Source organism: Loxodonta africana, chromosome 3 (assembly GCF_030014295.1).
Source record: "Loxodonta africana isolate mLoxAfr1 chromosome 3, mLoxAfr1.hap2, whole genome shotgun sequence".
Classification (NCBI taxonomy): domain Eukaryota; kingdom Metazoa; phylum Chordata; class Mammalia; order Proboscidea; family Elephantidae; genus Loxodonta; species Loxodonta africana.
This window is the reverse complement of record NC_087344.1, coordinates 187,217,746-187,319,796: the sequence shown is the minus strand read 5'-3', so window position 1 is coordinate 187,319,796 and position 102,051 is coordinate 187,217,746. Positions and strand designations below refer to the sequence as shown.

The following is a 102,051-nucleotide window of genomic DNA, read 5'->3' as shown; positions in this document are numbered from 1 at the left end:
GGTCAGCACAGCTGGACTAAACCAAAAGCAAAGAAGTTCCCCGAATAAACCAAATCCTTCAAAGGCCAGCATAGCAGGTGTAGGGGTTTGGGGACCATGGTTTCAGGGGACATCTAAGTCAATTGACATAATAAAATCTATTAAGAAAATATTCTGCATCCCACTTTGGTGAGTGATCTGGGGTCTTAAACGCTAGCAAGTGGCCACCTTAAAAAAAAAAAAAAAGATGCATCAATTGGTCTCAACCCACCTGGACCAAATGAAAATGAAGAACACCAAGGACACAAGGTAATTATGAGCCCAAAAGACAGAAAGGGCCACATAAACCAAAGACTACATCAATCTGAGACCAGAAGAACTGCATGGTGCCTGGCTACAACCGATGACCGCACTGACAGGGAACATAACAGAGATCCCTGAGGGAACAGGAGAGCAGTGGGATGCAGACCCCAAATTCTCATAAAAAGACCAAACTTAATGGTCTGACTGAGACTAGAAGGACCCCTGTGGTCATGGCCCCCAGACCTTCTGTTAGCCCAGGACAGGAACCATTCCCAAAGCCAACACTTCAGACAGGGATTGGACTGGACAATGGGATAGAAAAAGATGCTGATGAAGAATGAGCTTCTTGGATCAAGTAGACACATGAGACTATGCTCACATCTCCTATCTGGAGGGGAGATGAGAGGGCAGAAGGGGTTACAAGCTGGTGGAATGGACACAAAAAGAGAGAGTGGAGGGAAGAAGCAGGCTGTCTCATTAGGAGGAGAGCAATTAGGAGTATATAGCAAGGTGTATATAAATTTTTGTATGAGAGACTGACTTGATTTGTAAACTTTCACTTAAAGCACAATAAAAATTAAAAAAAAAAAAAGAATAGATTTGACACATTGAACACTAATAACTGAAGACCAGACAAGTTGTGGAATGACATCAAGGACATCATACATGAAGAAAGCAAGAGGTCATTGAAAACACAGGAAAGAAAGAAAAGACCAAGATGGATGTCAGAGGAGACTCTGAAACTTGCTCTTGAACACTGAGCAGCTAAAGCAAAAGGAAGAAATGATGAAGTAAAAGAACTGAACAGAAGAGTTCAAAGAGCGGCTCGAGAAGACAAGAGTTAAGTATTATAATGACATGTGCAAAGAGCTGGAGATAGAAAACCAAAAGGAAAGAACAAGCTCAGCATTTCTCATGCTGAAAGAACCTAAGAAAAAATTCAATCTTCGAATTGCAACAGTGAAGGATTTTATGGCGAAAATATTAAATGACACAGGAAGCATCAAAAGAAGATGGAAGAAATACACAGAGTCATTATACCAAAAAGAATTAGTCAGCGTTCAACCATTTCAAGAGGTAGCATATGATCAGGAGCCGACAGCGCTGAAGGAAGAAGTCCAAGCTGCACGGAAGGCATTTGTGAAAAACAAGGCTCCAGGAATTGAAAAAATACCAGTCGAGATGTTTCAACAAACAGATGCAGCTCTGGAAGTGCTCACTTGTCTACGCCAAGAAATACGGAAGACAGCTTCCTGGCCAACCAAATGGAAGAGTTCCATATTTATGCCTATTCCCAAGAAAGGTGATCCAACTGAATGCAGAAATTATTGAGCAATATCATTAATATCACACGCAAGCAAAATTTTGCTGAAGGTCATTCAAAAGCAGCTGCAACAGTATATTGACAGGAAGCTGGCAGAAATTCAGGCTGGATTCAGAAGAGGATGTGGAACCAGAGATATCATTGCTGATGTCAGATGGATCCTGGCTGGAAACAGAGAATACGAGGTGGATGTTTACCTGTGTTTTTTTGACTATGCAGATGCATTTGACTGTGTGGATCATTACAAATTATGGACAACATTGCGAAGAATGGGAATTCCAGAACACTTAAATTGTGCTCGTGAGGAACGTGTACATAGATCAAGAGGCAGTTGTTCGGACAGAACAAAGGGGTATGGATTGGTTTAAAGTCAGGAAAAGTGTGCGCCAGGGTTGTATCCTTTCACCATACCTATTCGATCTGTATGCTGAGCAAATAATCCAAGAAGCTGGACTATATGAAGAAGAACGGGGCATCAGGATTGGAGGAAGACTCATTAGCACCCTGCGTTATGCAGATGACGCAACCTTGCTTGCTGAAAGTGAAGAGGACTTGAAGCACTTACTAATGAAGATCAAAGACCACAGCCTTCAGTGTGGATTACACAGCAACACAGAGAAAATAAAAATCCTCACAACTGGACCAATAAGCAACATCATGATAAACGGAGAAAAGATTGAAGTTGTCAAGGATTTCATTTTATCTGGATCCACAATCAACAGCCACGGAAGCAGCAGTCAAGAAATCAAAAGCTGCATTGCATTGGGCAAATCTGCTGCAAAGGACTTCTTTAAAAGTGTTGAAAAGCAAAGATGTGGCCTTGTAGACTAAGATGCACCTGACCCAAGCCATGGTATTTTTCAATTGCATCATAAGCATGTGAAAGCTGCAAAATGAATAAGGAAGACCAAAGAATTGATGCCTTTGAATTGTGGTGGTTGGCAAAGAATATTGAATATACCATGGACTGCCAAAAGAATGAAAAAATCTATCTTGGAAGAAGTACAACCAGAATGCTCCTTAGAAGCAAGAATGGTGAAACTGCATTTTATATACTTTGGACAAGTTGTCAGGAGGGATCAGTCCCTGGAGAAGGACATCATGCTTGGTAAAGTACTGGTCAGCAGAAAAAAGGAAGACCCTCAACAAGATGGATTTACCAGTGACATTAATGAAGACCTAATAAAAAGAGAGCTATCCCTGGTTCACGGATTGGAAAATTCAGCATCATAAAGATGTCAATTCTCTCCAAATCGATCTATATATTTAATGTGATGTCAATTAAAATCCCAGCAGATTTTTTAATGCAATTTGAGAAGCTTATTCTAAAATGTGAAAAAACAAAGGACCAAGATAGTCAAGACATTAATGAAGAAGAAAAATAATAAAGATTTGCCCTAGTAAATTTCAACATCTTTTTTTTATTATTATTAACTTTCATTGAGCTTCAAGTAAATGTTTACAAATCAAGTCAGTCACATATAAGTTTACATACATCTTACTCCGTACTCCCACTTGCTCTCCCCCTCATGAGTCAGCCCTTCCAGTCTCTCCTCTCATGACAATTTTGCCGGCTTCCAACCCTCTCTACCCTCCCATCCCCCCTCCAGACAGGAGATGCCAACACAATCTCAAGTGTCCACCTGATATAATTAGCTCACTCTTCATCAGCATCTCTCTCCCACCCACTGTCCAGTCCCTTTCATGTCTGATGAGTTGTCTTCGGGGATGGTTCCTGTCCTGTGCCAACAGAAGGTCTGGGGACCATGGCCGCTGGGATTCCTCTAGTCTCAGTCAGACCATTAAGTATGGTCTTTTTATGAGAATTTGGGGTCTGCATCCCACTGATCTCCTGCTCCCTCAGGGGTTCTCTGTTGTGCTCCCTGTCAGGGCAGTCATCAATTGTGGCTGGGCACCAACTAGTTCTTCTGGTCTCAGGATGATGTAGGTCTCTGGTTCATGTGGCCCTTTCTGTCTCTTGGGCTCTTAGTTGTCGTGTGACCTTGGTGTTTTTCATTATCCTTTGCTCCAGGTGGGTTGAGACCAATTGATGCATCTTAGATGGCCGCTTGTTAGCATTTAAGACCCCAGAGGCCACATTTCAAAGTGGGATGCAGAATGTTTTCATAATAGAATTATTCAAGATCTTTTATAAAGCTATGGAAATTAAATAGTGTGGTGTTGGCACCCAGGCAAATTTTTCAGTGGAATAGAATAGACAGTTCAGAAATAGGCCCATACTTACATGGAATGTTAATACATGGCAAACTTGACATGATAGATCTGTTGGGAAAGATGGGGCTAGTCAATAAATGAACTTGGGATTGGGGGGAAGGTTCACTGTATTGAAAAAGGTAAAATGAGATCCCTACCTCACACCATACCAAAAAAAAATTCTAGTGAGAATTATCAAAAGAAAAACAAAATATTTTTAAAAGATATATATATGCACACACACATACACGCATATATACATATATACCAAAACCAAACCTGTTGCCATTGAGTCGATTCCGATTCATAGAGACCCCATAGGACAGAGTAGAACTGCTGCATAGGGCTTCCAAGGAACACCGGGTGGATTCAAACTGCCGACCTTTCGGTTAGCAGCTGTAGCACTTAACTACTATGCCACCAGGGTTTCCATACATATATATTTATATCCTCTCCTCACTTATTGACATGGTTAGGTTCCAAAGACCAGGTCATTATGGGAAATTGGCATTATATGAAAATGGAGGATGCCCACATTGGATCACAAAATGGAAGATGACTATATCATTTCATAACTGCCAAATTACATCATTACATAACTGCCAAACCACTGAGAATCATGGCCTAGCCAAGTTGACATATAACCTTAACCATCACAGCCAGCATTACTCTCGGCTCCCACCTCAACATTTCTTACTGCTAGGTGTATACACTGTTAATGTGCAAAATAGTTGGGACAGCAGTTTGTTTTGATAGATTTTTTTACTATTGTCATAAATGCAAAATGTCAGATAACGAGGTAGTCAATAAGTGAGAAGGTATATATACACATATACATATATATATAGTATATGCAGGGGCCACCACGTGTCTGTCAGTTTGTCATACTGTGGTGGCTTGCATGTTGCTGTGATGCTAGAAGCTTTACCACAGGTATTTCAAATATCAGCAGGATCACCCTTGGTGGACAGGTTTCAGTGGAGCTTCCAGACTAAGACTAGGAAGAAGGACCTGGCAGTCTACTTCTGAAAAAATTGGCCAGCGAAAACCTTATGAATAGCAGTGGAGCACTGTGTGATATAGTGCTGGAAAATGAGCCCCTCAGGTTGGAAGACACTCAAAATACAACTGGGGAAGAGCTGACTCCTCAAAGTAGAGTCAACCTTACTGACGTGGATGGAGTCAAGCTTTTGGGACCTTCATTTCTGATGTGGCATAACTCAAAATGAAAAGAAACAGCTGCAAACATCCATTAATAATCAAAACATGGAATGCACAAAGTATAACACTAGGAAAATTAGAAATCATAAAAAATGAAATGGAATGCAGAAAGACTGATATCCTAGGTATTCGTGAGCTGAAATGGACTGGTATTGGCCATTTTGAATCAGACAATCATACGCTCTACCATGCCAGGAATGACAAATTGAAGAGGAACGGTATTGCACTCATGGTCAAAAAGAACATTTCAAGATCTATTCTGAAGTACAACGCTGTGAGTGACAGGATAATATCCATACGCCTACAAGGAAGAGCAGTTAATAAGACTATTCACCATATCTATTCAATCTGTATTCTGACAAATAATCTGAGAAGCTGGCCTATATGAAGAAGAATGAGGCATTAGGATAGGAGGAAGACACATTAAAAACTTGCAATATGCAGACGATACAACCTTCCTTGCTGACAGTGAAGAGGACTGGAAGCACTTAGTGATGAAAATCAAAGACCACAGCCTTCAGTATTGATTATACCTCAACATAAAGAAAACAAAAATTCTCAGAAGTGTATCAATAAGCAACATCATGATGAACAGAGAAAAGACTGAAGTTGTCAAGGATTTCATTTTACTTGGACCCACAATCAATGACCATGGAAGCAGCAGTCATGAAATCAAATGGGCAAATCTGCTGCAAAAGACCTCTTTAAAGTGTTCAGTAAGCAAAGATGTCACTTCAAGGACTAAGGTACACCTGACCCAAGCCATGATGTTTTCAATCAACTCAATATGCATGTGAAAGCTGGACAATGAATAAAGACAACTGAAGAAGAATTGACGCCTTTGGATTATAGTGTTGGTGAAGAATACTGAATATACCATGGACTGCAGAAGAACAAACAAACCTGTCTTGGAAGAAATATAACCAGAATGCTTCTTAGAAGCAAGGATGGCAAGACTTCATCTCACATACTTGAGACATGTTATCAGGAGGAATTAATCCCTGGGGAAGGATATCATGCTTGGTAAATTAGAAAGTCAGCGAAAAAGAAGGAGACCTTCAACAAGATGAATTGACCCAGTGACTGCAACAATGGGCTCAAGAATAACAATGACTGTGAGGATGGCGAAGGACTGGGTAGCATTTCATTTTGTTGTACATAGGGTTGCTATGAATCGGAACCAACTTGATGGCACCTAACCATAACATATGCATGGGAAAAAAAGAGAAGCTTGGTATTTATAAATTCAAAGTTAACATGATTTATTTATCAAGATAGAAAGTGAAAAGACAGCCACAAATTGGAGAAGAAATGTGCAACACATACAACTGACAAAGAATTAGTGACCAGAGTACATAACGAACTCCAACAAATCACTAAGTAAAAGACAAATAATCCATTAAAACCATGCATAAAAGACAAGTTTCACAAAAGAGGAACTTTAGATTGCCAATAAATATACAAAAGAGATGGTTAACCTCAGAGCTATGCCAATAAATCCAGGATCAGATACCATTTAACTCCCATTTTACTGGAAAAAATCAAGATGTCTGAGGTGTTAGAGAAGATGTGGATGCCGGTAGGAGTATAAACTGGTACAATGCTTTGGATAAAATTTGGATATTATCATATGAAGTTGAACACTGGCACGCCCAGAAAACCAAACCAAACCTATTGCCGCTGAGTAAATTCTGACTTATAGTGACCCTAAAGGACAGAGTAGAACTGCCCCATAGGGTTTCCAAGGAGCAGCTGATGGATTCGAACTGCCAACCTTTTGGTTAGCAGCTGAGCATTTAACCACTACAGAACCAGGGCTCTAATCCATCAATTCCACTCCTAGATAAAAATACTCCACAGAAATTTTTGTACAGGGTCACCAGAACACAATGTTCACAGCAATATTGTTGATAAGAGGAAAAACTGGAAACCATATACATGTTCAACAGGTGGAAAACATATAATTCTGTTGGCCCAGCGGTTAAGTGCTTGACTGCTAACGGAAAGGTTGACTGTTTGAACCCACCCAGCCCCATTCCACAGGAGAAAGACCTGGCAATCTGCTCCTATAAAGATTACAGCCTAGAAAACTCTATGGGACAGTTCTACCGTCACATGGGTCTCTATGAGTCAAAGTCTACTCAATGGCACCTAACAACATACAATGGATTACTAATTAACACTGGAAATGAGTGAAATGCAACTTCATTCATCATAAGGATGAGTCTTATATACTTGTGAAAAGTTCGAGAACTCTAGATGAAACTTCAAAAACAAGCAAAAAACTAAATAAAGATAAAAATATACTGTTTAGTAATCCATAAATATGTGAATATTAAAGCAACTTAATGACAAACGCAAATTCTGGATGGGGATTACTCTTGGGGCGAGGCAGCAGGAGAGGATGAGGAGTCTCTTACAAGCAGATGAAAGTTATTGGTAATATTTTAGTCTTAGGTGGGGTGGCTAGTCAAAGAGGGTGTTCATTATATTATTAAAAAATGATTAATTAAATTTAAACAGCCTATCCAAGGCCCACATTATAGTGCACTATTAACTAGTTCTGTGTACTTCTTCTTCTCCTTGGGTGCCCTGCTTGAGTGGTTCTGACTCATTGTGACCCCATGTACAACAGAAGAACACTGCCCATCCTGCACCATCCTCACAGTTGGCTGTTTGAGCACACTGTTGTAGTCACTTGTAAATCCATCTCATTGAGGGTCTTCCTCTTTTTCTGCTGACCTGCTGACTTTACCAAGCATGATGTCCTTCTCCAAGGACTCCTCCCTCCTGATAACATGTCCAAAGTTCATGAGATGGTCTCACCATCCTGCTTCCAAAGAGCATTCTGGCTGTATTTCTTCCAAGACAGATTTGTTCATTCTTCTGGCAGTCCATGGTATATTCAATATTCTTGGCCAACACCATAATTCGAATGCATCAATTCCTCTTGGGTCTTCCTTATTCATTGTCCATTATTATTGTTATTATTTTTAATGGGCCTTGAGTACATAGGGCTCCAGTGTGTACTTAAAGCCCATTAAAAAAAAAAAAAGATTGTAGTACCTACATATCCATCTTAGGCCCTCCAGCCCAATCATGTTATGAATGACTGAAAAGTTTAGCCAAGGCCATGAGCAAACATGCAGCACCGCAAACCCAAGTACCAACTCCCAACCATGCCACAACAACGACGTTTGAAGATCAGTAAAAAACCACGGAAGACAGAGCAATAAACCCCAGCTCTCCCAGGACGCAAACAAAAGAGGAAGGAATCACGTGGCACCCCCTCCCACGCCCGGCGCGCCAATGATGTCACCAATCCGCGACCGGGCCATTGATTCCCGACAGAAGGTAGAGAGGGCTACGCGTTGGGGGTGGGCGGGGGGGGGGGTGTCCGCGGCGGTGGCAACCTCTGGGGTTGGGCTGTGTCCCAAGGCATTGCAAGACCCGGTAAGAGGTTTTCTCCTTCTCCGCCATCACCTTCCCCGGCCGAAACGCCCGGCTCATCTGGTCTCTCCTGTCTCTGGTTCTGATGGAAGGAGAAGCGCAGGGGCGCCCCGGAGGGGTGAAGGTGGCCGCAGGGCGGGGTAGGGATGAGGGTGTTGGAGGACAGGGGCTGGGCTGGACAGCCTCCCGGGGAGGCGGGCGCCGGTCCTTGTGTGGTTGCATGGGTGTGCGTGCGCCCGTGTGTGCGTCCGTGTGTGCGCGGGTGTAGGCGGTGGAGGCTGCGCACGGATGCTCTGGCGCTCACGCCCGCCGGAGCCGAACAGCTGGGTACCAAAGGCCCTTGTTTCCCTCTTGCCAACTCCCCCGCCTTGGAGAGTGACTGGAGAGTCAGGCGCCTGGGACTCATCTTGGTACCCGCCTTTCTGCGTCTTCTCCCCCAAACTGCATAGAGGGCCAGGACCGGCGCCTCATTCCTGGGATTATATCCGCCGCCCTTGCCTTGCCTTGCCTTGCCTTATATTGGGAAGGCGTAGGCGCCCACCGTGGAGAGCCCACTGCGGGTCACGACTGCCGCGCGTTGCCTCTGTCAGGATTTGGTGCAGGAGGCCTAGTTGCGTCACATCCCCTTCCTCCATCTGTTTGGCTTGATTCTTGGGCCCCACTAGAGGGTAAGCCTGCCCAGGTGTTGAGCGTTGGTGTCAGAGTTTAGGAAACTTGCCTCCAAAAGGGATACCTGTCGTTGGATTTAAAATGATGTGTGTGGTGGTGGATAGGGGAGGGGGTTGTCCAAGCATGCAGTTAACTGAGGGAGCAGAGTCTAAGTAGGGATGAGGCTTGCACACCCAGGCCTTCACAGTGGCTTGTTGCTGGTGAGGGAGGCAGGATTGCTAGAGCAGGTCATTGGGAGCAGAGAATACAGGAGCATCAAATTGTTGGGCAAGCGAGCGAGACTGATGATGCCAACTTCTTTCTCTCCAAAAGAGGGCATGTTTTGGTTTTTTGGCTGTTTTTTTTTTTTAGGGATCCTGAAGTATTCTTGTCATTACTGAAACAGTTGATTGCTTGCTGTATGGGAGGCAGGGAAATAGAGGGGAAAGGGAGCTTGAACTTTGGAGTCAAGTCTGTCATTTACCAGCTGTGTGACATTGAGTTATTTAACCTCTCTACTCCTACTTGGTCTTATCTACAAAATGAGGATAATTATATCTATCTTACAGGGTTGTTGTCAGAAGTTGAAGTGTCTAGCTATTATTAGTAAGGGCCCACCACCCAAGCACTTGAACTTGCTTCCTTGTTGAAGGTTTCCCATTGGTGCAGCTGCTTGAGAAGCAGGGGAACTTTTTGCTATCTTGGCTGTTTGCTATTCTGCCAGATATGACAAAGCAGGCTTGGGAGAAAAATCTCAAAACCCATAATGTCTCTACTGTAGACCTCATAGAATTTTAAAACTTCAAAGAGGCTAAAGCTTGGTTTTATTCTACTAATTATAAAACAAAACCAAACCAGTTGCCATGGAGTGGATTCCGACTCATGGTGACCCCATGTGTGTCAAAGTAGAACTGTGCTTAACAGGGTTTTCAGTGGTTGATTTTCAGAAGCAGATTGCGAGGCCATTCCTCTGAGGCATCTCTGGGTGGACCCAAACTGCCAACCTTTCAGTTAGCAGTTGAGCACATTAACACCTGCACCACCCAGGGACTCTTTAGTGAGCACTTGCTATGTGCCTGACGCTGTGCTAAGCAGTATACATACACTAACTCATTTAATCCCTCCAGCAACCTCGTGCAATAAATAGGTTTTATTCCCATTTTATGGAAAGCAAAAGGTGAGGCTTGGCCAAGGTCCAAACACTAGCTAATGGCAGGGATGGAACTTGCGCTCAGGCCTTCAGGTGATGTGGTTTGGATCTTGTTCTTGTTCAGTGTCTAGTGTCCTGGTAGTGTGAACTGGGTGCGATATGCTCAGGCGAGGGAAGTACGTACAGCGTTCCCAGCACCAGCATTTGCTTCAAGAATAACATCTCAATTTGCCCCGATACACAATCTTTTATTTTACATTTTGCCTAGCGCTGTCCAAATGTGAGCCGAGACTTGGCTTTTTTACCCAGAGAAATAGGAAAGGCTCATGGGCGCACATTGCTGGGATTATAAGTACACAGTAGGTATGTGGTAAATGCTTGTGGGAAGAAGAAAAAATCTTGAGACATTGTTCTTTCTGCCAAAAGGAGGCCCCGTGCTTAATACTCAAAGACTCCCTTAAGCTAGCTATTTTTATACCATAACACAGTGTAATATGAGCATCTTTCTGATGGATTTAAAGACTTGAAGCTGTGTTTCAGACCAAGATGGGTGTTATTATCTGTGACCAGCTGATTAGAGTTTTCATATATGTGAACAACAGAACCTGAGCTTTTGGGCTTCTGTAGTAATCTCTTGAGATACAGCAGTTTGTTTTGCTGTAACATCTGTTGGATTTGGCCATAATGGGTACAGCTGCTTCAGTCAAGCTTTCTGGAGAGCGCTGGATGATCATTTGGCATCAGGGATAAAGAGTTCAAAATCCTAAGTTTGTCTTAAAATGAAATATTTGGAAAAGATATGTGACCAATGTGCATGAATGTGAGACAGTAAACTGGTTTTAAACAGATGATATTCTTGGTGGTTTTGATCAGCTGTTTTATGTTGGTTCTCTGCTTCAAAATGACTTAGGGCTGTATAATCAACTCTTAGGAACTCACCATGTTCGTATAACCTGTCCATGTAGATGGGGACTTATATATTCCACCCAGGAGTCCAGTTGTTGCTTCTATACTCTCCCAGATGCTTTGAGGCCACCTTTTCACTCTCTCTTATCTTAATGGGAGAGAGGTTTCTGACCCCATCCTCCCCTTCCCTATGTATCTCCCCTCCCCCTCCCCACACACAATGAAGCTCTTTCCCAAGAAAAGAGTATATTAATCTTGTTGCAAATGGCAGAAACCCAATGTAAACTCACTTAAGCAAAAAAAGGGCTTTTTTTTTTTTTTTTTTTTTTAAACCCCTTTGGTCATTTAACTAGGAAGTCCAAAGGCAAGCTTCAGGCATGGCTAGATCCTGGGGTTCAAATCATATCATGAGGGCCCTGCCTTTCTCTGCTCCTTTTTGTTTTTTGGCCTCATTCTCTCCTGCTGCTTTCTCTACACGGAATGAAAAAGCTAGCTACCTGCAGTCCAAAGCCTACAACCTTACATCTCTCTTCTAACGTGGTAAACTAACCAAGGTGGAAAGGGGTATAGGGATACCATGCTTGGACAGGCCTACATCCTGGGAGTAAACTGCCTCTTCGTAGCCACATGGGCTGGGAAGGCGCCGAGGTACCAAGCAGGCAAACTGCAGGTCACTACTGCAGGCGCGTGTATATGCACACGTGCACATGCTTGCAGAGGACTGCTCATAGCCCACTTTTGTGAGACCCACCCACACCTTCCAGCTGAAATGAATTCACCTAGTGTGGCTTTCCCTCACACGTTATTTCATTGTGGCATCTATTACATAACTTTTTCATGACCTATGGGATATATAAGTTCCACTTGTATTTTTTGCCTCTCTGGTTTCTTGGGATGCTGGTGTCCCACTGATAGTATATGCTACTACCTGGCAGGGCCACGTCTAATTGGTTAAAACAGAAGGTTCATTTATTGGCACCAAATCACTGGTATAGGTTATTGTATGAGGTGTGCGTCCCGGAGGTGCGATGGTGTAAAACTGTTGTCTCTTTTGGCTTTGGTACAGCAAGATAAGCCTTGTAAGTATATTTACGGTTTCCTGTACGTTGTTTGCAAGTTGCATGTTTTGTGGTGATTTAATTTTCAAGTGAATAATTTATTTTTAGGTGCAATACATTATAAGCACATGTTGTACTGTCCTTGATACACTGTACGTTTCTTGTGATAACCGACAATAGCTCTTCTGGGTTCTGAGCTGTAAGTAGTTTATGTGTGATAAAAATGAATTCATTGTAGTAGTGCTTTTCCCACGACACCAATTCCTTTTGGTGCTTTTATTTTTACAGGAGGCTGGAATTATGCAATCTCCCCTTGTGAATTCCCATGTTGGTTTGGAGGTATGATACTGGTATTATCCTGGTTTTGCAGAACACGGAATTACGTTTTTCCGAGAAATTCCTCTGTGTCAGAAATGGGCTCTTTGAAGGATGAAGAACATTTAGATTCTTTCTTTTCTCTACCCGACCATGAGGATGATTCTCAGGAGGAGTGTGACGAAGATGCCTCGGAGGAGCTTACCCGTCCTGTAGAATCTGAAGGTCATTTTGATGTCGTTAGGGGTTGAATTGTGTCCCCCAAAGATGTGTCAACTTGTCCGGGCTGTGATTCCCAGTATTGTGTGGTTATCCACCATTTTGTCATCTGATATGATTGTCCTATGTGTTGTAAATCCTAATCTCTATGATGTTAACGAGGCAGGATTAGAGGCAGTCGCATTAATGAGGCGGGACACAATCAACAGGATTAGGTTGCATCTTGAGTCAATCTCCTTTGAAATATAAAAGAGAGAAATGAGCAGAGGGGAGAGGGACCTCATACCACTAAGAAAGAAGAGCTCGGAGTGGAGACCATCTTTTGGACCCAGGCCCCTGCACCGAGAAGCATCTAGTCCAGGTGAAGATTGATGACAAGGATGGTCTCCCAGAGCCGACAGAGAGAGAAAGCCTTCCCCTGGAGCTGATGCCCTGAATTCGGACTTCTAGCCTCCTAGACTGTGGGAGAATAAACTTCTATTTGTTAAAGCCATCCACTTGTGGTATTTCAGTTACAGCAGCACTAGATAACTAAGACAGATGGTAACAACAATGCCACTGACACGGTATTAGAGGATGATGGAGCAGCGAAGAAAGAGAAGAAGGGAGTGAACCAGTTGATGATGTCCGTGATGAAAGCAAAGAAAACAAAGACAAATGGTGTGACGATGTCACCTACTGTGAAAATATAACAAACTCACTTCAGCAAGATGCTCAGGTTTACCTGGACTTGACCCACGAAGATACAGAAGTAGATTATTTTTTTGTCTGTGTTTATGGAAGAGACTTTAGAAATTATAAAGGGCCAAACAAACCTTTATGCAACCCAGGAATGCACAGGACAGCATAGAGGGCTAGAGACTGGAATGCCAAGTAAGGGCTGGCAGCCTACCGTCGTAGAGGAAATGAAGACATTGCTGTGCATATACTGATGGGTTATCACGCCTTGCCAGAGTTCAGACATTATTTGTCCAGTGACCGCCTCTTGGGTGTTACTTCAGTGGCAGACTTTATGACTAAAACAAGATTCAGGAAACTCACCGAGAACATACACTGCAATGACAATTCAAAAGCTGTGCACAAAGGGGAACCTGGCTACAACCGGCTTCACAAATTGTGTCCGAATATCAATGCTCTTAATAACTGCCTGAAAGAAGGGTATGTGCCGTCAGGTGTCATGGCAGTTGATGAAAGCATGGTGCCATTCAAGGGCTGTTCTTCAATAAAACAATACATGCCAATGAAGCCCATCAAGCACAGGTACAAGTTTGGTGCTTGGCTGACTCACGCACTGGCTTTGTAAGTCACTTTGATATCTGTTCCGGAAGAAAAGGTGTGGACTGTGATTCACCTCTCTGCCTCGGTGAGTGTGTTGTACTTGGAATATGCCATTCATGCAGCCATTCCCATAGCCTCGTTGCCTTTGGCAGTTTCTTTTCCTCCCTATGGCTTGATGAAAGTCGTCAGCGAGAGGGGACTGTGTGCTGTAGGCACAGTGCCAGCAAATAGAAAGAGGACTACCGGAAATGATGAAGAGGAGAGAGGAATGACGGCGAGGAGGATTTCTGTTTCGTACAACAGGATGTGTGTCGGCAATAAAGTGGCAAGATAATAAACCTGTGACATTTTTGTCCAGGTCCCACTGTCCAAAGGACATCACTAGTGTCAAAAGAAAGAACAAAGACACTTCCCCCTCAGTAATCCCATGCCCAAGAGTAGTTGCAGAATAGAACACAATTGTGGGCAGAGTAGACTGCTTTGACCAGAGGCATGAAAAATACGCAGTCGGAAGGTGCACTTTCACATGGTGACACCGATTGCTGTACGTCCTCATTGACCTTGGCATTGTAACCAGCTTTACAGTGTGGAACTACAACAACAGGGGCAGATGTAACCAACTTTCCTTCAGACTCACTGTCATTAGGCAGCTTACTGTGGGCCAGGAAATCCAAATAAGAGGAAGGCCCTCCTTTCTTGTGAGGAACAAACCAGGAGTAAACAGGGCACCAAACGACATACGGCTCGGACAGGTTGGGAAGCATTTACCTGTCAAGCGATCTAGAAGGTGATGCAGACAATACAGCACTAAGAAGCAGGAGACTGGAACCACAATCATGTGCAGCCGCTGCAGGGTGCCTTTATGTGTTACCCCACATGTTCAAAAGTTTCACACAATCTGATGAAATTGCTAAGATAACACAATTTATTTCACGCCTCGCCCCACCTATCCTACCACCAGAGTCTAGTGGGACATAAGTGTCCCACATAATATTTATCAAGACCCATCTCGCCTAACAAAAATTTTAAAAGACCCCATGATTTAGCATGCATTCAATTAGTGAAAACCATTATATCTCAAAAACTTCCTAACAAAAAATAATTCGGCCATGAAAGGGTTATTAATAATGGTCTGTTTTGTCTTAAAATGTTTTTTTATGTTTTGTCTTAAAATGTTTGCATTCGTGTACTTATATTTTTCCTTCTTTATAATTTGTCATAATATCAAAGCTTGTTCCACACAACTGAGACTCAAATACATGTATTGTTCTTATTTTAACGTTCTTAACATTTCCATCAAGTGCTGCATGAAGCAATGTTTATCTGTGGCTGTTGATCTGGTTTAGAAGGCACCTGTGTTCTGCAAACAGCTTCTCAGTGTGTAGCCAAGAGAATGAATTCAGCCTCTTACACTTTTTCCCTCAGACTCTTTTTACTGGGGTGTAATTATATACCATAAACAGCACAGATTTTAAGTGTACCATCCAATGGATTTTGACGAATATATATACCCATTTAATCACCACCCAAATCGATAAAACATTTCCATCACACAGAAAGTTCCCTTCTTCCCCTTTCTAGTCATCACTCCCCCAAATGTTGTCACTGTTTCTGATGTCTGTCACCACAGATTAGCTTGGCCTGTTATAGAATTTCATATGAATGGAATTATACAATGCGTTCTCTTGTGTATGGCATCTTTCAATGAAGTTCAACCATGTTGCATGTGTTGGTATTCCAGTATATGGATATACAACAAATTATGTGTTCAGTCTTCAGTTGATGGACATTTGGGTTGTTCTCAGTTTTGGACTATTTATAATATGCACGAGGAGCCCTGGTGGTGCACTGGTTAAAGTGCTGAGCCACTAAATGAAAGGTCAGTGGTTCGAACCCTCCAGCTACTCCACGGGAGGAGGATGTGGCCGTCAGCTTCCGTAAAGATTACAGCCTTGGAAACCCTGTGGGGCAGTTCTACTCTGTCGTATAGGGTCACTGAGTTGAAATCAACTTGACACCGATGGGTTGGGTTTGGATTGACACTATGCACATTCTTTGTGCCTTGATCATACTATGAACATAGTACACATTTTCGTTTGTACTGTGAACATTCTTGTACAAGTCTGTTTTGGCCATTTGTTTTCATTTTTCTTGGGTAAGTACCCAGAAATGTATTTTCTGGGTCATAGGGCAATTGTATGTTTAACCTTAAAAGGAACTGCCAAACAGTTTTCCAAAGTGGTTATACCGTTTTCCATTTTCCCCAACGGTGTATGAGAGCTCTAGTTGCTCCACATTTTAGGTATTATGAGTCTCTTTATTTTAACCATTCTGGTAGTTATGAAGTAGTATCTCACTGTGGTTTTATCACGTCATATTTTAGTCATTTATTCACTTAGCTGTTTCTGTTCCTAGACTGTGAGCTTCCTAAGGGTGAGGTTCGTGCAATATGTAGTTATCCTTTTTTTCTTATTAATTTTCCTCTTATTTTGAGGGATAACATGCTTTATTCCATAAAACTTGAAAATTTTAGCAGACTATTAAAAAGTGAGTAGAATAACTCATAACCCCACCTCTTAGACATCATTGTTATCCTTTTGGTGTCTTTCTTGCCAGGGCTGTGTTGGTAGCACACAGATAGGGCAGTTCCAGGGCTGGTTAATTCAGCAGTGCCGCAGCGTCTTCACAGCTCCAGCCCTGTACTCTGCCACCCTCAGGGTATTCACAGCAAGGAACACTTTTCATGGGAAGCCCTGTCAGACTTCTTGTTTTGCCTTTTTGGCCAGGGTTGTATCACATGATCATTGATAACCAAACCCACTGCCATCAAATGGATTCCGAGTCATAGCAACCCTGTAGGACAGAGTAGAACTGCCCCATAGGGTTTCCAAGGCTGTCGCCTCTTTCTCCCATGGAGCAGCTGGGAGGTTCAGCCACCGACCTGACCTTTCAGTTAGCAGCCAAGCAGTTAACCACCGCAACACCAGGGCTCCTTTGAGCATTGGCAAGAGGAATGGAATTACGAAGACTGGGTTAGATTAGACTAATCAGGATCTCCCCTGGCCTTCTCAGAGGAAAGTCAACAGAATCGTCTACAGAAACGGTTCTCTCAGAGGGAAAGAACAGTTAGAAGGTGTTAGCACTATCTGCCACTTAGGTACATTGTTTTTCAAAGCTGTGGTTGTGCTGTACTTAAAATTTTATGTTCTTTCCACTTTTCAGGCATACTTGAGAGATATTGCGGGTTCAGTACCAGACCACCACAATAAAACAAGTATCACAATTAAGCGAGTCACATGAATTTTTTGGTTTCCCAGTGCATATAAAAGCTATGTTTACACTATACTGTAGTCTGTTAAGTGTGCAATAACATTATGTCTGAAAAAACAATGTACATACCTTAATTTAAAAATACTTTATTGCTAAAAAAATGCCAACCCTCATCTGAGCCTTCAGCAAGACATCATCTTTTTGCTGGTGGAGGGTCTGCCTGGATGTTGATGGCTGCTGACTGATCAGGGTGGTGGTTGCTGAAGGTTGGGGTGACTGTGGCAATTACTTAAAACAAGTCAGCAATGAAGTTTGCCACATCAATTGACTCTTCCTTTCATGAAAGATTTCTCTACTAGCATGTGATGCTGTTTGATACCATTTTACCCACAGTAGAACTTCTTTCAGAATTGGAGTCAATCCTCTCAAATCCTGCCACTGCTTTATCAATTACCCAAACCAAAAACCTACTGCCGTTGAGTGGATTCTGACTCATAGCGACCCTCTAGGACAGGGTAGAACTGACCCACAGGGTTTCCAAGGAGCGCCTGGTGGATTTGAACTGCCAACCTTTTGGTTAGTAGCCAAGCTCTTAACCATTATGCCACCAGGGTTTCCACTAAGCGTCTGTAATCTAAATCCTTTGTTGTCATTTCAACAATGTCCACAGCATCTTCACCAGGAGTAGATTCCATCTCAAGAAACCACTTTCTTTGCCCATCCTTAGAAAACAACTCATCTGTTAAAGTTTTATCACGAGATTGCAGCAATTCAGTCACATCCTCAGGCTCCGCTTCTAATTCTAGTTCTCTTGCTATTTCTACCACATCCACAGTTACTTCCTCCACTGAAGTCTTGAATTCTCGAAAGTCATCTTTGAGGGTTGGAATCAACTTCTTCCAAACTCCTGTTAACACTGATATTTTGACCTCCTCCCATGAATCATGAATGTTCTTAATGGCATATGGAATGATGAATCTTTTCCAGAAGGTTTTCAACTTATTTTGCCTAGATCCATCAGAGGAATCACTATCTATGGCAAGTATAGCCTTATGAAATATATTTCTTAAATAATAAGACTTGAAAGTCAAAATTATTCTTGATCCTTGGGCTGCAGAATGGATGTTGTGTTAGCAAGCACGAAAACAATATTGATCTCCTAGTACATCTCCATCAGAGCTCTTGGGTGACCAGGTGCATGGTCAGTGAGTGATAATATTTTGAAAGGAATCTTTTTTTCTGAGCAGTAGGTCTCAACAGCGGGCTTAAAATATTTAGTAAACCATGTTGTAAACAGATGCGCTGTCATCCAGAGCACAAGCAGAGTAGATTTAGCATAATTCTTAAAGGCCCTAGAATTTTTGGAATGGTGAATGAGGATTGGCTGCAACTTAGAAGTCACCAGCTGTATTAACCCCTAACAAGAGGGTCAGCCTGTCCTTTGAAGCTAGGCATTGACTTCTCCTCTCTAGGTATGAAAGTCCTACATGGCATCTTCTTCTAATACAAGGCTGTTTCATCTGCAGTGAAAATCTGTTGTTCAGTGTGATCACCTTCACCTGTTATCCTAGCTAGATCTTCTGGACAACTTGCTGCAGCTTTTACATCACCACTTACCGCCTCGCCTTGCACTTTCATTTTACGGAGACGGCTTCTTTCCTTAAACCTCATGAACCAACTTCTGCTAGCGTCAAACTTTTGCAGCTTCGTCACCTCTCTCAGCCTTCATGGAATTGAATAGAGGGAGGGCCTTGTTCTGGTTTAGGCTTTGTCTTAAGTAGTAAGGCCGTTTCACTTGCTTCTTGTTCTGTGTTCACTGGTGTAGCATTTTTAATTTCCTTCAAGAACATTTCTTTTGCATTCAAGACATGCCTAACTGTTTGGTGCAAGAAGCCTAGCTTTCGGCCTACCTCGGCTTTCAATGTGCCTACCTCACTAATGTCAGTCATTTCTAGCTTTTGATTTAAAGTGACAGATGTGCGACTGTTCCTTTCTCTTAAACACTTAGAGGTCATCGTAGGGTTATTAATTGGCCTAATTTCAATATTATCATGGCTCAGGGAATAGGAAGGCCCGAGGAGAGGGGAGAGGACTAGGGAATGCCAGTTGGTAGAGCAGTCAGAACACACGTGACATTTATGGATTAAGCTCACTGTCTTAATATGGGCATAGTTTGTGGGGCTTCAAAACAATTATAATAGTTACAGCAAAGATGACTGATAACAGATCACCATCAAAGCAAAAAAAACCAAACCCATTGCCATTGAGTTGATTCCGACTTATAGCGACCCCATAGGGACAAAGTAGAACTGCCCCCATAGAGTTTCCAAGGAGCAGCAGCTGGTGTATCTGAACTGCCGACCTTTTGGTTAGCAGCCAAGCTCTTAACCACTGTGCCACCAGGGCTCCCAGATCACCATAACAGATATAATAATGAAAAATTTGAAATGTTACAAGAATTACCAAAATGTGGCCCAGAGACATGAAGTGAGCATGTGCTGTTGGAAAAATGACACCAACAGACTTGGTCGATGAAGGCTTGCCACAAACCTTCAATTTGTAAAAGACGCAATACCGGTGAAGTGCAGTAAAGTGAAGGGCCATAAAACAGGTTATGTCTTATTCGAAAATAAACATCGCATATTGCCCCAACTTTTTAAAACATCACTTTTATGTGTGGTGTAATCTGTGACCCTTCCAGAATTTGCTTGACCATGCCCCCAGTTTTGGCCATTCAAGCTATTTTCAGTTTTTGCTATTACAGGCAATGCTAGGTTGTCAGCTGCTGAGGAGCCAGTCCCCGATTCATGGTGACCCCATGTGTTGCAGAATAGAACTACCCCATAGGGTTTTCTTGGCTGTAATCTTCACAGAAGCAGATTACCAGGCCTTTCTTCCACGGAGCTGCTGAGTGGATTCAAACCACCAACCTTTAGGTTAGCAGCTGATCGCAAACCACTCAGGCCACTTGGGCTCCTCTAAACAATGCTAGAGTGAACATAACTTCTTCTACTAGATTTCAAATTATTTCCCTCAAGATAGATTTTAGAAGTTGCATTATTATTTGTTGTTGTTAGCTGCCATCAAGTCAATTCCTACTCATGGTGACCCCATGTGTACATGGGTTTTCAAGTGCTCCATAGGGCTTTCAAGTGCTCCATAGGGCTTTCATGTGCTCCATAGGGCTTTCATGTGCTCCATAGGGTTTTCGAGGCTGTGACCTTTTGGAAGCAGATCACCAGGCCTCTCTCCGAGGCGCGTCTGAGGGGGCTTGAACCGCCAACTTTTCAGTTAGTAGTGGAGTACTTAACCCCTTGCACTGCCCATTCACTCTATTATTTACATTTATTACCTATATAATAATAGGATTACGTTATTAGTAGTAATTATTATCTGAGATTATGAACATATTTAAGACTTTTGACATGCATTGCCTGTTTGTTTTGTTAAAAAGTTAAACCCTTCAGTTTTATCTTGCCATTAGTAGGCACACAGGAGAATGCCTTGTTCTCTTCCTTTCTTCATTTTTTCCTTTTCTTTCTCCTCTTTCTTCTGTTCAATTATTAACACATATATTCATTTGACAGATATTTGTTGAGCACCTTCTATCTCCAAGGCACTCCGCTGGGTTGTGGGGGTACAAGATAAGTACTGCTCAGGAGAGGTAGACATAGGGTCAGGACTGGAGGAGAAAACAGTGTGTAAGTTGGCATTTTCCAGGCTTCGAGGGGCTATGTGGCTGTTGGACAAGGATAGAGGATGCCTTTTGTGGAGTCTGGTGAGGGTAGGCCGTGCCGGAGTAGGGGAGGTGGGGACATGCGCGCGGACCTTGTTACGGACTTGGGCCTCTGTCCAAAGAGCAACAGGTAGCCCCTGAAGGGTTTAAAGAGGGAGGTGGCAGTGACCCAATCAGATTTGAGAACATTTTGGAGGGGGCCAGGGTGGATTCCTGAGTCCAGGATTAGATTGTGAAGGCAGCCATGGAGTCCTCAGCCAGCATTGAGTAATCTCGTTTTTTTATTTGCTGATTTTATGAATGAAAATGTAAACCCTATTACATCTTAATGTCTTTAATTATGAGCATGATTGAATATTTTCCCACTGACTCTTCTATTTTGGCGACTCTCCTGGAGCCAGAGTGCCTGGGTCTGAATCCTGGCTCTGCCAGTTATTGGCCGTGTAACCTTGGGCAACAGGTCTGCCTCAGCTTCCTCTTCTGTAATATGGGGACAATAATAGTGTACCTCTCTCTTATTATAAATCAGTTGCAAGGATTAAAAGATAAGCCACAGTTTATTTTAAGCATATACTGCTCTGTTATCCAGGTGAGTGACCTTTATACTCAGACGTTCACATATTAACTCTTTGTCCAGCATATGTGGTGCAACTAAGAGTCCTCATTTGTTACATTTTTTTTTTATTGATTTATGGTTTGTTTGTTTGTGTTTTACCTTTTTACTATGAAAATTTTCTAACATTATGTTGCCTTTTTATAGCACAGAAATTTTTCTGCAGTGAATCGACCTCAGTCTTTTTTTTTTGTGATGTCTTCCATCACTGTGTATGATCAGGTTGTACACGCTAACTTTTTTTTTTTAATGTTTTTATTTACAAATGTTCACATCTAATCCTTTAATCCGTTTGCAATTTGTTTGGGTTTATTAATGTAAGGCAAGGCTCAAAATAGATTTTTTTCTTTCTTTCAAGTAGCTAACCACTTGGCCCAGCTCCATCTGTTGAGTAACGCTGCTCCTTCTCACTGCTGCTTTTGTCTCCTTAACATGCATTGGGTCTGTACACACACCAGGGTCTGCTGGGGGGACGTGGTTCTGTTCTGTTCGTCTGTAGGTCAGCTCTTCTTTTCTTCTGCCAGTACTGCCCTAATTTAATCAGTAACTGTCTCTGTAAAAAATATATGTATACATATATATATAAAACCAAACCCATTGCCGTCAAGTCAATTCCAACTCATATATTATTGGAGTCCTGGTGGTGCAGTGGTTAAGAGCTCAGCTGCTAACCAAAAAGTCAGCAGATCGAATCCACCAGCCAATCCTTGGAAACCCTATGGGGCAGTTCTACTCTGTACTATAGTGTCACTATGAGTCAAAATCAACTCGACGGCATCGGGTTTATATATATATATATATATATATATATATATATATATATATATATATATATATATTTTAAGTCAATCTTACCTATTTGTTCCTGCACCTGAACTTTAATCATTAAAGAATACCCACTCCTTACAGTCCCCCACCTCATTAGAATTTGCAGGAAGCCCTGATTTAATTTGGATTGACATTCATAAACTATTGAGCCATCCCATTTGGGGACTAGTATGTCCACCGATTGAAGACATACATCCCTCAGCAAAGTTTTGTAATTTTCTTCATGTAGACCCTTAACATTTCTTAAGGTTATTCCCAGATGCTTCTTTTTTCCATTTTTTAAGTGTCTTTTGTTGCTATTAAGAATATTATAGTATTTTCTCCTATGTATAAGGAAGCTATAGTGTTTTGCCTGTGTCTCTTATATCCAGCCATATTCCTGAGTGTTGGTCCAAAGAGGTTTTCAGTTGATTATTTTTGGGTCAACCAGGGCTACTATTTTATAATCTGATTTTCTTTCATTTTTAAGTTTTATCTCATTTCTGTTTTGCTTATAGAATATGCTAGATTTTTCAAAACCATGTTAAGTACCATATTTCTTTGATTCTAAGACCACTGCACATAAGAGCATGCTATTAATTTAATAATAATTTTATAATAGCTTTTGGGGAGCCCCGGTGGTGCAGTGGTTAACGCACTCAGCTGCTAACCAAAAGGTCAGCAGTTCAAACCTACCGGCTGCTCTTGGGAAAAAGATGTGGCAGTCTGCTTCCTTAAAGATTCACAGCCTTAGAAACCCTATGGGGTAGTTTTCCTCTGTCCTATAGGTCCTTATGAGTCAGAATTGACTCAACGGCAGTGGGCTTGGTTTTGGTTATATTAAATGTTCATTTATATTGTAATTCACATTCTGCTATCAAAAATGTTAGGATGTGAAAAACAGTGCATCTCAGAATTAAGGAAACAAGATAACGATGGTAACGGTGGCCCTCCGTATTTTATTTCTCATTTTAATAGGAATGCCTAAGTGTTCCATTGTTAAATATGATATTGGCTATGGTTTATGGTAGACCAAACCAAACCAAACCCAGTGTCTTCGAGCTGATTCCGACTCATGGTGACCCTAGAGGACAGAGTAGAACTGCCCCATAGGATTTTCAAGGCTGTAATCTGCAATGAGTTTTTACAGAAGCAGACCGCCCCATCCTCTCCTGCGGAGCAGCTGCTGGGTTCAAACCGGTTAGCAGCCGAGCGCTTAGCCACTGCACCACCAGGGCCCCTCTTATGATAGTCAGTCCTTATTGTATTGAAGATCCGCTTTTTTTTTTTTTCAGATTTCTTAAACACTGAGACTATTTCAGACGAGCAGCGCCTTGTCTAAAGAGGCTTCATGTTGGTTTGATTAGCTTGTAGGTGATGGGCAATTAAAAAACAAAACAAAACCCATTGCCATCTAGTCGATTTGAACTCATAGCGACACAGAGTTTCCAAGGAGCAGCTGGTAGATTTGAACTGCCAACCTTTTGGTTAACAGCCAAGCTCTTAACCACTGCACGACCAGGAATATGCAGGACCCCACCTCCGCCCATAATTCCTGCCTTCCTCAGATTTCCTTTGTTAAAGAGAAAATGCAGATTCTGGTGCCAGACATTTGAATGCTGAGTGAAAGTTTTACTGCCCGGCAGAGACCCCTTCAAAGCAAAGGTTAGGCTCTGGGAGTCAGTCTCAGCAGTGAGATATCAGGTGGGTTTTCAAAACCTGCATACAGTCTCTATCCCATATTAGGGAATCAAAGGCTCTGAATGCTACTGATTGGCAGGTGTTATCTGGGTTAGGCATTGCCTAAGCATCAAACAGAACTTTTGTGGGTTTTTCCAATAAGCAGTCTCTTGCTGTGTCTGAGTCAGGATTATAGTGACCCCAGTAGTTTTTTTGGAAACCCCCCTGGTGGCGTGGCGGTTAAGAGCTACAGCTGCTAACCGAAAGGTCGGCAGTTCGAATCCACCACGTGTTCCTTGGAAACGCTATGGGGCAGTTCTACTCTGTCCTATGGGATCACTATGAATCAGGATCAACTCTATGGCAGATGGGTTTTTGTTTTGGTTTAGTAGTTGTTTTCGGTAGGAGTCAAGTTTGCAAGCTAGGCAGCCATGTTAGAATTCATCCTTCACAGTCTGACTTTTTAGAGTGGTCCATATTGGGATCTCTTACCCTCTCCTGAGTCTCCCATTATTGTCCACTTGAACTCAAGAGTGAAGGGGTAGAAAGAGTAGTGGGCCAGGTCAAGAGGCTATGAGCCCGGATTGAGATGCACCAGTGGAAAGAACGAAGCCTTTAGAGCATTGGCTCTTCACCTCTGTTTGGGGGACATAGATCTATCTGGGAATCTGAAAGCTATGGACTGTCTCTCAAGGAAAATGCACTATTCCATTGTTTTCGATAAATATTTTTGAGCACCTACTATGTTTTCTGTGAGGTGCTGGCAACACGGTGATGAGCAAAACACAAGTCCCTGGTCTCATGGAACTTAGGGTAATGGAGACAGATCTTAACCAAAGACTCACATAAATACATGTAGAGTTACAGGTATGAAATCCTCCAGAGGAAAGGTACAGGATGCTGGAAAGCATATGCTGGGGCCGGGCCAGTAGTTGGGCAGTCCCTGAGGAAGTGTTGACAGAGCTGAGATCCGAAGCATGAATGATAGTTTTAGTGAAAGGAAGGAGAAAAATCTAGGGAGAGAGAACAGTATGTGGCAGGAGGGAACATCTGGGGGAAGGGAAAGGAAGCCCCAGGAAACCTGGGGCACAAAGACCTTGGGGACGTAGTGTGAGTGGAGTGAGGACGTGGGGACGTGGGGCCAGGCTACTGCAAGGCCTCTGAGCCACAGTGTTAAACATTGTTGCCTTTATCTTAAGTGTTGGGAAGCCATTGTTCATAATGTAAATATTTGATGCACGCGAAAGAATTCTTGCAGCCTACATGCAAGCCTTTAAAACACAGCAATGAAACAAATACCCTTGAACCTAACACCTCACCCCAAACCAGACCTGACCTGTATTGCTGAAGCCTCTTTGTCCCCCCTGTCTCCCTTCCCACTCCCCAGGCGGTAGTTTATAATTTTCTTGAGTTTCCTGACATGATGAGATTTTGGTCTCCAGAGATCACCGGGCTGTGTTGAGCCGCCTGAACAGGAAGGAGACCAGAACGCCTGCAGGGAGACCAGTGAGGAGGAGGAGATTATAATCCCAGGATACACCACCACAGCCAAGGCCTGCCTACATTTTATTTTATTAAACTGCCATGGAAATTAGTTCCTTCACACAGGTTTGATTTCCATCGTCTTAAAAACATAATGGCACTCTCCTAGAAAAAAAAAAGGTCAAAACAAAAAGCTCTAATTCTGCTCAACGATAATGAGAAGGCTCTGCTGGTTTGGCTTAACGAAGAAGTAGAAAATGTGGCTGTACATATGTCCTCACAGCTGGTCTGTTTCAACCTGTCCCCTTGATGGCCACAAAGGCGGAAATCCCTGTGTTACAGCACAAGATCCATGGCGGCAGCACTGCGGTCAAGGCTGGGATTGTATCAAGGAGCACTTGAATTCTCCCGGTTCTTAGAGAGAAGTTGGCGTGACCCCATTTTCCTTTGTCCTCAACTTAGGTCATCTCTGGCGAAGGCTACATCATGTTTATTGTTTCGAGAGGTTTTGAACAAGAAATGTTCAAAGAATCCATGGGCATCCCAGAGGATGGTCATAAGGAGCTTGGTTGGTTGAATTGGAGGCCCAGGCGAAGCCCACCTTTAGAACTGTTTGATAGGGAGAAGTTCATGCGTGGTTGGGCTTTCTGGGAGGCATTTTTTCCCCGTGACTGTGGAGGTCTTTCGTTCAAGGTACTGTAATCATAATTAAGGAGCCCTGCTGGCGCAGTGGTTAAGCACTCAGCAGCTAACCAGAAGGTTGGTGGTTTGAACCCACTAGCCACTCTGCAGGAGAAAGATGTGGTAGTCTGCTTTTGTAAAGATGACAACCTTGGAAACCCAACAGGGCAGTTCGAATCTGTTCGCCAGAGTTGCTTTGAGTTGGAATCTACTCAACAGCAATGGGTATGGGGGTAATCAGCATTATGGGTGTTGTTGGAAAAGTGGTGTAAGGTCTTTTTTCAGGTTGTAGAAAGAAATGGAAATTTGCCGGGGCGGGGGGGGATTTTCTTTTTTTTGTACTTTAGATGAAGGTTTACAGAGCTAGCTTCTCATTAAACAGTACACATATTGTTTTATGACATTGGTTAACAACCCCATGACATGTCAACACTCTCCTTTCTTGACCTTGGGTTCCATATTACAAGCTTTCCTGACCCCTCCTGCCTTCTAGTCCTTGCCCCTGGGCTGGTGTGCCCCTTCAGGCTCGTTTTGTTTTATGAGCCTGTCTAATCTTTGACTAATGGGTGAACCTCGGGAGTGACTTCGTTACAGAGCTAAGAGCATGTCTGGGGGCTGTACTCTTGGGGTTTCTCCAGTATCTGTCAGGCTAGTAAGGCTGGTCTTTTTTTGTGAGTTAGAATTTTGTTCTACATATTTCTCCAGCTGTGTCTAGGACCCTCTATTTTGATCCCTGTCAGAACAGTCAGTGGTGGTAGCCGGGCACCATCTAGTTGTACTGGACTTAGTCTGGTGGAGGCTGTGGTAGTTGTGGTCCATTAGTCCTTTGGACTAATCTTTCCCTTGTATCTTTAGTTTTCTTCATTCTCCCTTGCTCCTGAAGGGGTGAGACCAGTGGAGTATCTTAGATGGCCACTGACAGGCTTTTAAGACCCCAGCCTCTACTTACCAAAGTAGAATGTAGAACATTTTCTTTATAAACTATGTTATGCCAGTTGAGCTAGATGTTCCCCAAGATTATGGTCCCCACAGTCTTCAGCCCAGTAATTCGGTCTCTCAGGGAGTTTGGCAGTGTCTGTGGAGCTTCCATGACCATTGTGCTAGCTTCTCCAGTATTGTGTACCATCTTATCCTTCACCAAAGTTACCACTTATCTGTTGTCTATTAAGTGTTTTTCCATCCCTAACCCTTCCCTCCCTCATAACCGTCAAAGATTGTTTCTTTTTGTGTGTAAACCTTTTCATGAGTTTTTACAGTAGTGGTCTCATACAATATTTGTCCTTTTGTGATTGACTTATTTCACTCAGCATAACACCCTCCAGCTTCGTCCATGTTATGAGATGCTTGGCAGTTTCGCAGATTCGTCATTATTCTTTCTCATTGTGTAATACTCCATTGTGTGTATGTACCATAGTTTATCCACTCATGTGTTGATGGGCATCTAGGCTGTTTCCATCTTTTTTGCCATTGTGAACAATGCTGCAGTGAACATGAGTGTGCATGTCTATTCATGTGACGACTCATTTCTCTAGGATATATTCCTAAGAGTGGGTTTGCTGGATCATATGGTATTTCTATTTCTAGCTTTCTAAGAAGTGCCATATCATTTTCCAAAATGGTTGTATCATTTTGCATTCCCACCAGCAGTGCATAAGAGCACCAATCTCCCTGAAGCCTCTCCAACATTTGTTATTTCCCGTTTTCTTGATTCCGTCCCCGGTAATGTCTGGGTAAGATGATATCTCATTGTGGTTTTGATTTTTATTTCTCTAATGGCTAGTGATTGCCAACATTTCCTTATCTGTCTGTTATCCACTTTAATGTCGTCTTTGGTGAAGTATCTGTTCATTTCCTTTGCCCATTTAATTGAATTATTTGTCTTTTTGTTGTACAGGTGTTGAATTTTCCTGTAGATTTTAGAGATTAGACCTTTGTCTGATTTGTAATAGTCAAATTTTTTTTCCAAGTCTGTAGGTTCTTTTCACTGTTCTGGTGAAGTTTTTTGATGAGCGTAAGTGTTTAATTTTTAGAAGATTCCAGTTATCTAGCTTATTTTCTAGAGGTTGTGTGTTATTGGTTATGGTCTGTATCCTGTTAATGCTGTGTGTTAGGGCCTTTCGCGTTGATCCTATTTTTTCTTCTATGCACTTTATAGTTTTGGGTTTTATATTTACATTTTTGGTCCATTTTGAATTAGTTTTTGTGTATGATGTGAGGTATGGGTCCTATTTCTTTTTTGTTTTTTTTGCAGGTGGACATCCAGTTTTGCCAGCACCATTTGTTAAAAAGACTGTCTTTTCCCCATTTGATGAACTTTGGGCCCTTGTCAAAGATTGGGTGACTGTAGGTGGATGAATTTACAGCTGGGGTTTTTTTTTTTCTCAATTCTGTTCCATTGGTCAACATATCTGTCATTGTACCAGTACCAGGCTGTTCTGATGACCATAGCTGTATAGCAGGTCCTGAAGTCAGGTAGTTTGAGTCCTCCTACTTTATTCTTCTTTAGTAGAGCATTACTTATCCAGGGCTTCTTCCCTTTCCATATAAAGTTAATGATTAGTTTTTCCATCTCTTTAAAAAATGTCATTGGTATTTGGATTGGGATTGCATTGTATTTGTAAATTGCTTTGGGTAGAGTTGTCATTTTCACAATGTTGAGTCTGTCTATCCATGAGCATGGTATATGTTTTTCCATTTATGCAGATCTCTTTTGGTTTCTTGCAGTAGTGTTTTGTAGTTTTCTTTGTATAGGTCTTTTATTACCCTGGTTAGATTTACTCCTAAGTTTTTTTTTTTTTTAGGGGCTATTATAAATGGTATTGTTTTTTGATTTCCTTTTGTTTTCTGACTGATTTTTTTATGTTGATTTTGTATGCTGATATTCTGCTGAATCTATTAGTTCCACTAGTTTCCTTGTGGAGTCTTTTGGGTTTTCTATGTATAGTATCATATCATCTGCAAACAGGAACAGTTTAACTTCTTCATTATCAATTTGGATGCCCGTTATTTCTTTTTCTTGCCTTATTACTCTAGCTAGGACCTCCAGCATGATGTTAAATAGGAGTGGTGATAAAGGCCATCCTTGTCTTGTTGCTGTTCTCAAGGGGAATATTTTCGGCCTCTCCATTATGATGTTGACTGTTGGTTTTGCATCGATGCCCTTTATTATGTTGAGAACTTTCCTTTCTATACCTATGTTATTGAGAGTTTTTATCAGGAATGGGTGTTTTACTCTGTCAGATGCCTTTTCTGCGTCGATTGAGATGATCATATGATCCTTTTATTTATGTGGTAGATTATATTGATTAATTTTCTAATGTTGAACCATCCTTGCATACCTGGTATGAATCCTACTGTATCGGAGTGTGTTATTTTTTTGGTGTGATGCTGAATTCTACTGGCTAGAATTTTGTTGAAAGAATTTTTGCGTATATATTCATGATACTTGTCTGTAATTTTCTTTTTTTGTGGTGTCATTGCCTGGTTTTGGTCAGGGTTATGCTGGCTTCATAGAATGAATTCGGAAGTATTGCTTCCTTTTCTGTGTTCTGAAATAGTTAGAGTAGTAGTGATGTAAGAAGAGATGGAAATTTTTGTGAACTTGTTAATGCCCTTAAAGATGGGTGTGCCAGGAACATCAAGGCCTTGTTAATTATCTTTGGAAGAAGATCGTAGAGCCTGGTCTAGGTCAATTCCCTGAAAATCGGCCCTCCTAAAGTCTGTTCTCCAGAAGCCCCTCAGTCCTGTCTCTTCCGCTGCCCTCAGTCTTCAGTGCTGCAGCAGCAGAGCACAGGGCAGAGTACATTTCCTTTAAATACTGTTATGATGACAGAATAAAAACTGGTCAATTAAGACTAGGGAGCTTAAAGAAAAAAAGTAAATTCAGCATATGGGTTGTTTAGTAAATTGGTTATTCAGAGAATTGGCCATTTGGCAAATTGGCTTTCTGCAAATTGGCTGTTGGTGGAATTGCTGCTTCCCCCTGGAAACACTGCAGAACTCTGGCCGAGCTGCCTTAGAGCCTGCCTTGTTCCCTCTGCTTCCTCCTTGCTGCAGAGATGGGGGCGTTGGCTTTGCAGGAAGCTGGGACTGAGCCCAGCCACTTGCAGGGGAAGAGGAGGTGAGAGTGGGTGAGAGGCCCCCATTTTGGATCTTAACTCAGCAGAACCCAAATATTGGCCAATAGCTAAACCTCTCTGTGCTGGGTAGGGCCAAACCAGAAGTCAGTCAGTTGCTTATGTGTAAGACCAATCTAGGCTAGGAAATATTAAGAGTTTAAAAGTGTCAAGATGTAATGCATAAAGCCATAGTTGTATAGATCACGTCGTAGGATTGCTATGAGACTGACTGCATTAACTGGTTAAATGCAGTCAGCCTCTTAGCCAATACTTAGTCAGTATTGTTTTGACATTATTACTAATATTATGTCATTGTTATATGATGACGCCTACTAACACAATGCCTGGCACATTATAGATATTTGATAAATTCTATTTTTCTTCTTTCATTTACTAGGTTACTTTGGTTGGTTCGTTATAGGCACTTAATCACTTCTGGTGACCTCTGTTCCTTCTGGGGGTACTTGACACAACTTAAAAAAACAGTTTTAGTCATTACCATTAATAAATGTACATGAGCATAAGTACAGGCTCAGGGCATTAGTCAGTTAGTTGGGCAATTCTCTACTCTGTCTACAGCAAGCCTTAAACCAACAATGACAACAACAAAAAAACGAAAACGGTTGCCTTGGAGTCACTTCTGACTTACAGTGACTCCCATGTGTTACACGGTAGAACTGTGCTCCACAGGGTTTTCATGGCCGTGACCTTTTGGAAGTAGATCACCAGGCCTTCCTTCCGAGGCGCCTCCGGGTGGTCTGGACTGCCAGCCTTTCAGTTAGTAGCCCAGTGCATAACCATCTGCGCCACCCAGGGGCTCCTTACAAAAGGCCTTACGGGCCATCAAAGCAAGTGACGTTATAGTGGGAAGACCCTAAGAATTTTGAAAATTTATGTTGATAATTGCAGTAGCTGTTTCAGTGGAATAAAAAACTCTTAAAGAATTGAAGAGAAACGACAACAAAAAAGGAGGACGAGGACAATAAATTTGTGCCTAGCAACTCAATGAATTGCTTATTATGTATTTTCTAGATATTAGAATGAGAACATGAGTTTATTTATGTGCATGTTGTTTTCTAAAATAATGCTCTACTACTTAAAAATAACTCAGTCCTTCTTACTTCCTTTGATATTATGTTACAAATTGTTTAAGTGGCCTGCGTTCACAGGCAGTACGTTTTTGTGGCAGTATCACTCTATGAGCAAATATTGAAGCAGTTTGCAGACATCTGCTTTACAGTAGGGAGATAGACGATCCCAGTGGATGTAGCCCATATGTGTAGTGAAATGATACACTGGAAGACTGTTGTTGCGAATATGCATCCCTGCACATAGTAAGATTAAACAGAAGATCCATCATAAGCCAAATTAATAATTATGAAGCCAGACTAGCAGTTATTTTTGGTTAAAAAGCAAGAATACAGGGATTGGAAACTAAAACCAACTCAGTAACCCTGATGATAATGCGTCCTTCCCCATAATTGGGGAAGTCCAGCCCCCTGAGGGTGCACAGAGAGCCAGAGCTTGGCAGTGTTTGTGGAAGCCAGACTTCTGAGCGTACTGTGTCAGAGGCCTCAGTAAACTCTGCTTCATGAATATCTAATTTTAGATGGTAACTCTTAATATTTAGAAGGTTACTAGTAAGTAGCCCTTGGTTGTATGTACACATGAAGGATTGCCTTTGGTGTTTGCATTTGGGATTACTGTACAGCCCATCAGGAGACACTCACAGGCCCCTGGGGAGGTCAGCCATTCTTTATAGAAAGAACACCCCTGCATCAGGAGGACCACTGTGTGCTCGGGAGTGCCATTCTGTATAGGGAAAATACAGGAAAGGGGGGCACGAATGAATTAACAGTGAAGGATTAAGGGTGATTTTTATTTTCTTGTGTTTGGCTGTCTGAATTTTTCTGCAATAAACCCATTACTTTTGGTTAATTTTTAAAAGAGCTTCATCTAACTGTCAAGTCCCTACAATAGAACAGCAAAAAGGTTTACGTCACCACCTCACAACCCTGTGGGAGTTAAAACAATTAGTGAGGGGGAGATGAAACGCTTATGAATAAGACTGTCTGCCGTTACTTGAGCTGCTAAAATGAAATGACAGTAGCAGTTGTTCTTGTGTCAGGGCATACGCTGACCCTCTGTGTGAGAAAGCAATTTCCCCTTTCTGCTTCTCCATCACATCCTACGTTAGATTCAGCCGAGTGGGAGAGCAGCAGTACAGCCTCCCCTGCACAGTAGCTGTGAGTAGAACCTTCTGGACCATTCCCAAACACGGGCTAAAGGCAGTGGGATTGTTAAGCCTGAAGGGAAGAAGGCACAGGTAAGACAAAACTCATTTTGTTTAAATGGGGAATAGGACAGGAGGAGATGGGCTGGAATTGCTACAGGAATTTTTTTTTTTTCTTTTTTTTTGAAACTTTTAAAATTGTACTTAAAACATAATAACTGAATGAATGATTGGGAAGCAAACATGCATGTAGACACCATCCAAGTCAACAAGTAGAGCCTTGCCAGCACCCCAGAATATTCCTTCCCAGCCAAAACCTTCTCCTTCCTCCCTAGAGGTAACCACCATCTTATCTTTTATGCGGTTCAGAATTTAGTTTAGCCCTGGCTTTGGCTTTATACCTGGTTTTAGGCAAGTAGAGTCATACAATATGTACATGGCTTCTTTCACTCCATATCCTATTTGTATCATTACCTACCTTATTGTGTTTGGTTACAGTTCTTTCATTTTTGTTGCCGTATGATATTCCATTGTAGGAATATGGTACCATGTATTTATCTGTTTTACTTCTGATGGACATTTGGGTTGTTTCCAGTTTGGGACTGTTATGAACAATGCACTATGAGCTTCTTGTACATGTATCCTGGTGTACTAAGCACTTTTCCCTGGGGTATAGATCTAGGAGTGAAATTCTGAATCATAGAGGGTATATATCTGCACCTTTCCTAGATAATGGCAAACTGGTTTCCAAGGTGGTTCACTGTCCTTCCAGCATGGCTAGGAGTTGCTCTGCATCCTTGCTCCCACCTGGTCTGCTTAGATGTTGCAATGTAGTGGATAAGCAGTGGTACCTCACTGTGGCTTTAATGCACATTTCACTAAAGTAGTGAGGTTGAGCATCTTTCCCTGTGTTTATTGATATCTTTAATTCCTCTTGTGAGCTTCCTGTTCAACTGCTTTGTCCATTTTTTCCCTACTGAGTTGACTGTTATTCATTCAGCTAACCAACTCTCTGAAGGTCATTGCGTAGCGGGGCTATGGGGACGTATAAACCACATTCCCTGCCCCAGAGAGAAGACTAATACATAATATTGTGATGATTATTGAGACATTCATCTTCTCCATCGGACTGGCTGTTAGCTGAAGGACTGGGCCCCTTTTTCTGTCATATTCTCAGTGCTTAACATGGTATCTGGCATATTAGGTGCTTCATAAAGTTTGTGTGTGTGTGTGTGTGTCTGTACTTCAAGTGAAAGTTTACAAATCAAGTCAGTCTCTCATTCAAAAACTTATATACACACCTTGCTATGTACTCCTAGCTGCTTTTCCCCTAATGAGACAGCACACTTCTCTCCACCCTGTATTCCCCATGTCCATTCAGCCAGCTCCTGTCTCCCTCTGCCTTCTCATCTCACCTCCAGACAAGAGTTGCCCACCGAGTCTCATGTGTCTACTTGAGCCAAGAAGCTCACTCCTCACCAGTATCATTTTCTGTCTTATAGTCCAGTCCAATCCCTATCTGAAGAGTTGGCTTTGGGAATGTTTCCAGTCTTGGGCTAATAGAAGGTCTGGGGACCATGGCCTCTGGGGTCCCTCTAGTCTCAGTCAGACTATTAAGTCTGGTCTTTTTATGAGAATTTGAGGTCTGCATCCCACTGATCTCCTGCTCCATCAGGAATTCTGTGTTGTGTTACCTGTTAGGGCAATCATCATGGTAGCCGGGCACCATGTAGTTCTTCTGGTCTCAGGCTGATGTAGTCTCTGGTTTATGTGGCCCTTTTTGTCTCTTGGGCTCATCTTTACGTTATGCCTTTGGTGTTCTTCATTCTCCTTTGCTCCAGGTGGATTGAGACCAATTGATGCATCTCAGATGGCCACTTGCTAGCATTTAAGACCCCAGACCCCACTCACCGAAGTGGGATGCAGAATGTTTTCTTAACAGATTTTATTATGCCAATTGACCTAGATGTCTCCTGAAACTTTGGTCCCCAAACCCCTGCCCCGGCTGCTCTGGCTTTCAAAGCGTTCGGTTGTATTCAGGAAACTTCTTTTGCTTTTGGTTTAGTCCAGTTGTGCTGACCTCTCCTGTATTTGTGTGTTGTCTTTCCCTTCACTTAAAATAGTTTTTGTCTATCTAATTAGTGAATACCCCTCTCTCTCACCCCCCCAACCCTGTAACCATCAAAGAATATTTTCTTCTGTGTTTAAACTTCTTCTCGAGTTCCTATAATAGTGGTCTCATGTAATATTTGTCCTTTTGCAATTGACATTTCACTCAGCATAATGCCTTCCAGATTCCTCCATGTTATGTTTCATGGATTCATCATTGTTCTTAATCATTGCGTAGTATTCCATTATGTGAATATACCATAATTTATTTATCCATTCATATGTTGATGGGCACCTTGTTTGCTTCCATCTTTTTGCTATTGTAAACAGTGCTGCAGTGAACATGGGTGTGCATATATCTGTTTGTGTGAAGGCTCTTATTTCTCTAGGATATATTCCAAGGAGTGGAATTGCTGGATCGTATGGTAGTTCTATCTCTAGCTTTTTAAGGAAGTACCAGATCAATTTCCAGTGGATGTACCATTTCATATTCCCTCCAGCAGTGTATAAGTGTTTTCAGTCTCTCCACAACCTCTCCAACATTTATTATTTTGTGTTTTTTGGATTAATGTCAGCCACAGGTGAGATGGTATCTCGTAGTTTTGATTTGCATTTCTCTAATGGCTAACGATCATGAGAATTTCCTCATGTGTCTGTTAGCCGCTTGAATGTCTTCTTTGGTGAAGTGCCTGTTCATATCCTTTGCCCATTTTTTAATTGGGTTGTCTTTTTATTGTTGAGTTTTTGCAGTATCACGTAGATTTTAGAGATCAGACGCTGATCGGAATTGTCATAGCCAAAAACTTTTTCCCGGTCTGTAGGTAATCTTTTACTCTTTTGGTGAAGTCTTTGGATGAGCATAGGCATTGGATTTTTAGGAGCTCCCAGTTACCTAGTTTCTCTCCTGGTGTTTGTGTATTGTTAGTAATGTTTTGTATACTGTTTATGCCATGTATTAGGGCTCCTAGCATTGTCCCTATGTTTTCTTCCATGATCATTATTGTTTTAGATTTTATATTTAGGTCTTTGATCCATTTTGAGTTAGTTTTTGTGCATGGTGTGAGGTATGGGTCTTGTTTCATTTTTTTGCAGATGGATATCCAGTTAGACTTCGGGGTCTTTGTCAAATATTAGCTGTTCATATGTGAATGGATTTACGTCTGGATTCTCAATTCTGTTCCATTGGTCTATGTATCTGTTGTTGTACCAGTACCAGGCTGTTTTGACTACTGTGGTGGTATAACATGTTCTAAAATCAGGTGGCATGAGGCCTCCCACTTTGTTCTTCTTTTTCAGTAATGCCTTAGTTATCTGGGGCCTCTTTCCCTTCCATTTGAAGTGGGTGATTTGTTTCTTATCTCATTAAAAAATGTCGCTGGTGTTTGGATCAGGATTGCATTGTATCTATAGATCGCTTTGGGTAGAATAGACATTTTTACAATGTTGAGTCTTCCTATCCATGAGCAAGGTATGTTTTTCCGCTTATGTAAAGTCTCTTGATTTCTTGCGGTAGTGTCTTATAATAGTTTTCTTTGTATAGGTCTTTTACGTCTCCGGTTAGATTTATTCCTAAGTATTTTATCTTCTTGGGGCCTATTATAAATGGTATTGATTTCGTGATTTCCTCTTCAACGTTCTCTTTGTTGGTGTAGAGGAATCCAACTGATTTTTGTATGTTTATCTTATATCCTGATACTCGGCTGAACTCTTCTATTTCAGTAGTTTTCTTGAGGATTCTTTAGGGTTTTCTGTGTATAAGAGCATGTCATTTGCAAACAGAGATACTTTTACTTCTTCCTTACAATCTGAGTGCCCTTTATTTCTTTTTCTAGCCTAATTGCTCTGGTTAGGACCTACAGCACGATGTTGAATAAGAGTAGTAATAAAGGACATCCTTCTCTGGTTCCCGTTCTCAAGGGGAATGCTTTCAGACACTCTCCATGTGGGATGATGTTAGCTGTTGGCTTTGTATAAATGCCCTTTATTATGATGAAGAATTTTCCTTATATTCCTATTTGGCTGAGACTTTTAATCATGAATGGGTGTCAAATGCCTTTTCTGCATCAATGCTTGATAAAGTTTTGTTAAATGATCGAATGAGGCAGTTTCAGTGGAATATGTAGGTGCTCTAGTTAAGGGTAAGTGCTGAATAACAGAGAAGCACAACATAAGGAACCCCCTACCAGAGTGGGAGAAGGCTTTACTAGGAGGTAAGAGTTGAAGCAGGTCTTGAAAGACTACTAGGAGCTCACCAGAAGCAGTAGAGGGAGTACATTTTCTAGTCCAAGGAATCAGGCAGACAAAGGCACAAAAGGGAGAGAGTATGGCCTACTGAGAAATTTGAAATTTGGGATGACTAACAGGGTGGACTGGATTCCTGGGTGGTGCAAATGGTTACATGCTCAGCTACTAACCGAAAGGTGGATGTTTCAATCTACCCAGAGGCACCTCAGAAGAAAGGCCTGGCGATCCACTTCCAAAAGATGACATCCATTGAAAACCTCCTGGAGCATAGCTCTCCTCCCACACAGACCAGGTTGGCTCCATGGCTACTGGTTGGTAACTCGGTAGATGGAATGAGAGGTCAGTGGTGATTGGTTGGTTGGTTGATAACTGGGTAGATGGAATGAGAGGGCAGTGGAGATTGGTTGGTTGGTAACTGGGTAGATGGAATGAGAGGGCAGTGGAGATTGGTTGGTTGGTTGGTAACTGGGTAGATGAAATGAGAGGGCAGTGGGGATTGCTTGGTTGGTTGGTTGGTAACAGGGTGGAAGGAATGAGAGGGCAGTGGAGATTGGTTGGTTGGTTGGTAACTGGGTAGATGAAATGAGACGGCAGTGGGGATTGCTTGGTTGGTCGGTTGGTAACAGGGTGGAAGGAATGAGAGGGCAGTGGAGATTGGTTGGTTGGTTGGTAACTGGGTAGATGAAATGAGACGGCAGTGGGGATTGCTTGGTTGGTTGGTTGGTAACAGGGTGGAAGGAATGAGAGGGCAGTGGAGAAAGGCTCAGCTGCAGATGATGCTGTGAAGGAACTGCCTTGTAAACCTCATAGGCAGTGGGGATAAAATTGAGATTAAACAGAAAAATGAATTTCTCACAGGTAACTGGGATTGTCTGTAGAATTTTTTCCTAAACATCTTGAACAAACTAGAGCAGTTATATAAACCTGATCATGAAATAAATTGAATTTTTCTCCTCTAAATAACAAACAAAAGTGGGTATTATGACATGGAATTTGAAATAATTTAAACGCTAGTTTTTGTTTTTGTTTTTTAAACAATGGTGTAACTGGGACGAATGGAGAGTGGTGGTGAAGGGTAGGCTTTCCCCAGTCTGACCTGGATGTAACAGCAGTGTGGCCTTAGGCAAGCCTCTGTTTCCACATCTGTAAGATGGGAATAATGCCTCCCCAGTAGAGCTGTTGTGAGGACTAAATGCGATAACGCATGTAAAGTACTTAACTCTTGCCTGAATAGATGAATCGTGCTGGTGGCCTGAGATAATTTTATAATATAGATCCCAAATTGTACACTGCTGTTATTATTACCTTGCTACTATTACTGGCTGGTATCCCTTTACCTCAGTTTCTAATACGCTAGGAATGTTAATAGATAGTCTATGACCGGGACATTTAGTCATTTAAGAGCTGTGCTCCCCGCCCCCTTTTACCTTGAGAGAGGCATCATCACATTATCGCCGCGACAGGGAGACCTGCGAGCAGAGCCTCACGCTGCTTCTCCAGTGCTGAGGCTTCACTGTGTCTTTGTTTTCCTTCTGCTTTATCCCACGTATTCCTGAGAGGGCTGTGAGGGGAATTATGAGCTCAGTGAAGTTGTATTTATAGCTGTTTTCCTAAAGAAATAATACGTTCCCCACTCTTACGCAAGAAAGGGATCAGATCTGTAATCGGCGCCGTGAAAGCGGAGGGTTCACACTAGATTTGCCTAAACTCCTCCTCTTGGCCAAACTTTCCGAAGGGGAAGTCTTTCTGAGGAAACGAAAGCGAAACTGAACTGGAGCCATTTTCGTAGTTGCGGCCCTGCTCTCAGGGCTGGCCCCGGGAGGTATTTCCTGTCCCAACGGCCCCCAGGTGCCCCTTGCTTACGTGAAACAGCAGTTGGGAGCCCGGGCCGCTGCCGCTCCCAGAGGTTTGCAAGGCTGAGCCCGGGGGAGGAGGGTCGTGCTGCCGGCTGGCAGGCAAGGGATGCCTGGGGCGGCGTGATGGACCCGCGACAGGTGATCTGGCGACAGGTGAGCGGCGACCGGCCACACAGACCCATGGGATCGCTCCAGAAGGGGACCCTGTCTCTGGAGCCTTGGACTGGCCCTAAAACATCACGTGAATTTGGTGCTTTAGTCCATGACATATGCGTGTTGTTTTAAAGTGTTTTCATTTTGCTCTTTTTCTTGCTGAGTAAAACTGCCGTTCTAGGAATTTGTACCATGCTAAGTACTCTGCTGCATTGAGCGAAGTGCGGAGGAGCGCTTGTGTGGAAAATGCGCCCAAGTCTGAGTAGCCAGCCTGAGGTCACGTGAAAGCAAACACCCCTTTCTCATTGTCTCTAGGTCCCTTTGCTGCCCCTGCCTGTTTTTCCACCTCCTGAAGGGTTTGGGGAAATTATAAGTAGCTCTGTAGGAGAAAGTTTATAGCAGCATTATTCATTATTACTAAAAACTGGAAAAACTAATTGTCCTTCACCAGCTGAAGTGATAAACTGGGATAGCATCCAAACAAAAATGGAGTACTGCTCAGCAATAAAAAGGAACAGACTACTGTATTGGCAACACCGTGGATGAATCTCAAGTGTAGTAGCTAAGCAAAAGGGGCCAGACTCCAAAGGCTACATACTGTGTGATTCCATTTACAAGACGTTTTGGAGAAAGCAGAGCTGGCTATGGGATGGGAACAGAAAACAGATCAGTGGTTGCCAGGGGCGGGGCGGGGTGGGGAGGGAGTCCACAGCAAAGTGGGGAAAATGGAAGTGTTCTCTGTCTTAATTATGGCGGTGGCTCTAAGGCTATAGGTGCTTACCAAAACCCATAGAATTGTACACTAAAAAAGGTCAATTTTACTGTATGTAAATTATTCTTAAAGTTTTTAAAAAGCTGACTCATGGCGACCCAATATGTCAGAGTAGAACAGTGCTCCGTAGGGTTTTCAGCAGCTGATTTTTCAGAAGTAAATTGCCAGACCTTTGTTCTGAGGCACCTCTGGGTGGACTCAAACCCCCAACTTTTTGGTTAGCAGCCACGTGCATGAACCATTTGCAGCACCCAGGGACTCCTTAAAAGAATTCCTATTGCCATCGATTCCGACTCATAGCGACCCTATAGGGCAGAGACCCTATAGGACAGAGTAGAACTGCCCCCATAGGGTTTTCAAGAAGTAGCTGGTGGATTCAAACTGCCAGCCTTTTTGTTAGCAGCTGTAGTCCTGACTACTGCACCACCAGGGCCTAAATTGAAGGAAAAGAATTTCTTCATGTATACCATTTGGAGCCTGTGTGGTAACCATGGGGGCTCATCTCTTGATCCTAAATATGTGAGACCAAATTAAAGTGAAATTGAGTGGACATTGAATGTTAAATGACGGTCACCTAGTTTGCGTAGTAAATAGATGTGGAGTGGAAGAGGGGAGCTGTTGAGAGCTTTAGGAATGATCACCATGAATTTCCTACTTTCTTCTTCTCACCTGCATTCACTGTGTATCCAGATGGCTTTTCTCAAGTGGTGGTTTGTTTGGTTTGGCTTGGCTTTTAGGGGGTATTGGGGGCATAAGCGAGAGAAAGTTGTGGCAGCCTGCTTCTATAAAGATTTACAGCCTTGGAAACTCCATGGGGCAGTTCTCCTCTGTCCTGCAGGGTTGCTGTGAGTTGGAATCATCTCAGTGGCAGTGGGTTTAGGGGCTGTAAAGAAAATATTAATGATTCCCTCTTCCCCTAATCCTACTTCCCTAAAGCAACCACTGTTAACAAACTCATGGTGCCTTCCCCTCTTCTGTTTCTTTGTGTTCATTATGAGACATACATACACACACATTCATGGGTTCTTTCCTTTTCTTTACCAAAAAAAAAGAGGTTATAACATATATGTTACTCTGCAACTTGCTGTTTTTGTTGTTCCATTTAACATTATATCATTCCTAAATTTCCTCCAGGTTAGTACAAATAGATCTAACATACTTAAAAAAACCATGAATACTCTTCCATAGCATGAATGTATCATAATTTTCAACTCCTTTTCTATAGAGGCACATTCATGTATTTCCAGGTTTTAGCCAAGTGGTACCAGTTGAAATCTAGAAAGCATTAGCTAGAAACTGGCTTTGTCATTGTTTAGTGCTGTTGAGTCAATTTTCAGTTTGTAACGGCTCCATGTGTTACCGGGTAGAACTTCCCTATAGGATTTTCTAGGCTGTAATCTTCACAGGAGCAGATCATCAGGTCAGTCTGCTCTGTAGCCACGGGTGAGTTTGAACCACCAGCCTTTGGATTAGCAGCCAAATACTTAACCATTGCGTCACCAGGGCAACTCAGAAATGACTGTAGACACTTTGAAACAGAGTTCTTTTTCCCAGGGCCACTCAAAGAGCTAGTCAGAAGACCCCTATAGTCGCAGTAATTCAGCTTTGTGAGCCGGGCACTCACTCTGTGCACTCACAGCTCTGCCCCCAGCGTCATGGGGGGGTGTGCTGCCTGCGGCAAGATGTGACTGCTTATGCAGCCACTAGTGGTGGTTCAGGATCAACTTTGTACCAGGTGTTCTCTCAGGTGCTGGAGATGCAAAGGTGGTGGAAGCATAGTCCTTGCCCCTGCAGGGCTCGCTCTGGAATCCATTGCAGCCCCCCATCAGTACTGCATGTATTGGGAGTAGAGAGTTCAGTATAATTTCTAGGATCAATATTGTTAATCACCTTTCAGATATACTGCAATCTATGTGTGCCATAATTTGAAGTAATATATATATATATATGTGTGTGTGTGTGTGTTTCATATTTACATGTATATTGGAGCCCTGGTGACACAGTGGTTAAGAGCTCAGCTATTAACCAAAAGGTTGGTGGTTCGAATCCACCAGTCACTCTTTGGAAACCCATGGGGCAGTTCTTCTCTGTCTTATAGGATTGCTATGAGTTGGAATTGACTCGATGGCAATGAGTTTGGGTTTTTTTTGTTTTATATATATATGTATTTTTTGGTTATATATATATACACACACACATAGAACCCTGGTGGCACAGTGGATAAGAGCTGTGGTTGCTAACCCAAAGGTCAGCCTTTCAAATCCACCAGCCGCTCCTTGGGTACTGTATGGGGCAGTTCTACTCTTCCCTACAGGGTTGCTGTGAGTCGGGATCGACTCAATGGCAATACATTTCTGTAGGGTCACTATGAGTTGGAGTCCAGGAGCTATGATAAAAGGTAAAGTAGGTTAAGTGGTGTAATGGGCTGAGTGGGAGGAGTTCAAGAAGAGGGAACTCCCATGGGCTGGGGAGGTGGGAGTAAGAGACACATGTAAGAGATAATGCAGGGGTGGTAGACAAGACGGCGCTGGGCAACTACCTGATTAGATGTGGGAGACAAGGGAGGACGCAGGCAGGCAGATGGCAAAGGTGACTCAGGTTTCTAGCCTTAACAACCATGAAGAAAATGATGCTATTAACAGAAATAAGAACGGCAGGAGAAGGAGCTGGATTTGAGGAGAATGATTAATTTGGTCTGGAATATGTGGGGATGGAGGCAATGGCAGGATCTCTAAGTGGACAGATGATCCAGGCAGTTGGAAGTTCAGATCTTAAGCTTCAGTGCATGGTGGTGGCTGGAGATAATAGATCTGAGCGCTGTTGCGTAAGATGGCTGGTTTAGGTTGAGGAAGTGGATGAAATCAACTAGGGGATAAAATATTAAGGAAGAAGTTCTTACAAAACCTTGGGTCTGATTATATATACGGGGTAGAAAAAGGGGCAGAGACAGACAGAAGGGAAAAGAGGCAAGAGGAGACCTTTGGTGCTATGTCACCAAACACTGGGAAGAGAATTTTCAAAGAGGGCTCAGTCCGCAGTGAGCGAGTAAATGTTTACTGAACTGAATTGATCACCAAACTGTAGTGAAGACCCAGGTGAGGTCAAGAGGAATCGTTTGTATGGGCCCTCTTAGCATGAGTCACTGCCCTTCTCCAGCACCATTTAGAAGCTTTGGGCCAGGAAAAGAGGACAGTGGGCCTTGGGCAGAGAAGGGACGTGACTGTGAGATCCAAGCTGGGTGAGGCGGTGCGTGAAGCTAGAATGAGGAAGAATTAGGAGTGGCTGACTGGCAGCTAGCGTCGGGTAATGTGAAGCGCAGGTTCTGTTAAGAGTAAGGAGTACAAGTGGTAGAAATAAAGTGGTAGAAGTTGCCATCGGAAAAGAGCGGGAGTCTGCAAACAGTAGCCCACAGGCCAAACCCAGCCCTCCACCTGTTTTTGTAAATACAGTTTTGTTGGAACATAGCCAAACCCATTTGTTTTCATATTGTCTGTGGCTGCTTTTGGAGCCCTGGTCGTGCAGTGGTTAAGAGCTTGGCTGCAACCAAAAGGTCGGCAGTTCAAATCCATCACCTGGAAGGCAATGGGCTTGGTTTTGGTTTGGTGGCTGCTTTTGTAGTACGACGGCAGAGTTATCTGGCCCTTTACAGAGAAAGTTACTGATCCTTGGAAAAGAGTTCAGGGTTTGGAGTGTTAATGGTAGCCTGTTGTTCTTAGGTGCCATCAAGTCAATTTTGACTCATAGCAACCCCATGTGACAGAGTAGAACTGCCTCATAAGGTTTTCTAGGCTATAATCTTTATGAGAAGGGGCCCTGGTGGCACAGTGGTTAAGCATTCAGCTGCTAACCAAAAGGTCGGGTGTTCCAACCCACCAGTCACTCTGTGGGAGGAAGATGCGGCGGTCTGCTTCCGTAAAGATTACAGCCTTGGAAACCTAATGGGACAATTATACTGTGTCCTGTAGGGTCACTGTGAGTCAGAATCAACTCGACAGCCATGGGTACAGTTTTTTTGGTTTTGGGATCTTTATAGGAGCAGATCGCCAGGTCTTTTCTCCTGCAGAGATACTGGGTAGGTTCAAACTCCCAACCTTTCTGTTAGCAGCTGAACACTTAATCATTGCGCCAACAGGGCTTCCAGTAGTGGCCTAGGTTAGGGTAATAGTGAGATTGAAGGAATAGCTGAACCAGCCAAGTGTGTGGCTAAAGGGCATTGGGTTAGACGTTAAGGTACCCTATTGCAGGAATACCATGAGAGCAAGGAGTCCAAAACCAAAACCAAACCCAGTGCCGTCGAGTCAATTCCGACTCATAGCGACCCTATAGGACAGAGTAGAACTGCCCCATAAAGTTTCCAAGGAGCACCTGGTGGATTTGAACTGCCGACCCTTTGGTTAGCAGCTGTAGCACTTAACCACTATGCCGCCAGGGTTTCCGAGCAAGGAGTAAGACTGAAAATCCCCTAATTGTGGCAGGGGATGTGAGGCAATAGAAGGCTGAGGAGTGATGCTGAAGTTATTGAAGAAAGGGGGATGGCTGCCTGCCGGTCCCTGTATTCTTCAGGAGAACCAGATGGGGGCCATTAAAAAAAACAAACAAAAAAAAAAACCACTGCCGTTGAGTCTATTCTGACTCATAATGACCCTAAAGGACAGAGTAGAACTGCCCCATAGAGTTTGCAAGGAGCACTTGGTGGATTTGAACTGCCAGCCTTCTGCTTAGCAGCTGTAGCACTTAACCACTATGCCACCAGGGTTTCCGAGGGGACATAAGCTAGATGTTCCCCACAGCCTAAATCTGAACGCCCCAGGGGAAAGGAAGCAAGGTGTTTACTGAAGCTCCCCCACCCCACCTCCACCACCCTTCATGAATGGCACCTGGGAGAGGGTGAGCACTGGTTTGTATGTGGGGGGTAGGTGCCCAGTGTTTCAGTAAATGTAGGGCAATTTGCGAGAATTCGGGGTAGCCTAGAAGGACATATAGTGAAAGCATGTATTTGGTGGTAGCTGGAGAGGCCAGGAGGAGGGGACTGAGATGGCAAGAGATAGATTCTGCCAGCTCCACGCATCCAGGTGTCCTAAGCCTGGGTGGCTTAGGTGAAAGTACCAGGTATCCCTTTCAAGCCTGAGTACCGCTTTGAAGAGTGAGGACAATGTGCCTTTTTAAAATAAAGAAACGCTCCAGCTCCCCTAAAACCAAATTCTGATCCCCCGGGGAAGGCAGTGGTGAGCAGAGGAATCTAGAAAGTGCTTTGGCCTTCCCCCACATAGAGATTCTTCTCTGTCATCACCTTGGAGGACTGGGGTCTGATTTTATCAAATCAATGTAAATTTTTTTTCCTTTTTTTTTTTTAATTGTGCTTTAGATGAAGGTATACAAGGCAAATTAGTTCCTCATTAAACAATTAATATGCATATTGTTTTGTAACATTGGTTGTCAACCCCATGACATGTCAAGACTCTCTGGTTCTTGAACTTGGGTTTCCCCATTTCCGTTCGTCCAGCTTTCCTGTCCCCTCCTGCCTTTTCATCCTTGCCCCTGGGCTGGTATGCCTAGTGTCATATACATGGTTGAGCTACGTGTATTATTGTTTGTTTTATGGGCCTGTCTAATCTTTAGCTGAAAAGTGAACCTCAGGAGTACTTCAGTACTAAATTAAAAGGGTGTCCGGATACCGTACTCGTGGGGTTTCTCCAGGCTCTGTCAGACCAGTAAGCCGGGTCTTTGTGACTTAGAAGTTTTTCTACAATTTTTTCCAGCACTGTCTGGGACTATCTATTGTGATCCCTGTCAGAGCAGTCAGTGGTGGTAGCCGGGCACCATCTAGTTGTGCTGGACTCAGTCTAGGGGAGGCTGTGGTAGCTGTGGTCCATTAGTCCTTTGGACTAATCTTTCCCTTGTATCTTTGGTTTTCTTCATTCTCCCTTGCTCCTGAGGGGGTAAGACCAGTGGAGTATCTTAGATGGCTACTCACAAATATTTTCTTTTTTGTCATAGTCATCCAGTTGGTAGATTCTAGAGACAAAGGGTTGTGTGGTGTGAGCTTGTCCATTCTGGGTTCCCCTAGCTCTCTTGGAATAACAGGCTATCCTGTTTTTATTTGTTAAAACAGAATAACAATTGTTTTTCTGACTTTAAAAGAGTAAGTTTTTGGTGAGTGGAGAGGTTTGTTCTCACCTTCCTAAAATTTTGTCCAAGAGAAAGGAGTAAGTTAGGTTGCCAGAGAGGCCATACTGAGGTATCAGAACCCTTGCATCCTCCTGGAAGCTCTGCGTTTGAGGGAGCATTTTGACATCAGTACCTGCGTTTTAATCTTTTTTTCCCTGCCTTGTCCTTGCCCCCTGCTCCCTGCTCTGTTTCCTCTTTGGCAGGCAGTACTTAGGAGGTGGGCAAGCACCCCAGCTGGGCTAGAAGCCCATCTCACTCATCCTTATCCCATTAGGAGTCAGGTGTAGTTCCTCCAGGCACGGGGAAGGGAGAGGCGCACACCCAGGCTCACTCCTGCAGGCCTAATTCACTTTCTTTTCCATCTTCCTTTTCCGCAGGGGTGTTCCCTCAATAGCTGTCTCCCCCCTCCAGCTCAAGGCTATGAGCACAGCAAGCTCAGACACCAGCAGCCAGGCCCAGGATCTTATGCGAATAGTTTCCAACTCCGGCAAATAGAGTTTCTCAAGGGACGGCTCCCAGAAGTGCCCCTGACTGGAAAGCAGATACCACCACCACTACTGTTCTTCCCTGGATTCCACCCAAGGCTTCCAGGACCACCTGCCAGAGACAAGCAACTGGAAATCTGGGATATCCCCAGGGCTGTGTCTCTTGGAAGTCAGGGGCACCAGAGAGGGTTCCCGCATCCTTTGCCATGGAGAGGTGTTGATAGGCTTGCCTCAAATTTCCAGGAACTGAATATCAGCCAGAATCAGGAAGAAAGGATCTTAAAGCTCTTGGAGGAGCTTGGGGAAGGGCAGACCACCACAGCATATGATTTGGCTAGAAAACTTGGGGTCCCGAAGAAGGAAATCAATCGAGTTTTATACTCTCTGGCGAAGGAGGGTAAGCTCCATCAAGAGGCAGGAAAACCCCCTTTGTGGAGGATTGCTGTCTCGGTTCAGGCTAGGAAGCAGCACGACCAAGTCGTGAGACCAGACAGCCATAGCCAGGCAGCTCCAAAGTCAGACCCCAGTTTGGAGATTGAAGACAGAAGCCTCACATCTGGCTTGGAAACTGAAGATAGAAACCCCACATCCAGCTTGGAAGATTTTCCGGATCCTTTTGACATGGCTGAGATCAAAGAGAAAATCTGCGACCACCTGTTTAACGTGTCCAACTCTTCTGCCCTGAATTTGGCTAAAAATATCGGCCTGACCAAGGCCCGAGATGTAAATGCCATGCTGATTGACTTGGAAAGACAGGGGGATGTCTATAGGCAGGGGGCAACCCCTCCCATATGGTATTTGACTGACAAGAAGCGGGAAAGGATGCAAATCAAGAGAAATGCAAACAGTGTTCCTGAAACCATGCCAGCTGCTACCCCTGAGATCAAAAGAAATGTAGAGCTCCCTACCTGTAACTTACCTGTTTCAGGTGCCTCAGACAACATCACCCCAGGAAAAGTGACGAATGGGCAGGAACCTGTGGTAAAGTTAGAAAATAGGCAAGAGGCCACACCAGAACCAATCAGACTGAAACCACCTGTTCATGACAATGGCCCATCAAGAACAGGGTATGTTGACTTTGAAAATGGCCAGTGGGCCACTGATGATATCCCAGATGACTTGAATAGTATCCACTCAGCACCAGGTGAGTTCCGAGCCATCATGGAGATGCCCTCCTTCTACAGTCACGGCTTGCCACGGTGTTCACCCTACAAGAAACTGACTGAGTGCCAGCTGAAGAACCCCATCAGTGGGCTCTTAGAGTATGCTCAGTTCGCTAGTCAGACCTGTGAGTTCAACCTGATAGAGCAGAGTGGACCACCCCATGAACCTCGGTAAGAGACCACCCAGGAGCTGCCCCTAGGGTTGGGGTCAGGTGCTCTTGCCCCTGACACAGTCTCAGCTGGCTGGTGAGTGGTGCTGTTGGGTGGCCCTTGTCTTTCCCCTCTTCCTTTTCTGCCATTTGGCTAAATCACCTTTGATTGGCTCTTTCTCCAAATGTTGAGTCTAGAACGTAGACCTCAAACCAGCCATAGTCTTGGCTGAGCAAGGGGGAGGTTGGCTCTAATGGCTAAAAAGGGGCTACTTTAGAAATGATTACCTTTCCTGCATCAGTGACGTGCCTGCTTCCTAAGGTCAGAGGTAATGATGACTCGATTCCCTCCTTCTTCCCGTTTCCCATGGACCATCTGTCCCCACCCCCCAGGATAAGTAAGCTCCCAAGAGAGGTTCAAGAGCAGGTAGGTTGGGGCAGGCTGCATACAGGGAATGAGGGGGGTTGTGCTGCTAGGCAGCAGCAGGGCCACAGGCCCCGCCCCCAGCCCCCAGCTCCCCTAGGAAAAGGCTGAGGTAGCGCAAGCGAGGCCGCCTGCCTGTTGAAGGTGGTGGTTCTAATTTTACACACCTCCTCTGCACAGATGGGCGGGCTAGCACTTGCTGCTGTGCCTGAGCTGTGCAATCAGAGATCACCTCACCCTGACAGCTGGCCAGGCCCTGTACCATAGGGCCCTACAGGCCGGTGGACAGATTGAGGAAGACAGGTGGGCCCAGAGGGGAGGCCCTGAAGGACCTAGCAGAGAGCTGAAACCATAGAAGCTGAGTGGCTACAAGTAGCAGCTAAAGAGAGAGCCAGTGAGGATGGGAACGAATTCTTCTAGCCTTTTTTTTTTTTTTTTATAATAGCTGGCTTTAGGGGTAATGATTACCAGCTGTGGCACAAGACAGCATTGTAGGAGACCCGTTGGGCAGGTGGTATCCAAAAGCTGACAGGGCAGAGAGATGGGTTGGCCGTCGTTCTCTTTCTTTCCTTCCATCCACCTCCCCAGAGTTGAGGGAAAGTGGCGGAGTTTGTGGTTAATGGACTCCAGCTATAAGAAACATTGGTACCATGTTCAAATATTTCAGAAGACATAGAAAATGAAGAATTTGACCTGCTTTTCTAAATGAAACCCCAGATTGAGCTAGAAGCTGGACAAATTTGAAAGCTTGAACAGAGAAGTCCTACAAGTCGAGAAACCTGGAGCAAATAAATGCTTTTTGGTTTTCTAAATAACAAGAGGGAATTTCTTTCATCTCAGGCTTGGGACAAAGAGAGCTATAGAATGACTCAAAACAAAGGATAAGAGTGGTCTATCTCTGAGGGTAGGCTGGGGACAAAAACAGGCCCCTGGTAGGTGGCAGGCATCTGTCTGATCTGGGAAGTGTGAGACTGGGCCATAAGAAACCTTCCCTTTCATTTTAGAACTTCCCTTGAGGTGACCACAGTTGTGTAAGGACGAAGGCCTTTTGTTTGTTAACAATATTGTAATGGTGACTTTGGCTTGGCTTTTTTTTTTTGTACATACTTTATCTTAATTCCTTGCTAAGAGATCGTGGGTTCCCCTGTGCCATCATCTGTGGCTATGTTTGTTCTGATGGGCCATAGGGAGAGACCCACTGCATGCTTTGTTTCCCGAGAAGGGACAGGCTGAGCCTCCAAAAAGAAAGGAGGTGTTTGACCTACGCTTTATCTCCTCAATAAGTCAGACGCCCCTTGGCACAGCAGAAAATTCCAGGGTGAAGATCTCCTTAGAGAACGGGAGGAGGGATAGCCTAGACTAATGTTCACACATCTAATCACTTTCCATCAAGATTTAAATTCCAAGTTGTCATCAGTGGCCGAGAGTTTCCCCCTGCTGAAGCGGGCAGCAAGAAAGTAGCCAAACAGGATGCAGCTACAAAGGCCATGTCCATTCTGCTTGAGGAAGCTAAAGCCAAGGACTGTGGGAGATCAGAGGAATCTTACTACTATTCCCCAGAGAAAGAATCCGAGAAGGTAGGTGTCCTGCCCTCTGGGAGAATTTCAGTTGGCTTTCGATGTCTGTGAAGTATCAGGATTTTAACTGGCCTATATAGGAGCCCTGGTGGCGCAGTGGTTAAGAGCTCTTAAGAGCTTCAGAGTGCTAACCAAAAGGTTGACATTTCAAATCCACCAGCCACTCCTTGGAAACCCTATGGGGCAGTTCTCCACTGGCCTACAGGGTTTAAATAACTTTTGAGGTACCTGGGGTCAGCTTCCTATCTTCCCTCTACTCCACCTCATTGGCCCACCTTTCCTCTTCTCATACCCAGCCCTCCCTTTCCCCACCCCGCCCCCCCCAGCCTAGTTGGAATTCAAGAATTTCAGAGTTGGAAGGGACCTTAAAGATTATCAAGTTCAGTCTTCCTTCTGAGGTAAGAAGTGAGACCTGGAAAATTTAGATAACTTGCCTTTTCCTGCAATGACTGGAAAATACCCAGCAGCCACTCTTCCTTTGAAAAGCCAACCCCTAACATGTAGTTGGCCGAAAGAAATTCTCCCATCCCGTCCACTCTGTGGTGGGCTGGCCTATCTGTTCTTAGGTTTTTGCTTTTGTCTTTTTCCTCCTTGTCTCTCATTTTCTCTAGACTGCTGAGTCCCAGCCCACCATCCCTTCAGCGACATCCTTTTTTTCCGGGAAGAACCCCGTCACTACATTGCTTGAGTGTGTGCACAAACTGGGGAGCTCCTGTGAATTCCGCCTCCTGTCCAGGGAAGGCCCTGCACATGACCCCAAGTATGTCTCTGCTGTGGTTTTCTCAAAAACGAGAGAGAGAGAGAGAGAAGCACACTTTCCTCCCTGCCTCTTCAGAGATGGCAAATTACTTCAGTGTTTTTCAGTGTGGGAAAAGAGGGGGCCTTGGGGACATGGTTGCTGCCGTGGGGCCGAGAATCTGGGTCTGGAAATTCAAAGGGCGAAGCAGGGACCAAGCACAGAGAGGTACACAGCTTGGAGGTTACAAAGACCTGGGCGTACCCGAGAAGCTCTCTACCCTGAGGCTCTGCAGAGTTACTTGTTCCAGAGAAGGGTTCCTGGATGGATTGAAATGAGGCTGATACTTAAATGTTGAATTGGGGTTAGCTTGGTCAAGAGAGACAGGAAGTGGGAGGTGGGTGGAGGGGCAGATGTGACTGTATGAGCCAGGGCACAGAGGTGATGTGTGCAAGGAAATTACAAGAGGTGAAGGATGACAAGCTGACCAAGGCTAGGTTAACGTCTTCTCAAAACCATTCTAATGCTTCTGTTGCCCTTCACCTCCTGTTAGGTTCCAATACTGTGTTGCAATGGGACCCCATACTTTCCCCACTGCTAGTGCCCCTAGCAAGAAAGTGGCAAAGCAGATGGCCGCAGAGGAAGCCATGAAGGCCCTCCATGGGGAGGCAACCAACTCGACACCTTCTGATGACCAGGTGGGGTCATTTTCCTGCTCAAAAGATGTAGGTCGTTTTTAGCAACTGAGTGGCTTAGGCTTTCTCGTGAGTCTGAGGTCTAGTCCCCTCAGAGTTTCCTTGAGTTATTTATGGTTCCTCTTTGTTTGGCTAATTCTCCTTCAGCCCGGAGGTACGAACACAGAATCATTTGATAACTTGGAATCTATAATGCCCAACAAGGTCAGGAGGATTGGCGAGCTCGTCAGATACCTGAACACCAACCCTGTGGGTGGCCTGTTAGAGTACGCCCGCTCCCATGGCTTTGCTGCTGAGTTCAAGTTGGTCGATCAGTCTGGACCGCCTCATGAGCCCAAGTGAGTGCCCTAGTCTTGACTTCAGCTGTGTGTCACAGGGCGGGACGTCCCGTCAACCCGGGGAAAGGAAGGATGTGCGTTAGCTGTGAATGACAGGAGGGCCAAGTTCAAGGAAACAAGCTCAGCCCTGTCTCCGTGGCCTCCCTGAAGATACTAGATCAGCCACCTTGAGAATACAGCCCCTCTTTCAGTGAACATAAGCCTTTCTAATTTTTTTTCACTAATTTTAATTTTAAAAGGAATCTATGTGGAAAATCATTCAAGGTAATTGAGAAAGTATACAATGAAAAGTCTCATTCCTACCCTAGATTTCTACTTTCCCAGATCTGTGTACTGGTACCAGCTTCCTGAGTCCTCCTAGAAATTTCCATGCCTATACTAACACATTTTCATTTCTTTGTTTTTTTTTTTTTTTTTTAACAAAAATAAGTATATATCTTCTACTCTACACCTTGACCCTTGTGCTTACCAGCACGTCTTAGAGATCATTACACAGCAGCACATATATACCTACTAGATTATTTTGCACAGCTATGTGTTCCATTGAATGGAGACTTACAATTTTAAAATTGTTTTTAGTAAACAGGTATAAGAGACCTTTGCTAAAATGGACACCCATGTGCCCACAACCTAGTTTAAGAAATAGAATGTCACCATTTTCTTTTAACATCCCCACTTTTCATAATTTATTAAAATACTTCCAGTGACATTTAGGTTGTTTTTGGTCTTGCTATTAGAAACAGGAGCCCTGGTGGCACACTGGTTAAGAGCTTGGCTGCTAACCAAAAGGTTGGCAGTTCAATCCACCAGCTGCCCCCGGACAGTTCTCTGTCCTGTAGGGTCACTATGAGTCAGAATCAACTCGACAGCAACAGGTTTGGTTTTGGGTTTGATTATTAGAAACACTCCAGCTGTGAGTCTCCTTGTACTGTATGTCTTTGCTTACGTGTGCAACATTGTCTGTGGTATAAATTTTCAGAGTAAAATTTCCGGGCCATGGGTTATATGCACTTTTTTAAAGTTTTGAAATTTTTTACATAGGTAATAGACTAACAGTTTAAAAATAAAAAATATAAATAGCTCATACTCAATCTCCCTTTGACCTAGCTCTCATCTCCACACACACACAAATAAGCATGCAAATAACTTTACATCATTTATTATATCTCCTTCCAGAGTGTCTTTATATAAATACAAGCAAGTGTCTTTGCTCCCATTTTTTACACCAAAAAACCCAAACCCGTTGCTGTTGAGTTGACTCGGATTCATAGCGACCCCGTAGGACAAAGTAGAACTGCCCCACAGGGTTTCCAAGGAGCACCTGGTAGATTCGAACTGCCAGCCTTTTGGTTGGCAGCCAAACGCCACCCGGGTTTCCGTTTTTTACGTAGAAGATACATAATACGTGTATTGATCAATAGCTTGCTTTTTTTCAGTTAACAGTATTATCTTGGAGAGCTTTACCTATCACTTTATATTCTTTTTGTGTAGCTGTATAGTGTCCCAGTGCATGGGTTTGTTGTGATTTATTTAACCAGTCACTAGTGATGAACAGTTGGATTATTTCCAAACCTTTGCTGTTATAAACAGCGCTGCAAATGAATAACATGTTTATGTGCATTTAAAATTACGGTAAATATTGTCTGGTTTTTCTCCAGTGGAACTGCAGAAGTTTATGCTTCCACCAACAATATATAAGAATGACTCTACCCCTATACCCTATCAAAATGTTTTTCTTTTCCATTCTAAAATGTGAAAAGATATATCTCAGCACAGTGCCAAGCTGAGTCTACATTTGGATACTTACTATTTACCATATTACAAGATCAAAGGAGAAAAACCACACGATCATCTCCAGAAAATCCAAAAAGACATTTAGTAAAATTCAGTGTATATTCAGATTACGAAACCAAACTGCTAATAAAATAGAAATTATTGTACACCACCTAGCATGATAGAAATAACAGGTCTGAAGTCAAAAGCCAGCAGCTTACTTAATGGTTAACCTAGAACGTGTTCCCATTCAAGTCTGGAAGAAGATGAGGATACCAGTGTCATCATTGCTTAACATTATTCTGGAATTTCTAGCAATGTAATCAGCCAAGAGAAGAAATAAGTATAAAAAGAGGAAAGAGGAAGTGAAGGTATCATTTGCAGATGATATGACTGTGTGCCTGGAATCCTGAAGACATATTAGAGACAAAGGAGATCTTAGGAAAGTGGGAGATTACAAAATAATGTAGAAGAACCGAGAGCTTCTGTGTGTACAGCAGTAAGCAGTTAGAAAATGTAATGGAAGAAAATAAAACACTGTTTAAAGGAGCAACTAAAAGATAACGTAGGCACAGTCCTAATAGGACTGTCCTGAAATACTAGCAAAGGATATAAAGGAAAACTTGATTAAATGGGGGGGGGGGGGGACTGTTATTAGATTTGTAAAAGTCTATTTTAAAGAAAGCTACTGTGCTCAGATTAATCTATACACTCAGTGTGATCCTAGTAAAAACACAAATAGGATTTATTTTGGAACTAGAAAGCTGAATTCTGAAGTTCAGATGAAAAACGAACATGCAAGGATAGCTAGGAAAATTCTGAAAAAGAAGAGTAAGAAGGGGTATTGATCCTAACAGATTTTAAAACGGTGTTGTCCTGCCATATGGATAGAAAAGCAAGTCAGTGGGCCGGAACGGAGCACCTAAAAGCAGGTGCAGATATGAACAACGTAGATGAGGTTTCAGGTCAGTGGGGAGGTGGTGGGCTATTCAGTAATGGTGTTGGGACACCTGACTGTTCATGTAACTAACTAAAGCTGGGTATCTGCCTCCTCCCCGACACCCAAATTCCAATGGATTCCGGATTTAAATGTAAAATAAATGAAATCAGAAAATCACTAGCTGAAAAGTCGAAACTTTCAGAATCTTGGAGCAGTAAAAGCCTTGCCAGTCAAGACACAAAACATAAAGTCATTGTCTTAGTTACCTGGTGCTGCAACAAGAGAAATACGACAAATGGGTGGCTTATTCTCTCACAGTTCAGGAGGTTACAAGTCCAAATTCAGGGTACTGGCTCTAGGGGAAGGCTTTCTCTCTCTATCCGTGGTTCCTTGACAGTCTTCATGTGACATGAACCTGTCTTCCCCCATCTGCGCTTCCTTGCTTCTACACTTAGATGGCCTCATTAACATAACAGAGAAACCCAAGTGGGATTATATCTACAGGTATAGGGGTTAGGATTTGCAACACATGTTTTTGGGTGACACAATTTAATCCATAAATCGTAAAAGATAAAAACTGGGAAATTTGACCATATGAAAAAGTTGTATGTGGTAATTGACCACCTGAGAAAAAAAAACATTTGCAATATACAGCAGCCCAGGGGCTAATTTCTTTCATAGAAAAGGGGTTCTTTTCAGATCTGATAGAAAATAGGCAAAGTATATGAACTATCACAGCAAAAGAAATACAATAAATTACTAATAAAAGGTTCTCAACCTTTGTAAATAAGTTAACATTTTAACAGTGAACTTAAAACAGCAGTGATGTAATTCAGCAGCTACAGTACAGCCAAGGGTGGAGAGCGATGTTCTCAACCCAGCAACGCCACCTCTAGGAATCCACAAACACACACACACACACACACACACGCACACAGCATTTGCAGACTAATTAAGTAAATTGTACATCCACAGGAAGGAATGCTACGTAGCTGTTAGAAAGAAGAAGATACATCTGTATGAAATGATCTCTGAGGTATATTGCTAAGTGAAAAAGCAAAGTGTAAAGAGGAAGAAAGGGCATTGGTGGTTCAGTGGTAGAATTTTCTCCTTCCACGCTGGAGACCTGGGTTCAGTTCCTGGCCAGTACACCTCATGAGCAGCCGCCACCTGGCTGTCAGTGGAGGCTTGCTTGTTGCTATCATGCTGAACAGGTTGGCAGCAGAGCTTCCAGACTAAGATGGACTAGGAAGAAAGGCCTAACAATCTACCCCTAAAAATCGCCCAGTGAAAACTCTGTGGATCACAACTGTCAGATCCACAACCGATCATGGGGTGACAGGCCACGTTTCGTTCTGTTGTGCATGGCGTTACTGTGAGTCGGGCTGACTCGAAGGCAATTAACGACAACAAAGTAGAGGGAGAGATTATAAATAACGTGCATATATGTGCACCCATCACTCATTCATCAACTGGTCATACTGTGGTGGCTTACGTGCTGCCTGGATGCTGGAAGCTATGCCAGCAGTATTTCAAATACCAGCAGGGTCACCCATGGTACACACGTTTCAGTGGAGCTTCCAGACTAAGACAGACAAGGAAGAAGGATCTGGTAATCTACTTCTAAAGAAATTGGGCAGTGAAAACCTTATGAATAGCAGCAGGTCGTTGTCTGATGAAGAATGAGGCGTCAGGATTGGAGGAAAACTCATTAACAACCTGCATTATGCAGATGACACAACCTTGCTTGCTGAAAGTGAAGAGGACTTGAAGCACTTACTAATGAAGATCAAAGACTGCAGCCTTCAGTAGGAATTACACCTCAGCATAAAGAAAACAGAAATCCTCACAAATGGACCAATAAGCAACAGCATTATAAATGAAGAAAAGATTGAGGTTGTCAAGGATTTCATTTTACTTGGACCCATAATCAACAGCCATGGAAGCAGCAGTCAAGAAATAAAATGATATATTGCATTGGGCAATAGACCTGCAAAAGAGCTCTTTGAAAGTGTTAAAAAGCAAAGATGTCACTTTGAGGACTAAGGTATGTCTGACCAAAGCCATCATGTTTTTAATCACCTCATATGCATGTGAAAGCTGGACAATGAATAAGGAAGACTGAAAAAGAATTGATGCCTTTGAGTTATTGTGTTGGCAAAGAATATTGAATATACTGTGGATGGCCAGAAGAACGAACACATCTGTTTTGGAAGAAGTACAGCCAGAATGCTCCTTAGAAGTGAGAATGGTGAAACTTTGTCTCACATGCTTTGGACCTCTTATTAGGAGGGGCCGGTGCCTGGAGAAGAACATCATGCTTGGTAAAGTAGAGGGTCATCAGAAAAGAGGAAGACCTTCAATGACCTGGACTGACACAGTGGCTGCAACAGTGAGCTGAAACATAATAATGATTGTGAGGATGGCGCAGGATTAGGCAGGGTTTCATTCTCTTGTACATAGGGCTGATGTGACTGGACAGCACCTAACAACAACTTAAATGCACAAGATATTAAAGAATCAAAAAGAACTGTAACAGTGTTTGCTTCTGGGGAAGGAGAACCTTTTTTTTTTTTTTAATATTGTGTTTTTGGCAAAGGTTTATACAGCAGTTTAGGTTCCGTTCAGTTTTTACAACCATTGTCCAGTGACATTGGTGACATTCCTCACAATGCGTGGACATTATCTTTATTTCTGTTCTGGCTGTTACATTTCCATTAATCTAGTTTCCCTGCCCCCTTACATTCTTATCTTTGTTTTAAAGTCATTGTTGGCCGTTTGGTTTCATATATGTGATTTTTTAAAGGAGCATAGTATTCACAGGTGATAATTCATTGTTTTTTGAGCCAATTAGTTATTTAGCTACAAGATGACCTTGAGTTAGTTTTGGTTCAAGGTTCAAAGAGTATCTCGGGGCAATAGTCTCATGAAGTCCTCCAGTCTCGACCAGTCCAGTAGGTCTGGGTGTTTTTTTTTTTTTTTAGGAATTTGAGGTTCTGTTCCATACGTCTTCCACTATATCAGGTTCCATCTGTTGTGGCCCTGATTAGAACGGTAGGTAGTGGTGGCTGGGCACCATCTAGTTCTTCTGGTCTCAGGGTAGATGTAGACTGTCCTATAGACTAGTTTCTTCTTTGAGTCTTTGGTTTCCTTCTTTCTCTTTTGCTCCATACAAGTAGAGAACAATAGTTGTATCTTAGATGGCCACTTGCAAGTTTTTAAGACCCCAGATCAAAACCAAACTTCATAGGAGCCCTGGTGGCGCAGCAGTTAAGCACTTGGCTGCTAACTGAAAGTTCAGCAGTTTGAACCCACCAGCTGCTCTGTGGGAGAAAGATGTGGCAGCCTACTGCCATAAAGATTACAGCCTTAGAGATCCTATGGGGCAGTTCTGCTCTGGCCTGTAGGGCCTGTAGGGTTGCTGTGAGTTAGAATCGACTCTTTGGTGTGGAGACATTTTTAGTCGTCTCAGTTGGGGAGTGCTACTGGCATCTGAATGTCCTGCAGTGCACAAGACAGCGCCCCGCAGCAAAGAGTTATCTTGCTTAAAATGTCAATAGTGCTGAGACTAAGACATCCTTGTATATAGATTCCATAGTCTAGAGCAGCTTGTACCATGGAACTTCCTGTGATGATGGAAATGTTCTGTATCTGCTCTGTCCAGTACAGTAACCACTACCCATATGTTGTTATTGAGCACTAGAAATGTGGCTGGTGCAACTGAGGAACGGAATTAATGATTGTATTTAATTTTAACTATTTTATATTTAATAGCTTCATATGGCTAGTGGCTACCATATTGGACAGCATGGTAGAATCTAAAGGATTCTGATTGTATAACTAACAAACTTCATCATATGTGTGTGATAGATACACAGACATATATACCAAACCAAACCCATTGCCAATGAGTCGACTCCAACTCATACTGACCCTGTAGGACAGAGCAGAACTGCCCCATAGAGTTTCCAAGGAGCACCTGGTGGATTTGAACAACAGACCTTTGGGTTAGCAGCCGTAGCTCTTAACCACTACGACACCAGGGTTTCCTGTACACGTGTATAGAGGTATATATATATAAATTTTTTTACACAAGAGTACATACTTTTTCAAACCCATGAAATTGTCCTGGATTCCCCCAGGCAAAGATCCTGCACAGTCTGGCCCCCAGCCCCTCTCGGCCTCTATGAATGCCCCCTCCCTCTCCTTACTGAATGGCAGCCACTGGTCTGCACAGACAGGCAGCTTGGGCAGAGGCAGGAGTGAAGGCATTCAGCTTCAGGATAGTCAAGGAACAGTGAGAAGCTTGGTGTAGTTGGACATAAAGAGTCATTCGTTTTATTGCCTAAGCCGATAAATCTTGATACTGAAGCCTCAGTTACAGGTAGCTGGATTATTCAAAGCTGGATTCCCCAGCCCCCCAACTAGGATCTGGTTGAAAGCTAAAATTCTTGAAACCTCATCTGGGAGAAGATGTCCAAGCCGCTTTGCCCCATCACGCTGTTTCTCGGCTTGCGGACATTCCCAGCCATGAGGGCGGGGACCCAGCCTGTGGCACTGCCCACCCCCTGTGCCGCCACTCCCTCTCCCATCAGCAGGGCTCCTGTGCCCAGGACATCCCCCACATCCGTGGCGAGGCTTCCAGGAACTGAAAACCACCTCCTTGTGAAAGTTCGGTTTTCTGGTCTGGGACAGACCTTGACATTCTGGCCCCTCCAGGTTAAGTCCTTTTGATCAAGACAGGAAATAAATGAGGAAATGGAATCAGGAACTTGAAAAATCAGGCAGGGCATTAAATAACATTGACTCGCATAGGGAGAAAGTTATTCCCGTCTCATTTCTGCTGAAGTTAAGAAAAAAGTCCAAGGTTGGTGCTAGTATTTCTTTAAACCTCCCTAGTACTTGCTAATCTTCCTTTATAATAAAGATAATCCTCAGAGCCTTTGCAGGGAACACTATCTAGTTAGAATTTAGTAATGTGAGTTTATCATACTCAGTTTTCCAGTCACCTTCAATTTATGTTTTCCACTTACAGAGTGACGTAAAGTTTCTTTTTAAATGTGTTTACATTTTAAAAGAATCCGTTTAAAGAAAAATGGTAACAGTGCAGGCAGTATCTGGATCTAGCACAAATCATCTTGTGATTCACGAATGACATCACAAACAGAGCTGTGGAGAGTGAAGGGTCCATTTGTTTGCAAGACTGACCACTTGTTAAGCCAACCTGGCCCTTCCCTGGAGCAGCTGTCCAGCTCTGGTGCTTGTCTTTATCCCCTCTCTCTCATCCCAAAGGTTCGTTTACCAAGCCAAAGTTGGGGGTCGCTGGTTCCCGGCCGTCTGCGCCCACAGCAAGAAGCAAGGCAAGCAGGAAGCAGCAGATGCGGCTCTCCGCGTCTTGATTGGGGAGAACGAGAAGGCAGAACGCATGGGTTTCACAGAGGTAACCCCAGTGACAGGGGCCAGTCTCAGAAGAACTATGCTTCTCCTCTCAAGGTCCCCAGAAGCACAGCCAAAGACAGTTAAGACGTCTACTTTTGGTGCTCTTTTTTTGGGGTTCCTGCTAACTCCCCTCTGGGTGAAGTCAGCTCTTGCTGTCGTGAATTATTCCCAGGCTTTCATGTTAGCCTCAATAGAACGTAAAATGGGACTAGCTGTGAGAGGGGAAAAGATGACCCACAAGTCAAGTAGAGCATGACCTCCCTGCCCACTACTATGTACGGTGGACATAGATGGGGCTGTGTGGTCCTGACGTAGCCTCCTGTCCCCACAGCTTCCTCTCACTGGCAGCACCTTCCATGACCAGATAGCTATGCTGAGCCATCGGTGCTTCAATGCTCTCACTAACAGTTTCCAGCCCTCCTTGCTCGGCCGCAAGATCCTAGCTGCCATCATCATGAAGAAAGACCCAGAAGACCTGGGTGTCGTGGTCAGCTTGGGCACAGGTAGGTGAGGCTCTGAAACCCGCTCCCCCAGTCAGCGGTCACCCCAGGGCCTGGAAGCAGGCCCTTCTCATTCTCTCCTGACATTCTGTGTGAGCAAGTCGAAGGGGGGGGAGAAAAAAATCTTGTATTTTTTGTATTCTTGCTACAGTTAATTCGGAGTGCGGGATGAGTTCTCATTTCCTAGGAAAGAGAATGTGAGCGTCAAAAAGCTGAAAATTTGAGGCTGTGTCTGCCTTCAAGCCTTAAGAACAGACAGCCTTTACCCCGTTCCTTGAATTTCCTCTGGAGATTTTACATCTGCTGTAACCCCTCTCCCAGGTAATCGCTGTGTGAAGGGAGATTCTCTAAGCCTAAAGGGAGAAACCGTCAACGACTGCCATGCGGAAATCATCTCCCGGAGAGGCTTCATCAGGTGAACGAGCCGCCTGCCTCTCTGTCCCACCTCTCCTGCCACCCAGGGTCCCTCGGCTGCCACGGGCCTCTCTCTGAAGCCCCACCAGAGCTGGCAGGTCATTGATCCCACAGAGCTGGCCTTTGCCTTCAGCCCCTCCATTTGAACCAGGCTTGTGGAGTCGATCCTCTCTGTGACCGGGCTGCCTCCACCGGCTCAGCCTGTTCTTAAGTGTGCTCCAGCAGGCTCTGCTTCATGCCCTTTTTAAAAAACTCAGAACGACCTCTTGGCCCGCAGGGCCCTGGGGAGGAGGCACCCTTCCTTCTCCACTTGAGGACCTGTCAGCAGCCCCGCTGCCCCTGGCAGCTTTCTCCTCCACTTCACCTTGTCTTTAATTTATGAAAGGAGAGGCTCGGGGAGAAGCAGGAGCCTCCTGTAGCCCTTGAGTCCGTTTGTTCTGCCCTGGAATCCCTGTAGCCGCCATAGCGAGGCGCCCTGGGCAGAAACAAAACTGACCTGAAAGGCTAGCTTCTCTTTGTGAAACCTGAGGTCTCCCATGGAGAACTTCCCACCACCCTGTCTGTACTTCTTTCAACCTGAGAAACCATGAGAGGCCTTTCCTTTAGGTCAGATAGAGATCAGGTTATAGAAGAAACTGCTGTGCCTGGAACTGAACCTGCCTTCTTAACCAGACTTTGTTTTTGTAGGTTTCTCTACAGCGAGTTAATGAAATACAACCCCCAGACTGCGAAGGATAGTATATTCGAGCTTGCTAAGGGAGGAGAAAAGTTCCAAATAAAAAAGACAGTGTCTTTCCATCTCTATATCAGGTCTGTACTGTCTCGCTGTGCCAGCGCTGGCTTCAGACCCCCAGGGTTGGGTATATGATTGCTCTCTTCACCCAAAAATCCAACCTTATTCGATAGGCCACACTCAACCCTGTGTTTGAAGTACGTATCTTGGTGGAGCCAGAGTGATTAAGAGTTTGGCTGCTAACCAAGAGGTCAGCAGTTCGAATCCACCAGCCATTCCTTGGAAGCCCTATGGGGCAGTTCTACTCTGTTGTATCCTACAGGGTTGCTATGATTCGGAATCAACTCAACGGCAACGGGTATACCCCGGTGTAGAATGACTCAACGTACACTTCTTCCAAGACCTCCAGCATCCCATGGAAGGTTTCAGAAAAAGTCCCTTGGTTCTCCCACACATGACTGTATTTTCCACCGGGAGACTGGAGGGAATGTCTGTACAAGTGAGTTTTAACAGATGTCCCTCCTGCAGCACGGCCCCGTGTGGAGATGGTGCCCTCTTTGACAAGTCCTGCAGCGACCGTGCTGTGGAGAGCACTGATTCCCGCCACTACCCTGTCTTTGAGAATCCCAAACAAGGCAAGCTCCGCACAAAGGTGGAGAATGGTGAGTGGCACACGTCCTCCCTCCCACCAAAGGGCTCTGCAAGGCCCCAGGCCGGTCACAGGGACCAGGGCACTACTGCTGGGTTTTTGCCATTAGTTGCTGGAATACAAGAGTGCTATTTACAGGGAGAGGGAACATCTGTAGGGGACAGGTCTGTAGGAAGATTAAGATTCCGTTAGGAATTTGTTCATTTGGAAGACCTGGGAGATCTTCACATCAGCAGACATGGTACCCCCTGTGGAGCTCAGAGGGGAGAGCCTGGCTGGGAATAAAAATTGCAGGGTCATCCTCCCATCGATGGGCTTTACAGCCCTGGGAGTGGATGGGATCACCCAGTGGTGGGAGGTGGGGAGAACATGAAAAGGAAGCGATGCAGAACCAAGGCCTGAGGAGTGGGCAGATAAGGACCCTAAGTGCCCGGTCCACCCCATTTGGTTGGCTGCTGATGCTACTCCTTGTCCACTAGCTCCTTCCCCTCCACTGTCCTCTCAGGCCTCCTTACTGTCTCCTCACGTCCACTCCTATTCCCTTCCGGCCATTCTTCAACAGTCATCAGCGTCATCCTCCAACATAGGTCATGTCCCTCCCCTGCTCGAAACCCTGTAGTGTGAACACAGAGTTACCATATGACCCAGCATTTCACTCCTAGATACATGCCCAAGAGAACTAAAGACATATGTCCACAAAAAAACTGGTACACGAATGTCCATGGCAACATTATTCATAATAGCCAGAAAGTGGTAGCAACCCCAGTGTCCATTAACTGATGAATGGATAAACAAACTGTGGCATATCCATCCAGTGGACTACTAGTCATAAAAGGACTGAGGTACTGATACATGCTATAACATGGATATCACGCTAAGTGAAAGAAGCCAGACACAAAAGGTCACATATTGTATGATTCCGTTCATATGAAATGTCCAGAATAGGCAAATCCATAAAGACAGAAAGTAGATTAGTGGTTGCCAGGCGTTGGAGGCTGGGGGAGTTAGGGAGGAGTGGGGGGTAACTGCTAGTGGGTATCAGGTTTCTTTTTGGGGTGATGCAACATTCTAAAATTGATTGTGATGATGGTTACACAACTTTGAACATTCTAAAAATCATTTCAGTTGTACACTTTCAATGATGAATTGTACGGTATGTAACTTATATATTAATAAAGATTTATTGAAAAGAAACAAACCAACCAAGCCTGTAGTGGCTTCCCACTGCACTTCACGTAAAAGCAAAGCCTGTGGTAAGCACCCAGGCCCAGCGTCATCCGTGCCGCTCTGCCATCACTCATGCCTGGCCTTTTGTCAGTTCCCCCTTGCTGCCCCAGGGCCTTTGCTTTTGCTGTTTCCCTGTCCCGAACGCTTGCACTACAGCTGCTCCTTCTCCTTCATGTCTTAGCTCCCCTGCCTGCTGTATCCCAGGAGGTTCCCCTGCCGTCCTCCACCATAGCTCCCTCGAAGCCTTCAGAGCACTGTTCTATTTAGAATCCTTGTATACGTATTGGTTTACTTGTTTCGTGTCTGTTCCATTTGTCTTTGCTCACTGTTGCTTCCCAGTACCAAGCACAGTGCCTAGCACGTAGTAGGTGTTCTGGAATATCGGCAGAATGAATGAACGAGTAGCCTGTGGCCCAAGTCTGAGGAGTTTAAATGGTCCAGCAAGGTGTGGTCTGGCCCAGTGACCTCTGTCTGACCCAAGTCTCTAACACAGGGGAAGGTACCATCCCAGTGGAGTCCAGTGACATCGTGCCTACATGGGACGGCATTCGCCTCGGGGAGAGACTCCGTACCATGTCCTGTAGCGACAAAATTCTCCGCTGGAATGTGCTCGGCCTGCAAGGGGCACTGTTGACCCACTTCCTGCAGCCTGTGTATCTCAAATCTGTCACACTGGGTAAGGGACATGGAATGCCTTGGGAGCTGAAACTGGTTTGTCCTTCCAGTACCCAAATCACAGCAAACTACATGCTTCGTTGCCAGGCGTTAACTTGACGTCTCCCCTTTTCTGAGTGTGCTTGACTCAGCGGTCAGTAATTGACTCTGACTGCCCAGTCTGCGGTGGCAGGAAGACCAGTTTAGGTAGCAAGCCTAAGTAAAGCCATGGCAGGCAGGGCATTTCAAGGTGAGTTAAACCCAGCAGCTTGAAACTGCAGCGTCTTAGTGTCCGTGTTCTCCACGGTCCTTGGCCTGACGCGGACCCTTATGTGTTGTGCCTGAATATTCGATGATCCCATACAGATCTTAGGTAGCCACAGTCAGAAGGTGCTTCCTAACAACAGAGCCGTGTGTCTGTCCCCATAACCCTATTTTGTACCTTCAAACCACCCCACACCTCCGCCTCTTAATAGCGCATGATACAAGCACAGGTATATACGTTTTTGTACTCAGGTTACCTTTTCAGCCAAGGGCATCTGACCCGTGCTATTTGCTGTCGTGTGACAAGAGACGGGAAGGCATTTGAGGATGGGCTACGACATCCCTTTATTGTCAACCACCCCAAGGTACTGTAACCCCAGCCGTTTTTCCCTTGACCTTTTTCACATTTTCATGCAGTCCTGTCAGCAGAGCACACAGGTATACCGTGGGCAAGGAGAGCCTTGGCTGGTGTCCCGAGAGCTTTCCTTCTCTGAGTCTGGAGTTCAGTTGAATAGAGGTGGGGTTAGTAGTCTAGATTCTGCTTAGTCTTAGCTAACAGGATACTAAATAAGGGGGAGAGATCGAGACCCCACCCTCCTTGCTTCCTATGGGTCTTAAGTCCCTACACCTGAATCTCACTCTGAAAGGATTCCGTCTTTCTCCTTGGGGTCTCTAGGTTGGCCGAGTCAGTGTATATGATTCCAAAAGGCAATCTGGGAAGACTAAGGAGACAAGTGTCAACTGGTGTTTGGCTGACGGCTATGACCTGGAGATCCTGGATGGAACCAGAGGCACCGTGGATGGGTAAGGAGAAAAGCAGAGCCATCCTTCCTGCCCCGACTCGCCAGGGTCTCCAGAGCTTACCAGCTACCTACCCAACCGTGATTTCTCTGCCTCGGGCTCCCCTCTTTCATAGTCTCAGGGGAATAATGAGTGCTTTTATTTCTCCAGGCCACGGAATGAATTATCACGGGTCTCCAAAAAGAACATTTTTCTTCTATTTAAGAGGCTCTGCTCCTTCCGTTACCGCAGGGACCTACTTAGACTTTCCTATGGTGAGGCCAAGAAAGCTGCCCGTGACTACGAGACGGCCAAGAACTACTTCAAAAAAAGCCTGAAGGACATGGGCTATGGGAATTGGATAAGCAAACCCCAGGAAGAAAAGAACTTTTATCTCTGCCCAGTATAGTATGATACGGGACTGACTGGTTGGGGGCGTTTACACTGGGATGAGAGAGGCAGGTTGTAGCATTCCTCCACATTGGTCAAGGTTTTTTGCTCCACCACCGCCCCCCGCCCTTTTTTAATGGAACCAAGAGTGCTAATACTGAGAACTTTAGGTTCCTGTTTATCCCGCTTTCTTTGGGATTGCTGGCTGAGTCTGGCCAGGCCCCCTTCTGTTCTCCCAAGCACAGGGACAAAGACCTAAGGGGAGAGAAAAGGGGTTATCTTTTCACCCAAACCATAAGCAGTCACTGGACATCTGTAGCCCTTTCCTGTTATGGTTCCCTCCCCGCGCCCCCACCCCCCCGCCCGCCCATTTCCTCTAAGCTTGTGTTTGCTACACTGACCTCTTGTGGTCTTGATTAGGTTCCAGTCATGTCTATGCGAATCATGTCAGGACCGATGGTTTCATTGGCGGACTGTGTAGCCCCCTCTCCATCCCTCCTCCCCTTCAGAGATTCCTTCCTTGTGACCATTAAGTTTCTTTTTTTCTACCTGAGAGGGTAAAGAAGTGAACTTAAAGTCTTTGGTGAAACGTTCACAAGGGCAGGAGTTGAAAACTACAGCCAGTTGATTCCTGGCCAGTGGAGGTGTGTGATGGGAATCGGCAGATGACTGCTCCATGGTCTTTGGATCTTGCACTTTAGCCAGCTGGGAGGGGCCGAGAGGCAGGGAAACCTGCTGCTCAGGAAATGTACCCCTTCCCCAGGCAACAAGCATGCCCAGAACCAGCCAGACTGGGCCACAGGAACTGCCTGAGCAGCAGCTGAGGTTCCCCTGCAGGGATGGCACACCCCACTTCCCAGGGAGCACAGATTTTGCTTGGACTATTGCCAAGTTCCCAGCTGCTCCCCTGCCTAAATCATTCCTTGGAATTGGCCTGGCCAGTGAGGGGAGTAGGGCCACAGACCCACCAACTGGCAGAAAAAACCCAGGACAGAACTAGAGGGCAAATCACCTCCACTCAGATAATCAGGACTTGGCAAGAAAAGAGGGGAGAAAATCACGTCCGGTCAGATCACTGTTCCACCTGTCATGTTTGTCCTGAGTGACCCAAGGGAAGTCGACTGCTAAGTCATGCATAAATTAGGAGTGTTTGAAAGAACGCGGTAGATGTTGATTCTTGCCCGCTATATAGATAACTGTAATTGCACAGATTGAAAATTTACATGTTTCCATTTATCCAAGTGCTTTCATTTTGCCACATTCTGAAGTTGGTACATGGGCAGGGCACAGACTGAGGGTCTTCTGCCCTGCCTGTTAGGGAATCTTTCTAGGCTTGGCATATGACAAAGCAGTAGTTGTAGGTAAAAGGGCAGGTAGGTTGTCCTCAAACTCTGTAAGGTGAAGCCCTTTGTCCACACCTCAACCTGATGTTGACTCATGGTCAGAGCCTTCGGCCTCTCTGTGGAGTCTGGCTCTGGGCCCAAGTCAGCCAGACACATTCAAGAGAACTTCAGAGGCTCTGCTACCTCCAGGACCTGACTTGCCTCTCTCCTCTAGATGGCGTATCTTCACCTGTGAACATGCTGAGCCATGCACCCGCCCTCAGATGGTTTTCCAGCCCTCCCCATCCCACTGACCCTCTGCAAACTACTGACTAGTCTGCTAGACTGTCTGTCCCACCTCCTCAACAGTAGATACGTCCACATGTGCGCTTTTATTCTTCGTGGCTATACACTCTGTTCCTTTGGCCAAAAATTGACCAATATAAGAAGACCCAAGTTTTTAGAACACACTAGGGATGTCCTTGCAGAACACCAAAGTGTCCCAAGGACCCAGTAGGGAAACAGTGTCTGTCTTCTGGACGGAAGGGGCCTGCTCCCTGGTCGTGTGCTCTGCTGAAGGCACATCAGTCCTGACCCCCACATCTGGGGCACAGAGGTCTTGTGGTTCCCACCCACTCCAAGAAAGCTCGTCCCCTCAGTCTGCAGACTGGAGGGCTCTCACCTACTGGGTCCTCGGAATGGTTGATCCCTCCAGTTGTCTTGGGCACCAGCATCACCTGCAGACCTCTGACCAGCTACCGTCTCTTTAACTGGGAGCACAGGAGCTCTCAAAAGATCAGAGCCCCACTTGCCCCCAAGATCTTACCTAGCAAACGTCCAGTATTCTGTGTCTGCTGTAGGAAGAGAACAAGGCACCCCTGAACCCTACGTGTCCACTGGAAGTGTGCCTGTGCCAGGCCCTGCACCCCCACGTTCCCCCCCACCCCCTGCACCCAAGTCACACCGAGGAGGCAGAGATCCACCCAAAGGGCTCTGCTCACTCTTCTGTCAAATCTTTGTTTTTAAAAAGCAGGCCCTCCCCCCCCCCTTTTTTTTAATGATCTTTGTAGTTGATTGGTCTGAACTGTGGCTCTTGTGCATTCTTTGAATAATCACTTGTAAGAATTGTCGCTGCTTGAAGCTATTTCCTTTATTCACGTTGAAGGGTCTTTGTTGGTTTTTGGGGTCTTGGTAGTGACTCCAAGAGCAGCATAGGGAAGAGCCCAAGTGTAGACTTGGGTGCCATGATGGCTGCGGTCCAGTTTTATAATTCTGCTTTATGTGTCTCTTGATATCAGTGACTAACAATATACATTCCTCTCATGAATAAAAAAAGAAGACAATTGTTAGGAAGCCTCGAGTCTTGGTTACTGGGGGTGAAGACGGGGTAGACGGGGAACCTGTAGGACTGGGAGTTCTGGTACAGCTCCAGCTGCACTGACTCGGGGATGAAGAGGGCACCCTCAGCCTGCACTAAGGGCTTCCCTGGGCCAGTGAGCTCGTCCGTCCTGGGCGGGAGGTGTGTCAGGCACTCCGAAACTACTTTGCTAGCTCCATCAGAGCCCGCCATTAAATATCTTGTCCCAGGGACTTGGTATGCAAGATTTCAAGGCCCAGAATAGGAAAACATCCCTTGAGACATCACAAAGTACGTTCACAGACCTAGGTCTCCCTGAAGGAGCCCTGGTGGTGCAGTGGTTAGCGCTCAGCCGCTAACCAAAAGGTTGGCAGTTGGAACCCACCAACGGCTCCAAGGGAGAAAGATATAGCAGTATGCTTCTGTAAAGATTGCAGCTTTAGAAACCCTATAGGGCAGTTCTCTGTCCTATATGGTCCCTATGAGTCGGAATCCAGTCAAAGGCATTGGGTTCTCAGTTAGCTGTCCCTGAGGGGTGTTTTTCTACCCCACCTGCCAGCTGCTTTGCCTGCAGAAATATGCATATTCCCTGGACCAGGACTGGCTTGGCCGCAGTCTTAAGGGGACAGGCCACTTGCATTTTACCCAGAATCCCTCTCCATCCTGAAAGAACACACCACTCTTCACAATGTAATTTAGTACAGAATTTCTATAAGATTTATCCTTGACCTTTTAAAAATTTTACCAGTGAGTACAAAGTACCTAATATGAGGCTACCGTAAGTCAAAATCAAGCCTCCCCTCATCTAGAATCCTCCCATCATATAGATGGAACAACTGAGGCCAGGAGAGCTGGCAGCACGTTTGGGGGCACATGGAGTCAGGCCCATAACTGCGTGGGTGTCTTTCATAGTCTGCTGAAAAAAGTGCTGGGTGAACTGAATATTGTCTCTGCCATGATGTCCCATGAGCCTCAGTGTTTTTGCCCTCTCTTCTCAGGCAGCAAGTAGTTCCGCCTAGAGGGGAACACAGAATCCGGGTCTTTTAGGAAGTGGCCAGTTCCCTTGATACCTAACGCAAATGCCCAGACTGCCCTGCCCACCACGCCTCCTCAGGGAGGCAGGACTGCCCTGTGGGGCACACGAGGATTTTCTTGAGCTTATCGTTTCTGCTGCTCTTCACTCTTCTTTCATCCGTGGGGCCACAATTTAATACTGTTGCCGGAATTTGGACCCACATCAAACTAGTGTTCCGGGGCCAGGTCTGGCCTCCACGTGGACTGCAGCCTTGATGTCCAGGCCATCCCTGCCTCCATGGGGCAGGTCCTCTCCCCTGCTGGGCTCTGTCTACTTCAGGCCATCGGACGGACTTGTGAGTCAACAAATCACAATAATTCAACAGCAGGCTGTTACTGCTCACCTTTCCTTTAGATTCTTGTAATATCTAACCTCTCATGAGTCCAATTTCACCACTACTCTCGCTTTCCTCCTATTTGCCAACCCCAGCCTGGGATGGTTCCCCCTCGTCCCCACAAACAACAGAGCGACAAGACATCTTTGCAAACAACCTTCTTTACAAGAAGCTTGAGTTCCTGATGAGTTTGGCCTGGGCTGGCCTAGACCAGTGCAAGTATTCCAGGAGTGTAGACAAAGGGGGCCAAGGCCAGTGTGAGGGATGTGGGGGCACCAAGGGTGGGTGAGTGAGTGAAGTGTCCTAATGATTCCTAGACCTACGGTGCCTTAGGGACCACGTGATAATCACATTGGCCTCTTGGGCCTATTGGGATGAATATTAAAAGGTGGTCCCCGTTCTCTGTCCAGTCAGGTTCACGAGTGGGAGGCTGGTCAGCAGCAGTCGGGGTGCGAGAGGTGCCGCGACCAGCCCAATCTGCATAGAAGCAGGGGATGACTAGCTGAAACCCAGTCCACTCTGGTTTTGGGAGTGACGTCAGAGAAGACCCTGGATGTCCCTCGCTTCCCTCCCCAGAAGCTTTCTTCCTCCCTGCCTCGGAGACCACAGCAAAAGCATGGACTTTGGGGTCACCAGCTGTGTCACTTGGCTTCTCTGAGATCCATTTTCTCTTCTATAAAACGGGGATCCCTTCCCTACAGGATTGTTGTAAGGACTACAGACAGGGCATCTGAAGAAACTGGCTCAGCGCAGACCCTTGGTAAACACCAACTAGAACTGTGGTTGGGAGGGGGCAGGACACGGGCCCGAACGCCCAAACCCTCCAAAGAGCCTTCTCTATTCCCTGAGAGGGAAATCATCTTGCCCTCCCAACGCAGACAGCCTTCCTCTGCAGAAAACTCCATCTGGGGCTGCCCAGGTCTTGTTTGCTTTTTTATTTTCACTAACTTGGCACAGCTGTTCCAGTCCTAGACACCTGCTACCAGGAAGCTGCCTCCCTCCTGCACTGCCAATCATCAGGAGCGGAGGGCCTGGGCGTGACTCTTTTCAGAGAGGAATGGCTATTAGCTCGCCTGTAGCCCTGCCAGATCTGATGGAGATAATCCCGACTCACGTCCTCACTGCCATCCTGGACCGCCTCACTCCGGGATTCAACCCTGTCTCTCTGCCTCCCTCTCCAGTGTCACGGCCACACCCACTGCTGAGCTGGGCACCTTATTCTCTCCAAAGACAGCCCCAACATGGAAAGTGGGCTGGGAGCTTCCCTGACAGCACCAAGGGAAGGACAGAGGACTGGGAGTGAAAGAGACTGTGGTTCCCCAAAGTGTCCAACTGTGCTTAAGGGTGGTAAGACCTTGCCCATGCAATGGAGCCCTCCTTCAAATCCTCTACTCCGCGATCCCACCCAGTGTTCTTCGAGTTTGCTGTGTGTCTGCTCTCACTATCAGCACCAGCTCCCCACCTCCACTGTGCTTGGAGAGCAGGAGGCCCAGCTGGGCTCCAGAGAACAGAATGGCCTGTGTTGGGCCAGGCCCCTGGCGTGCACTTGGCAGACTGACCCCTCTATGACCTGCCATCTGCCATCCCCACACTGAGCACAGGCTGGAACCACAAATCAGAGCCAGTCAAGTGTGAGTGGGAGGGAAAGGGATGGGCAGGAGATCCCTTGGGAGGCCTGTTGGCGTAACCAGCCAGGCGGCCTCCAGCTGGCCCCTGGGAGCCGTGTCAGCATACAGCCTCCAGAGACCCACAGGATGGACAGTCAGGCTGTGCTTTCTGGGGAGCCCCTGGCAATAGCAGGCCTGTCCACCTGTCCTTCCAAAGTTCTGCTTCAAAGCTGGTCAGGTTTGGTTGGGAGAGGGAAGTGGAGGAGCCAGAGCAGGAAGGATGGAACCCCGAATAGAAGTAACAAGAGGAGCAGTGCAGCTGGCCTCTGCAGACCTCCACAGCTGCTCCCTCCTGCCCAGTCTGGCTCCGCTGCAGGCAAAAAGGCTGAGTCTGCTTAAAGCTGAAATCCTTACTTTACTTCTTTCAAACAACCAGTCAGTTCAGAGTGGGCAGAAGAGCAGGACACTCACTCCAGATGGATTTCAGGGCAGGTGGAAGGTCAGAGACCCAAGCAAGTTGTCTTCCCCTCTGGGTCTGTTTCCTCATCCATAATATGGCTCATGTCAGCAGAACCAATAACTGAGAAAGATTCTTCCAGCTCTGTGATCTCTGTGAAGCTGCACTACTCACACAGTTGAAGTCCTTGGACCTCAGGCTCCAAGCAGGTCACCCAGGCTCAGCATTCAGAGGCCCTCCTAATACCCAACTGTGTCCACCACACACTGAGCCTGAGCAAGAAGGGAAAGTCTAGGGGGTACAGAGAATTCTTCATTGGACCAGGAGGGGGCCTGGGGCTTGGGCTCTGGGCCCCTTAGAAGCAAGGTTGGGGTGGAAGCCTGCCCCAGGAACCTGTGCCCTCGGCACCTGGCTAAGCCCTCTGTGCAGGAACCTCTGCCCACTGAGGCGCACCCAGCCCAGCTGCTGTCCACTCAAGCAGGGTGGACACCAAGTCCCATGCAGGCCTCTCTCCTCTTGCTCCTCCCTTCTGAACTACCTATTGTGTCAGGCCAGCCCAGCAGAGAGTCCAAGTCCCTGTCCTTCTCGCAATCCAACTTGCCCTCCTCCCATGACTTGGAGGCAGCAGATGAATCTGTCCCTTTCTTGGCTCCTCCCAATCACATTTTCCTCAGGGTGGAAGGCTCCAATGTCCGTCTCCACTTCTTAGCCTTCATCTTCCACCGTCACCACTATTGCCTGGCTTGGTACAAGAGGAGGAGAGTGGCCTGGACACGATGCAACTGGTCCAGCCTCCAGGTGGGAACTGACTGTGTGGGTGGAGGCGTGTTCGTGGGAGGGCTCCAGGTGAAGTAAATGGATGGATCTGTCGGGGCAGTGCCCCTCTTCCTGGTAGCTCACTTGTCCCTTCTCCACCCAACACTTTTGTACAACAGACAGGAAAGGGGTGAAGGAGCATGGAGCTGAGGAAGGCCTCACTTGGAGCTGGGAGCCGAGTGGTCTGGGTGGAGGAAGGTGGTGGTGGTATAGTTCTGGAAGAGAGGCTGCAGGAACATGCCGATGGTGCCAAAGACACAGACGAAGACAAAGATCCAGAGGAACAGGCGATCAATCACCATGGCGACATACTTCCAGTCCTCACTCACCTGGATGGAGGAGGAGGCCCAGGTTTCAGTCACATGATTCAGGGTGGGAGTGGAATGGGTATATACAGTTCCCACCACACACACCCCTGGCTTCTCTCCCTTAGTGACCCTAGACTGACCTAGCTAAGGCATGGTTCTGATTTGGCCTACTTAAAAGCTTGCAGTGGTCCCACTGCCCTCAGGACCTATCCAAACTCCCAAGTCTGGAGTCAGGTCCCACCCACAGCAAGCAGGACCTATATGTCTCCTATCCTCTCCCACCCCATTACTCAGACTTACCAAACCTCAATGAGTCCTCTCGAGTTCCTGTCTTTGGATTTTCTTTGTGTCTAGAATTCCTGTCCTCCCTTTCGCTACACATTCTCAAAGCCCAAATCAAATGTCACCTCCTCTATGAAGGCTTCCCTGACCTGATCAGAATGGGTTTCCTCGGCACTGTGTACACAGCCCCGTGGCAGTACTAATGCTGTGCTGTATTTTCATTTCAATATGCAGGGCTCCCCCCCACCCCTCCACTAAGCTCTGAACTCCTGAACCACAGGGACCCTGTCTGGTTCATCTTTGTGACCCTGGCATCTGGGACACAATGCGTCCAGTAAATGGCGTGTTGAATTAGTGGATAACTGGCTTCCTCGGCAGGCCTTGCTCTTTATATGACTATACAGGAAACCCCATCCAGCAGCACCCCTTCAGGCATGAAGGCCCCAGGGGGCAAGGACTGAGTCCCAGATGTGTACAAATCAGTCAGAAAGATAACGGCTCTGAAGGGTTGAGAGCCAGCCGCAGCAGTGCCCACATGAAGGACCAGTCTCTCAGAGCTGCTCTGCTCTGGCCTGAGTCCGGGCCCTCAGATGCACATTACACTGGAGCCCAGCTAGCTCAAAGGTGGCAGGAGGCACCTGCACACCTTCATTTAGTCGGCAGCTGACTAATCACGCATTCACGTCACAACTGTGCCTGCTGTATACCTGGTACCGTGCTAGGCTAGACACAACTAGAGCAAGACAGACATATCCTGCCATGTACATGCTACTGAGGGAGACAGACACAGAAACGGCAAGGACTAAACTCTTTACACACTGGTAGGTGCTTCTACGGAATGAAAGGACTGAGATAAAGAAATGGAGGGAAAAAGAAATTTTATAGAGTGTGGTCTGGGAAGGCCTCTTAGAGAAGATGACATTTAGGCTCCAACGTGATGAGTGAGAAGCAGCCAGCTCTGTCAGGAATTAGCTGGAGAGGGAAACAAACAAACCCAGCTGAGGGACATTCAAACACCTGTACCCTTCAAAACTGTTTATGCCACAAAAGACAAAGCTGAAGAACTGTTCCAGAATGATGGAAACTAAAGAGACGTGACAACTAAATGTAATTTGAGAAGCTGGAGGGAAGTAAGGGGAAAATGCTCTGAAGCACAATCCTGGGACAATTGGCAAAATTTGATTATGGACTGCATATTAGATAAGGGTATTGTAGGGATGCTGAATTTGATCATTGACCCAGTGTTATGCAGCGGCATGCCTCTGTTCTTAGGAGACAGACACTGAAGTATTTGGGATAAAGGACCACGATGTCTGCAACTTACTCTCAAATAGTAGAGCAAAAAATAAGAATAGTCAATTTTTTTTAAGGAAAAGGAGAGAAACATCCCAGGCAGAGGGACCCATATGTGCAAAGGCTCTGAGTGGCGCAGACAGGTCAGGGACAAAAGCAAAGGGGAGGAGGCGTAAGATGAGGTGGGAAGACACTGTGTGTATTTGGCTGGAGGAGCGCAGGACCTAAAACAGGGAGTCTATTAGGAGACCCTGCTCTGATCCAGGCAAGCGCTGATGGTGGCCTGGAAGCAGGGTGGAGTTGGTGAGAAGAGGATGGACCACTGAGTGGGTGGTGATGATATTCACTAAAGGATAGGGGAAACTGGGGGACAGCAAGCTAGTGAGGGGGATGCAGAGCTCGTGATCTGTTTTGGAAATGTGATTTTGAAATGCCTGTGAACCATCCAAGTAGGTCACTGCAGCCTCAGCACCTAGCTCACGAAATGCACCCTGCACGAGTGGGCTGCACCCCAACACCTCAGACTTGGCCTTAGGGCTCCGGGGCTCCCACTTCCCTCTCCTCCAGACTCAGGCCCCAAGCCTCTTCCGCTCTCTGGATGGTAAAGAACTCCCTGGCCAAAGCCCCTGTCCCATCTCCTGCCCTCCAGGAGGCCAGAAATACCAGGCTTTTAAGCCCCAGTCCACAAACAGCTCAAGAGCCGACCCTAAGCTGGAATGGCAGCCTCCCAGTGGAAACCTGGTCAGTCTCCATGACAATAACTGAGCCTTGGCCTGGAAACACCCAGGTATCCTGTGACTGACCACAGAAAAAGGCAGGGCTATTATAGTGGAGGGCTCTCAAAAAATCACACACTCCCCCTCTGGCCCCAGGCCCAGTGCTCAAGCAGTCCCCTTTCCTGGAGCCTCTGCAGGAAGAGTTGGGTTTGCAAAAAGCCGCGCGCGGGTGGGTCCAAGGAGCCCTTGCCTCCACCTGCCCCACCTCGATAAACATTTCACCAGGCCGTCCCCTGGGGCCTGGAAGAGCAGCAACGGGATACTGATTTGGGACTCTGTCCTCTCAGTGCAGAGTAGTCTCGTGGAACCTCTTAAACTCCCCCGCCACACACACATACACTCTTTCCACTGCCCTCAATTTCCTCCCCGCGGGGCACACCAAGGACTCATCTCCGTTTGTCCTGGGAACTGCAAGCCCGAGAACTTGCGAATCAAGCCCTGGGTCACTGCTCTTGTAGTCCCGATGCCGCCGCCCTCCCAACACTCACAGGGCACCAGCTGAGGCATTTTTCCCAAAATACTAGTCCTCCGGAAGCCGCAAGGTCGTCCTGTACCGACTCCTACTTCTGCAGCGCCGCCTCCCGGAAGCCAACCGAGAATCCAAGCCAAGTTCCCACCCCCACCCCCCGGCCCCCAGCCTCAGCCCTGACTCGCCCTCCCGGGTCCTGAGCTCGCGTCTAAGGCAGGAAGGTGGCTGCTGTCCAGATACTGGGGCCCTGACAGCCTGAAGCCCTATCCCCCTCCTCCCCACTCCCCACTCCCCATCCCCTGTGTCCCCGCAGCCCGCACTCACACTCTGGTCCTCGTCCTCACTCCGCATGTGGTCCGCAATGAAGCGCACGCCGTCCACCGCCTCCCGAAGGCCGCAGCCGCACGGGCCCCCGGGGCCGGCCACCTGCGGGGGCTCAGCCCCGAAGGCCCCGGCCAGGCCCTGGACCGACGCGCGATTGACGAAGCACGTACATGAGTCGGCCCCGGGGACTTCGCGGAAGAAGAACGAGGCTTCTGCGCCCTCGCGCTCACGCTGGCGCCGCCGCAGGCGCAGGCGCTGGCGGGCGCAGTGGTGGCGTGGCTGCTGCATGAAGAGCAGCGCCGGCAGCTTCTCCAGGAAGACGACCTTGACCCAGGGCGCCATGGTGTGCGTGGTGGGGGAGCGGTGGTGCACGTTGAGCACGCACACGCTGGTGACGATGGAGAAGGTGACGAGCACCATGGTGAACATGAGGTACTTGCCGACCAGCGGCACGTCGAGGGAGGTGGGCGGCACGATCTTGGAGATGAGCAGCAGGAAAACGGTGAGCGCCAGCAGCACGGAGATGCACAGCGTCATCTTCTCACCGCAGTCGGACGGCAGGTAGAAGACCAGGATGGCCAGTGAGGTGATGAGCACGCAGGGGATGATGAGGTTGATGGTGTAGAAGAGCGGCTTGCGGCGGATGATGAAGTCATACGTGATGTCCACGTAGGTGGAGTCATCGGGGTTCTCGTTGCGCCGGCCCGGCAGTGCCACGATGTCCCACTCACCGCTGGGTGTGAAGTCGTCCAGGCTGGCCACGTCACTTTTGAGCACCAGGTCGATCTCGGTGCGGTCGTAGGTCCAGGAGCGGAACTTCATGGTGCAGTTCTGCTGGTCAAATGGGAAGTGCTTTACCTCGATCTTGCATGCGCTCTTATAGATGGCGGGTGGCAGCCAGAAGATGCTACCGTCATAGGAGACCACAGCGTTGGAATAGAAGGACACCTCGTACATGCCGTCAGCACTGCCAAGGGATGGGCACAGTCAGCCCTGGCCTGAGCGTTCCCCCATCCCCACGCATCAACCTAGCCACGGGTGGGAGGAGAGGAAAGCGAGAGGGAGATATGGGGAGACCCAGGTCTGAGGGGACTGGTAACCATTCAGGAGTATAGGGAGGTGGCACTGGATTGAGCAAGAAGGGAATGGAAGTGGGATGGTGGGGAGAAGAGGTGTCCTGGTCAGGAGAAGAGAGCAGACAGGGTGGGGGAGGGCTGCTCTTCACGCATTATGTAAGCTGGTTGCTTCATATGAGGATGGAGAGATTGGGGAAGCCTAGGAGGCCAGAATGAGGAGCCCCAGGCCATGGAGGAGTACTCCAGCAGGTGGGATCAAGGGGTGGCCCCATCAGTGGAGGAAGGTAGTTTTGTATCTTGGAGGTGAGAGGGATTATTGCAGGAGAGGGCATGGAACTTGGAAGAGAAAACTGAGACCTTAAGGTTCTTTGATCCCTCCTAGCCTTCCAGGAAAGCCTATTCTTGAACCACTTTAGACACTGGGGGCTGTCAATCCTTGTTTGTACCCCCTTATACCGCCACAGCTGCAAATGCTAGGAGTCCTAATTCACGGGAGGAGGCTGGCCGTGGCTCTAGCTGCCTGTCTGAATAGTGACTGTCTGCGTATCTGTCCATGAAAAGTCCCTTCCCCTCCCCAGCATGTGCTAATTTCTCTTACTTACTTTTCCTCCCCTCCCTGAACACTTCCATGGTTTCCCCCAGACTCCTCATTGCCCCAGGGTCACCTACTTGTTGTACAGGACCACATCTGGGAGCCAGATGTGCTTAGATGGGAGCCGAACTTTCTTCATGTTGTCAAACTCTTCAGGCTTCCAGGTGAGGCGATAATCCTCCCACTCCTGGGGAGGGAGAGAGAGAAGCAGCACCACTTTCTGCTCTGGGAGGGGCTTGAGATCGAGGGGCCACATCTGGCTTGAGGAAGCTTCCAAAAGCCAGCTCCTCCCCACAGTGGCTTCTCTATTTTCTAAGTTAATTTGCATAGCTAAGCCAAGATATTAGAATCTACATTTAAAAATGAGAAGATGAGTCTTGGAGAGTTTAACATGTTCAAAGGCACGGAGCTGGGAAGTGGCAGAACCAGGATTTAAATCCAGTTATTTAAGATTGCAAAGTCTATACCTTTCTGCTGCTCTTGGGGAGGCTGAAAGGGCAGAGAAGTCACTGTGGGGAGTGAAGGCTTCCTCAAACAAGATGTGGTCCCTCTTGTCCCTGTCCTTGACCTCAAAAGCACATGCAACAAAGAAGGAAGAAAAGGTAGGCCAGGGCTGTGGGTGGAAGGAACACTAACCTGGGTCAGCCAGACATTGGTGGTCATGATCTGCTCCCGCTCATGCTATGGAGAAGAGAAGCTGCTGAGCAGGCCCCTAGCCTGTGAACTCACTGCCCCCTATGTCCCTCCTGTACCTTCCCAAGCCTTGGGAACTCCAGAGGAGTCAGCACAAACATGCACAAATTGCAACTATGCTGACTTTAGTACCTGGGCAGAGATTGGGGCCCCCACTCACCACACTGATAAGTTGGGCCAATGATACCATGAGCTGTACCGTCACCAGCTCAGAGCCATTGGTAGCTGGACGGATGAGCTTGTTGTAGCGAGAAGGGTCCAGGAGATGCTCCACCAGCCGCTCTTCGGTATCTGTACCCCTGGCCCCTGGGCAGGAGAGGGCAGGAGGTAAGTAAATAGGCAGGCAGGGTCCACCCAGGATCTCACTCTATCCAGGCAAGCAGAACAACCCAGGCTCAACCAAGAGGCTATAACTTCCCACTCTTCCATACCTAACGGTACCCATGGAGCCCTAGACCAAGATCCTCATAGAGAAGCCCCTCTCTGAGATCACTGACCAAGGAGCCCAGACAGAGCCCATGGAGATACCTCCAGACTAAGAACCCACTCTGTAAGAATTAGCAGAGACCTACTCTTCCTCTAAGACCTCAGAGGGTGGATTCAAAGGCTTGAGATTTCTGCTTCTGTGAATTCCTCCAGCAGATAAAAAAAAAAAAAGCAGGAACAGTTACTAGTGTCCCACCTGACACCTTTTCTCCCCAGTGCCCCTCTATATATGCAGGTAACATTTTGTGCTACCACATGTGATTGTGGCCACAACCCCCCCCCCCCAAAAAAAGCGTTGGGTTTAAGCAGGCTATTTGAGTTGCCCGAGCTCTGAGTCAGGGCATTTTATCTACCCCAAGTTCCACACACACACAGAAGCCCAGCCTCCATGAGATGGCTCGGGACTGTGGAAAGCCATTCAGTTGTACCTTCCCTTTGTACCTGCCCCTCCACACACTATCCCCATCTGCAACTCTGCACTTGCACATACCCCCACCCTTCCGATCACTGCTTCCTGGCCCTCAGCCTGGCAGAGCTCTGTCTCTTCAAGGTCTCCTGTCCCACCCTACAAGAGGGCCAAGAAGTCAGTTTTCTCCCTTCCCCTGGGGGGTGGTCAGACTTGGGAGCTCAAAGCAGGGGAGAGGAAATGATGACTAGCCAAGGGAGGAGCACTGGACCAGGCAGATTTCTTGAGACAGTGTTTCACAAGAAGCCAAATGGCAACTCAGCTGTGGTCAGAGTCTGCCCTCCTGCCACTCCAGAAAGCCTGGGGAGCTCTTCTCCCTCCTTCTTCTCTGTGCCCACACATGTCCCAAAGCCACTGCCCAGGTTTCCATCTCTCCTTTGCATCACTTACTCCTTTATATATCTACTCCCCCCAGTTCGGTGTCCTAGGCGCTCCCTCCAGTCCCCTGGGATCTCTCCGCTAATCTCTAACAGGCTCCCCTATCCCTGAGGGATCCCTCCATCCCATCTTCCGGCCTGGTCGGGGCGAAACAGAGAGCGGCGAATCCTGAGCCACTGGCTGGGGTAGGCGGACCTGGCCAGTGCCCGTCCTTACCTGGGCACAGCCCGAGGAGGCCAAAGCTGAGAAGCAGCGCCATGGGGCCGCAGCGCCCGGCCATGCTGTGGGCATAGCTCGCTGCCTCGCCCAGAGCTCTCAAGCGCTCCGCGAGCGGGGGGCGCTGTCCGTGGTGCTGAAGCTGCGCCCGCGCCCCCAGCGCCCGGCTGGAGTTGGGCCCAGGTTGGTGCTCGCAGCCCTTGGTGCTGCTGCGGCCGGCCACCGCCCTGGCGATTTCGGGGGCTCAAGAGACGGGTTACAAGGAGGAACCAGGCTCTCGCTTATCCCGGTCTGAGCGGGCGGAGCGTTTTCCGGCTTCTCTTCTGGGGAATACGATTGGGACAGTGAGGGGGAGGAGTCTCCGCCCCGGAGGCGGAAGCGCCGGGTCCCAGAAAAAAAGGGGGTCTCTGGGCTAAGTGTTCTTTGGCTGGTCCTGCCCAGTTAGGGTGTGTATGAGACCGAAGAAGTGCGGTGCACGGGACGGCAGAGGTCTAAGGCCCGTAGTCCTGGGAGGGCCTGGAGGGGTTTGAGAAGAGGCAAGAGGTCGAGCGGGAAGAAGCAGCGCGAGTAAGCAAGTGAGTCAGGCCCACTTAGTACAGGGCTGCGGAGGGCCAGAATGAGGGGCGAGAGTCGCGAGGGTCTTTTGGGGTTCTCTGCCTTTTTTTTTTTTCCATACCAAATCCAAATGATCCTGCTTCCCGGGACGGTTGATGATACAGCAGAGATAATGCATTTTAGGTCCTTAGAGAACGACATTAGGCGCCCCCTCGCCTGTTCTCTTCTCTACCTTTATAAACTCCTAAGAGGGTAATCTTACTGCCTTCCCCCAGGGGGGTCTAAGGTGGGGAGGTCTGGACTGTGCCTGAAAAAAAGGTAACCTTGAAGGTTTTGACGAATGGGAGGATAAGTGACCCTTATCAATTAGCAGCTCTCACCTCCATTCCCTTCTACTCCAGTCCTTGACCTCCATATGACTACGGGGATCAGGAGACCATTTCACGGAGGCCCCTGCAGAATAAAGCTAACACAAATGAGCAAAGCTGAAAGGGAGAGACGTGTCGAAACTTGATTACATCTTTGATCTTTTAGCTACTGAGGCCCCCTCCCGCCCCCTCCCTTTTTTTTTTTTAATCTAAAGCAGGTTTGAATTGGGTTTTTGTCACTTTCAACCAAAAGATTCCCAACTAAAACAGCCTTATCATACAAAAAGGCTCTGTTTTGTCCCATCCATGTCTACTTCTCCAACCTCACCTGGGCCACTCTTGCCCACACTCCAGCCATTGGCAATGTCTTTAAATTCCTTGAACATTCTTTTCCTCCCACAGCTCCTCCACACTTAAGGGCCTTTTAAACACTGAGTTTCTTTTGGCTCTTTTATCATCCTGTTGTCTCCCAAAGGCAGTTCGAATCCGCCAGGCACTCCTTGGAAACTCTATGGGGCAATTCCACTCTGTCCTATAGGGTCGCTATGAGTCGGAATCAACTTGACGGCCCTGGGTGGGTTTCTCCCAACCACCTTCTACTAACTTTGAGCATTTGGTGAAAATATCAGTTCCTAAGAAAACCGTGCCTGACCCAGGACCGGGTGAGGTGCCTTGCTATATGTTTCTAGAGCATTCCCTCATCACCTTATCATACTACTTGTTTTGTGTTTATCGCCCCTGCTAGTACCAGAAGCACCATGAGGGCAGGGACCATGTCTATTTGCACCCTACTCTATCCCCAGCACTGAGTGCAGTCCCTGGCTCAAAGTAGCCTTTTATAATAAGCTTTGTTATAAAGTTCCAAATAAACAAACTACTGGAGGCAATTCAGAGAGCTGCCTTCCCTGCTAGACCATGAAACAGCCCAGTGCCAAGCATGTCATGGGAGCTGAACAGATAAGGAAAAGGGTTAGTACGGGACTGGCATCTCTTAATTTGCAGGGAAACATTCCTCTGTAAAAGCTCAGCTAAAAGCAATTTATTCAATATGTCCCCCTGTAAAAATAGTGTGGTTGGGGGCATTTGTTCTTCTCTAACTTCACAAGGGGGAGGGAGAATCAAGACCAACAGTCCAAGGCTGATTCCTATGAGGAAGAAGTCAGACATACTGCCTCACTCCGACCTTTTTACCAATTCTCGCACCAGCTGTCTCTCCCACGGCACTTTCTATTTCTCTGTTGGGTTTGATAATTCATTCCAATAGCCACGCAGAACTCACTGACCATACTCACAGTTGTGGGGTTTATTAGGGAAGTAACAGGTTATAATTCAGGATCAGGGACAACTCAGGATACAGTTCTTCCATCAGGACAGCCTATTCTCAGCTGTGCCCGCAGGCAGGCCTCTCTCTCGGTCTCAGACTCTCAGCCCCTCAGCCCAGCCTTTGCCCTGCTCTGGCAGGTGTTTCAAATCTCTTTAGCTCTGCCAATAAGTGTCTGGGGGCACCCACTCCCCCAGAAAGTCTCAGCCCAAAGGTGCTCAGCTCTCTTGCTCTGTGGGTTGCAAGCTTAGCTCCACCAACAAGTGCCCAGAAGCACCACACTCCGCCAGGAAGCCTCCTGCACAAAGGCGCTCAGCTCTCTCTCTGTGGGTCAGCACACCACCCACTGTAACCACCTTACTCTCTGGGCCGGGAAGTTCACTGCACTGTCTCGTGCAGGTCTCCTCATTCTGATGCCACCACTTCTCTACCACTGCTTCTCACCATCTTGTGCTGTCTCCAGTGTTAACAGCTCTCTCTCTCTGTCACCCGGGTCTAGGAAGTTCTCAGCATGGGGACCCCAGGTCCAAAGGATGTGATCTGCTCCCATCTCTTCTTCTTGGTGGTAGTGAAGTACCCCCTTTCCACCTGTGGGATGGTTCATTTTAAGCCTAGTGGGATGGCAAAACTGACAGATCCTCTTGTTAGGGTTCCATACACCTTATTTGCATGGTCCCAACCCCACAAGTGTGCTGTGCACCTTATTTGCATTATGAACAAACTGTCCAATTCCCTTGGTGGGCCATGAGCACTTTATTTGCACAGTCCCATCCAATCATTTGGTGGGAGTTACAAGACCATGGCATGAGAAAGGCCATATAAAAGTGATTCATTGCATTGCAGGCTACCACCTGGCTTTTCTAGCCACGGTTCTTTCATACAGGGAGGATAACTTCCCCTTCCCAATTATTTTACCAGTCCAAAACAGTCATTAACAAGTAGTACTTCAGAAGGGCAAAGAGTCCTGAGGGTGAGGTTACTCAGGTACCAGCCATTCAGGTCTGCTGCAAGTATCCATCTGATCTGGTCAGATTCTCCAAAAGTCTTTCTGGCCTCTGATAAAATTTAACTGAGGGAAGATTATGCCCTTGCTCCGAGCCTCACAAAGTATGAGCATAGCAAAACCTTTAAGAGACTTTAGGTTCAGCCACTGTACTCCAGTCTAGCAGTGCCTCTCCCTTAGTCCACTCTTTTACAGTTACTGCTCCTACAATTACTGTTTTTACAATCACAATTAACCCTGATAACATCAACACTCACAACTGAATCAAATAATCCTATCAAAATCTTCCCCTACCCTTTCTTCCCCAGACCCATCAGGAAAAGAGGAATCCATTCAGTGGGGATCCTTCCTTGTCTCCCTCATTTAATGTAAGCACACTCATGAAAGCATGTAAGCCAGACACTTCATGCCTTTATCTCACCCCATTTTAGATAACCAATGTTTAAATTGCCCATCCCTATCAAACCAGTACCCTGAGGAGACAAGCATGTTACTTCGTCTGAGGAATCTTCTCTTCTGATTGGAAATTTGAGCATCTGCATCTATAAGCAAAGTCCAGTCATCCATAAGCAAAGTCAAGCCATCAAATTGTAGCAATCTACACCAGCTCATGGTGTCAAACACCTTTCTCTTCCTTCGGTCAGGTCCTGGTCAGTTCATCCCTAGCCATCCAAGCTAGGTCAATGAGTACGGTTGGGAGTCCCCACACCTCTCTGCACTTCAGACCAACCAGTCCCTTCTATCTTGTCCCTAACTCCTATGGGCTAAGTCAACCAGCGCTACCTGTAGGCTCAGGAGTCCACACAACTGCCTGTACTTCAAACCACCCAGCCCCTTCTCTCTCTCAGCCTTACTCCCCATGGGTTAGGTCAATGGGTACCAATGGAATATGTCTAAACTCAGCCCATTTCTTCATTGCTGCACCTCCCTGACTTCCACTCATTGAGTGGACCTACATGGTCACCTGAGGTGAGCATACCAGGCTGTCTGCTCAACAGTTCCCTTGAATCTCCAATCCTGGAAGAGGATTCTTCTGATGGGCACTGACTTTTTCTGCCTCTATGCATCCAATGGCAAACGGCTTGCTCAAAATTCAAAAAGCAAAACAGCCTTTTTTTTTTCTGCAAGTCCTTCCTTCAAATGCAAATTTCCTGCTCTCCCAGCAGTTCTGAGTGGGTCAGCATGTCTTTTCAAATGCAAATTTCCTGACTCTGAAGGTTCTAGGTGGGGCTCAGATTTTTGACCTAAGCCCCCATACTCTATACACAGGACTACTGCATTCAGACCAACAGCCTGTGTTTCTTTTGGGCAAGTCCTAGTTCCCCTTTTAGCATATCCAATCAAGTATTGGCTGAAGGCAGAGTTACATGCTCTCTGTAATCTAGAATACCCAATATTCATTTCCACCATGCAGGTCTGTTTTACAACACTAAGGAGTAAAAACACTCAATATTCAAATAAATACACATACCCCTTTTTAAAACATTCTAGTTTTATCTTCTTTATACCTTGACTATTGTCTTAGTCATCTAGTGATGCTATAACAGAAATACCACAAGTGGATGGCTTTAACAAAGAGAAATTTATTTTCTCACAGCCTAGCAGGTTATAAGTCCAAATTCAGGGTGTCGGCTCCAGGGGAAGGCTTTCTCTCTCTGTCGACTCTGGAGGAAGGTCCTTGTCCTCAATCTTTCCCTGGTCGAGGAGCTTCTCAGGTGCAGGGACCCCGTGGCCAAAGGACATGCTCTGCTTCTGGTGCTGCTTTCTTGGTGGTAGGAGGTCCCCAACTTTCTGCTTGCCTCCCTGTCCTTTTATCTCTTGAGGTGACCTGAGTAAAGGTGGTGTTACAATCCCACCCTAATCCTCTTAACATAAAATTACAATCACAAAATGGAGGACAATGACAGAATACTGGGAATCGTGGTCTAACCAAGTTGATACACACATTCTGCTGGGGGGCATAATTCAAACCATGACAACTACCTTCCCATCATATACATATGGCCTTGGGCCTCTAGCTGGGTGGAACTAGAAGACCCTGGCCCGCATCGATTGTCTTGTTTAACTGGCCTGGCTGTTGCCCCAAGCCACTCCAGATGCAGCTTTTCTCTACTTAGTTGCAGCATAACATTTAATACTTTTCTTTGAGTCATTATAGAAAACAGCAGCCAAAGTAACCATTCCAGAAGTCGAAAGTTTCACTTCCCACACCCCTTTATTCTTTCTTTTACAAAGTCTTATGCTTCTGTGAGTCTGCAGCCATTGCAACGAATCCTGCTTCTGACTCCACATGTAAAAATGGTGTGTGGTGGGGGCAAGGGGGTGTCTGACCTCCTCTAACTTCACAAGGGGGAAAGAGAATCAGGATCAACACCCTAAGGCTAATTCCTATGAGGCAAAGGTCAGACATACACCCTTGCTCCAACTTTTTTTTTTTTTTTTTTTTACTAATTCTGACACCAGCCTTCTGTCCCATGGCACTCTCTACTTCTCTGCTGAGTTTAATAATTCGTTGCAGTGCCCACACAGAACTCAACAGACCATACTCACAATCATAGGGTTTATTAGGGAAGTACCAAAAATCAAAACCAAACCTGTTGCTGTTGAGTCGATTCCAACTCATAGCAACCCTACAGGACAGAGTAGAACTGCCCCATATGGTTTCCAAGGAGTGCCTGCTGGATTCAAACTGCCAAGCTTTTGGTTAGCAGCTGTAGCTCTTAACCACTACACCACCAGGGTTTCCATTAGAGAAGTAACAGGTTATAATTCAGGATCAGGGATGACTCAGGATACAGTTCTTTCATCAGGATAGCCTCTTCTCAGCACAGGCAGGCCTATTTCTTGCCCTCAGCCTCTTGGTCCTTCAGCCCAGCCTCTTTCCTGCTCAGGCAAGTGTTAAAAGCTTTTTAGCTCCACCAATAAGTGCCTGGGTGTGCTCCACTCTGCCACAAAGCCTCGGCCCAAAGGTGCTCCGCTCTCTCACTCCGTGGATTGGCAAGCCTAGCTCCACCGACAAGTGCCTGGTGGTACCCCACTCCACCAGGAAGCCTCCTGAATAAAAGTGCTCATCTCTCTTGCTCCATGTGTCGGCACACCCACTGTAACCACCTTACTCCGTGAGCTAGGAAGCTCACTGTGCTGTCTCATGCAAGTTTTCTTGTTCTGCTGCTACCACTTCTCTGCCACTGCTTCTTGCCATCTTGCACCATCTCCAGTGTTACAGCTCTCTCCGTCTCTTGGGTCTAGGAAGTTCTCAGTAAAGGGACTCAGGTTCAAAGGATACACTCTGCTCCCATTTCTTCTTCTTGATGGTAGTGAGGTCCCCCATTTCCACCTCTGGGATGGCTCATTAAAAGCCTAGCCAGATGGCAAAACTGACCAATCCCCTTATTAGGGCTCCATACACCATATTTAATTAGTCCCACCTCCACAAGCTTGCCATGCACCTTATTTGCATTAGTAACAAGCTGTCCAATCCCCTTGATGGGCCACAAGCACCTTATTTGCATAAGCCCACCAAATCATTTGGTGGAAGTTAAAAGACCATAGCATGAGAAAGGCCATATGAAACTGATCCATTGGACTGCATCTCCCCTACTCCTGTTCCTGGCACTGGGCGGTGGGGGAGAGGGGGTGGAGGAATATGGGACAAGTGCCACAAAAGGACTGGAGGGAAAGTGGGATGACCACAGACTCTATAATGCACATGGAAATGAGCATAAATCTGCACCCACGAGCTCAGTGGCACATGCATGTGCAAACATGTAATAACCTCTTAAGAATGAAAGAAATGTTGGAACCAAGGGAAGGGGTGGAGAATAAAAGGTTTCAAGAAAAGGAATGTTATGGGGAAAGGGCCAAGCGTGGGAAGAGCCACCTTCAACAACTCAGATCAAAAGTCGTTGAATATCTACTGTCTTGCAGGAGTTGTATAGGTGTTGAGGATGGAGTGAACAAAAAGACTTAGTCTCAGCTATTAAGAAGATCATAGTTTGACAGCAAAAACAGACAATAAAAATTATTATATAATGAGATGGCTGCTGTAGTAGAAATATAAATGAGGTGCTACAGAAGCACAGAAGAGGAAGAGGTTAACAGTTCCTCAGGACCTGGGCGGCAGCGGGGCAGGGTTGGGGATGAAAATTGAGATTGGAAGGATGAGAAGGGCAATAAGGTCAAGGATGGCCTAAAGGCATTCCAAATTCTTGAAAGGGAGGGTCAAGACTTACTGCTTTCTTATGGTGGATGTAGGGTGACTGAGGAAGGCTGTGGAAGTCTTCTCTTATGAAAATCTCTGGAGTGGTTGCTCATCTCTGGGATGATGGGTTGGGGGTCATTTCCTTGCTTAAAGCCCTTGACTGTTCCCTGCACGCTTCTTCAGGCCAGACCAGCCAGCCTGTTCACCTTGGCCTCTACCATCTCTTCTCAAGTTTCCCAGCTTTTACTTCAAGTTTAATTCTCCAGTTCCAGGCTGGCAGGGAGTAAGTGTTCTGAGCACAATTGCCCAGTGGCCAAGAAGAGCTGGAACACTCTCTTTCCTCATCTCTCCCACCCCCATACACTCTCTAATAACCCCCAGGAAGAAGGGCAGCCAGGGAGACAGGACAGATCCAAAACTAGGCAGGGTGATGGAGACAGAAGTATCAGCCTCAAAGCAAAACAGTGACTGGGCACGGTTTAGTGGGACACTCCCGTTGCTTTTTATAGTAAGGAATATTTTCTCTTGAAAAGCATGACAATCACTGTTATTTTCCTTTATTTAAGATGTTATAATTAAAATTTTTCATTACCAAATTAATATATGCTCATGAAGACCAAACGGAAAACACAAATTAGCAAAACATGTACCAAATGGATTCATAATTCCACTTCCTAGGGAAAAAAAACAGCACTTTATACATACATCCTCAAATTTATCTATCTAATAACACTTAGATATAATATACAGAAGAGTACATCTATATATGAGTTATATATATGAGCATTTTTATCTATAAATTATCTATAAATTCTAAGTATACAGCCAGACGAATTTTTATAACATATTGTTGTGGGTTCTGACTCATAGTGACCCTATCTATGTACAACAGAATGAAATGCTGCCCTGTCCTGTACCATCCTCACAAATCATTGCTATGTTTGAGCCCACTGTTGCAGCCACTGTGTCAACATGTTGTTGTTAGGTGCCATGAGTCGGTTCTGACTCATAGTGACCCTATGTGCAACAGAAGGAAACACTGCCTGGTCCTGCGCCATCGTCAGTCATTGTTATGCTTCAGCTCCTTGTTGCAGCCACTGTGTCAGTCCAACTCATTGAAGGTCTTATTTTTCTCTGGCTCTCTACTTTACCAAGCATGATTTCCTTCTCCAGGGACTGATCTTTCCTGCTAACATGTTCAAAGTATGTGAGATGTAGTCTCACCATCCTTGCTTCTAAGGAGCATTCTGGTTGTACTTCTTTCAAGACAGATTTGTGCGTTCTTTTCGCAGTCCATGGTATATTCTATATTCTCTGCCAACACCAATTCAAAGGCGTCAATTTTTCCAACTTCCTTATTCATTGTCCACCTTTCATATGCATATAAGGCAACTGAAAACACCATGGCTTGGGCCAGGCGCACCTTAGTCTTCAAGGTGACATCTTTGCTTTCGACACTTTAAAGAGGTCTTTTGCAGCAGATTTGCCCAATGCAATGCGTCTTTTGATGTCTTGACTGCTGCTTCTGTGGGTGTTGACTGTGGGTCCAAGTAATATGAAATCCTTGACAACTTCAATCTTTTCTCCACTTATCATGATGTTGCTTATTGGTCCAGTTGTGAAGATTTTTGTTTTCTTTATGTTGAGATGTCATGGATTGAATTATGTTCCCCCCAAAATATGTATATTAACTTGGTTAGGCCATGATTTCCAGTATTCTGTGGTTTTCCTCCATTTTGTGATGGTAATTTTATGTTAAAGAGGATTAGGGTGGTATTTTAACATCTTTTTTACCAGGTCACATCCCTGATCCAATGTAAAGGGAGTTTCCCTGGGGCGTGGCCTGTTCCACCTTTTATCTCTCAACAGATAAAAGGAAAGGGAAGCTAGAGTGGGGACCTAATAATAGCAAGAAAGAAGCACTTGGAGCAGAGCGTGTCTTTTAGACCCTGGGTTCCTGGGCAGAGAAGCTCCTAGTCCAGGGGAAGATTGGCGAGAAAGACCTTCCTCCAGAGCCGACAGAGAAGGAATGCCTTCCCCTGGAGCTGAGGCCCTGAATTTGGACTTATAGCCTAGTTAAAAAAAAAAAAAACACTAGACTCTGAGAAAATAAATTTCTTTGTTAATGCCATCCACTTGTGGTATTTCTGTTATAGCAGCACTAGATGACCAGGACATTAGGTGTAATACATACTGAAGGCTGTGGTCTTTGATCTTTATCAGTAAGCACTTCACGTCCCCTTCACTTTCAGCAAGCAAGGTTGTGTCATCTACATAAGCAGGTTGTTAATGTCTTCCTCCAATTCTGATGCCCTGTTCTTCATAGAGTGTAGCTTCTTGTATTATTTGCTCAGCATAGAGACTGAATAGGTTTGGTGAAAGGATACAACCCTGATGCACACCACATGCGGTATCCCGTTGTTCAGTTTGAAACAACTGCCTCTTGATCTACGGACAGGTTCTTCAGGAGAACAATTAAGTGTTCTGGAATTCCCTGTAGAATTCTTCACAATGTTATCCATAATTTATTATGATCCACACAGTCAAATGCCTTTGCATAGTCAATAAAATACAGATAAACATCTTTCTGGTATTCTCTACTTTCAGCCAGGATCTATCTGACACCTGCAATGATATCCCTGGTTCCACGGCCTCTTCTGAATCTGGCCTGAATTTCTGGCAGTTTCCTGTTGATATACTGCTGCAGCCAATTTTGAATGATCTTCAGCAAAATTTTACTTGCATGTGATATTAACGATATTGTTTGATAATTTCCACATTCAGTTGGACCACCTTTCTTGGGAATAGGCATAAATATGGGTCTCTTCCAGTCAGTTGGTCAGGTAGCCGTCTTCCAAATTTCTTTGCATAGACGAGTGAGCACTTCCAGTGCTACATCCATTGGTTGAAACATCTCAACTGGTAGTCTGTCAATTCCTGGAGCCTTGTTTTTCACAAATACCTTCAGTGCAGCTTGGTCTTCTTCCCTCAGTACCATCAATTCCTGGTCATGTTACCTCCTGAAATGGTTGAACATTGAGCAATTCTTTTTGGTATAGTGACTGTATTCTTTCCATCTTTTTTTGATGCTTCCTGTGCCATTTAATATTTTCCCTGTAGAATTCTTCAATATTGCAACTCGAGGCTTGAATTTTTTCTTCAGTTCTTTCGGCTTGAGGAATGCTGAGCATGTTCTTCTCTTTTGGTTTTCTACCTCCAGGTCTCTGCACATGTCATTATAATACTTTACTTTGTCTTCTTGAGCCATCCTTTGAAATCTTCTGTTCAGCTCTTTTACTTCATCATCTCTTCCTTTCGCTTTAGCTGCTCAAGAGCAAATTTCTGTGTCTCTTTTGACATCCATTTTGGTCTTTTCTTTCTTTCCTATCTTTTTAATGGCCTCTTGCTTTCTTCATGTATGATGTCTTTGATGTCATTCCACAACTTGTCTGGTCTTTGGTCATTAGTGTTCAACATGTCAAATCTATTGTTGAGATGGTCTCTAAATTCAGGTGGGGTATGCTCAAGGTCATTGCTGTAGTGTATTCCATTCCATAAAATAAAAAATATATAATTATTTTATAAATATACCATTTATTAATTCCACTGTTGATGGATATTTGGGTTGTTTCCTATTTGGGGCTATTAAAAAATAATACTATCTGTAAATATTTTTGTTCCTGTCTTTGATGCACAAATGTATGCACTTCTGTTGAGTATGTAACTGAATTATATACATTTTTATCTATAAAAAAAGGAGCACAGTATAACTTTCTAACCTTCTTTATCATTTAATATTTCTCAAATATCTCTCAATGCCAATAAATATTGTTTGATAACTACTTTAACAGCTGAATAGGCAAATATTTGCACATACTTTAAAAACTTCCAAGTGAAATCACTGGGTCAAAGGCTTTTTGTTTTTTTAACAATATTTTATTGTGCTTTTGGTGAGTTTACACAGCAGATTAGGTTCCCGTTTAACAATTTCTACATAAATTATTCAGTGACATATTACATTTTTCACAGTGTGTCAGCATCTTATTAATTCTGTTCCAGCTGTTACATGAGTTCTTTTTTTTCTAAAGTTCATTTATTTTGTTGTTGAGAGCATACACAGCAAAACATACACCAATTCAACAGTGTCTACATGTACCATTTCGTGACATTGATTACATTCTTCGAGTTGTGCAACAATTCTCACCTTCCCTTTCTAGGTTGTTCCTCCCTCATTAACGTAAACCCACTGCCCCCTAAGTTTCCTATCTAATCTTTCAAGTTGCTGTTGTCAATTTGATCCCATTTATATAGTTCTTAAAAGAACATAATTTTCAGGGTAGACATTTTTTACTAGTTAAGCTAAACTATTTGGTTTGAAGATGACTTTAGGGGATATTTTTGGTTTAAGGTTTAAAGATTATCTCAGGGCAATAATTTCAGGAGTTCGTCCACCCTCCATGGCTCCAGAAAGTTTAGAGTTCATGAGAATTTGCAATTCTGTTCTGCATTTCCCCCTTTTGATGAGGATCCTTCCATGGAATCTTTGATCAAAATGTTCAGTAATGGTAGCCAGGCACCATCCAGTTTTTTGGGTCTCATTGCAAAGGAGGCAGTTGTTCATGGAGGCAATTAGCCACACATTCCATATCCTCCTCTTCTTCCTGACTCTGCTTCTTCTTCTGTTGCTCCAGGTGACTAGAGACCAATTGTTGTGCCTTGGATGGCCGTTTGCAAGCTTTTAAGATCCCTGACACTATGCAATGAACTAGGAGGTAGAACAGAAGCACTAACACGTTATTAGGCCAATTTAACTGGGATGTCCTATGAAACCATGACCCTAAGCCCCAAACCAAGGAACCAAATCCCAGGAGGTGTTTGGTTGTACATAAGCAGCCTCAGTAGCTACGCTTTATTTTTGTTGTTGTCATAGATACATCTATCACAGAACTTTTGCCAATTCAACTTTTTAAAGTGTTCAACTTACTAACAACAATCACAATAATTGGTTGTGCAACCCTACCCTTAAATCATTGTGATTTTTCCATCACTGTTAAGCCCCATTCCCCTCCCCCTGTAACTGCTAATAAACTTTGTTTTCTATACATTTGCCTTTTCTTGTCATTTAATTAAGTGAGGTCATATAATATTTGTCCTTTTGTGACTGACGTATTTCACGAGCATAATGTCCTCTAGGTGCATCCATGTTCTAAGATGTTTGAAGATTCACTGTTCTTCTTTGACGTTGCATAGTATTCCATTGTGTGTATGTACCACAGCTTGTTTATCCATTCATCCATTGATGTGTACTTACTCTGTTTCCATATTTTGCTACTGTGAATAATGCTGCAGTGAACATGGGTGTGCATATATCTATTCATGTCATGGCTCTTATTTCTCTAGGGTACATACCTAATAGTGGGATTGTTGGATCAGATGGTATCTCTAACTTTTTAAGGAAGCACCATACTGTTTTCAACAGTGGTTGTACCATTTTACAATCTCACCAGCAGTGTGTAAGAGTTCCAATCTCCCTACACCCTTGCTAGCTATTTGTTGTTTCTGCTTTTTTTATCATTGCTATTATTGCCAGGGTGAAATGGTATCTCATTGTTGTTTTGATTTGCAGCTCTCTAATGGCTAATAGGAGCCCTGGTGGCACAGTGGTTAAGAGCTCAAGCTGCTAACCGAAAGGTCGGCAGTTCAAATCTACCAGCAGCTCCTTGGAAATCATATGGGGCAGTTCTACTCTGTCCTAAAGGGTTGCTATGAGTAGGAATCCACTCAATGGCAATGGGTTTGGGTTTTTGGCAATGGCTAATGATCATGAGCAACTCTTCACGTATTTGTTCGTTGCCTGAATGTCTTCTTTGGTGAGGTATCTGTTCATGTCCTTTGCCCATTTTTCAATTGGATTTTTCATCTTTTTGTTGTTGAAGTTTTTTATAATTTTTAGAGATTAGTCCTTTGTCAGATATGTCATTGCCAACAGTTTTTTCCCAGTCTGTAGGTTCTCTTTTTATTCTTTTGGAGAAGTATTTTGATGTGCATTAAGTGTGTAATTTTTAGGAGCTCTCAATCATCTAGTTTATTTTCTGTTGTTTGTGCATTTTTAGTTATGTTTGATAGTCTATTTATGCCATATATTAGGCATTGTCCCTATTTTTTCTTCCATGATCTTTATAGTTTTAGATTTTATATTTAGGTCTTTGGTCCACCTTGATTTAGTTTTTGTTTATGGTGTGAAGTATGGATCGTGTTTCATTTTTCTGCAAATGGATATCCAGTTTTGCCAGCACCATTTGTTAAAGATACTCTCTCTTCCCCGTTTAAGATTTCAGCCCTTTGTCAAAGATCAACCATACATAGCTGGATGGATTCACTTCTGGGTTCTAAATTATGTTCCATTAGTCTATGTGTCTGTCATCACACCAGTACTAGACTGTTTTGACTCCTGTGGCTGTATAGTAGATTCTGAGATTGGGAAGCGTGAGGCCTCCAACTTTGTTCTTCTTCAGCAGTGCTCTGCTAATCTGGGGTCTCTTTCCTTTCCATATAAAGTTGGTGATTAGTTTTTCCATCTCTTTAAAGAATGTTGATGGAATCTGGATTGGGATTGCATTATATCTATAGATCACTTTGAGTAGTAGTGACATTTTCACATTGTTAAGTCTTCCTATCCATGAGCATGTTATGTTCTTCCATTTTTGTAGGTTTCTTGCAATGTTTTGTAGCTTTCTTTGTATAAATCTTTTATATCCCCGGTTAGGTTTATTCCTAAGTATTTTATCTTTGGGGGAACTATTGTAATAGGTATTGTTTCCTTTTTGGGGTTCTCTTTGTTAGTGTAGAGGAATCTGACAGATTTTTGTGTGATCTTGTACCCTGCCACTTTGCTGAATCCTTCTATTAGTTTCAATAGCTTTCTTGGAGAATCTCTGGAATTTTCTATATAGGATCATATCATCTGCAAATGGGGAAAATTTTATTTCTTCCTTACCAAATTGGATGACTTTTATTTCCCTTTCGTGCCTTATTGCTCCGGCTAGGACTTCCAGTAAATATTGAATAAGAACAGTGATAAAGGGCATCCTTGTCTGGTTCTCACTCTCGAGGGGAATGCTTTCAGTCTCCCCATTGAGAATAATCTTGGCTGTTGGTTTGTATATATGCCCTTAATTATGTTGGCGAATTTCCTTTCTATTCCTACTTTGCTGAGAATTTTTATCAGGAATGGGCGTTCAATTTTACCAAATGCCTTTTCTGCACTGCTTGATCTGATCGTGAGATTCTTTTCCTCTGTTTTTGTGGTGTATTATGTTGATCGATTTTCTAAAGTGGATTCATCCTTGCATACTTGGTATGAATCCCACTTGGAAATGATTTTTTTTAATATGGCGTTGGGTTCTATTGGCTAGGATTTTGTTGAGAATTTTTGCATCTATATTATGAAGGATTTTGGTCTATTATTTTCTTTTTCAGTGGTGTCTTTGCCTGGCATTGATATCAGGATTATGCTTGCTTCATAGAATGAATTTGGGAGTATTCCATCCTTTTCTATGTTCTGGAATAGTTTGAGTAGAATTGTTGTCAGCTGTTCTCTGAATGTTTGGTAGAATTCTCCAGTGAAGCTGTCTAGGTCAGGACTTTTTTGTTGTTGTTGGGATTTTTTTTTTTTAATGACCTCTTCAATTTCTTCTTTTGTTATGGGTCTGGTCAAAGGTTTTCATGTTTTTAAATTATTTGATGTACTGCTAAATTGGTCTCCAGAACAGCTGATGCTATCAGGGTTATCCTGGGGCCTCAGGCTACAACGTCAATGGCCAACTGCTCTACAATTCTTGCCCGTGTGGGGCCCCCTCCTCATTCCCTTCTCCTCCTAAGTCATTCCTCCTTTGTGTTAGGCCTTTCTTCCCAACCCCTTTGTATGCTTGGGCCCAGTTCTTTTAGAATGTCCCTCATCTCCACCTAAGTAACTCTACTCATCTTTCCCACTCTTTCTTGGGAGTTAACCCTGACTAATATCACCCTTCAAGGCCTTCGCTCTTCTTAATCCCTATTATTGTGTTTGTCACATTGTATTACAGTCGATTATGTCTGACTCCAGTTTGTCCATTGTACTATGTACTCCCTGAGGGCAGGAATAATAAATACAACAGAAATGATCGAATGAGTAGCAGCTGTCATGTAAGCAGCCCTTCCTCCACGCAAAACATCATGCTAAGTGCTTCCACAGGGACTGTCTTGCTTGTCTCTGCATTCCCAGGGTCCAGGACAGTTCCCAGCAAGGAGCGAATGCTCAAGACATGTTAGTTGAGTCAATGACAGAAAGCTATGCTTCTGGGACCTAGACAAAGGACAAGGCTGCCCACCCTGCCCCAAACAAGCCCACCAGCTCACTGATAACACGTGGCCATTTGGGGGGAAAAAAAAAACCCTACAACTCGGAACAACCAGAACAGAAATAAAGTGAATGCTTACGCATTGTGAAAAACGTAACCAATGTCACTGAACAATTTGTGTAGAAATCGTTAAATGCGAACCTAAACTGCTGTGTAAACCTTCACCAAAAACACAAGTAACAACAACAACCATGTGCCAGATGCTTGCCTATGTACAAGAGCATAGCAGTAGACCATATACTGCCAAATATTGCCAAAACAAAAACCCTACAACTCACTTTCCTAAGAGCATCCAGGGTGATCTTTTAAAATTCTAAATCAGATCGAGCCACTCCCTGTTTGGAATCTTCCAGTGGTTTCCCACCGCACTTGGAATAAAACCCAAGCAAGTTATCGTGGCCTCCTTAACTCAGCTCCTGCTTTCTGCACTGACCTAATCTCCTATTCTTTTTCTCTCACTAGACTCAAGTCATACTGATTCTGTTTTTTTAAGAAACACTTACTGAGCTCTTACTATGTGCACTATTCTAAGTACTTTACATGTTACCTCATGTAACCCTCGTAATAACCCTCTGAGGTAGGTGCTATTATAAGCTCCATCTTTTTTTTTTTTTTAATTTTTATTGTGCTTTAACTGAAAGCTTACAAATCAAGTCAGTCTCTCAAAAATTTATATACACCTTGCTATATATTCCTAGTTGCTCTCCCCCTAATGAGACAGTACACTCCTTCTCTCCACCCTCTGTTTCTGTGTCCATTCAGTCAGCTTCTGACTCCCTCTGCCCTCTCATCTCCCCTCCAGTCAGAAGCTGCCCACATAGTCTCATGTGTCTACTTGATCCAAGAATCTCACTCCTCACCAGCATCATTTTCTATCTTATAGCCCAGTCCAATCCTATATGAAGAGTTGGCCTTGGGAATGGTTCCTGTCTTGGGCTAACAGAAGGTCTGTGGACCATGACCTCCAAGGTCCTTCTAGTCTCAGTCAGACCATTAAATCTGGTCTTTTTATGAGAATTTGGGGTCTGCATCCCACTGCTCTCCTGCTCCCTCAGGGGTTCTCTGTTGTGTTCCCTGTCAGGACAGTCATCAGTTGTAGTCGGGCACCATCTAGTCCTTCTGGTCTCAGGCTGATGCAGTCTCTGATTTATGCGGCCCTTTCTGTCTCTTGGGCTCATAATTACCTTGTGTCGTCGGTGTTCTTCATTCTCCTTTGATCCAGGTGGGTTGAGACCAATTGATGCATCTTAGATGGCTACTTGCTAGCATTTAAGACCCCAGATGCCACTCTCCAAAGTGGGATGCAGAATGTTTTTTTAATAGATTTTATTATGCCAATTGACCTAGATGTCCCCTGAAACCATGGTCCCCAAACCCCTGCCCTGCTATGCTAGCCCTTGAAGCATTTGGTTTATTCAGGGAACTTCTTTGCCTTTGGTTTAGTCCAGTTGTGCTGACCTCTCCTGTATTATGTGTTGTCTTTCCCTTCACCTAAAATTGTTCTTGTCTACTATCGAATTAGTGAATACCCCTCTCCCTCCCTCCCTCCCCACTCTCATAATCATCAAAGGATATTTCCTTCTGTTTAAACTATTTCTTGAGTTCTTATAACAGTGGTCTCATACAATATTTGTCCTTTTGCAACTAATTTCACTCAGCATAATGCCTTCCACGTTCTTCCATGTTATGAACTGTTTCACAGATTCATCATTGTTCTTTATCGATGCGTAGTATTCCATTATGTGAATATACCATAATTTATTTATCCATTCATCCACTGATGGGCACCTTGGTTGCTTCCATCTTTTTTCTATTGTAAACAGGGTTATGAACATGGGTGTGCATATGTCTGTTCGTGTAAAGGCTCTTATTTCTCTAGGATATATTCCAATAGTGAGATTGCTTTTTAAGGAGGCGCCATATCAATTTCCAAAGTGGTTGTACGATTTTACATTCCCACCAGCAGTGTATAAGTGTTCCAATCTCTCCACAACCTCTCCAATTTATTAGTTTGTGTTTTTTGGATTAATGCCAGCCTTGTTGGAGTGAGATGGAATCTCATCGTAGTTTTGATTTGCATTTCTCTAATGGCTAATGATCCTGAGCATTTCCTCATGTATTTGTTAGCTATCTGAATGTCTTCTTTAGTGAAGTGCCTGTTCATATCCTTTGCTCATTTTTTAATTGGGTTGTCTTTTTGTTGTTGAGTTTTTGCAATATCACGTAGATTTTAGGGATCAGATGCTGATCAGAAAAGTCATAGGTAAAAAGTTTTCCCAGTCTGTAGGTAATCTTTTTACTCTTTTGGCGAAGTCTTTGGATGAGCATAGGTACTTGATTTTTAGGAGCTCCCAGTCATCTAGCTTCTCTTCCAGTATTTGTACGCTGTTAGTAATGTTTTGTATACTGTTTATGCCATGTATTAGGGCTCCTGGCATTGTCCCTATTTTTTCTTCCGTATCTTTATCATTTTAGATTTTATACTTAGGTCTTTGATACATTTTGAGTTAGTTTTCATGCATGGTGTGAGGTACAGGTCTTATTTCATTTTTTTCAAGATGGATATCCAGTTATGCCAGCACCATTTATTAAAGAGACTGTCTTTTCCCCATTTAACTGACTTTGTGCCTTTGTCAAATATCAGCTGTTCATATGTGGATGGATTTATGTCTGGATTCTCAATTCTGTTCCATTGGTCTATGTATCATTGTTGTACCAGTATCAGGCTGTTTTGACTTCTATGGAGGTATAATAGGTTCAAAAATCAGGTAGTGTGAGGCCTCCCACTTTGTTCGTCTTTTTCAGTAATGCTTTATTTATCTGGGGCCTCTTTGCCTTCCATGTGATGTTGGTGATTTGTTTCTCCATCTCATTAAAAAATGTCATTGGAATTTGGATTGGAATTGCATTTTATCTATAGATTGCTTTTGGTAGAACGGACATTTTTACAACATTGAGTATGATCTCCATCTTACACATACAGATACTAAAGCATGGACAGACTAAGTAACTTGTCTAAGGTCACACCATTAATAGTTCGCAGATCTGGCACACAAAGCCCATGCTCTTAGCCAGTGAACTATTAGTTTCTGACTGGAAGAAAGCAAACCTTCAGTCTCACTCAGGGTTTTTGAGGTTGTAGCTTCCTGCGTTAATAATAATCAACACAAGGCTGAGTCTCAAAATGTGAAGATAATTCATATCCCCATTGTTTGCCTTGTCTACCTCTGTCACCAGCTACCTATGTAGTGTTTTCTCTATTACACTAACTACCCAGAGTTAGGTCTTTTTTTTAGGTCTTTACAGAACAACTGCCTGTACAGCCCTCTTCTGTACATCCGTTTCCCAAAGCTGGGGTCTTCACAAGTTAGGACTCTTGTCTTTTTAATCAACTGCCAAAGAGGGAGACACCAGGCTCTGCTGGCCCTCACTGCCCCCAGTGGGTTCAATAATTCACTAGAATGACTCACAGAACTCATAGAAAGGAATGTATTCACTATCACCTTTTCAATGTAACCACAAAAGGACATACAAGAAGAGATGCATAGACGAGGTCTGGGAGGAGCGTTCGGCAGGGAGTTTCATGTTCCCAGGGGTGTGCTGGTCCTTCCACTGCATCATCAATCCAGAGGCTCAAAAGGAAGCTCTAAGGTCAGGGTCCTTTAGAACAGTTATTGGGGTCTCAATGTGTATCTACCAGGTGTGGTCCTTGGGCTCCTACCTCATTTACACTGTTTTAAGAAGAACAAAAACACCTTGCATTGCTGGGAAATTCCAAGGGCTATTTTCAGGAACTAAAGACAGGAGGCCAAATGGAGTTCTTTGTCCTACACACTACCTCTACCTAGAATGTTCTTTCCCAGTCCATCTCAGGCCTCCTCTTCTTCATCAAATCTCAGCTCAAGCATCACCTGAGGAAACCTTCCCTGCCTACTGGACTTAAACTAACCCAGTCACTCTCTACCACATGGTCCACTTTAATTCCTTGCATCCACTTACCAGTCTGATAGTCTTCTCATTATTTATGCATTTGTTTATTGCCTGACTCCTTCAACTAGAATGGAAGTACCAAGAGAGCAAGGATCTTTCCTGTCTCATCTACTGCTATATACTCATACCTAGACCAGCATCTGGCACGTGGTTGTTGTTGTTAGTTGCTGTTGAGTCAATTCTGACTCATGGAAGCAATCCTATGTGTGCAGAGTACAATTGCTCCACAAGGTTTTCAAGGCTGTGGCCTTTTGTTAGCAGACTGCCAGGCCTGCCTTCTGAGGTGTCTCTGGGTGGGTTTGAACCACTAATCTTTCAGCTAGTAGTCTATCACTTAACTGTTTGTGCCGCCCAGGAACTCCTGTTGGCACATGGAAGATCCTCGTAAATGTTTACTGAATGGAGAGTACCTCGACTCTGTAGTAGTCACAGTAATCACAGCAGTTGCTGTTACATTGTTAGGTGCTGTCAATTCTGACTCATACTGACCCAATGTGACAGAATAAAACTGCCCCGTGTGGTTTCCTAGGCTGTAATCTTTATGCCAGCAGATCACTAAGGCTTTGTCCTGCGGAGCCTCTGGGTGGGTTTGAAACACCAACCTTTTGGTTAGCAGCTGAGTGCTCAACCGCTGTGCCATCAGAGCTCCTAACCCCCAGGTATTCACTGAATGTATATACCCACCACTCTCTTTCTTTTTCTAATACCCCTGCCCTCCACATCTCAGCAGGACACCAGATAAGACACCACACTAGGCTTCTAGGTGCCAGAGGGCTCTCCCAGCCAGAGAGCTGAGATGCTGAGCAGACCAGCAGAAATCCAAGAGACACGTCTCACCTTAGTGGCCATAACATTGCATTTCCTCACTGAGATACTTGGACAGTCTGTGTTTAACATTATGGGACTGTCACATCGTGTTGTTTTTCTAATTAAAACCCTACATAACTCAGAAGCTTCTAAATGGCTGCATTTTGTAAGTTTCTTGGGTAAGGAGTGGAGTAAAGCAACATGTAAAAACCTCTTGAGAAAGCGCCAGCGGAAGGCAGAGAAGGGGAGGAGGGCACGGACTTTGGAGGTATGCCCAGGAACTGTTTATTAGCTGTATAGCCTTGGGCAGTCACTCCTTTTCCCCACTTGTAAAACAGGAATAAAAACGCTTACCTTGCAATGCTGTTGGGAGGTTTAGAAATGTTCGCAATATACCCTGGCTCAGGAAGGGCTTAATTAAATGGGAATTCTTTCCATACCCTTTTATACTACCAGCTTGCACACACAAAGGTGATATGCAACTAACTGTTCAGGTCCCCCAAAGGACATAAACGGCCCCAGGTAGACCAAGAACATGTTTCAGTCATCTTTAAATACCCACAGCCCAACCTGACCAAAGAAGGCCTTCTACAAAGCCTGTCGAACAGATAAATGAGAAGCCCAACACCAGTACTGACCGTGAGCAGTCAGCTTCCAACAAAAGCTGACTTATTTTAGTCCAGGAGAGGACAGTGGCAATCTGGCCAGTGGCTCAAGCGCTGGGTTGGCCTTGCTCAATTCCCCGGGCCCTACCAAAGGTAACACATGCCTTTGGCAGGGAAACCTCAGCTATCTTTGTCTTTTGCCATAGTGCCACCTAGCGAGGGCCTGGAGGCATTGCTGCCTACTTCTGGCAGTCACCGGGACCACTGCGACAGCCCTCGCTGTTTAGGCTTAGGTCGGGGAATGGGTTCCGCCGGAATTTGTCTCCTTCCATCTTACTGCCACGCTAATGGTTTAAGACTAGTGATATATTCCTTCCATGACTCCGTACAGGAAGCCCACATCGCCCTTCCCCAAACTAGTCCATGCCTGTGGGATCTGAAAAGCGCAAAGGGTTGATGATCGACTACCCCTCATACATTATCGATCGGCGATCTATCACACGACACTTCATGGTTTCCTCGCATCGAATCATCGGGAGTAGGTAAAGCAGCCATTATCCTCATCAGAGCCACTGCACAGATGAGAACAATGAGGCTCATAGGAAAAGTGGCTAGCCCAAGGTCACACAGCGAATTAGCCGCAAGGCCAGGACAAGAATCCAAGCCTCTTGTATCCAAGTCCCTAGTCCCTTCACCGACCACAACCCCCTCATTCGGTGTGGAGACACAGCACGATCATTCCCACGGTGGGCAGAGATTGGGGGACCCTCGGCCCTTGCGCCGCAGACCAGGGTGGGGGAGCAGGATAAAGGCGATACGGCAACGACCGTACTTCTCGTTCTTCCTCGTCTGCCCACCAAGGTCCCGGCGCCCTCGCCGCTGACTGAGAGCGGGGAATTAGAGACCCAGAGCAGAAAACACGGTCCCGCGCGGAGAGCCCCTGGGAGCACGCGGCGCCGGGTCACGTGAGCGAGGAGAGCCGCCGAAGGGCCGGCGTGCGCATGCACCCACGACGCACGCACGACGTATGTAAATACGCACCGAGGCGCCGAAGGAGGAGAGCCCGAAGCCCTGGTCACATGTAGGGGGTGGCTGGCGAGAGCCAGGGGGCGGGAAAGGCGGAGCGGTCACGTGAAAGGGGCCGGCCCAGGGAGATCA

General features: G+C 45.3%; 2 protein-coding genes across 8 annotated transcripts; one reads left to right on the top strand and one right to left on the bottom strand.

Annotated features, from left to right (window-relative positions):
* Window positions 1-8,369: 8,369 nt before the first annotated feature.
* ADAR (adenosine deaminase RNA specific) lies at window positions 8,370-67,982 on the top strand. 7 transcript variants are annotated; one of them, XM_023554019.2, is made up of 15 exons: window positions 8,370-8,395; window positions 46,365-47,806; window positions 49,602-49,785; window positions 50,397-50,545; window positions 51,075-51,219; window positions 51,364-51,554; window positions 59,560-59,785; window positions 60,038-60,209; window positions 60,528-60,621; window positions 61,308-61,430; window positions 61,882-62,015; window positions 63,723-63,905; window positions 64,400-64,512; window positions 64,824-64,951; window positions 65,099-67,982. In XM_023554019.2, the coding sequence occupies exons 2-15, from the start codon at window positions 47,094-47,096 to the stop codon at window positions 65,334-65,336; spliced, it is 2,793 nt and encodes a 930-aa protein (XP_023409787.2). In that variant the 5' UTR covers window positions 8,370-8,395; window positions 46,365-47,093; the 3' UTR covers window positions 65,337-67,982. The 7 variants fall into 7 exon arrangements, with proteins under 7 accessions (XP_023409787.2, XP_064138719.1, XP_023409788.2 ...); XM_064282649.1 differs by lacking the exon at window positions 8,370-8,395 and adding an exon at window positions 8,474-8,494; XM_064282648.1 differs by lacking the exon at window positions 8,370-8,395 and adding an exon at window positions 38,940-39,047.
* Window positions 67,972-79,708, bottom strand: CHRNB2 (cholinergic receptor nicotinic beta 2 subunit). The gene is made up of 6 exons (XM_003415103.4): window positions 79,645-79,708; window positions 78,259-78,404; window positions 78,042-78,086; window positions 77,483-77,592; window positions 75,738-76,704; window positions 67,972-72,614 (listed from the first exon to the last, which is right to left on the bottom strand). The coding sequence occupies exons 1-6, from the start codon at window positions 79,706-79,708 to the stop codon at window positions 72,444-72,446; spliced, it is 1,503 nt and encodes a 500-aa protein (XP_003415151.1). The 3' UTR covers window positions 67,972-72,443.
* Between the last annotated feature and the right edge of the window lie 22,343 nt (window positions 79,709-102,051).

What these genes read in the sequence shown, in the direction of transcription:
- ADAR (XM_064282648.1), top strand. Translation starts at nt 39,018, where the DNA reads ATGGACCCGCGACAGGTGATCTGGCGACAG. An exon ending in CAGAGAAAGAATCCGAGAAG is followed by an intron (nt 49,786 to 50,396) that starts GTAGGTGTCCTG and finishes CATTTTCTCTAG; the next exon opens with ACTGCTGAGTCCCAGCCCAC. An exon ending in TCTCAAATCTGTCACACTGG is followed by an intron (nt 63,906 to 64,399) that starts GTAAGGGACATG and finishes TTTTGTACTCAG; the next exon opens with GTTACCTTTTCAGCCAAGGG.
- CHRNB2 (XM_003415103.4), bottom strand. Translation starts at nt 79,708, where the DNA reads ATGGCCGGGCGCTGCGGCCCCATGGCGCTGCTTCTCAGCTTTGGCCTC. An exon ending in GATGTGGTCCTGTACAACAA is followed by an intron (nt 76,705 to 77,482) that starts GTAGGTGACCCT and finishes ATCCCTTGGCAG; the next exon opens with TGCTGACGGCATGTACGAGG. An exon ending in GTGAGGACGAGGACCAGAGT is followed by an intron (nt 72,615 to 75,737) that starts GTGAGTGCGGGC and finishes TCCTCCATCCAG; the next exon opens with GTGAGTGAGGACTGGAAGTA.